The 138,744-nt window shown below is 49.2% G+C and overlaps 3 protein-coding genes and 1 long non-coding RNA gene across 6 annotated transcripts in view; 2 read left to right on the top strand and 2 right to left on the bottom strand.

Annotated features, from left to right (window-relative positions):
* LOC103550399 (neuropeptide Y receptor type 4-2) overlaps positions 1–3,738 on the top strand; it is a 12,811-nt gene extending 9,073 nt beyond the window's left edge. For all 3 annotated transcript variants that reach the window (XM_008519259.2, XM_070616268.1, XM_070616277.1), the window contains exon 2: positions 16–3,738. In XM_008519259.2, the coding sequence (XP_008517481.2) occupies positions 16–1,183 (1,168 nt within the window). In that variant the 3' untranslated portion in view covers positions 1,184–3,738. The remainder of the gene's footprint in view (positions 1–15) is intronic.
* A 33,437-nt stretch (positions 3,739–37,175) lies between these two features.
* On the top strand, positions 37,176–41,211 carry LOC139082876 (uncharacterized). Its single transcript, XR_011539214.1, has 4 exons — positions 37,176–37,320; positions 38,172–38,274; positions 39,451–39,596; positions 39,688–41,211. It is a non-coding gene; the product is annotated as an uncharacterized lncRNA (long non-coding RNA).
* Positions 41,212–53,769: 12,558 nt separating this feature from the next.
* On the bottom strand, positions 53,770–71,872 carry LOC103550398 (annexin A8). The gene is made up of 12 exons (XM_008519258.2): positions 71,607–71,872; positions 66,328–66,418; positions 65,079–65,173; positions 63,593–63,706; positions 62,722–62,812; positions 61,836–61,915; positions 61,300–61,359; positions 60,587–60,680; positions 60,233–60,328; positions 58,444–58,502; positions 57,208–57,330; positions 53,770–54,678 (listed from the first exon to the last, which is right to left on the bottom strand). Exons 1-12 carry the CDS (start codon positions 71,625–71,627, stop codon positions 54,619–54,621), a joined length of 984 nt encoding a protein of 327 aa, XP_008517480.2. The 5' UTR covers positions 71,628–71,872; the 3' UTR covers positions 53,770–54,618.
* A 10,437-nt stretch (positions 71,873–82,309) lies between these two features.
* On the bottom strand, positions 82,310–129,372 carry ANTXRL (ANTXR like). The gene is made up of 17 exons (XM_008519257.2): positions 128,009–129,372; positions 117,164–117,235; positions 115,793–115,864; positions 108,419–108,500; positions 108,283–108,316; positions 107,179–107,258; positions 107,034–107,102; positions 106,612–106,692; positions 106,454–106,514; positions 101,226–101,324; positions 97,746–97,815; positions 97,123–97,213; positions 94,906–95,175; positions 93,645–93,683; positions 92,421–92,510; positions 90,843–90,920; positions 82,310–82,629 (listed from the first exon to the last, which is right to left on the bottom strand). Exons 1-17 carry the CDS (start codon positions 128,284–128,286, stop codon positions 82,402–82,404), a joined length of 1,794 nt encoding a protein of 597 aa, XP_008517479.1. The 5' UTR covers positions 128,287–129,372; the 3' UTR covers positions 82,310–82,401.
* Positions 129,373–138,744: the final 9,372 nt, after the last annotated feature.

Raw genomic sequence — 138,744 nt, 5'->3', positions numbered from 1 at the left:
CTGTTTGCTTTGTAGGCATTGTCACGGAATCTTCTGGAATCTTCTCACGTGCACTATGAACATCTCTCACTTCCTGGCCTTTCTGCTCCCAGGATCCTCGCAGGGTCAAAACAGGAGCAAGTCAAAGGGCATCTCATACAACTTCTCTGACCACTGCCAGGATTCCACAGATCTGATGGTGTTCATTGTTACCTCTTACAGCATTGAGACGGTGGTGGGGGTCCTGGGCAACCTCTGCCTGATGTGTGTGACTATGAGGCAGAAGGAGAAGGCCAACGTGACCAACCTCCTCATTGCCAACCTGGCCTTCTCTGACTTCCTCATGTGCCTCATCTGCCAGCCGCTCACAGCCATCTACACCCTCATGGACTACTGGGTCTTTGGCGAGGTCCTTTGCAAGATGTCAGCCTTCATCCAGTGTATGTCAGTGACGGTCTCCATCCTCTCGCTTGTCCTTGTGGCCCTGGAGAGGCATCAACTCATCATCAATCCAACAGGCTGGAAGCCCAGTGTCTCTCAGGCCTACCTGGGGATCGTGGTCATCTGGCTCCTTGCCTGCTTCCTCTCCTTGCCCTTCCTGGCCAACAGCATCCTGAAGAGTGTGTTTCATAAGAACCACTCCAAGGCTCTGGAGTTTCTGGCAGATAAGGTGGTCTGTACTGAGTCCTGGCCACTGGACCACCACCGCATCATCTACACCACCTTCCTGCTGCTCTTCCAGTACTGCATCCCGCTGGCCTTCATCCTCTTCTGCTACGTGCGCATCTACCAGCGCCTGCGGAAGCGGAGGTGGGTGTTTCGCAAGGGCGCCTACAGCTCGCAGGCTTGGCAGATGAAGCGGATCAATGGGATCCTCGTGGCCATGGTGGCTGCCTTTGCTGTGCTCTGGCTGCCCCTGCACGTGTTCAACAGCTTGGAGGACTGGTACCATGAGGCTATCCCCATCTGTCATGGCAACCTCATCTTCTTGGTGTGCCACCTGCTCGCCATGGCCTCCACCTGTGTCAACCCTTTCATCTACGGCTTTCTCAACACCAACTTCAAGAAGGAGGTCAAGGCTCTGGTGCTGACTTGCCAGCAGAGTGCTCCTGTGGAGAAGTCCGAGCATCTGCCCCTGTCCACAGTGCAAACGGAAGTGTCCAAAGGCTCTCTGAGGCTCAGTGGCCGGTCCAACCCCATGTAGCCAGCTCTACAGCTTCTCCCTGCTGTGTTCATTGCCAGGCTCCTTCACTTAGCTAAGTGGGCCAGCTGCAAGCTGAGGGTGGCACTCTGTCATTACTGGCCTTCTGGGGCCCAGACAGCCTGGCAAGAGCCTGTTTTTGCACCATTTGCATGGTGAAGCCTGACATTCAGATGGCTCAGCTCTTTGTTCCTGGGAGAATTCCGAGTCTGGATTCTGCAGGTCACAGCAGGCCTTACAGCTTGAGCAGATGCCAGAGCCAGAGATGGTCTGCTTGGAGCAGGCAGAGTTCATTGTGGTAACTCAGTAACAGATGCCCAGCCTGGCAGGCTAGGTGTTTCACTTCCACCAGTGAGACTTCAAGGCCACTGTGGGGTGAGGGAAGGAGCACATGGGGTGGGAGCTCTGGACCTTGGTCAGCCCCTACCCTCTGTGAGAGATGAGGTTTGTGATAAGCCTTGCAAGTGGTAAAGAATGCTGTGGAGGCGAGACAGTGGGGTGATGTTACGTCATCAGCGCATCCAGCTGCAGAGAACAGAAGCTGGTGGACCTGGGTCCTCACAGTCCTCTGCAGTAGGAAACGCAGCCCCGAGCAGCAGGGATTCCGGGGTTCACATCCTGCTCCATCCTTTTGCTCTTTCACTGCATCTGCCACCTTGTATGGAAATAAGCTTGCAGATATTTCTCCTTGATAAGACGGTGAGCACCTTGGAGATGGCATCTGGATTGTCATAGAGCTTATGTCCTCCATGCCTAGGATAGGCCCTGGCACAGGGAGAGGGCTCCAGAAAGGTTTGCTATGGTCGGCTGATGGTAAAGGTGCCCCTACTGAGTGCTGAGCCGAGGGAGGCGTCTTGTGCTGTGGTCCAGCGTGGGAAGGGCTCAGGTGGCTGCAGCCACACTCTCTTGCCTGCCCTTCCTTTCCTCCCAGGACCTCTCTTGACAAGGTAGCTGGCCAGGGACTCTGTGACCCTCCCCAGTGTTGACCCACTGCTGAGGCTTGGGGCAAGGCCATGACTCCAGTCTCCCTCGTTCCACTCTATGGCCACTGAGCTGACCTGCACCAGGTGATGTGTCATGGTTCTTCCAAAGCCTCCCCAGGACTTTGGGCCTCCCAGTGGCCTTCAGTAGTGGCAGGGGCAGGGATTCCTTGGAGCCTGGCGTAAGGGGTGCTGGCTGAAAAGAGCGGGGCTGGGGGGGTCATCTTCCTTCGTTCAGCAAGCCAGGGAAAATGGAGAAAGGGCTACAATGAGCGTGAATGTCTCACCCATGGAGGTCATGGCCCAGTCTTCTGGATGCTGAGCCAGACCCAAGGCTTCATGTTGTGTGGACCAGACCGCTTGTCCCTGCAGGGAAGGCCACATCAGGATTGCTCATGGGCCCCCTTGGATGGGATGTCCAGGCCTGGCTTGGATGGGATGTCAGGCAGAACGGACAGTGGCTGGGTCACCCATGGCCTAGATCCCACAGTGGGGATCTGGCTCTACACGGGGGATCTGGCAAAGGGCCAGGGAGCAGAAGATTCAACAGCCACATCTGACCGCCTCTCTGGCTTGGCCCCTGACAAAGAACCTGTGCAGCTGACACTCAAGACAAGTGCTCTTTGAGCCTCCAGCTCCCTACCTGGAGCTGTTTGTTTCGTTCCAGCTTTTGGTCGCATCTCCCATTCTGTTCTTTGGTTCACCTGTATTCTGGTGTTTTGGACGATTGTTGAGCCATCCTTTCGGATGCAGCTTCCACTTGTCCTCTGATGCCATCTGCTGCTGGCTACTCCAGGTAACCAACTACCAGCAAAGCCCAGGCCCTGCGACCCATTCCAGCAGATGTCATTGGCCAAGATCCCCAAGGAATTGGGGGCCTCGGGCCCCTCCAGATCCCATGCAATTGGCTGGAGTTTGTTTCCCATCAGTCATCTCAGTGGTGCCAAGATGCTTGAGGACAAGGATGCTTTAGGGCGCTGACATGCCTTGAGGACTGGGGGACCAGGCTGGGCATCTGGTGAGGTGCTTGGCATTAGGATTTGGAGCAGTGAGTGGAAGCCTCGTTGAGCATCTTCTGTGCATCCCTCACCTTGCTTAGGTTGACGCAGCCTGCCTGGATGGCTGTCGCCTGCTGCCACTTCTCATGACCCGTGGGGTTGCCTGGTTACCCAGCATCCTAGGAGCTTGCCACTAAAGTGTGCTCAAAAGACTAGCAGCCTTAGCATCACCTGGAGTTTGTTGGACGTGCAGAATCTCTGTTCCCACTGCTGACCTACTGAATCAGAATCCGCATTTTTATCAAGCTCTCCAAGTTTGTGGTGCACACATTCAAGTTTGAGAAGCTCTGCTCTAGGAAGTAGGTTGCCCTGGAGCCTGGAGCCCCTCGGTGAGCACCTGCAGACCCCCCACTGTGGGATCTAGGGTAGAGCTTTAGGAATCCTAGTTCTTGACTTAGGGTTTAAAATGGTATTGCTGAAAAGGTAGTACAGTGTTGGTTGGTTGTCTCATCTCTGGCCACGTGTGGACATATTTTTTGTGAAGCCTTTTTGTTCCTTCAATAAATATTTGCCACATGAACAGTGTGCATCGTTACATTCTTAGTGAACCTGCCACTCTGTGTTCCACTCTGTTTCACTGAAAACTGTATCATCAGTAGTTTTCCATCTTGGCTGGAACTGGACTCACACCCACGAAGATGGCCTGGGAACCCTCAGAGGGTGCAAAACCCTGTCGGACCCTGGTGGCCTGACCTTAAGTCCTGTCTAACTTCAGCCTTCCTCTTTCAAGAAATGACCTCGACTTTTTCTTTTTTCCATTATAAAAATAATCATATTCGTTCCTGCAAATACACAAAATATACAACAGTAAAGTGAAAAAGGAAATCATGGTCCACCACCCTAAGATAATTGCCATTTACATTTTGGGTGGTCATCTCTCTCTCTCTCTCAAGACATATATATATATATATATATAGGGTTAAGTTTTATTTTTTTTAAAGTGGTTGAGATCATACTATGAGTGTATGCATATTTATGTATAATATTTAAGGATTATTTTATATCTTTTTTTGCTTAACCTTATAAGAATTTTTATTCATTCATTCAACAAATATGTCAGACACATGGTTGGTGCTGGGGACAAGTGGTAAAGTACACACTGTCCCTATTCTCATGGAGTCACTGGGTCCATCCTGCGTCCTTTGTCATCATCAATTGTGGTATATTTAGATGTTGGTAGACCTATTATAAATAGTTCTGGGATAAATGTCTATGCAGAGAACTTTCTGTATTTGAAATGATTTCCCTAGGACAGATTTCCAGAAGTGGAATTAATGGGCCAAAGGGTGTGGCCATTTTTCAAGGCTCTTCATGGATACTGCTGAACTGATTTCCAAAGAGGCTGGAACGATTTGCGCTCCCTGAATAGTGCCCGTTGCACCGGACCCTGGCCGCCATTGAAAAGTTACGGTAATGAAAAGGCCTCCGCTGTTCACTGACCCCGTCCCCTCTCATCAACTCATACCTCACTCCAGCATCATCAGTTTTCTTGGCTCCCTTTATACAAAACTCCTCCAGAGGCTTGTCTCATCTTGAAGTCGGCTTCCTCTCTTCCCCTGCTGTTTTGTACTCACCTGTCCATCCAAATAACTCTTGCCAAGGTCGCCAGTGACCTCCATATGGCCAAATCCCATGGCTAGTTCTCAGTCTTGTCTTATGGGACCAATCAGTTGGCAGTTGGTCAATCTTTTTGCCTTGAACTCTTTCTGCATGCGGCTTTCTCAGGACATCACACCCGTGGCTCTCTCCTGCCTCCCTGGGCTCTCCCTCTCAGGCTCTTTTTCTAGACTCTCATCTGCCCGACCTTGGGTCATTGGCCTGTCCCCAGGGAGCTATGCAGGCCCACCTGCTCTCATTCCTAGGTGGGCTCATCCCATGTTCTGGCTTTCAACAGCACCCAGTGTTTCAATGTCTGATGCTCCCAAACGTGAATCTCCCGTGGACTTCTCCATGCTCTCTGGGTTTGTAGAGCCAGCCACTTCTTTGTGTTCCTTAGTACATCCAGTTGGCATCTCAAACTTGTTCCAAAGCATATTCAAAAGCAAACTCTTGGGGCTGGCCCCGTGGCCGAGTGGTTGAGTTCGCGCGCTCCGCTGCAGGCGGCCCAGTGTTTCGTCAGTTCGAATCCTGGGCGCGGACATGGCACTGCTCATCGGACCACACTGAGGCAGCGTCCCACATGCCACAACTAGAAGAACCCACAACGAAGAATACACAACTATGTACCGGGGGGCTTTGGGGAGAAAAAGGAAAAAAATAAAAAAATAAAAATCTTAAAAAAAAAAAAAAAGAAGCAAACTCTTGGTTTGCCTTCCTGCCTCTTCTTCCTCAGTTTCCCCTCTTTCATTAAATGGAAATCCCTCTTTTCATTTGCTTATACCACAGTCTTCGGGATCAGCCTTCTGTTCATACCCCACATCCAGTTCGTCAGCAAGTTATGTAAGCTCTGCCTTCAAAATGTATTCAGAATGACTGCTTCTCACCTCCCCCGGCTCTGCCACATGGTCCAAGCCTCCACCCTCCTCTACCGAGATGGTTGCAGCGGCCTCTTCTCTGGTCTCCCTTGGGGATAGTGATTGTTTGAAGCCTAAGTCAGGTCCCCCCACACCTCCATTCAAAGCCCTTCCTTGGCTCCCTGTCACTCTCAGAGCAAAGTTCACAGCCCGTGGCCTGCCCCTCTCCCACCCGCTTGAGCAGTGCTGGCCTCTCTGCTGTCTCTGGAAAACTCCAAGATTGCTCCTACCTCTGCCTTTGTGTTTCCCACTCTCTGTAGCTTGGAGTGCTACCCCTGATATCAATATTTTCACTTCCTGGTTTCCTTTACCTTAAGTGAACCTTTATCAGAAGATTACTTCCTCAACCACACTGTCGAGAGACACCCCCTCACTCTGCATGCCTACTTTACGCCGCAGGACTCAGCACCTGCCGCATGCTTACACACGTTCACTTGCTTTAGTGTTGAGGGTGTCGCTCCCGCATTGGAATGGAAACCCCATGAAGGCAGGGACCTTGTATGTTTTATTCACCGTCTAGCTCTCAGAAGTGTGCCCGTGTACTCGAGGTGCCGAAGAAATATCTGTAGAGTAAATATGTTTAAAAACGTTTATAGTTAATAGTTTATAGTTGAATGACACTTCAACCTCTTGTGCGTGGTTTGTAGGATTTTCGTCCCAGGTTTAACCGCTGTTGTTGGCTGACTGTGTGGCCCTGAGCAGCTTTGCCTCTTGGTTCCTGATTCCTCATCTGTAGTAATTCTGGCTGCCATGTATTTAGTGTCCCAAACCCTGTGCTACACTTTATATATGTTGCCTCCCCTCAACCCTGAGATTGGATGGGTGAAGAAACTGAGGCTTAGAGAGGTGAAAAACTTTATCCAAGTTTTCAAAAAGAGCCAGATTTGAAACCCACTCTGATGGATTCCAAAGTCCATGAGTTGGACTGTTGTAGCATGAGAGAAGTTTGACCAGATGGCCTCTAAGGTGCTTTCCAGCTTTTAGCTAGAGAGTTTGTGCTTTATGGGCAATGGAGAGGCCATGAAGAGTTTTAAGCAGGGGAATGGCCCGGTCAGGTTACATTTAGAGAGAACAGTGTCACAGAACTGGCCTAGGTTCCCCTAAAAGCAGAAGCTGAGGCAAAGCTTCCTGGGCTTTCCCTTTGTTAGAAAATGCAATCGCAGGGAACAGAGTGAGGGCACGGGGAACAGACAAGGAAAGAGAGAGAGCCATTTCAAAGATGTGTTATTGAGCTGGCTGCCTTTAAGAGGCAGCTCATTACTCCATCTTTCATATTACTATCTCAGGACAGTCTGTCTGGAAGGAGAAAGAAGGAAGAATTTATCCACTGGCTCCTGTATTCCACTGGGTAAGGGTCTGCCGCCTGGAGCTGTGCATTCGTGGACACTGAGCACACCTTCACGTGAACAGAGCAGCTCCGGGGAGAGGTGTAAAGGTGTGAGGTGAGATGGGGGGTTGGAGCTGGCAGAGCTGGATCCTGCAGCGGCCCCTGGACCAAGAGGCAGGTGAGGGTGAGAAGATCTGATGTGGGGCAGAGCTGGTGTTATGGGTTGAATTGCATTCTCCCCCAAATTCATATGTTGAAGTCATAACCCCCAGTATCTCAGAATATGACCTTGTCTGGAAGGAGGGGCGTTGCAGATGTAATTAATTAAGGTGAGTTAATACTGGAATATGATGGGCCACAAGCCAACGTGACCAGTGTCCTCATGAATTTGGGCACAGAGACTCACACACAGGGAGAATGCCATGTGAAGAAGGCAGCACAGGTCAAGAAGATGCTTCCTCAAGCCAAGGCAGGCCAGAGATTGCCAGCGAACCACCGGAAGCCGAGGGAGAGGCACGGACAGACTCTCCCTCACAGCCCTTGGCAGGGACCAACCCTGAGGACACCTTCATCTTGGACTTCCAGCCACCACAGCAGGGAGACAATACGTTTCTGTTGGGTAAGCCAACTGGTCTGTGATACTTTATTATGGCAGCCCTCTTACAGGAGGCGAAATTAAAGGCAGGGGGACCCGTCTGTGTGAGCTACTGTGTCAGTGAGATGCTCTGATATTGGAGACAGACCCCAACTCAAACTGGTTATGGTGAAATAGAGAATTTATTCAACTCAATTTATTCGACTCAAGTTTTGGGGCTGTCCAAGGGAAATTCTTTGCCCTTAGGCTGGATTCAGGGGTTCGAACAATGCCATCAGTATTCTCCTTTCCTTGCCCCCTTGTCCCCACCACTTGCTCTAATCTCTTGATTCTGCTGGCCTCTTCATGACTTGGCTCTCTCTACACGCAGCGGTAGGAGGCCCCACAGCTCTCACCTTACGTTGGTCCTCACGAGCCCAGGGGGAAGGAGCTTAGCTTTCTCTCCATGCCCAGTCAGAACTCTGGGGAGGACTCCAGTAGCTCTGTTCTGAACGGATGACCACGGCCAAGTTGTTGGAACACTTTCTTTAGCATGGCCTAGGTCCGTGGGTCAGGGTGGTGGGGTCAGCCCCACTTGAATCACATGAGTGTGACGGGGTTATCATTGCAGGGGGTAGAGGTAGTCGGCCAAAGAAAGTGATGCCACGCAGGCAAAAACACAAAAGCAGAGGTGGGCTTGGAGAGGAGAGAATGGATTGGAAAGAGATCTAGCTGTTGAAAGGAAGGGATGACTTGGGTATGGGAGAGAGAAGGGAGATTCCCAAATTCCAGACTTGGGAAAGCAGGTGTGTCTTCGGTCCATTCAGTGAGCTGCAGCAGGGTTTTTGAGGAGGAGCAGTTTATCTTTGGACGTGTCATGTTTGAGGCACTCTTGGGTGTCCAACTGGATGGTCAGATGCTTGAGTCTGGACCTCTAGGGAGAGCTTTGGCCAAGGAATGACCAAACCATGCTGAGGGGCTGGGATGTGGCTAGACTGGGGTTTGGGCTCATCTAGAGCTGGGCACGGGCCAAAGGAATTCCAGTTTCCCAGAGCTGAATCTGGTGAGAGGACAGCAAGGTCATCAAACAGGTTGGGGTCCTGGGTCACGGGGTGGGGCAGTGCCCAGCAAGGAGGCCCTGGTGGAGAGAGTTGAGTAAGCCAAGCACAGGAGATATTTCCCCAGAAACAGCTGAGCCCAGAGACGACACGAGGTCAGCTGCTCTTCGCCTGTGCTCTGTGGCCTCACTTCTATGGAAAATCAAGGACAGCTTCAAGGTCAAACTTCTTGGCTGGAAGTTGGGAGTTGTTGCTGTGACTTACGGCTTTGTGGGGATACATGATGCCCGAAAAATTGCTGAAAAGACCTGGAAAGTCCTCAGAGAAGAAATCTTTGAGTCTGACACCCTGCTGAGAGATGGTCTGCGGGTAGAGGAGTGAGCACAGCTGTCGTCTCTGTCTTAAAGTGGGAAGTGCTGACTTGGACAGACATCCTTTAGTGACAAGGCGCTTGGCCTGGCGTGGTCTGGTGGTGGGATTCTGACGCATCTTACAACAGCTGCAAATATTCACACATAGACCAGACTGGGGCTCCTGGATCCCGAGGAGACACCAGGAAAAGTTTGCAGAGCGTGTTAAGATGCCTTCTTAGCTGACAGCAACCAGGCACTTCCCACCTTGGGCAGCTGAGCCGGCGTCTGCGAGGTGAACTTGCCTAAGAACCCTAGAGCAGGAGGGTATCTGGAAATGTGGCTGTGCAATCGTGGCCCTTGAGGTTTCCAGTTGTTTAAATGTCACCTTGTACTTGAAACTGATTCTCATCAGACTCTGAAAACAGTTTATCAGTGCAATTGGGGACCGGCACAAAGCTCTCTTGATATACATTTCCTTTCACTCGTAAAGCTGTTAGTGGGGCATTCGATTAGTCATTCTTTTGACTGCCAAGGAAACCACACTGAAAATAGGGCATGCATTTAGAACAAAGAACTTTAACTCACTGGTGAAAACCCTTCCATAGCCATATCTCCCTCTCTAGATAGTGGGCTCTGTGACAGCCAGCAGCCTGTTGCCACCTTGTCAATGTCATTTACAGCCCCTTCTGGGTTTTATGACTCTGAGATGCAGCATAAGGGGGGATCTGCAAATGGTTACCTGAAGCGAGAACTCCCTTTCCTACCTTTTCTTTTACAGACCCACCTCTTCAACCCACACACCTGGAGCTGGTGGGAGACTTGTCCCTTACCTGGGCAGGTGTGAGGCCCAATTCTTCAGCTTCCTGGGCACTGTCAGAGGGCACTGCCAGTTGGTGGTGGGTCCCCAGTCACATCCTGGTGGAGGGAATACTGAGGTTTCTCATCAGTATATTTAACTCTTCAGAGGAAATGGCCTGCACATTTTGTCCAGTGAATAGCTTTAAAACAGTTAAATACATCACGGTTTATGTAAGACGGTGGGTGTTTCACCATCTATGAGATCTGGGGTCTATGGCTGTGGACAGGGCAGAAAGATCTGGGGCCTTGAGCTCTGGGGAGGGGTGTATGCAGCTGTTGCACTTATCCTTATTCATTGGCACTTTCTCTGCAGATGGCATGACCGAGACACCTCCAGATGGGCAGGTGTAGAAACAAGTACGGTGTGCAATGTTAAGTGCAATCTGAGAGTCAGGGTGTGGAGGAGGAACCCGTCATTCTCCAGGAGGGCATTTGGGAGGATGTGTCTGCAAGTTCACCAGATGAGCAGGATGGGAAAAGGCTCCCATTGCAGTGAGTGACAGTGGGAGGCTGCAGATCCAGTGCATCCGGGGAGGGGGACCGTGAGGGCGAGCCTGGATGGAGAGATGAGATTGGTGTGGAAGGTCTTGCATCCCAGACTAAGCAGTTTGACTCTCATGCTGGTGAGGGGAAGACAGCGAAAGGTCTTAGCCGGGGGTGCCGTGGTTATGCTTGAGGTTAGGGAAGCTGCCTTTGGCTGCAGTGAGGAGAAGGGGTTGAGGCATGATAACTAATGTCTTCAGCTGGTTCCTGGTTTAGCTCTTCTCTGCAGGCTGGCCCCACAGAGAAGCTGGTCCCCTGCAGAGCTCCAAGGCAGCTGCCTCCAGCTGAACCCTGAAGGCAGCCTATCTGGGTAGAACACTGCCGTGTCATAGGCTGGAACCCTAACCCTTGACCATAGTGGGGCTGCTCTTCCCCAACTATGAAGGCTGAGCTGGAAGAGCAGGGCGGATGGACAGAGTTCTGTCACCACACTGTGATTGGATCCTGAGTCCTGGTCCAGTGAAGAGAGGGGCTGGTGCTGCCTTAATCACAAAAGCCCAAGGGCCAGCGTCCCTCTCCTGGAGTCGGACGTCAGCCCAGCTGGAGCCCTGTGCATTGCCCTGGAGTGGCTCAACACGCTTGTTCTGAGCTTATCTCTGTGGGTTTCCTCCACTGAGCGCTGCTCCAGCAGGCAGTGTGTGGGACACCCGGTTCTTGTCCCGTGTTTGCTTAAGGAGTTTGAGGCCTTTTCCACAGCCTTTTGGTTCAGCTTGCTACAAGGAGGCTGCTCTCACTTGCAAGCAGAGAGCCTTGACGTATGCAGGCACGTGGAGGGTGATGAGGCTGTGTAGGGCACCTTGGTGAGGGGCCTTAACTGTGCCCACCCACCTCCTCCTTGGACCTCCTCCACTGCCTGGGTCCCCTCCCCACAACACATTACCCAGGCCTGCCCTCCAACTCAGAAGTTACGAGGGCTCTGTGTCCAGTTTGGAGCCCCTCAGGGTTCGGTTTGTTGACTGACTGACACTTGTCTGGAAAGAGTGACTGGACATCATAGAAGGCTTGTCACGTCATGGTAGCCGTCTTCTCAGGGTTCAGTGGATTCCATGTCACCAGCTCACAGAGAAATGTCTAGAAGACGTGAACTCAGTTTCTATAATTGGTCAAATGGGAGGGTTTGGACAACAATGTTTTTAGGGATCTGTGTTCTTTTAGAAGAGTCCGTGATTTATCTTCATTAGAGATAGAGTAACCTTTCCACGGAATGAAGCAGAAGCCCTTGCTGGCAGAGGCAGTGTCTGGACCAGTAAGTAGAATTCCTAGTATATGATGGGTGTTGCCTGATTCTTGTTAAATTCATAGTCACATTTTCATGAGAACTGTCCCAATTTTTCTGGCCTGGCATACCCAGGCCAGAGCTTGATTCCATGGCTCGGTTAGTTAACTTAGTCATTTAAGTTAGCATTAGCCATGTCAGAGCTGCGCAATTGGTTACTAGAAGCCAGATAACAGCCTCATCAGTCTGAATTATTACTGAACACCGACGGACACATGGTGCTAGATAACAAGCCATAACGGTCCAAAATGTTTAGAAAATATGTGGGACGAGCTGGGTCAGAGACCTACGTCACACTATTGCCAGCTCACCATGCCGGGCTCCAGCACTCGGGCCTGGGTCCAGCATTGAGTTCTGCGATGCTCCCTTGTCCCAGAATGTCAGTGCTTGAGTCTTGCCAGGCAGCTTCTCCAAGGGGCCCTGAGCCTCCTGCTTCCTCCTGCCTCGCCTGGCCTGGCCTGAAGCTCAGGACTGGGGAGTGTCAAAAGATATGAGCCTGTGGAGGGTGACAAATGCAAAGCGCATGAGGATTCCTCATTTTGGGAAATGTTATCCCATATTAATGACATCACATTTCTCCAGTCTCCCAGCTTAGCATCCTCAAAGTCTTCATGCTCTTGCTCCACGCTCTCTGTCGTTCCAACCTACAGACTTGGTGAAGTCCACATTGGAAAAATTCTTTTCATGGCTTTGCCAACCCCCTTTTTGGATCTTCTCTTCAAAGCCAAGCTCCTCTGGGAGCATCCTACGTTCATGGCCATCCCTTTCTCACCTTCTCTTTCTTTCTCAGCTGATGGGCGTTCTGACATCCCCCGCTGCTGAAGTTGCTCTCCATAAAATTATGAATGGCATGCTGATTGCCACAGAGTTTGGGTCCTCACCCAACTTGACCTCGGCAGCATTTTGTTCTTGACATCACGTCCCTGAAATGCCACCTTCTATTAGCTTCCGTGACATGATTCCAGCCTCGTTCTTCTAACTCTGGCTGCTCCTTCTCAGGCTCCTTTGTCCCTCAGATGTCAGGCTTTTGCTGGTTCCACCTTGGCTCTTGTGTCTCACCTAAGACACTGTCCACGAGCAATTGCATTATATTGCTGGGGCCTCAGCTGCCACTTACAAGTTGGCAGTCGTCAAATTGCACCTCCTCCACACTTCATCTTCTTGCCTCTGGACATTGCCACCTGGGTGTCCCACACACACCTGAAGTGCAAGCAAGTCCGAAGCGAAATGTGACCCTTCCCTGGGATTCCCACTGGACCTTCCATCACGGTGACTCCTATCCAGAAACACCTGATGGCCTAATTCACAGCATCAGATTCATTTGTCCCTTTGGACTATTGCAAGAACCTCCCTCAGGGGTGTCTCTGCCTCGTCTTGCAGTCCACTGGTTCCTTCTCTACTCCAGTCACAGATTTGATCTTGACTCTCTCATTTGGTGGTTCCCACCATTTATGGGATGGAGTCCCAGTGCCCTCAGCCATTTGTTGTCCACTTCTAGCTGGCCCTCCCATTCTCTATTTGTTCTGTGCCCCTGCTCCAGTCCACCAGACTCCTTATTTTCTGTTCCTCAGACATGCCACACTTTGCCAGATTGATGCCTACTGAATCCCTGTGCCCTGTCTAGGTCTACTTTCTCTGAAAACTTTCCCTGGCTCCCTTGTCTCACTGTCTGCCTGCCCGGAGTGCTGTGCAGTGTTTCTGTCGGGCACTTAGGGAGTCTTAGAATTGGAAAGAAGAAAGGGTGTCTCCGTCTTTCCATGTGGCTGTTGATCCCTCAAGCAAAGGACTGGGCCTTTTTCTTCCCGGCAGTCAGCCTAGTGCCTGGCCCTGAGTAAATGCCTCATGGAAGGACACACAGTGTCCACCATGAAGAACGGACGAATGAACTTTGAGGCTTGGAGGCGAGCTGAGCCTCAGGGAGGAGACCAGGAAGAGCCGGGCTGGAAACCTCTTCTTCCTACAGTGCAGCTAATCGAGGCTACAGGATTCTCCAGCAATGGGACGCACGACGCAGCTCTCCACACAGAGCATTTAAACTAGGCGTGGGGGTCCAGGAGAATGTGGCCTGTCGGTCTGTTTTCATATTTCAGAAAGCAGGACAGTATAATATAAATTAAGAGAGACAGAGAGAGAGAGAGGGAGGGGAGAAAAGGAAGGAGGGAGGAAGGAGGGGAGGGGTGGGTGGAGGCACCAGAGCAGAGCACTGTCCTCCCTAAGTTCCTTGGACATGATGGAAGGAAGTTCTCCTTCTTGGGCTCAGTAGTTTATCACCTGGTCAACTTCCTCCACTTTCCCCAGGCAGAACTGTTGACACAGGAATCAAACAGCATTTGTATGTATTAGCACAGAAACCAATTAACAGATGCTTGTGTTCCTATGTCAATATGCAAACTTCCTCATGCAGACAGGGGTAAGCAGACATTTGGCTTAGAAATATTTGGGTTTTAGAACTATTTAACGAACGTAGGTCTAGACGAGATGCAGGCTGCTGCACCCTCTTCCGGGGGGGCCGGGTGCCTGCACCTGTCTGTTTTTATCAGTCTCCCCCGCTGTGCTCTGGGTGTTTCAGTGCTCATGTCATTAGCTTCATCAAAGCTAACATTCTCTTTAGTGAGCCCTTGGGATCCACAGACTCTCTCACTTAACAACGAGAGGGAATGGGTTGTGTGTGAATCATCCGTGAATGAGGGTCATTCAGTCAATATCATCAAACGCCTACAGCAACTGGTGCGTGACAGGCCCTGGAGGTGCAGATGGCAGGACCACAAATGTGCATAAGGCCCAGAGGAGCTCAGAGCTGATAAAGGAGACCTTTGTCTGATGGCAAGGTTTATGTACCAAAGGCCTCTCTGTGTGCTGTATCATATAGTGGAATATAGGGGACAAGCTAAGGTCCAATAATCAGAAAAGGCCAAATAACACAGTGTGACGGGCCCCTGGGCTACTACTGAAGACTTCCCGATAGCATTGGCAATGCTCATGATCTGTTCAATAGTTTATAGTCAGGATGCTAAACAGTAGGGCCCACTCCCCACTATTCGTCAGTGTGTTTACACATTCACAGGAAAAAACAACCAATAACCATGGAAGGAAATATGACGGTGACTATGGGATTGTAGCGATATTTTTTCTTTATATTTTTCACCTTTTCCAAGTTTTCTACAAGAAGCAGACATTATATTTGTAAAATGCAAAAGCTAGTTTTAAAAATTCTTCATGCCTTGTGGAAAAGACTGTTCACGAAGCTTCTTAGGGTCCCCTGGCTTCTCTTTCTGTCTGGTTCTAAGAATTCCTTCGAGAGAGCCACCTAAAAGCAAAATGAAGGGGAAAAAGGATGTGCACATTTCTAAGCTTCTGACACGTTCTGCACAACCACTTTCCAGCAAGGCTGGGCACACCCTCCTTCTGCTCCAACAGCCCACGTGAGAGGCGGGGCCTTGGAGCAGACATGTGGGTCCCGAGGGGATGGGTGCTCTGTCTGGTGACATTTAGTCCTGTCCTCGTGTGGACCTCACACACCACCCCACTCCCCTAATCGCCATGTCTGCGCCTGCTTCCTAGGGGGAGCAGAGCAAGCTGGGACTCGAGTCCTGGGTTCTGAGCAGGATTTCCTCACTCGTGTGATGCCCAGCCTGCTGTCCATACAAGGCTGAGGCGAGTCCCGGGGAGCAAATTGCTTCCTGCCTTGAAGGGCTTGTGCAGAGGTGGGGGGGATCCAAAGCCATGAGGAGAAACCCCAGGACTTTGTCAGAGAGGGGAGGGGGAGTCCTCCCACTCGGGCCCTGCCAGGCTCTCAGTGGAAGGCCAGGGCTCTCCGTGGGCAGAGAGGGAAGTGCAGGAATGGTCTGTTCCAGTCCCCCCACCCCGTGGGGGTTCCTTCTGAGCCTGGTCGCTGAGGCCTGTGTGCCGCCAGGACGCAGCTCCTGGGGTCTCACAGTAGGGCCGCAGGGCTGTGAGTGGGGCTTTGGCAGCGAATTTCTCCGTAGTTTTCCAGCAAGTCGGGCTGCCCGAGTTAGAAGGCAGATGCCCCAGCCTCGCTGTCTGCTCTGGAGGATGCGATTGCACCTCGAACCACCCCGTGGGCGGTGGGACGCAGCTTGGTGGAGTGGAAAGGGAGGGATGTGGACGTGGGCTGAAGGGCTGGCCCCACTGCATAAGTGGCCCCAGCATCTTTGCTTGCCTCCTGCGCATTTGGGGCTACTCTTGCCCACTCTGAAGCAGTCGACCGGTTCACTCTGTAACCCTGAGTCTAGATCTTTCAATACTGGCAAGGACAGCAGCCCCCTGTGGGCGACAGTGCCTGACCCTGAAGCCCCCGCCCCAGGCATTCCCTTTCTCCACAGGCACCTCATTCATCACAGCTCATCCCCCCACCCATGCTGGCCTCTGGGGCTCGGCGCCCCTCTGAGGGCCCACACCCAGGATCCCTCAGTCCAGGGGAGACTGAGCTGGAAGGTCCCATCAAGTCTCCTGATGGCTCGGGACCCTCCTCTGTCTCTCCTTGCCGGGTTTCCACTCCCCCACCCCCATCCAGCTCCATGGGGCTTCTTTCTTCCTTAAACACATCACACTCCTTCCTGCCCCAGGATTACGGATACATGGCTCCCTCTGCCTGGAATGTTCTCCGTCCCTCCTCCCCATCCCCAGCTAACCTGCAAGAGGCAGCTTTCATATCACTCCCTCTGGGGCACCTTTGCTCACCCCCAAGACTGGCGCCAGCCCTGTTTTCCACCGTCTTGTGGCTCCTTGAATTTTATGGCATGGGCATAACCTAGTTTGCACTTCAGCATTGTGTGATCATCCGACTTTTGCCCATCTCTTAATGTCCACTTCATTAGAACAGGGCCGAGGGCTGTTTGTCCCCAGGAATCCCCGCACCAGCTCTGCCGCGGACACTCAGTAATATGGACCACGGACCGAATCAGGAGGCAGCAGGTGACCCCATGTTATGGGCTCACAGAAACATGTCCCACCTCTTTGGAGGGGCTTCCCCTGTGCTGGCCTCGCCCCAGTTGCCTTCCTGGGTGGGGGCCTCCTTGCCCACCCCTCACTGCCCCACTAACTTTCCGAAGTCTCAGACGTACGTAAACTCCTGGGAGGTCCTCCAGGGGCAACCAGAGTCGCCCTCCCACTGGCTCCTGCTTCTTTGTGAGAACCTGCCTTTCCCAGATGATGACGCAGGAAGTCTTCACCCTGTGCAGCCACGTATGTGGTTTTGGGCCAGGCAGACACACAGGAAGTAGCAGGCCCAGAAGGACCAGACCAAGAGCAAGGAGACTTGTTCTCAACGGCTCAGAAATGTGGGCCACAGGAAGTCAGTCAGGGAATGACCTTACCGACATCCAGAGACCATGGGGAAGGGCCTTGGTACCCGGAGGACCTGTGATGCAAGTTACAGTGTCACAGTTGAGACCCCTGGTTCTGCTCTGTCCTCCTAGAATGGTAGCAGAGCAGGAGCTGCCCTACAGAGGGTGATCACAAACTTCTGGCCTTGCTTTAATCTGGTCTCTCTTTACCAAAGAGTTCTTAGTTACATTGGGGAAACGGAGGCAGCTAACAAAGTTTTTCTTTAGGTGTCAGAAGACCTGGGTGCATTCTATTCCTCTCTCCCTGCCTTCCAGCCGCACTTTCCTTCTTTTAGTTCGTAGAATGTTTGTGCTTTGCTCTACCTCAGGGCCTTTGTACATGCTGTACTCAATTTATGGAAAGGTATACTTCCAGTCTACCACAACCCTTTTAATTATTTGACTCCTACTCATCCTTCAACATTCAGTTCAAATAAAATCTGCTGTAATAAACTCTCTTAGCTTCCTCTGATTTTCCTTCAAAGTATTTATCCCAATTTGTAATTATATATATTTTTGTGGCAATTGGTTAATGTCTGACTCCTCACTGTGTTTAACCTCCACAAGGGCAGAGACGGGATAACTGGTTCAATCTTATTCCCAACATCTAGGCCAGAGCCTGGCATGCAGTGATTGCTCAATAAGGATTTGCCGAATTGACTTGAATTGCTGTCGCCAGGGTGGGTGTTTAGCACCAACGCTCAGGACATGTTGTGGGAGAAGCCATGTTCAACTTGGACCTGAACCAGGGGCGTTTTCTCCTGCCAGTTACTGGCAGGATGCTCCTCTTCCATCCGAGCTCCTCTTCCATCTGAGCAGGAGTTTGAGGGCCAGTGTACTTCATTCATCCTCCATGGTTGCTAATTTTTAACACAGAGGAGATGTCACATAAAAATCTGGACTTGCAGCTTCCTTTGAAAAAGAGGAATTCCAGAACCCCTTGCCTGCGTTCATGTGTGGCCACCCTGGCTGGATCTGAGCCACCGCTGCCCCTCTGGATGGCTGTGTCGCCTTTCAGTTCACCGGGCCCTCTTCACTCATTTGTGGCACCCGTTTGCACCTGTCGGCAGGTGTGTGAGGCTCACTGGAACACTCAGGGTAGAGAGGGATGGGAAACCGCAGGGCCTTGACAGATACGGGAGATCTCGTCTCCACGTGATGAGGACTCGGTGCAGACCTTTGGGCAGAAACTCTCTGGAGTGGAGTAGGAGAGGTGATGAGGGTGTGGAGCTGCTGTAGAAACACACTGATGAAGATGGTACTTCAAGGAAGATTCTAGCACATGTGGGATAGGAACAGGGGCAAAGCGCCCTGGTGGGGACAGGATGCACAGGGGCTCTTGAGGCAGATGACCTCAGAAAAAGGCAGGAAAAGACCTAGGGGCAGCCAAGCTGACCTGGGACAGTGTGGAGGAGCCCAGAGAGACCTTTATGCAGCCATTGAGTGTTCTTTCATATTCCTTAGACGTGAGAGATAAGAGCTGAGGCTGGACATGACTGACCGGCTTGAGGGCCACTGGAAGTTGAATCAGAGCGAGGGGACAGTGATCGCCCATTCGAGTCGGTCTCAGTGAATCATTGACCATTGTCGGAAAGTCCTGAGTAAGAACCTTCTGGGTGGCACACAGAGTGAGACCTGGGCTCGAGCAGCTTCCTGTGTATTGGTCTTAATCAGCAATCTCTTGGTTACAAAGAACAGGGCATCATTCATACTAGGTTAGGCAAAAAGAGAGCATTTATTAGAAGGGGCAGTGGACCCCTATGACACCAAAGGTTAAGGAGTGTGTAACTGGGTCTCACAAAGAAGGGATGCCCTGGCTGGATGTTGGAAGCTGAGGTTCCCCATCCACCATTTTGGAGCCCCGTGGCCTCACATCTCTGTTTTTCTCTGCCCATCGCTTCATTATTCTCTCTCATTGCACACTGGGTTTACTCTATCTCCCTGCAGACTCACTTTCCTGGTCAGCAAATCCTTGAATTCTCAGTTTAAACGCTCCACAGAGTCTGACTAGAGTGGCTCATATCCCAGTTCCAATTTCGTAGAAGAGGGAATCAGATTGACTCAGCCTGAGTCAGGAGCGTCTGTCCTGCCCCAGAGCTGTGGGCAGGATGGGGCCACAAAGCTCCCTTGAAGCACACTGAGCAGGGTTGTAGCGGAGGGGGGACTCGGGCGGAAAAATTGATCAACACATCAGCTAGAGCATGGAAAGGCAGGGTTCTGGGTCCAGAGTGGGCAGAAGTGGGGCAGTGGTCACTTACAGAACCCCAACTCAACAAGGCTTGGTTCTGGATAGGAGTGGCTATGGATGAGTCAGCCTCCTTGAGCCTCACTTCACCATCTGTAAAATGGTTACAGTAATGCCCATCTTCCAGGGTTGTGTGAAAATGAAATGAGCCAGAGGATGTCGAGGTTTAGCTCAAAGGACCCAGGTCAAGGGTTGCTGTTAATGTTATTTCTTTTCACCAATGATTACTTTTTCTTGGTGAGGTGGGAGCTTTGGCACCATCTGAAAGGGTTTAGGAGTGGCATGAAAACCTGAGGGACCAGGAGGGGCCAGGAGGAGCATGAAAATCTGATTTCCAGAGAGAGATTAAAGTTGGATCTTTACCAAGGTGGAGCAGCATCATTGGCCAGCAAATTCCTAACCATATTGTCGTATGATGGAATGCTACTCAACAATATGGATGAAGCTCAAAAACAGTAGGCTGTGTGAAAGAAGCTTGATGCAAAAGAGTATATACATTTTGCATGCTTCCACTTAAAGATGTTTTAGAAAAGGCAATCTTGTCTATAGTGATAGAAAGCAGAGAATGGTTACTTTGGGTTGTGGGTGAGAGTGAATGGTTCTAAGGAGGCTGGAAGAAATTTTTTTGTGGTGATAGAAATGTTCTGTATCTTGATTGTGCTGATGGTTACATGAGTGTATAAATATTTCAAAATCTATCAAGTTGTCACTTCAAATATGTGCATTTTATTATATGTAAATTGTACCTTGATAAAGTTCATTGAAGAAAAGGAGGGTGTGAGGGTTAGTTTTATGTGTCGACTTGGCTAAGCCACAGTGTCCAGATATGTAGTCATACATTACTCTGAATGTTTCTCTGAGGGTGTTTTTGGACAAGATTAACATTTAAATCAGTGGCCTGTGAATAAAGCAGATTGCCCTCCATACTGTGGGTGGGCCGCATCCAATCAGTTGAAGGACTAAATAGAACAAAGACTTACCTCCTCTGGGCAAGAAGGAATTCTGCCAGCAGACTTGAACCACACCACTAGCTCTCCTGGGTCTCCATCCTGCTCACTCACCCTGCAGATTTTGGACTTCCCAGCCTCCATAATCACATGAGCCAATAAACCTCTCTCTCACTCTCTCTCTGTGTATACATCCTCTTGGTTCTGTTTCTCTGGAGAACTCTGACTCACACTGAGGTGGGTGGGAAACGCCTTACTCTCAACTGTGATTTACTTCCTAATTTCTCCTATTTGTTACTTTCTTTTCAGGCTAGAGAATTCCCACCTGTCCCCATTGCTGCCCACAGTCCCTCTGCCTGCTGAGTCTTTCCCTGTTGCTCTCTGGGACCAACCTGTGCATCAGTTTTGTTTTCCCTGCAGGGCAGGGCTTAATTAAACACTGCCCTGTGTCCTTCCTTGGTTCCTGTTCTGCATTCTCTCCCTCACACAGCCTATGCCTGGCGCTGCCTCCTGCAGGTGCTTCCCACGTCTGCTCGGGCATCCGGAGTATGTGGCTGGCATTCACTGTGCTGTGATCAGAGCCCGGGCACCATGCATGTATGCCCAGGGGCTTTAACTCACCTGTACATCCCAGATACAGCTGTCATCTCTCCAAAAGAAAACGTGTGGGAAATACTTTCACCTTTCTGTCACTCCAAAATCTCCGAACTCCATCACCCCCGGTGACCCAGCAGCTGTCCCCAGAGGGGCATGCTGTGGATGTGGAACCCAGCACCAGGGGCCACGGATGTGCTCTCACTGGGGATTTATGGAGTTTACATGCTTTAGGGTCTGGGGCTCAGAGGAGCAATGTTTTGGTGAGCGGGCCATTGACATCAGCTAGTGAATACCCATGAGTCTCTTTGTGCTCTGATTCCAACATGAGCTTCCTGTCCTTCCCCAGAAGAGAGGAATTTCAGGGCTGTCCAGCAGAGGGTGGGCTGACACGCCTGTCAGTTGGGTCTCTGAGGATAAGAGATGGCTGGGACCCAGAACCCCAACTAGTGGCTGAATGCTGCGGGGTGCCTGAGAACCATGTGACCTATCCCCTCCCACACGTATTCTTTTTTTTCCCTCATGGTAAAATATATATAGCATAAAATTCACCATTTTAACTATTTGTAAGTGTACAATTCGGTAGCATTAAGTACATTCATATCATTGTGCAACCATCACTATCTGTTCCTCAATTTTATTTTCATCCCAAACAGAAACTCTGTAACAACTAAATGCTAATTCCGCATTCTGTTCTCCCCTCGGCCTCTGGTAACCTCTAATCTACTTTCTATCTTCATGGATTTTCTTACTTTAGATATTTCATGTAAGTGGAAACATACGATGTTTGTCTTTTTGTATCTGGCATATTTTATGTAATGTTTTCAAGGTTCATCCATGTTACAGTATGTATCAAAACTTCATTCTTTTTTATGGTTGAATAATATTCCATTATTGTTTATCCATCCATCTGTTGATGGATGCTTGGGTTGTTTCCATGTCTGGCTATTGTGAATAGTGCTCCAGTGAACACTGGCATACAAGTATCTTATCAAGTCTCTGTTTTCAATTATTTCGGGTATATACCTGGCAGTGAACAATCTATGTTTAACTTCTTAAGGAACTGCCAAATGTTTTCCACAGAAGCTATATCATTTACAATCCCACCAGCAATGTAGGAGTGTTCCAATTTCTCCACATCCTTGCCAACACTTGTGATTTTTCATTTTTTAAAATTATAGCTATCCTAATAGGTATGAAGTGGCGTTTCATTGTGGTTTTGATTTGCATTTCCCTAATGACTAAAGATGTTGAGTGTCTTCTCACATGCTTCTTGGCCATTTGTGTATCATTTCTTCAAAGAAATATCTATTTAAGTTCCTTGCTCATTTAAAAAATTGGGTTGCTTGTCTTTTTGTGGTTGACTTTTAGGAGTTCTTTATGTATTCTGGGTATTAAACCCTTACAATATACATGATTTGCAAATATATTTTTTTTCCATTCTGTAGGTTGTCTTTTTATTTTCTCAGTCATGTCTTTTGATTCCCTAAGGTTTTTAAATTTTGATGTAGTCTATTTATTCATTTTTTCTTCTGTTTTTCATGCTTTTGGTGTCATATCTAAGAATCCATTGCCAAATCTAAGGTCATAAAGATTTACCCCTATATTTTCTTCTAAGAGTTTTATAGCTTTAGCTCTTATGTTTCAGTGTTTGGCCCATTTAGAGTTAGTTTCTGTATATGGTGTGAGGTAGGGGTCCAACTTCATTCTTTTGCACTTGGAAATCCAGCACCATTTGTTGAAGAGATTCTTCTTTCCCCATTAAATGCACTTGGCAGCCTTGTCAAAAATCGATTGACCATAGATGTATGGGCTTATTTCTGGATCCTCAATTCTATTCCTTTGGTCTGTATATCTCTCTACATGCTAGTGCCACGCTGTTTTGGTTATTGTAGCTTTGTAGCGAGTTTTGAAATTAGGAAGTGTCCCTCAGACACATATTCTTTTATTCTGGCCCAAGTCCTGTGTGGGTGACCTGGGCTGGGGACCCTGCTAACCTCCAGGGCCCCCTTGAACCTCTGGTCCTAAGGCTAATATAGGCACAGGCCTGGGAGACCTGCTTCTTGTGTCCTTTCCCCAGACTCCTCTCTGGGGTGGTGTGTGTATATAGAATATAATATATATTAATACATGATATATAATAGCATGGATACTTTTGAAAGTGAAAGGGGATTTAGACTAGTTTCCTTGGGCTTATATAACAAATTATCACAAACTTGGTGGCTTGAAACAACTGATATCGATCGTCTCACAGTTCTGGAGGCCAGAAATCTGGAAACAAAGCATTGGCAGTGCTGCATTTTCTCCAAAGACTGTAGGGGAGAATACGTCCTTTACTCTTCCAGCTTCTGGTGGCCCCAGCCTTTCTTTGGCTTGTGGCCGCATCACTCCAGTCTTCTTCCATCTTCACAGGGTCTTCCCCTCTGTGCCTGTGTCTTCTCTTCTGCCTCTTACAAGGGCACTTGCTGCTGGATTTAGGGCCCACTGGAAAATCCAGGTGTATCTCATCTTGAGATCCTTAATTACATCTTCAATGACCCATTTTCCAAATAAGGTCACATTCACAGGTCACAGGAATTGGGACGTGGACACCTCTTTTTGGGGGCCATAATTCAACCCACTACAGGATTTTATTGATAATTATACCAGGACAAAAGACATGATCCCAGCCCTGTCCCTAGCAAAGCAGAGCATGTGGTCACCTAGATTGAAGACAGAGTTTTCCCTTATATGGAGGGACTGCTCTTTTCCTCCACAATGTGGGGAGAAGCACCCTCCCCCTCACTCCACCCCACCATGCTTCCTTGGGCGAGCCCATGGTATGGCCCACGTGGCCTTCCAAACCTGAGAACTCCTCTTACAGAGGTGGCATCTCAATGACTGTCTCTCCAAACCACAGAGAGGCAGGGAAGAAAAGAAGTCTGCTTCCTTTTGTGCCTCCTACCAAAAGCTTCCCAATCCTTCTGTAATAGGCCCATAGGGTGTCATAGAACGTATGTGGTCCTGACCTGTGCCAGCTGTGTTCCCTTGGTTTCCCTAGAGGTCAAGGTGAGAAGCCCGCTCCGCTGTTGTTTGTTTATCCTGTCAGAACTCAAGGAAGGGGTGAGAGTTGGAGGAGGGCTGGGGCTACGTCCGTCCACCTGAGGCAGAGCAGGGGATTTGGGTTTCAGAGGGAAAGCAGAGGTTCTAGGGGCCAGAGGGGATGCTTGGTCTTCTGGAGAAGGAGGCAAGAGAGGCCAGGGAAGGTCAATGGCCTGGGAGGCCCAGGAGAGTCGGGAGAGAGGGGAGAGAATGGAGGGGCTGAATGAAGTCTGGGCGCCTGGCTATAGGGGCTGCAGAAGGGGACCTGGGAAATTCCAGAGGCCCATTCCTCTTTGTCACCTAGATGCTGGTTGTGTGGCCCCTTATATGGCACTGCAGGGACTTCTGGGACAGTTTTGCCTCTGTGGTACCCTGCTTTAAGATAAAGGCTCCTTCTCACCAACGTTCTGTGGTTCTGTGGGGGTAATAATGAAGGGACTCCCCCTCTTGACATAGAGGGTCAGATGACACGTGCTGGCCAGAGTGTATCATAACATTGGACGCATGCTTGTTGGTTCAGGTGTCAGCTCGTAACACAGTGGGGCCAATCAGAGTGCATTTTTTAGGAATTGAAAATGAATGCTGGGAGGGGCGTGCCCTCTCCCTCTATATGGCCTCTGAGGACTATGTGAGCTTGGGGCTTCTGTGCCCCAACTTGTCGTCTCATGAGAGAATGTGTCTGAAACAGAAGCCAAGCAGAGGGCTGCAAAGTCTAGAGGTAGAGAGGGAAAGTCCGAGGACCTTGTTTGGACTTGCAGGCCCAGCCACACCTCAAAGTCCTGGTCGTGGGCTTTCCAGTTAGGCAAGCTGATAAGTCTGCTTTGAGTGGTGTGTCTTTGTGGATGATTAGAGCTGGCCCCAAAATCTTTGACAGAGCTCCTCTTGAGAGGTGGTGTGCATCCAAGCTGGTCATCTAAGCCGGAGGCCCCTGTGACAAATAGAAATGGCAAGCAATAGGATATATTGGAGTATATGAGGAAGCCATTTGGTGTAAACCTAATTTGGCCTGACCTTGTCTTTCCAAAAGGGCCTGACTGTGGCCGTTGAGCATGCATTGTATATCTGCTTTAGACATTCCCTACGGCAAGAGCAAAGGCCCTTGAGATAAAGGTGCAACTTCCCTCCCCCTCCCAATGTTGGCATTTCCTTCAGGATTAAGCATCTTTCCTTAGGCTAGGAACTGATTGCTGCGCTCACCTGTGCTCACCCAGCTCGAGACAACAGACTTGCTTCCTGCTGCGCCCGCCGAGATAGCAGACGCACTACCTGCTGTGTCCATCAAGTGCTGTGCTGACAGGGCAACCTTGTGACTATTGTGGGAGGGACATTTCAATCATATGTAAAGCATCCTCTTTGGGGGTATATAATCACTCTGTACACCTCACTTCTTTGGTGCCCTTTCTTCCTTTGGGAAGAAAGGCCCCAGGCCATGGTCCTCAGATTTTAGCTCAGAATAAACTCTCCCAAATTTTCATTTATAGACTGGTTATGGATTATTTTCGTCGATACCTGGGTAAGATCAGGTACAGAAGAGCATCCCAATGGGGCTGTGGGGCCTGGTGGGAGGAGAGAGCAAGGGTTGGACTCTGAGGAACCGGAGGAGGAGGTGCTTATTCTGTCACAGTCCCATTCCATACTCTCACGCCTCCAGAGGGAGGTGCTACTGCTCTTATTCCAACCAGGAGACTGAGGCTGATGGAGGTGGAGGCCAAGGCCACCGTGTAAGCAAGCAACCAGGTATAGAGTCCACGCTCGCCTCCTCTTCAAGTCAGTTTTCCTGCTAACGAGGCAGTGATCACAGTGCCCTCACCACCACCCCGCCCCGGACTCCTGAATTATCCTGCTGCACAGATCTCATTACCGGGAGCAGGGAGCGTAGCTCCAGCCTCGCCCACCTTGGCCGCTGATGGGCGCCCTAATTGGATTGGCTCCAAATGAATGTGACGCAAAATTAAAAGATGCTGGAAGACTGCTGTAAATGGAATGAGTCGGCTTCAATTTATTATGTTTTGAATTCAATTAGATTTCTCCTCCAATCCTCTCCAAATATGAATCCAGCTGCTGGCTACACAGCAATAACCAAAAAGGACTATTGCTGCTGAATTCCAGCCTCCACCATTCAGCTTGGGCTCCGGCAACAGCACTGGATGGAAACCTCAGCCTGGGCGTGGGGAGGTCAAGGGAGTTCAAGGCTGCCAAGCCTCCAAACAGCCAGCCAGCGTATTTCCTGTCAGGGAGGGGATTCAAAGCAATGTACCCGATTAAGATGGTTTAAAAATTATTTTTAGTGCATAAACACTTCAAGAGACGACACAGAAGGGACTTTCAGAGTTTGTGGACTTTGTCATGTGACAGGCAGCAGGGGACATGGTGACCTGAGTCTCGGTTCAGCCTGGCCACAAACTCTCTGTGCGACTGGTGTAAATTGACAGCCTGCCCCAGCCTCAGTTTCCCCATTTGCAAAGTGAGGGAGCTGGACTCCAAGAACGTTTCCATAGCCCTGGTTTCTCTGCTACTATTCTCCTTTTGTTCCCACCTGCCCACCCACCCCGTTTCCATGCCTCCCATTGTCACTCTCTGGCTGCCGTGGCCCTGGGAACCTGACTTCTTCAGGCTGCCTCTCCAGGGCATTCTTCTTGGTCATAGGTTGGATCCATCCTATGGGAGGCTCTGGCTTGACGGCAAAAGTATATGAGGAGAGAGGAGTCAGGGTCCCGCTCCCCCTGCAGCCCCTTCTCCACATCTCCAGCTCTTCCTGGCCATGGTGACACTATTGCCTCTTTGTCTCTTTATCCCCAAGGGTATAACAGCAACCTAGAGTTGTCTGCATGTTCTTCAGCATCTCTTGTTTGTTCTCTGCACTCTGCTCACATTTTTGTAAGGAATATTGTCACTATAGTTGCATCATTAAATGAGTTCCATTTCTTGCCATGCCCCCAATAATGCAGATGCTAAATCTACTTTTTGAGTGAGGTTTCCTTGGGGGGGGGGTCCTTCAAAGAGAGGGAATTTCGTTGAGAGAAAAGGGGGCTCCTGGTGTGGGGGACTGGCATGAAGCTGTGAGGCTTCCCCATGGGCACTGCCAATCCTCAGGTGGAGAGCACCGTGTGGGGAGGAAGGTGGTGACCGTGGGGGACCTGGAAGTGGGGAGCTGAGGGATGGCTGTGTCTCCTGGCCTCAGAGAGCAGCTGGTGCCGTAGAAGCACAAAGGAAAGAGGGAAAGGCTCCCCACCCCCGCTCCATCCTTGACCCAGCAGGATGTGGGAGTGAGAAGCCCCTGACTGGGGGCAAAGGGCACATGTCCTCAGAGACCCCAGGAGGGAGGGAGCTCTGCAAAGAGGCTGATGACAGAGGGTTTGCTTGCTCTGGAAGGGGGCTCTCAAGGGTACAGTGATTAGGACTTGGAGTCAGCCATGGGGGAAGATCCGGAAGGAGAGGATGGAGGGAGAGAGGGAAGGGGGTGGGAGGCTAGGGGACTGCCTTTGGGATGGTGACCAAATGTTGCAGGGGTGGGATCAACTAGGGTTATTTATGGCTCCTGATTTATGTCTCCCTGCTTCGGGGAAGTAAATGACCTGGGCCCCGGAAGGAGGGTGGAGAAACCTGCTCTGAATGCCTTGTCCTTTGTGAGTGAGCCGGGACCTGGAGAAGAACCAGAAGTCAGTGTCAGGCCTGAGTCACGGCGTATCAGCATCCTAGGCCTGTGGCCGGGCCATCTCGGGGTCAGCTGGCAGGGCAGGCAGAGTTCTGCCTTGGTGACCCCACATCTAGGAGCTAGTGCTGCCCTTTGGGTCTGCGGGAAGGCTGGCAGTGATTATTGGAGAAGGAGCAGCCACCCGGGAGGGATGGGGTCCCCGTCACTGCAGGTGCTCAAGACCATCTGGAGGCCCAGGACTTATGAAGAAGGGATGCAGATGACCTCAGGGACCTTCAAAACCTTGAGGCTCTGCAGGCTGTGACCTGTGAGTCAGTAGGAAATGTGCGCACAAGGAAGCAAGGCCCAGATTCTGGGAAGCGGAGGTGGGGATCCAGGCCAAGAGTTTGAGCGCCAGGTCAGGCCCAGACAAGCAAGATGAATGGGATCCTGGCCAGCTGCTCTCAGGCAGCTTCCAGTCATCCCCCGGGGCCAGAGCTGGGAACAAGCGGATGGGGTCAGTGTTCGGGACCCCGGACACAGAAGAGCCATATGCCTGGGAAGCAGATAAATGGGGAGGGGGAGGGCCTTCTCGTGAGAACCAAGCTCTTTATCGTCTCCTGGAGAGAGGGGTTCATTGATTTGTTCCTTCATCCATTCATAATTGCTTATTTATGTATTTATTTTTTTGAGGAAGATTAGCACTGAGCTAACACCTGCTGCCAATCCTCCTTTTTTTTGCTGAGGAAGGCTGGCCCTGAGCTAACATCCGTGCCCATCTTCCCCTACTTTATATGTGGGACGCCTGCCACAGCACGGCTTGACAAGCAGTGTATAGGTCCACACCCGGGACCCAAACCGGCGAACCCCGGGCCACCGAAGTGGAAGGTGCGAACTTAACTGCTGCGCCACGGGCTGGCCCCCGTAATTGCTTTTTTAAATTAAAGCAAGTAAAGGTTTTATTTTTACAGCCTTAGAACATCTATCTTTTATTGAAACCTGTGACATAACAGGTCAAACTCCAAGAGGTTCAGCCCAGCAGATAAGAAATAAGGTAGTTTTCTTTTTAAGAAGCATAACTCAAATATTAATAAAGATCATTCTGAATTATACATTTTTTTCCTCATGACCCTAAAATTTCATCACAAATGGAGTCACAATGCTAGATATTGATCAGATCCCTTTCAAAGCCTAGGCCGTTCAGCCAAACATTTAAAAATCTTTCGCTATCACAATATGTCTTTCATTGACGTAATGCATGCAAATAGGAACAAATTAAATAGGAGAGAAAGGTTTATGGTGAAGGAAAACAGCTTCTCCTCTCACCTCTCCCCAGCCCTCGTCTCACTCTCAGAGGCAACTTCTTTTAAACATTTCCATTTTTAGTGCTTCTGGTGGCACCTCCATAACTTTAAATGGCATGGATACAGACTCATGTTTCTTAACTCATCATCTGCAGAAAATTTATTGACCTTCCCTTACAAAGGAAAGTAAAAAAATTGCTGCATACATATGCCTCTCGGTCCTTTCATTCCCCCAAGGTTTTGTAGCTTTCCCATAATTATTATTAGTTCTTCTGTTATTTACTTTTATGACTTGGTGCAGTTACCCCTGACTCTGCATTTCATCAACCTCAGTCAGGGTAACGGACCATGGCAGCCAGTTTTGGTCTGATCCCTTACTTCCTGCCCCACTTTCTTTTTTGAAGGACTCTTCCCTTCTCTCCCAGAGGCGGCCATGGGAGTGCTCCTGGCCGGCCAATCAGTGCACTCCATCTCTGTAGCCATGGCAACTGCCCAAACCCTGTGCCTGTTCCCCATCCAGGCCATTAAGCAGCCTCTCCAGCACTTTGGCTGCTCAAACTGCTCTCTTTTTCTCAGCATTACCTCCAGGATGGAAGTGGAAAATTCTGTCCTGTAGGGTTCCTCTGGGCCACCATGTGGAGAGACATCCTACCTGAGAAAACCAATGCAGAGGCCTGTAGTGGTGAGAAAGGGAGATAACGAGAGAGACTGAGTTCTGTTGGTGGAAAGACTGTTTGATTTGTCTCACCTGGAGCCTAGTTCGCCTCTTGACCTTCACAGCTTCATGAGCCTGAACATCTCTTTATTAGCTTCAACCAAATATATTAGCTTTCTGATGACTACAGGGCTAATCATGGCATATGGAACACCCCATCACATAGAAGGTGAGAATTAGCGACTATTCTTCCTGTATTCTTTTCCTACGGCTGCTATAAAAACATTACCACAAACTGAGTGGCTTAAAACATCACAAATTTTACAGTTCTGGAGGTCAGAAGACTGAACTGGGTCTCGCTGGGCTAAAATGGAGATGTCCGCAGGGCTGTGCCCCTTCTGGAGGCTGGCGTGGAGAATTCATTTTCTTGCCCTTTCCAGCCTCTGGCGGCTGCCTGCTTCCTTGGCCCATGACCTCCTTCCTTCAACTCCGTCGCTAGCAATGGGGCTCGATCCTTCTCATGTGGGATCATTCTGACTGTCTCTTCTGCCTCCCGTGTCTCCATTTAAAGACCTTTGGAATTACATTGGACCCACCTGGATAGTCCAGGATACTCGTTCTATTTCAAAATTAGTTCACTAACAATCTAATTCCATCTTGCCTTAATTTCCTTTGCCATTGTGATGTTCTGTCTGACGCTGCTTCTGACACCCAAGGTGTGGCGCCTTTTCCAACACCAGTCAGTTCCATCATTCTCCAATATCAACACCAAATCTCTGGTTCTCTGACACCAACTCAGTGACCTACAATTCAACTCAATTCTGACACCAACTACTCAGAGTTAGCTCAGATCTCACAGGACTGTCCCCACTTCAGAGGCCAGTAGCAAGTGCCAGGTCCCCGGGTTACCCACACTTCTGTCTAACTGCTACAAATTTGGGGGTTCCAACCCCTTCCCCCGGGTTTGCTAGAACAACTCACAGAACAGGGGAAAATGCTCCAGTTAAAGTTTATTATAGTGGATACAAATGACCAGCCAGATGGAGAGGTTCATAGACGGGGTCTGAAAGTGTCCTGAGCTACTGCCCCATGGAGCTGGGACGCACCATCCTCCCTGCACGTTGATGTGCTCACCAACTTGGAAGCTCTCCTAACACTTTTGTTTGGGGTTTTTATGGAAGTTTCACTAAGTAGTCATGGCTGATTAAATCTTTGGCCACTGGTCATTGAACTCAATTTCTAGCCCCTGAGGTTGGAGGTTGGGATGAAAGTTTCAACCCTCTAATCACATTGGTTTCACTGGGACCAGCTGCCATCCTGAAGTTATCTGGGGGCCCTCTGAGAGTCACTTTATTAGCATAAACTCAGGTCAGGTTGAAAGGAGCATGTTATCAATAACAAAAGATGTTCCTATCACTCCCATGACTCAGAAAATTTCGAGAATTTTAGGAGCTCTGTGCCAGGAACCAGGGACGAAGATCAAATATTCCTTTTTTACTATACCACAGCCATGCTATTTACTTACTAATGGGTTCCAGGGACTAGGACGTGGACATCTTTGGGGTGGCCATTATTCTATCCACCATACTTCTCTTCACATTTTAAACGCAATTTCATACCTCAGCTTCTGTCAGCTACACATTTTCCTTTCCTCTTGTTTTTAAATTTAAAGAGCTCACTGAGGTATAAAATTGATATACGATAAATGTCATCTATTTAAAGTACACAACTTGATGAGTGCTAACATATGTGCACACCCATAAAACCATCACCACAGCCAAGATAATGAACATCTCCATTGCCTCTCAGAGTATCCTTGTGCCCATTTGTAATCCATTCCTCCCTCCCACCCTCATCTCCAGTGATTTTTTAGACTTTTATATAAATGGAATCATACCCCATGTATGCCTGTTTATCTGGCTTTATTTACTTATTTTACTAAGCACAATTATTTTGAGATTAATCTATGTTGTGCATACATTCTTTTTTATGGCTGAGTAGTATTCCATCGCATGGATATACTAGAGTTGTTTTTTAATTATCACAAACACTCTGTGTAAGGTGAATGGTCTTGGTGGACGTTGAGTTGTTCCAGTTATGTGGACATATACTTTCCTCCCTCTTGGGAAAATACCTAGGAATGAAATGGTTGGATCATACGATAGGCGTATATTGAATATTTTTTTCTTGATAGATGTTTCTGTGAATTTTGTATTGTATCGCATCAGAAGGCATATAATTTGCTTTTTCTTTTTAGAGTTTGTTTTAGTTTACACACAGTGAGATTCCCTTTGGAGGTGGTATACAGTTCTATGAGTTTTAAAGGACCACAATCAGGCCTTGGAGCAGCTTCACCATCCAAAAAGTTTCCTTGTGCTACCCCTTTATCTACCGTCCTTCCCGGGGGCGGCTCTCGATCTACTCCCTGTCTCTATAGTTTTGCAGTTTTTAGCCTGTCACATAAATGAAAACATAAATGTTTTCATTTATGTGACAAATATGTATGTAACTTTTTCAGACTGGCATCTTTCACTTGGCATAAGGCCTTTGAGATTCATCCATGCTGTTTCAGGTATCAATCACTCATTCCTTTTGTCATTAAGTAGTATTCCACTTATAGACATGGCACAGTTTATCCACACACCTGCTGAAGGACAGTTGGGTGTTTCCATCTTTGGGCAATTACGGACGATGCTTCTCTGATCATCTGTATACAGGTTTTGAATGAACATAAATTTTTATTTGTCTGTAATGAATATCTAGGAGGAGAATTTCTGGGTCATATTTTAAGTGTATGTTGAATTCTATAAGAAAGTGACAAACCCTTTTCCAGAATGATTGCACCGTTTTGCATTCCTACCAGCAATATAGGAGAGCTCCAGTTGGCCTATAGCCTTACCAGCAACAATGTCAGATTTTAAAATTGTAGACATTAAAACCATTGTGGTTTTAACTTGCTTTTCCCTAATAACTAGTGAGGTTGTGTATCTTTTCATGTGCTTATTTGAGATCTGTATGCCTTTTTTTCCGTCCAAATATTTTGTCATTTTTTTTTTACTGAGTTTTTTTTATATTGTTCAGTTTTGAGATTGATGTTTGTGTTGCTCTGGTATCCTACAACCTTGCTGAAATCATTCATTGATTCTGAGAGTTTGGATGGGTTTAGTTAGTTTTTTGTTTTTTAGGTTTCTTGGGATTTCCTACATAGACAATCGTGTCATCTGCAATAGGAACAGTTTTATTTCCTCCTTTACAATTTGTATTTCTATTTCTTTTCATGACCTATTGCAGTCATAAAATTTCTAGTACTGTATTGAATAAGAGTGCTGAGAGTGGACATCTTTGTTTTGTTCTTAGTCTTAGAGGAAAAATATATAGTTTCTGGCCATTAAGTATGACGGTAGTTGTAGTGTTCTTTTGTAGATGTCCTTTGTCAATTTGAGGTAGTTTCCCTATCCTGACTTGCCAAGAGTTTTTATCATCAATGGATGTTGGATTTTGTCAAATGCTTTTTCTGCATAAATTTGTATGATCACATGATTTTTCTTCTTTAGCCTGTGGATATGATCGATAACATTAATGGATTTTCAAATGTTGAACTAGCCTTTCATATCTAGAATAAATCCTACTTGGTTGTGGGGTCTAATTCTTTTTATACATTATTGGATTGGATTTGCTAATGTTTTGTCAAGGATTTTTTGGCAGAAGCTCACAAGAGATATTATTTTCTTTTTCTTTTTGTCTTTGGTTTGTATCTGGGTAATACAGGCCCCCCAAAATGGGTTGGGAAGTGTTCTTTCCTTTTCTCTTTCTTGGAAAAGCTTGTGTAAAATTGGTGTTAATTCTTCCTTAAGTGTTTAATGGAATTCTCAAGAGAAACCATCTTGGCCTGGAGATTTACTTTACCAGAGCTTTTAAATTATTAATTAAACTTCTTTAATGGTTATAGGGCTATTCAGATTGCCTGTTTCAACTTGGTTTTCTTTTGGCAGTTTCTTATTTTTGAGGAACTTGTTCATTTATTGAAAGTTTCAAATTTAGGAATGTAAAATTGTTCGTATCATGCTCTTATCATCTTTTAAATAGCTACAGCATCTGTACTGATGTCTCCTGTTTCATTCCTGATATTTATGATTTGTTTCTTCTTTTGTATTTTTTCAGCTTGCTCAGATTTATTAATGTTATTTTTTTTTGAAGGATCAGATTTTTGTTTCCTAGATTTTCTCTGTTGTTTTTCTATTTTCACTTTGATTTCTGCTCTTGTCTTTATTGTTTCCTTCTTTCTGCTTGCTTTGGGCATATTATTCTGTGTTCTTGAGGTCAGAACTTAGATTATTGATTTGAGAACTTTCTTCATTTCTAATCTAAGTATTTAGTGCTATAAATTTCCCTCTCAGCATTGCTTAAGATATGTTGTAATCTATGATGTGTTGATAAGTTTTTTTTGATATTTTGGTATCTTGTGTTTTTAGTTTTTTTTTTAGTTTTATGTATTTAAAAAATTTCTTTAGAGAGTTCCTCTTTCACCTATGGATTGTTTAGAAGTGTGTTGTTTAACCTCGAAGTGTTTACAGATTTTCCTGTTGTCTTTGTTTTTGATTTCTAATTTTATCCCATTATGTTTAGAGAACGTACTATGTAAGATTTCAATTCTTTTAAACATGTGGAGGTTTGTTTTATGGATATGGTCTATCTTCGTGAATGGTCCAGGTATACGTGAAAAAAAAGTGTATTCTGCTGTTGTTGGATGGATCGTTCTGTGTGTGTCAATTAAATCCTTTTGGTTGATTGTGTTGCTCAGATCTTCTGTATCTGTCCTGATTTTCTGAGCAGCAGGTCTGTGAGTTTCTCAGAGATGCTGAAGGCCCCAACTCTAATTTTGGATTTCCATGGTTCTCCTTCGGCTCCATCAGTTTCTGCTTTGTGTGTTTTGAGGCTTATTGTTTGGTGTCTACACGAATAGGATTGTTATGTTTTCCACTTGAATTGATTGTTTTATCATTTTATAATGTCGCTCTTTGCTTCTAGTAATTTCTCTTGTTCTAAAGTTTCCTTTATCAGATATGAATATAGCTACACCTAATTTTTAAAATTAATGTTTGCACTCTATATCTTTTTCCATCATTTCACTTTCAACCTACCTCTGTCATTGAATTTGAAGTGAGGTTTTTTGTTGTTGTTGTTGTTGTTGTTTTTTTGCCAAAGAAGATTTGCCCTGAGCCAACATTTGCTGCCAATCTTCCTCTTTTTTTTGTTTGTGAGCCGCCACCACAGCATGGCCACTGACAGACAAGTGGTGTAGCTTCATGCCTGGGAACCGAACCCGGGCTGCTGAAGTGGAGTGTGTTGAACTTAACCACCAGGCCATGGGGTTGGCTCTGAAGTGAGATTTTTGTAAACAGCATATAGTTGGGTCTTTTTTTGTTTTTATTTTTGTTTTAAATCCACTCTGCGAATCTCTGTCATGCTTGGGACATTTAGATGATTTACATTAAGGCAATTATTGATATGTTGGGGATTAAATCTGCATTTTATTATTTGTTTTATGTTTATGTCTTGTGGTTCTGGTACCAAAAGTTCGGTCTCTGATCTCGATGTCAATCCAAATACTGAGAACAGAGTCTTGAGTGAAAAAGGAAAAGTTTCCCTTTGCCAGGCAGAGGGAGCAAAGCAAGGGCTAGTGCCTCAAAAATTGCTAGCTCCCTGTTAAGAAACCGATAGGGGTTTCTTATTTGGGTTTTAGGTAGGGGAGGGGGACCGTCAGCATTTTCCCCTCGGCCTGTGTCTGGGGCTGCTTCCAGTGGAGGAGACAAAGGGTTTCTCAGATGAGCATCCTTGGCTGTGTATCTCCATGGTGGAAGGTAGACTCTGACGTCAGGAAACCAAGAAGCTGGGGCCTGGGAAGCTTTGGTTTCTTGATATTCTCTGGATATTAGTTTCTCTGTAAAAGAACTTCAAGGTCCTGGGATTAGCCATTACTTTAGTGGGAGCCCAGCTTGAGACCATCTGGCTTTAATAATTTGTAACTTCTACTTGGTTGTACAGCTCAGGGAGTCAGAGGTTAAAGAAACAAGTGTTTACCTATGAGTGTAACTAAAGACCCAGGGAACTGAGATTGTGTACCTTTAGTTTTAATCCATATATGCTGGGTTCACTGTAGGGGAACCAACATCAGGGCTGACATTAACTAAGCCGGTAACAGTTCTTGTTCCTCTGTTTCTCTTTTCTTGCCTTCTTATAGGTTATTGGAACACTTTTTAGTGTTCTATCTTGATGTATTTATTATGTTTAAGAGTGGATCTATTGGTACAGTTTTCATAGTGGCTTCTCTGGGCATTACAATACACATGTGTGTCTTATCAAAGTCTGCTGGCATCGACATCTCACCCTCCGAGTGAGGTGTTGCCGCCCTGGTGATTGCAGCCTCCGTCCCGCCCGTGGCGTGTGTGGTGAGGGCCTCTCCCGCCTCCTCCGGAACCCTCCACGATGATGCCTTTGGCCCTGCAGATTCGCCTGCTCATTCCTTCTCTCCACACCATCTTCCAGGAATGTGTGGGACTTTCTCATTCATTAACAGCTCTCCTCTCCTTTTGCTTCCGCCTTAGAGGTCTTTCCATTTTAAATGTATGAGCTGAAATTTCAGCGATGTTTTCAGAACAGGAGGGGAAAGAACAGAGGAATGGAAAATTCGAAGGGCCCTTTAAAAGCATAGAGTGAGAAGAGCCTGGACTTGCTTGGGGCAGACCTAGTGATTTGTGAGTTAGCGCTGCTCACTCACTCGCCGGGGGGCCTGGGTGAGCATGTGACCCCTCGGAGCCCCAGCATCCTCCCGGGCAGCACACAGTGTGGCTGCGGGGGGGACAAGTGAGACGGCATGAGTGAGGAGTCTGGGTCAGTGCCTGGCAGAGAGCAGGTGCCCAGTGAATGGCTCCTGTTACCTGTACGTCTGCACCAAAGTCCAAAGCTGAGTGCCGGGAGGGCATGGCACATCCCTGTGGGGCAACCACTCTGGCCTGTCACTAGCAACTCCTGAAACGAGTCTGACTAAGCCACCTTTGACACTGAGGAATGTCCTGGAAAAAGAGGCGTGTCCCCGAGGGAGGGGACAGGTTCCTGTCGGCTGACCTGAGAGTAAGCGAGTGGGTCAAGACATTTTAAGAAAGTCACAGGCCACCACACTCTATCTTTTGGAGGCTCCACCCACCCCATTTCAAACAATAAAACTGTCACATCCGACATCATTAAATGTGGTTTATATATAACTCTGTAGGTTATATGTAACTACTATAAAACAGAAAGTTCACTAGTTGACACAATGTCACGTATCACAGGCATTTAAATAATTACGTATGTAATTAAAATGACTGCATATCGTAAGGCATTTTATTAAGACCACACTTTGCAGTTTTATTTGAGTATCTCAGAGTCCCTAATGGTTTCTCGTGTCTCAAACATTTTACAGGCCCTGGAAAAACCAAATGCATTCTGGGCCCATAATGGATGAAACAGCCCTGGCGGTATTTTCTGGAGGACTGTGGGGGCCAGGCTGGCTGAGGGAGGTGTCACCTGGGATGCCTGCCACCCCAGAGGCAGGGCATTGTGACACAATGGTCAGCTTGCTGAGCACACCAGCAGCAGGACTGATCCCACACAACCCGCAGCAAGTGGCCAGTGAGTAGAGAACAGCAGAGAAGCCATGTGGGGAAGCAGCAGGGGGAAATGCTGGCTCTGTGGCCTTCTGGCTGCGTGACTTCAGTCAAGTTACTTACCCACTCTGATCCTCAAATGCTCTAAGGTGCTTTTACCTCTAGAAGCTCTAGGACCAGAATGGCCATGAGGTTCTGGTTTGTTGGTTGCTGCCCTTTATTTAACTACTTTTCTCTGATAGACGTGGTTGGGTTTGCTTAAAGTGGAGTGTCTCTGTGCACTCCCCTCACCCAGACTTGAGGCTCCAAGCAAGCCCACGTGCGGAAGGCATGGAGGAGCTTGTGCTGGGATTGTCCTTGTCTCATTGGCCAGGGGAAGGGGAGGGAGATAAGGTGCTGAGTTACGGAGAGTGAGCATCACAGTCCTTTCCTTAGATTCGCGACCTGCCCAGGCTCTGCACCTCCTATGTTGCTAAGGCCTCCCGCCTCCTGGCTGGCCCCACACGTGTTCTCCATGCTGATGGCAGTGAGTGACAGTGAGGCGTTCCTTGGGTGAATAGAAAACCAAGGCCACCTGGAGCCCGCCCCACATCCTGCTCTGGGGCCTGAAGAGCGCGGGCACCCTCAGCCAGCGCTGCGTGAGACCGGCAGGGGCAGCAGAGGTGGGCAGGGAGCTCCCGCCTGCATTTGTTCCAGGCTGGCCCAGTTGGGGGTCGGGAGAGAGTGGGTGGGAGGGCCGTGCCCAAGAAGGCTGGACCCTGACTGGGAGCATGCCCAGGCGGCCAGTGCTCACCCAGGCGGAAGGCCAGGATGGCACGAGAGCCACGAGCCAGAGTCCAATCCAAGGTCACAGGGCGGCCCTGGCCTGGGCGCCACTCCCAGCAGGGGTGGGTCTGAGCCAGGGGTTATTTCTCTTCTGAAAGTGAGGTCTGCGTATGGGGTCAGGATGTGGGCGGGGACAAGAATATCAGTATCATTCTTGCTGTTTTGTTATTGCTAGGATTGGAAAGACTCATTGAACTTCACCTGGTGGGCGTTGAAGATTAAACCCGAACCACAGGCAAAGCCCCTCTCTACGAGGCTCACGTTCTAGGGGGAAGCAGGTACCACGTCCCCCTAACAGACAGTGAGTGCACGATGTAGTAACTTCCCTGCCGAGAATAACCAAGGGATGGAGAGAAAATGATGGTGGTAGGAGTGGGTTAGACTTTAGGAAAGAAATGAGGAGTGGTCTCTGCGAAGGAGCGAGGAGGAGGAAGCTGAGGCCCTGAGGAGGGAAATTGCTTACCCAAGGCCACCTGCTGGTCATGGCAGGGCTGGTGGGCTGTCTGTCTTCACTTTGCCCTCTTCATCATGCCAACCTCCGTGGACCAGGGTCTGAGCCAGGGCAGAAATCATGGCGCTGGGGGGGTGTGGGCTCAGTGGAGGAGTAAGGGGAACCATGCAGCCACAGTCTGAACCTCCTGGGCTCAGCCTTCAAAGGGATGGCTCAGAGTCCAGCGTCCTGTCCCCCTCCCACCACCCTGGCCTTTTCCTGGCTCTGCTCTATGGGCTCAGGAGTGAGACCTGCCCTCATCATTACAAAATGATGACTGAGGAGAAGTCAGAGTTTAAACCAGAACTTGAAGAACACCACCCCTTATTTTATGACAGAGAAAACAGGTCCAGAGAAGGCGAGTGATTTGCCTGAGGTCACACAGTTGACCTGGAGTAGTCTCTCAAGGAGTCCCCAATGCTTTTTCCACTGCTGTGGTTATATTCCCTCCCAGGGAATTTACAGGGACCCAAAGGAATGCATCACTAATGGTGTAATTTCATGGAAGGTGGGAGTGAGGGATGTGCATGGCATGGACCCAGCCTACTAATGGCGTAAAGTGAAACCAGCACATGCATGGCACGTGGTAAGCCCTCCGTGAGCAGTTGCTCCTCTCCCCTTCCGTCGCCTGGTTTGGGACATGACGTCTGAGTTCAGGACATTCTAACAAGTTTGCGAATTGACTACATGAATGCTGAAGTGTGGGGATGTGCTCCTTCCTGCTTTCCCATCCTCAAAGAACACTCTTTATACACCCAGTTCGGGGGAAGCTCCGGGGGGAATCAACTTTCACCTCTTCACCCTGATTATATGATCCCGCGTGTATAGGTGCACACGTGTGTGGTGTGCACACACACACAGACTCACACACACCCACACCCGCCTTCTCAAATTTTTGGAGCTAGTGAGGAACGTAGCCAGGCCTAAGATAACATTTGCTGGCCTGTTTTTTCTCGTGTTTTAGCAGAAGAAAAGCATCGCTCCAAGCCCGCAGCTGCAGACGTCTCCCTGAGGAGCGTCCAGTCTTTCATCACGCTGCGGAGGACAGGATGATCCATGGCTCAGGAATCTGCTTAGTCAATAACTCAATTCTGCAGCTGGGCCACATTTGTAAGCAGTGATAGCACACCCCATGGGAACCCAGAATCCAATTAGGGCTACGGGCTGCATCATTTCTCATCCCTCGCTCCGCCTTCCACAGTCCCCGGCCATCCATCTTTCTTGGCTGAAGACTCCCCGAGGTCTGCGGGGGAAAGTTCGGACCCTCCTATTGGGGGCCTGAGCTGCCCTCTGATCCTCGCTGCAGCCACCGGTATTGGAATCAAAGCCTGAGGAGACAGGTTTTTCTTGGTCCATGGGACTGGGGCACTCAGGATAATTCCAGGCTTTCAGCAAACAGAGACATTTCCTTACCTCAAGCCCACTTAGTCTTGGAGGTCCCGGGTCTTTTCAAACTCACCCATCGCCAGGATGATGCCCTGGTCCATTGGTGTGAGGTTGCGTGAATTGCTTATGGGCAGCAGGTGTTGAAAGAGAGCTTGTTAGAAAATCAGACATGAGGATGTTCACAATAGGGAAAGCAGACCCCAAAGAGGTTTAATTAGCTTCTTTCGCTCAAAAATGCAAATGTGCTATTCGATAAGGGCTACCTGGCTTGGCATTAGGCCATAAGACCAGAAGTTTCTGGATATTTTTGAGATTCATGCTCACTTCCCCAATTCTAGGACTATTGAGGATTTTTTTTTTTCCTGGAAATTTCTGATGGGCTAGATTTGTTCCACGGGTTCGGCCTACTGGTTTTATGAGGACCTCATTTGTTCTACAACATTTTTTTCCAGAGTTCAGCCCCTTTACTTTATGAACTAGGTTAGATAAGGGACAGCAGATATCTTTCAACTTGCAGGTCAACTCCAATAGATTTGGTGGTGGCTGCTTTAAAAACTGGGTCTAGAAGCATTCAGAGTCCTAACTGGGCATAGAAGGGAAGAATGCCATGTGCATTTAGCAAAGCCCTCTGTGCCTGCCAGAGGGTGAGAGGCGGCAGGTGTGCCACATGATTTGTTATCATTGCACTGAACCATCCTAAGCTCTGAGAGGAACCCTGTTAAATAAGACAAGCAGATCTGGCCCTTAAGTTGGTCTCAGTGTAGCAGGGACGATGAGCTGGCAGGTGCTCCCAGGTCACTGATGATGCCCTGGTGGAGGCAGATGCAAGCATGAGTGTGCCATACTGTCTGAGCACATGGAATTTGAAGCTGTTCATTTCTCCGCATAAATCCTGCTTCTGAGACTTACCTGCTGGGTGGCAGGGGACTAGTCATTTTAAATGCCCCGAGCCACAGTATCTTCATCTGTAAAATGAATATCTATCTCACAAGGTGGTGGTGGTCATTAAATGACATCAGATTTGGAAGCATTAGATGCTTACCTTTTAGTAAGGATTACCAGAATAAGTACCGTTGATGTGGAAACACAAATAGGCCTCCAAACTTTGTCTTGGGTACAGAGAAGCCTCCACAGGGAGGTTCTGTTTTGTATTGCAAGTGGTACCCAGGCAGCATTCAGTAGAAGAAGACAGAGGCCACTCAACACAGGGGAGGACATTCTGTCCCCTTGGTTAGGGAAACCTGAACTATGGAATAAAAATATATATATGTTAGGGTCAAAATTCAAAACAACTCTCCTGAAATAAAGAAAGACTTGAATTTACTGACTGAAAGGTAAATTGATACAGAGTGGTCAAAGCTGAGACAGATCCTCATAGATGAATGTTTGACTTCAAAGAGAAAATTCTAATGGTTTCCAGTGAAAAACCCTTCCTCCAAAAACCAGGTTTAAAAAAAATACAAAGAATCACTCAGAAACTCAAACCAAGAGCAGGACTTCCAGAATGGCGGAATAGGAACCTCTGAAGATATGCTACTCCATGGAAGCAAGAGAATATTGTCAAAAATTGTCACAATCAACTTTTTCAGAGCTCTGGAAATTTACTGAAGGCTTTAAACAATCTGAATGTCATTTATTCAGGAAAAAATGGCTAAATCATGGTTGGAACAGCAAGTTTTGTAGTGTTTTAACTTGCCTTATTCCATCCTTCTCTCCAGCTCCATGGTTGACTTGAAAACTAAAGGTCTTACAACCATGGTAGCTGTGAAAACCAGCAGCCTGGCAGCCAGTGGAAAGGAGAGAAAGAGTTTGGACCTTTCCAAAAAAACCCCTCCACAGAGAATTGTCACTATTTGATCTGATGGCTTCCTGGAAAAGCTCTCTTCTTAGGGATTATCTTTAGACATGGTTCAGAGCTTACACTGTGCCAACAGCCTTATTCTGAGGGCATTTGTCAAAAACAATCAGCAGCCTGGGATGGCAATACTAGTTAACAGGAAGCTGATCAAAGCACTTAAAAGGAAAAACTGGGGAATGAAATATTCATAAGGGTTTGGAAAAGCTCTGGCATATTCCTGGAATTCTAGATGGCCACATGCATGTGCTGGGTTGTACACACGCCCAAGAAAGACTTGCAGAGGGCTTAACCTCTGATTGACCTTGAGGCTCTGAGCAAGCAAGAAGCAAAAATTGAGGCAAAGTTGTAAGTTGCTGCTGGAGGATTGAAGACATACCCCAACGCACACAAAGTTTCATAGCAAAGGTGGAGAGACTAAGTGGTTCAAACATTAAAGGAAATCTCTGTCCAGTCATTAGCTGACCACTGAACTAGCCAAGGAGAGACATTAGAGGCACACATGGCAAAGAATGCAGACTTCAGGAAAGTCACTAAACAAACAGAAACAGCAGTAGCAGCAATAACAAAAATGAAAAGCGCAGCAGCAGCAACAATAACGACAACAACCTTGGAAGAAGTTTGATTTTCAGAGTTGATTGATTTCCAGAGTTGATTGATTTCCAGAGTTGCCATATTGTATTATTTAAAATGTCCAGTTTTCAAGAAAAAATTATGAGAGGTGCAAATAAATAGAAATGTATGATCTATTCACAGGAAAAAAGTGGTCAATAGAAACTGTCACTGAGGAAGACTAGTGCGGGACTTGCCATTAAAGACTTTAGGTCAGCTGTTCTAAACGTGTCCACAGATCTAAAGGAAGCCATAGCTAAAGAATGAAAGGAAAGGAGGATGATGTCTCATCAAATAGAAATATAATGAAGAGGCAGAAATTATAAACAAGAGCCAAACAGAAATTCTGGAGTTGAAAAGTACAATAACTGAAATAAAAAATTCACTAGAGAGACTCAACAACAGATTTTAGAGATTTTATAGCCTGAGGAACAGAAAGAAGAAAAATGAATAGGGCCTCAGAGACCTGTGTTGCATCATCAAACATACCAACATATGCATAATGGGAGTTCTAGAAGGAGAGGAGAGATAGACAAAGGCAGAGCAAATATTTGAAGAAATAATTGCCATTAGGTTCCCAAATTTGATGAGAAACATTAATCCACACACATTGTCTAAGTTGGATAAACCCTAAGAGATCCACGTCTGGATCAGAGTCAAACTGTCAAAAGACAAACACAAAGAGAACCTTCAAAGTAGCAAGAGAAAAACAACGCACCACTCACAAACAATCCTCAATAAGATTAGCAGCTGACTTCTCATTAGGAACCATGAAGGGGAAGGCAGTGGGATGGCACATACTCAAGGTGCTGAAAGAAAGCCTGTCAACCAAGAACTCTATATCTAGCAAAACCACCCTTGAAAAAGCACAGAAGAAATTTCCAGATAAACAAAAAGTGAGAGAATTCACCACTAACAGACCTTACCTACAAAAAGTACCAAAGGGAGTCTTTCAGGCTGCATTGAAAGGACATTAGGCAGTAACTCGAATCCACGCAAAGAAATAAAGAGCACTGTAAAGATAATTACACAGGTAAATATAAAAGAGAGTAGGAACTGGCCCAGTGGTGCAGCAGTTGAGTTCCCACATTCTGCTTCCGTGGCCCGGGGTTCACTGGTTCGGATCCCAGGTGTGGACCTATGCACTGCTTGTCAAGACATGCTGTGACACCATCCCACATATAAAGTAGAGGAAGATGGGCACAGATGTTAGCTCAGGGCCAGTCTTCCTCAGCAAAAAGAGGAGGATTGGTGGTAGATTTTAGCTCAGGGCTAGTCTTCCTCAAAAATAAAAGAAAGAAAAAATATATAAAAGTGAGTATAATGAATCTTTGTAATTTTTTTCTTACCCTATCTGCTTTAAAAGACAACTGCATAAGTGAGGAATTATAAAACTGTGTCGATGGGCTTATAATGTATAAAGATGTAATTTGTGTGACAATAATGTACCTAAACATTGGTTAACATAAGAAAATTAATCAAAGTATGTACTATTATTAATACAAGGAATGGCAAAATCACATAATCTTAAGAGATGCAGAAAAAGCATTTGACAAAATCCAACACCCTTTCATGATAAAAACACTCAAGAAACTAGAAATAGAGGAGAACTTCTGAAACCTGATAAAGGACATCTACAAAAAACCACATCTAACATCATCACACTTACTGGTGAAAGACTAAATGGCTTCCTCCTAAGACCAGGAAGAAGGCAAGGAAGTCTGCCCTGACCGCTCTATTCAATACCGGATTAGAGTCTAAGATAGGGCAGTTATGCAAATAAATAAGTAAGGAAATAAATAAAAATAATTCACATCCAGATTGAAGAGAAAGAAGTAAAACTGTATTCACAGATGACATGCTCTAAGGAATTCACAAAATAACTATTAGAACTAATAAATGAGGTCAGAAAGTTTGCAGATACAAAATCAGTATAAAAAATTTCATCGTGTTTATATACGCTAGCAATGAACAACCCAAAAAACAAAATTAAGCAAACAATTTTTTCTTCAATAGCATCAGAAAAAATAAAATACTTAGGAATAAGTTTAATGAAAGAGGGGCAAGACTTGTACACTGAAAACCATAAGACATCATTAAAAGAAATTAAAGAAGATCAAAATAAATAGAAAGACATCCCATATTCATGGATTTGGAAGATTTAATATTGTTAAGATCGCAATACTTCCCAATTGGTCTACAGATTCAATGTAATTCCAATCAAAATCTCACCTGCTTTTTTCTCAGAAATGTACAAGCCAATGTTAAAATTCATATGAAAATGCAAGGGACTCAGAATAGACAATCCAATCTTGAAAGAGAAGAATAACATTAGGGCACCCACACTTGCCAATTTCAAAACTTACTGCAAAGCGATAATAATCAAGACAGTGTGGTACTGGAAATGGAACAGAATTGAGAATCCAGAAATAAACCTTCACGTTTATAGTTAATAGATTTTTGACAAGGGTGCCAAGACAATTTAGTGGGGTAAAAAAAATGTCTTCAACAAATGATGCTGGGACAGCTGGATTTCCACATGCAAAAAAATGAAGTTGGACCCTTACCTCACACACTATATAAAAATTAAATGGATCAAAGTTCTAAACGTAAGAGCTAAAACTATAAAACCATTAGAAGAAATCAAAGGGGTAAATCTTCATGACCGTGGGGACTTGGCAAACATTTAACATCAAACGCAAGAGCAACAAAACAAAAACTAAACACTGGATATCACCAAAATTAAAAACTTCTGTTCTGCAAAGGGCACTATTAAAAAAAATCAAAAGACAACCCACAGAATAGGAGAAAATATTTGCATATCAGATATCTGATGAGTCTTGCATCCAGAATATATAAAGAACTTATACAACTCAACAATAAACAACAAATAACCTAATGAAAACATGGGCAGCGGATTTGAATAAACATTTCTCCAAAGCAGACATACAAATGGCCAAAAAGCACATGAAAAGATGTTCAACATCCTAGTCACCAGGGAAATGCAAATCAAAACCACAGTAAGATACCACTCCACATACCTGCTAAGATGAATTTAATAAACACGACAGATAATAATAAATGTTTATGAGGATGTGGAGAAATTGGAAACCTCATACATTGCCAGTGGGAATATAAAATGGTGCAGTCACTTGGGAAAACAGTCTGGCAGTTCCCCAAAAGGTTAAATGGAGAATTACCATATGATCAAGAATTCCACTCCTAGGTATATACCCAAGAACTTGGGGGCAATTTGGCAAAATTGATCTCAGTTACAATTCCACATGCCCTTTGATTCACACACTATATTTTAGAAGTCTACCCTATGACTGTGCTGCATGAAGTCGTACCAGGATGTTTATTGCAGCATTATTTCCAGTAAGAAATGACCAAAAACACCTTAAATGTCCATTAAGCAGAGACTTGCATTTACTGTATTACCCAGCAATCACATTCCTGGGCATTTATTAGAGAAATTAAAATGCTAAGTCCACACAAAATTTTGTACACATATGTTCATAGCAGCGTTATTCATAAGATTTCAATTGATGGGTGATTTATATACAATGAAATGCACAAATCTCAAGTTTTACAATTCGATATGCTTTGGCAAACGCACGCACTGCTGTAACCTGCCCTTTATAAGATTTAGAACATTTCTAACACCCTAGAAAGTATCTTTTTGCCCCTTCCGGTTCATCTCTGCCACGTCACCCCACCCCTCAAATCCCAGGGCAATTATTAGTCTGATTTCTCTCATTACAGATTAGTTTTCATATAAATGGAATCACACACTATATGTTGCTTTATGTCTGGCTTCTTTCGCTCAGGCGGGAACATGTCTGAGACTCTTCTGTGTTGTAACTTGTGTCAGTAGTTTGTTTGCTAGAGTCCCATTGTATGGACACACCACGATTTGTTTATTCATTCTCCTTGCGATAGATGTTTGCATTGTTTCTCGTTTTTGTCTTTTATAAATACAGCTCCCATGAGCCTTGCCATATAAGTCTCTTTGTTAGAGATGGGTTTTCCCTTTTGGATAAAAACCTAAGAATGGGATGGCTGGATCCTACAGTAAGGCCTGTGTGTAAATTGATAAGAAATGACCAAACTGTTTTCGAAAGTGTCTGTGTCATTTACTTGCTCACCAGCAAAACTGATGGGCCTATTTGAAATTTTAACATGCAGGCAGTTTTCATGTGCATCTTGGCTATTTGTACATAATTCCTTTGTGAAGTGTTTGCGCAAGTCTTTTGCCTTTTTTTTTTTTTTTTTTTTTTTGAGGCAGGTTGGCTCTGAGCTAACATCTGCTGCCAGTCCTCCTGTTCTTGCTGAGCAAGACTGGCCCTGAGCTAACAGCTGTGCCCATCTTCCTCCCTTTTATATGTGGGACTCCTGCCACAGCATGGCTTGATAAGTGGTGCATATGTCCACGCGCGGGATCCGAACCAGCGAACCCTGGGCCACCAAAGCGGAGTGCACAAATTTAACCGCTGTGCCACTGGGCTGGCCCCTTGCCCATTTTTTAATTGGGCTTTTTATTGCGTTGTAGGAATTATTTTTCTTTCTCCAGGTTTATCAAGATGTAATTGACATATCACGTTGTGTAAGTGTAAGGCCAACAAGTATTAATTTGATTCACTCATATATTGCAAAACGATTACCATCATAGGGTTAGCTAAGATCTGCCTCTGGTCACATCATTACCATTTCTTTTGTTTGTTTGTTTGTTTTTTGTTTTCTTTTGTTTTGTTTTTGAGGAAGATTAGCTCTGAGCTAACTACTGCCAGTCCTCTTCTTTTTGCTGATGAAGCCTGGCCCTGAGCTAACATCCGTGCCCATCTTCCTCTACTTTATATGTGGGACGCCTACCACAGCATGACGTGCCAAGTGGTGCCATATCTGCACCGGGGATCTGAACCGGCGAACCCGGGGCTGCCAAGAAGTGGAACGTGTGCACTTAACTGCTGCGCCACCAGGCAGGCCCCACCATTTCTTTTTTGTGGTTAGAATGTTTCACATCTACTCTCTTAGCAACTGTTAATAATGCTAGTTTATTAACTATAATCACTATTCTGTACGTTAGATCCCCAGAACGTACTCATCTTATAGCTGGAAGTTCATGCTCTTTGACCAAGACTTGTAGAAATTCTTAAACATTCTGGCATCAAATCCGTTATTTGATATGTTTTGTGAATACTTTCTCCAGTCTCTGACTCGTCCATTCATTTTCTTACTGGTGAAGTTTAAAATTTTGATGGTCCAATTTATCAATATTTTTCCATTGTAGTTACTGCTTTCCGTGTCTTGTCTAAGAAATAATTTTTTACCCTAAGGTGGTGAAGATATATAGTTTTATTCTAGAAGTTTTAGGTTTAAGTCTATGGTCTATCTCTGAATTTTTTTATCAGATGCATAAGTTACAGTTGATATTTAAAAAGTAAATAAGAAAAACATGCGGGAGTCAGTGGGAACAACCCTGGCCTTGAAGCCCAAGGTGTATCTTGGTTGTGTCCAGCTGGGTGGCCTTGGGCAGGTCACTCCCCAGGGAACGAAGTGGGCCAAGGAGGGGCAATCAGTGACCCACAGAAGGTCAGTACAGATAGGTGGTGCTGGAACCTAATCGGAGAAACGCGCTGCTCAGTGGAGAGGACACACAGCACTCCAGAGCTGGTGCGCAAGAAAGCGCGGAACTCCCCCCACCCCATGGTGAGGAGGGTGGGCTCCCCCTCCACAGCCCCTCAGCCTTCTTTTTGGGGAGCAGTGTCAGCTCCTACGCAGCCATTTAGCCTTCCTGCTGGTTGGAGTCGGCCACCAGAGGGCGCTGTGAGAGCGGGTCTCTAGGCCTGCAGCATGGACGCAGCACTGGGCCCCCACCGCCAGTGCAAGGGTGGTCTTGCCTCTGAGGGGCAGGGGGAGGCTGTAGAGGTCATGCATGGTTCCGTGGGGAGGCGGGAGGAGGGCAGAGCGGTGCCTGCACCCAAGATGTGGAAGGGTCCGCCTCAGCAGGCGTGCTCTCTCAGAACACAGACCTGGGAATGGGGCCGTCAGGAGGACAAAGGCAGCCTTGGAAGGGGAGGAGGGCCTGGAATGAAGGGCAACATGGGGCACATAGCAGAGGCTGGCATCTGTGGTGGGTCGCCCACTGCAGGTTAGGAGGGGATGGCCTACGTGCTACCAGGCCCGGGGAGCGCTTGGACGACTGACTTCTGTTTCAGTTAGGATCAATTCATGACAGGTGGGATGGAGGTGGGGGATGGGAAACTTATCTGTGAGGAGCTCCAGACAGCAGACACGGGGGTAATGAGGGGTTCATGGTTCACCCATGGCCAACCTGGTCACTCCAGCAGCAAGGCATTCTGGGAGTAGGAGAAATGCTGAATTCTGGAGAGGAAGACTTGGCTACAAACCTGTGGCCCTGGGGTGGAGCCGTCTGGCCCAGACAGAGTGAGGTGAGCATGTCCGGTCAAACCTGAGTGTCAGGCAGCCCAGGGGTTTGGGTCTGGGAGACATTGATGGGGGTCCAGCTGTGGAACATTCCACAGAGATGGTGCAAGCCCTGATCTTGAAGCTGGTTGCCCCGGAATTCCATCAGAGCACTGCCTGAAGGCTAGGCTCAGAGCCAGGAATGGGCTGGCAGGGGAACAGGGGAACAAAGGTAGTCACAGGCCACTGGGGCATCAGACAGCACCCACTTTGGCCCAGTATCCTGAGAGAATGTGGACACCTACGTGGGGAAGTCCCTGAAACCTTACTCTCAGGCCCAGGGCTCACAGAGCTGGTTCGGCTCCGTGGGCTGAGGATGGGAGCTGTGAAAACAGCATCTGCTCCTCATTCCAGGGACAGAGACGTGGTGGCCTGGGGCTACGTCACAGCTATGTAGGAAGACTTCCCAGGACTAGGACAGAAGGTGGTCAAGGCCAGCATCCTCCTAGGAAATTAGCCCCAGGACCACAGAGTCCTAGGCTGAGAGGTTGGCAGGAATTGCTGTCGGTAGTTGCAACAGCTTTGGGGCTGGGATCCCAGCCTCATGCAGGCACACTCACCTTCTGTAGTGTTGCCAGAAATCTTACTAAGATCCATTCCAGATGCTCCCCTGCCTGACCCCTGAAAGGCGTCCTGGGAAGAGTTTGAGCTTCTCAGCCTGACAGCTCCAGCCCTCCCTGACTTGGCCCCTGACAACAGCTTTATCTTTTGACTCTCCCACCTCTGGTGGCGTGAACATAGCATTCCTGTAGTCTGATAGAGACCAGACTCCCTGGTACGTTTGCATTCCTCCCTCTGCCTGGAACGTTCTTCCATGTCCTGTCTATCTGATAAGTACTGAGTCATCCCTCAAAACTCTGCTCAAGCATCGCCTTCCTTATGAAGCCTTACCTGGCCAGCTCCAACCTGGTTGTAGATAGAATGCTTGACCGTGGTGACAGACAGTGTAGGGTGTTGCCCACAAATCTGTTCTCCCTTTTACTCCTTGCCAAGAGGGTCCTGATTTTGCCCAAGTATTTGACCCTCAGCAAGGTGACGCTTCATCTGCTCAAGGATAAACCGGAAAGAGGCCACGCCCAACAGGTTAGCCCCATCCCTCTGGCAGTGTAAAACCAGCGCTGGTGGATGTGTGCCCGGCTCTGGCCGTTGTCTGCATTCGCTGCTGGACTGGTTGTCAGAGGAGACGAGCTCATCCAAAGGGGCTCAAATAGGGACCAATTCTAGGCTTGTTGTCATCGCAGTGTCAGAACCTGAAACAGAGACTGGTGCCAAGAGAGTTGAGAGAAGCTGCCTTCCCCATTAGCTCCCTTTCAGGACTGTTTTTATTAAGGTTGGCCATGTAGGCTTCCCTTCTTGGGGTACCAAGAGGCCCAGAGCGTCTTCTCAGAATCAGAGACCATGAAGGATTGGCTCAGGCTCCCCGGCTAGTTGGGTCTTCTGGCCCCAAAGTCTGTGCTCTTGTTTGTTGTTGTTCATTCAAAAATGTTCGTTGCACATGAAAAGATGCTCAACATCACTAATCATTAGGGAAATGCAAATCAAAGCTACAATGAGATATGCCTTACGCCAGTCAGAATGGCTATAATTACCAAGAGACCCAAAACAACAAATGTTGGAGAGGATGTACAGAAAAGGGAACTCTCATCCACTGCTGGTGGGAATGCAAACTGGTGCAGCCACTATGGAAAACAGTATGGAGATTCCTCAAAAAATTAAAACTAGAAATAACACATGACCCAGCTATCCCACTACTGGGCATCTACCCAAACAACTTGAAGTCAGCAATCCAAAGTAACATATGCACCCCATGTTCATTGCAGCACTGTTCACAAGAGCTAAGACATGGAAACAATCCAAGTGCCTATCGACCGATGATCGGATACAGAAGATGTGGGATATATATGATGGAATACTACTCAGCCATAAAAAAAAAACAAAATCATCCCATTTGCAGCAATATGGATGGACCTGGAGGGTATTATGCTAAGCAAAATAAGCCAGACTGAGAAAGACAAACACCATATGATTTCACTTATATGCATAATATAAACAAATACATGGACAGAGAAAACATTTCAGTGGTTACCAGGGGAAGGAAGGGGGTGGGGGGTGGGCACAGGGGGTGAAGGGGAGCTCTTGTGTGGTGACAGACAAGAAATAATGTACAACTGAAATTTCACAATGATGTAAACTGTTATGAATCTCAATTAAAAAAAAAATGTTCGTTGAATGTCTGCTACTGTATGTGCCAGGCACCGAATGTTCACCCATGAATAAAAACAAGTTCTTGCTCTCAAGGGGCCCACAGCTTTTTTGAGGGAGACACATAAACAGATAATTATCCTCAGATGCCAGAAAGGCAGTGGTTCCATGTAATAGAGAGACTCAGTGGTTATCAAGAGCATCCACTTTGGAGAGTTTAAGCAGAAAAGGCATTGATGACAGGCCAGTGGATGGCTCACAGAATCCTGTGCGAATGAACACGATGTCTCCAGTCACACTGGAGGACGAACTCCAAACTCAGTTTACCAGACCAGGTTCCGCCCTTCCCCACCAGCTGGCATCGCAAAGGAGGAAAATGGATCCAGCCTCAGAGAATGAGAAAACTTGGACCTGAGGATAGAGAGGGAGCACGAGGCTGTATAACCTCCTGTGGAGAGTTACAAAACAAAGCAACACTGTCCATTATGGAGCTGTCACAGGGCCCCATGCAGCAAATATCTAGCCTCTTATGTTTTTCCTTTGCTGAAATCGAACTGACCACATCCCAAATTATCTTTAAGAACATAGATGTGTAAAAAAAAAAATCCCAAAGAGCAATTGCAAAAGTACCTTAGGAATGTGTCTGCTTCCTTACAAGTGCCCCAACGGTTATTCCAGCAAAAATGCTTTGAAGGGGCAGAGGACACCACCATGTCCTGGCCAAGTCTCTTCGCCAGCCACTGCCCGCTTTGCCAGCTGCCGGGAGAGTCAGCTGATGACCCCTAGTTGGCCCCCTTTCTGGAGAATGTCCTCAGCTAGACAGGAGCCACCTCACAGGGACTCACATCACCCCTCGTGCTGCTGTAGCTGTGACCCCAGGGAGAGAGCATCACTTTACGGGGCAAGGGAGCTCCATCCCACTCCATCGGGAGCCATGGATGACTGTGTGCTCCTGCCAGGACACATTCCCTTGGGGGCACATAGTAGGACCCAGCGATGTTTCCTGGGCCGTCTCTCTGCCTGCAGTTTTCCCCAGGCTCTCGTCTGGCCACGTCAGGCCGGTTTTGGGGCGGGTCTCCAGAGAATCCCGGGCACAGAGAGCTACAGTCCCAAGGGGTTGCAGGGCAGGGGAATTCTGTAAGTCCTTCCTAAAGGGCTGTGGCAGAAAGTGACTCAGCACTGAAAGAAAGTCCAGGGCAGGACTTGAACCAAGAAGAAAAAGAATCCTCGTCATCCAGGAGCCTTGCCTGGGGCCCCACAGACAGCCCTGAAAGCCAGCACTAAGGATAGCGGCCTGGCCCTGCCGGGGCCTCTGGGACCCTGCTCCAGCCCCCCAGACGGCAGCCATTCCCACGGGGCAGCTGTGCTGCACCAGTTGTTCAATATTTTAATCTACTTGTTGGGGATTTTTAAAAGGTGGGCCCCACATTCTTTGACATTCCTCCCATTGCCAGATGGGGTCTGTGTCTCCTTCCCTTGAAGGTGGGCTAGCTTGTGATGTCTGCCCAACAGGCTCGGTGGAAGTGATCTGTGTGACTCGTGAGGTTGAACCACAGAAGGCAATGCAGCCTTGAGCTGCCATGTAAGGAGTTCCAGTGCCCTGAGGCCCCATGCTGGAGAGGCCGCATGTAGGGTTAGGGGACAGTCCCCGCTGAGCCCAGCCTTCCAGCCGTGTCACCCAGGCACCCAGCATGGGAGCGAAGAAGCCTCCAGATGATTCCAGCATCTGCCCTGGAGTTCTCCAAACCTGTAAGTCTTCCCAACAGAGTCCCCAGACTTGCTGGAGCAAAGACAAGTTATCCATGCCATGCCCCACTGCATTCCTCAACTACAGACCCTGGGAGCATCATAAAGTGACGGTTTACACCACTAGCTTAGGGGTGGTTTGAAGTGCAAGTGTAACTGGGACCCCGCTCCTGCATTTAAAGGTAAGGAAACTGAGGCTCGGGGGAGAGAGAGAGAGAGGAAGTGATTAGGTCAGAGTCACCAAGCCAGCACAGGGCAGGGCCAGCAACTCCCTCCCCTCTGTGTGAGCTCACAGCCCCTGCTGTTTCCACCTCGCTGATCTGCCTTCTCCTCACTCCTGGATGTGCCCTGGCTGGCTCCAGGGGGTCGCACATGAAGAGGGAGTTTGCAAACGAGAGCATTTTCAGAGGATGCGGCCCCAAAGTGGGCTCCAGGAGGGGTGGTGGAGGGGCCTGGCACATTTAGCTTTGACAGAGTCTTGGCAGAATATGTGAGCAGTCTCCAGACATCAGAAATGTTATTGTTGGGAAGGGATAAACGCCGTGGCCCTAGATGGTAGAGTCGAGAGCAATAGGCTCTATGGGGCAGAGTCTGGCTCAGTTAAAGGAAGAACTCTACTGATGACCTGTTGGGAAAACACTGGGCAACCCAAGGAGGCCGTGAGTCCCCATCACGGAGGCAGCCAAGGACAGCTGGAGCCCTCTGGGCAGATGCCCTGGAGGGGAGGCAGGCCACAGGTTGGAATAGGAGCAGATGGCCTTTAAAGCCCCCTCTAACTCTGAGATGCCAGGATCTAGGCTCTAAATCAGGAGGTGAATGGAAGGAGTCATCCCCAGGGTGACAGCAGGCACAGCTCAGTGTTCCCACAGGGAAATTCCCACCTGGGGGCTCAGTTTTGATCCCCAAAGTGTTTTTTAATCACATTTCTTTTATATCCACTGACAAATTAAATTAGTCCTACTTCAGTCACTGTTGAACATCCAAAGACACTTAGAGTGGAATGTGTAAATCTTTATTATTCTGAAACGCACAGCACAGGCATCTCAGCTTCTCCCAGTGACCAGTTCCGGTCACCATTCAGTTGGGTTAAGAGATGCTCCGTGTTCATGCCATGGGAGGAAAAATCAGCTAATTTGATCAATGACTGGGGAAGGCTGGGCCTCTTGGAGTACAGCGTCCTTGGGTCTGGACACCGATCCGTAGCTTTCTTGGTTAGTAGGACGCTGAGAGAATTTTGCTACCTATAGCCTAACATTTTTCGATGAGGCTGGTGAATGAATGTTAGTGACATCCCAGTTGGCCCGGATATGTGTGTCCTTTTCTCAGCTGCCAGGAGTGTGTGCTCTGAAACAGGCTCTCACAGCCTTCTCTCTGGTTCTTGAAAGAGAAGCATATCGGCTGAGATGCTTATTAAAATTCCACATTTCCTGGTCCCTTCTCTGCAGATCCAGACTCATGGATGGGGGTGGGGCTGGGTATCCGTGTAACCTGTGCCCAAGGGACCCTGATCAACCAAGCTTGGGAAGCACCTGTGTAAGGCAGGAAGAAAGGACCACGAGCCCCTGCAGACCCCTTTACACCAAGCCCTTTGTCAGGCTAGGTGGGTGCTGAGGTTGGCGATGTGCTGCCTCCTGGAACTGTCCTGGGAGGATGGAGGAGGGAGGTGGCCTAGGCTGATCCCTCCCCCCTGGGTTGGAAAAACTGGCTGTAAAGCACTGGAAGCTGGGAGATAGAAGACTGAAGGTCTTGCTGTGCCCCACCCCCCGCCCGCATCCATGGCCAAGGTTGAGCAAGCAGGGCCTGGTGGCTCTGGCTTCTTGGCCTTTGCTCTCGTCCTCTGAGCCTTCAGGGGTTGCCGCCCACCAGGTTCAGCAGGGCGTTCTTGTAGTCGCCGCTGGTGTCTTCCTGAAGACAGAAGGGACACAAGAGTTAGAAGAGGGGTGTTTGCGGCACTGGCCTGCTCTGAGTTGCCTCCGTCAAGACCAGTGTTCTCATTATTATTAGGAGTCTTGCTCCCTGTGGGGAGGCCTGGCGCACCCCTGTGCCGTTCCTATACCACAGGCCCCACGCTATGTCCTCCACCTTTCCTTGTTTTCCATTTCAGGCTATTCCTTTGTACCTTCTTTTGATTCTCTTAGAACGAATCACAGACACAGTTCTGCTCTTGAGTCAGGAAGGCATTTAGGTGGTTCCCTTACCCCATCAGTTGCCCCAGGGCTCTTCCCTGTGATTCATTCAGGACCCAGGTGTGCCTGGCCATTCATCTATCCAACACGATCCATCACTTATGCAACACCACTATTGCAGATCAGGGAACCTGGGCTGAGAGCAGGTGCCCACTGTCACACCTGATGTCGCAGAGGGTCAGGTAGAGAGATCCTGGGCCTTGGGCCCAGACAGAACCTGGAACACGGCTCTATCGCTCACTGACCCCATGGCCGAGGCAAGTCCCTTCATCACTCTGCCCAGCAGCTGGCTCACGTAGGGGTCAAGCAGAGTTCATCTCCCAATAGGATAGACCCCACAGGCCCAATGGCTGAGCGCCATTTCTGTGGTCTACCAGGCCCCCTTGGCTACTAGGCAGGTCCTGATAGGACTGGCTGTTTAAGGACCTGCACACAGAGCCAGAGGAATAGGAGAGGGCTTATCATCCGACTCCCTCTTTATGCGGTTGAGAAAAATGGGAGGAAGAGAGGGCACTGGATTCCTCCAAGGTCACCTGGTGAGTAAGTGGTAGGGCTGGGGGCTAGTTCCACTTTTCTCTGCTCTATAGCTGTTTATGTCTCATAGAAACCATCTATTCTTGAACTGTTTAGTCAAGTTTGCTCGTAAATCATTTGGGCCTGAAATTGTTTGGTTTTTTTTTTTTGGTGAGGAAGATTCACGCTGAGCTAACATTTGTGTCAGTCTTCCTCTATTTTGGATGTGGGATGCCTCCAGAGCATGGCTGATGAGCAAAGTAGGTCTGTGCCCAGGATCCGAACCTGCAAACCTGGGCTACTGAAGCCGAGCGTGTGGAACTTCAACCACTTGGCCACGGGGCTGGCCCCTGGGCCTGAAATTTTTAACCACATTTAAAATTTTTTTACTACTTACAGAACAATGTTTGTAATATAGTTGTTTTTTCTAAAAATAAAACTGTTCATTTTGTCTATCTTTTCAAATGTGCGGGTATAAAATTATACATGGGATTTTTATACATTTTTCTATTAATTTCTATGCAGGAGATTTTAATGCTAGTATCACTGTTGGGAATTATTTTTGGGCTTTGATGATGTCTACAGAAAGTGGTCTATACTAAAAAGAAAATATTTGGCTAACTTATTCACAATTCTACCCAAATTTTCTTAAGTGACAGCTTGACGCAATCTCAGAGGGTGGGCTTCGTCTGTGTCTAGACCAGGGGCTCCATTATGCACTAACTAGCCTGCTAAGTCTACCTGCATCATGAGGTCTACACCTTAGGTGGGTCAAAGTGATCATTTTCACTCAGTGTTTTTGTTCTTCTGAAGTCTACCTGGAATGGTGAGAAGGAACAGAAATCCCCCCAATGCCACAGAACCGTGTATGGTTGAAGGAATTCATGACATGTGGGCTGGGAATCCATCTCTGTGGGTGACACGGCAGTAGCCTGGGCTGGTTTGCGTCTAGCCCTCCTGTCTCTTGACAAGACTGGCTGGAAAGCCTAAAACAAACAGAGTGATTCCACCCTCCCAGCCCCCCACTGCCCCATTCTGAAACATCCTAAAGCAGAAATGTTTTTTCAAACATGTCGTAAGCCATGTGTTTCTTGGAAAGTGTAATTAACCATAGACATTTGTAGAATAACCAGAGACTTACCAGCCAGTGAAGACTCAGGGATACATTTCTCCTGATTTGACTTCTGTTCATGAAGTTGTCAAGGCCTTAATTTGCATTAAGAGCTAGAAGAGCTGTTTCTCTCGAAGTTAAAGCAGTGTGATAACCACTCTGCATTTCCTCGGCTCCAGAAGTTTCGCTAACTGGAATCTGGTTAGGCAACTCACTGGAGCCCATCTGATTTATCTCCCTAAGATTTTGCTGCCAGGACTACTTAAATCTGGATTTGAATGCTACGCCTCCGTTCCCACTAAACTATTTACTCTCGTTGACTCTTCAGCTATGGTTCCTTCTGCAAGAATTCCATGTGTCATTTTCAAAGGGGCAACCACAACTCAAATGCAAAGCCAACCCTCTGAGCATGATGTACAGGGCCCTCCCCGACTCCCCTCTAGGCCTTAGCCACACGACCTCCTTGCTGATCCCTGTGCATCCCACATGGCAGTGAATGCAAGAGTGTGACGCCCACCGGGAAAGGATGGACACACGTGACTTGCAACATTGGTCACAGCATCCAGGTCTCCCAGGAATGTGTCCATTTCAAACTGGTGCTGGAATTGGAAACTCATGGCTTACCATGATCATGCTGCTGAGGGTCTTGCCGTACATCTTCTCGAATTGACACTTGATAAGATTTAAGTCGATCTCGCTCCTTGAAACAATGTTTCTTATCAGGGTCCCATCGGACGTCCCAGCTCCCTGGATAAGAGACAGCAGAAAAAAGTCACATCTCGCCTTTCCACTCCATCTCTGGGATGATGGACAAATCTGGGTCCAGCGGGCTTTCAGAGGGGATGGAGATGCAGGAACGAGCCTCTGCTTCAGCGGGGGAAGCGCTAAGAGGGATGCTTTAGCGGCTTAGGGTTTATGTCCTCACTCTCTTCTCACTCACTGCCCATGTCTCTTCCCCTCTTAGAAGCGAGGTGCCCCAACTGCAGTGCGTGCTTTGCCACACAAGACTCTAGACACAAAATACTCACTGCTCCAGAAATAAGACTTCTTCCTAGGGCAGCAACATCATGAAATTCAGCTGAACTGGCCAATTCACAAGCAGGACATCCCCGCTCACTGTTATCTTTGCCTAGTCTCATGTCAGATAGAGCCATGTGGTCAAGGGAATCCCAAGCCCTCTCTCATTGCCTGCCAGAGAGCTTAAGGTCCTTGGTCCGGGTGGTATAAGCCACCTGGTGAGCACTGACTTCAGCCTCAGGGAATTAATTGGACTGTCTGTTTTTCAGTTTGGTTCCAGATATCAGAAATTCCACCTGATACAAATGGCAAGGGCCTCTGTTTGAGTGGCTAGTGCAGCCTTCTGAGCAACAGGCAAACCCAGATGGGCACCCATGCAGGAAAGTCAAGCCTCTGCATGTGGCCATCTCCCTCTGAACTGGTCCATCCACAGGGTGCCTTGGTTTCCTGGCCATCCTGACCTGTGCTTTCTCAAGAAGGCCACGTGGTGGGGTGAAAAGGACAACTGGACTGGCCTGGGTTCAGATCAAGGCTCTGCCAGTTCCCAGCTGTGTGACCTTGACCACGAGCCCTAGTTTCACCATCTCTGGGATGGCAGTCATGACACAGGCCTCGCAGGATTGTTGTCAAAGTTCAGGGCAGTGAACACCTGTGAATGCATCTGCTCAGGTTCAGCCTCCTCCGGACTTGCTCTGCCCTCTGAGAACTAAACCCTTCTGATTACAAGAGGCTGGGACACGAGAAGGCCCAAGTGTCAACGACAGGGGTGGCTCTGAGCTCCTTGGCTTTACACTTGGTGCCACAAAGGGTTGACAGCAGGAGCACAGAAGACGGAACAGTTACCTTCATGGCGTAGTAAAGTCGCTCCGCAAAGTAGCTGTGGAGGTTCCGGGTGCATTTCACTGGAACACAGGAAAGGTCTGTTAACAGCTAGAGACTGTAGGCGACATTGTGCACATGTTTGTTTGTTTATGTCTTGTCTCGGGTCTTAAGGGTTAGCGTTATGCACTATTTGAGGCCTATTTATTTGTGCCCTGCATAGTTTCAAAATGAGAGGCTTTGTGTCAGGTGCGGTGGGACAAGGAAGGAAGCCTGGGGCACTGGGCACAGGTCCAAGGGCACAGAGCAGGCAGGCAAAGGGTGAGCATTAAGCACACTGGGGCCCCAGGGCTGGCCTGTCAGAGCACAGCTCTGCCCAGGGCGGCTTCTGGGCTCTGACGCCCCAGAGAAAGCTCTGCTGGGAATCTAGACACTCAGCTCCAGTGAGGAGCCCCAGTTATGGCAACCCCCAGCCTCAGAGTGCCTACTTTACGTGTCATTTCTTGGCAAGGCCCCTGCAGGTCGAATTCCCCTGTGGCAAGAGGGGCTCAGCCCTGGAGCCTTGGGGCACCCAGGGGCGTCTGGCCCCACACTCGCTTTTGTGGATGCTGCTTCAGAGACTCGGCATCTGGGGTAGGGGTGTGGGGGAGGCTGGAGTTTTAACCAGGGCAGCAGGAGCGTGGGCTTCGAGTGAGGCAGGCGGGGGTTCAAACCCCACCTTGATAGCACTGGGTGACTTCATCACCTGACCTCTCTGCCTTGCATTGTCCCCATCTGTGAGGTAAGGGATCTGAGTATTCAGGGAGAAACGAATAGGAAGCGCCCAGCATGGGAAGGCAGCACCGCTGTGTCCTTCACTTTTCCCTGCCCAAGGATTTTACTCAGGAGGTTGTTCAAATCGGATGCAGGGCCGACTTTGGGAGCTGAGACTGGAGCACGGGGCCTGCTTAGATGCCCCGACAGAGACTGGATTTGATCACAGCTGTCAAAGCCTGCTGGGGAGTGTCAGGTGTTGCAGTCCACCCCGAGACACAGTGGGACACACTGTGGCGCTCCCCTGCTGCTCCGCACAGAATGGGGACGGCCTAGGGTGGAGGTGGGCGCCCCAGCCCTGGGGCACTGACCTTGGCTGCACCATGGGAAGCAGGGGAGCATAAGTCCCACTGCCCCTGGGTCTCAGTTCTCCACTCTGCAATCAGTCCTCTCACTGAGCCCTCGGCTCTTGACCCCGCGATGTGCTCTTTGGGGAAGCTTCTCAACGTTCCCCAGCATCAGACCAATCACTCAGTTTGGACTCAAACTACACATCATCATTTCTTCAGTCAGCAACCTAGGTAGGGACCAGGCTCCTGGCTAAGGTCAAGAAAGGTGACTTTCTTCAGGTCTCCATAATCAGAACCAGAATGTTCCTTCTGTGGCTGCTGTGGGTGAGCGCAGGGCCCAGGTCTGGCATAACTCTGCAAATGTGTGCATACTCACACACATTCACACACTCACACACTCTCACATACATTCACACACATGCTCATATTCACACACACACGATGTGGGCGCACAGCATTGGGTACCATGTGGGCAGCACAGAGAACCATCCCTGGCTGGACACAGTACATTGAAGACACTAGGGTCCCCTGACTAGTTCCAGTGTCCTGGGCTGAATTCAGGGTTCATGCTGAGAGTGTGGGCTGGGGTGGGTCCCTTGAAGGTGAACACAGGGATCCAGTCACTTGCTATTGTCACCCTGGGTGCCGCCCCACCCGAGCCCCGTGGCCTGCGGACAGGCGTGGGTCTGAGCACGGAGCTGCGTTCTTACCCACTGTGAGCATGGCCTCCTCCAGCGAGCCCTGGGTCTCACTCTTGATGCTGTCCTCAATGCTCTTGTTGGCGATTTTCTCATATTCCTCAAACACTGTGGACAGCAGGCTTCTCTTAGGGGACACGCAGATCTCAGTGTGATGCCCCCAGCATCTCAGAGCAGAGGCCACAAATCAATGCGCCATCTTTGACCTCCGTTTGGTTGCCGGGGAGAGGGTCCAGGGCTCCCTGGCTCTCTCCCCAGCTCCATGATTTGACAGGGCTGCACACTGGATATTCAGTGTGAAGAGAGAGGCCCTCTGGCCGGGGTACCCCACTGTGGCCCTGACATTACCTCCCTCCCTCCCAGTACCTCTCATCAGGTGAGTGGCACTGCGCGTGCACAGGATGGTGATGAATTTCATCTCATCAGTCCCGCGAATCTTCTCGCCTGCTGCATACAGATCCTAGCATTGGGACATCCACAGGAAGCCAGTGAAGGAGAGCAAGAAGGCGAGGGACAGAACCCCAGCGTCCCAGGGCTGGGGCTGCAGGGTCAGCCTCAGTCCACCCCACCAGGTTGGCCTTCTCCTCTGCTTGATTATCTCTTTGATGGGGAGCTTGCTATCCCTGAGTAGTTAAAATCTCTTCTCAGTGCCCGGCCAGAAGCTGCTCCAGGACCTCCCCTGCCACCCCGCTGGGACTTTGCTCTGCCTCGGGCATCTCTGAGCACTCGGCCAGCGGGCAGACCTATGAGAGAGCTGAACACACACATCTGCTCCTCGGAAGCCCGGCATCCCCAAGTTCGTGGGCTGTTCCTGCCAGGACAGAGCTTTTCTGGACCCCACCCGAGTCACTCTCCTTCCTGTTTCTGAGTCTCCCCAACACCCTTACTTTCCTCCTCAAACACCAGAGGGTAAAGGCCTGCAGAGAGCTGAGCTGGGTCCCACCTTAGCATCAAAGAAAACCCCCACAGGCAGAGGGGCTGGAGGAAGCTCCTGGGCATTAGCCCCTGGAGTCTAGATGGCCAAAGGTGGGCCAGGTGGCCAGCAGGGCAGAAGCTGCTGAGGGTATGTGTGGCCTCACCTGTGCATCTTGGAGGGCCAGTCCTGGGTCCACAAAGCCGCTCACGTCATCCCTGCTGCCCTAAGAATGGAGGAGGCAGCTCTGTAAGGTGGGCTGGCAGCCCAGCGGAGCCAGGGCAGATAGGGGAGCCGGGCAGGAGGGCAGGCGGGGCTCTGCGGGCCTTGAGCAAAGCCAGTTATCCTCCTCAAGCCTCAGTTCCCTCATCTGTGAAATGAGAGTAGGAAGGGCCACCTCACAGGGAGCCGGGGGATTTGGTGAGGTAAGGGAAGCCACGTGCCTGGTCTGGGGCTTGGTGGGAAGGACCTGCTCAGTGAGGGCACTCCCCACCACTTCCAGGGTGCCCTCAGGTGGCTGCATCAGGAGAGACATGAGGCTCTGCAGTGAGAGCCCTGCGACCACTCTGAGACGTCCCCAGTGAGCCCAGGCTACGCCCCTGTCCCTACCCACCCCAGCAGCTTTGCCCAAGAGCTGCTCCCCGAGACCCAGCTGTTAGGATCCCCCAGACCAGGGGCTGCCAGGAGCCTAGGCTGGGATACCTGCAGGAGGCACACCAGGATCCTCTCCAGGTAGCCGCTAGTGTCTGCTTGGATGTCTTCCTCCAGGCTGGACCCGTAGTCTGCAGGGAAACAGGACCAGGAGGCAAAGACTTACTTTCCTCCTCCCAGGGCCTAGCCAGGGCCTGATTTTCTCCTCCCAGTCCTGCTTCCCATGCTTCTCCAGATTAAGGGAAGGACAAGTCCTTGGTGCAGGGAGTGGACACACTGCCCAGGTGTCTGAGTGGCAGAGGCTCCATCTGGTGGTCGTTCAGAACTAGGAGGTGACATAGTCTGCCAGCCCAGCTTGAAGCACAAAAATGGGCCAGGTCAGAGAGCCTGGCCAGAGGCTGCCGACCGAGCTCCGTTTCATCTTGTGGTTTCACAAAGCAGAACCTTCAGGCAGACTCCCCACCAGGCAGCGTGCATGGAGGATGGGCTGGCCTCTGCTTGTCTTGCATCCCGTAGATTCCATGATAGCTGGCCTGCAGTCCACAGCCCCCTTGCATCAGGGCCCTTCACGGTCCCCTAGGTCAGCCTGCGCCAGGCCAGGAAGGAGCCAGCCCCATCCACTGCTGACATAGCCCGTGGCCCAGAGAGTTGCCACACATTCGAGGGCAGAGGGGTTAGGGGGTGCACGCCCCTCTCCCCAGCAGCCCGTGGGCTTAGAGGGCTTGGAGATGGAGCCTGAGTTATGTCCAATTTCACTCACAGGCATAGGACTTGGCACACAGTAGGTGCTTGTAATCCATGTGTGGAAAATCCCAGAAAAGTCCCTTTCCACTGTGGTCCAGTACACTGCTTGTCCCTTGTCCCCTTCCAGGCTGCCAAAGCTTGTCCCATTCCCAAGCGAGGCTTTAACTCAGGCCCCGCACCCTCCCTCTCTTACCCTCCTCGTAGGCCTTCATTATCTCCCGCAGCTGGTTCTTGGTCCGAGAAGCCAGGATTTCGATGATGACGCCCTCTTTGGTTCCTAAGCCCTGCGGATAGAAACCTCTGCCTACTGGAGAGCCCTGCCTGCGCCCTCCTGCTCTGTCCACATCCCCTTTCGTCAAGAAGCAAAAAGAAGAGCCTCAGGAAGAAGCGGTCACAGCCCTGCCCGACTCCGATGGGGCCTCTCCTGGAGGACGTTCCTGCAGGAAATCACCCACGTTTGTCTCTGGTGGTGGATGCTGTGGGCAAGTGAGTGATGGCAAAGCTCTGTCTCAGCTCTGCCCTCCATAGCTGGGTGGGCTCAAGAACAACACTCCACCTTCCTGAGCCTACGGGTCCTCATCAGTAGGTGGGGATGATAAGCCCCCCTCACCCTGAAGGTGGATTAGAGATAAGGGATGTAAAACGCCTGGCGCATTCACACAGTAAGTGTCCTCTCAATGGAGATGATTATTGTTGCTGGGTCCCCATTCCCTCCTAGTCATCTGCAAATGCAGGAGTGGTGGGAAGTGACGGGAAATCAAGGGACTGGGCCCGAGACTGCAGAGGTGGGTGTGTCTAATGTCTGCACACCTGGCTAGTGATGTCCTGAGAAGACTGATTGTGGCTTCATCAAGGCCAGTTGGTCCTGTGTCTGGTGGCAGTGTGAGCAACAGGCTGCAAGGCCGCTGGGCTCAGCCAAGGTCCAGGTGCCATTCCAATCATGGCTCACAGGGAGCTCAGAGCTCCCAGGGCCGGGTGCTCTTGGGAAAGGAGTCCAGGCATCGCTCCTCCACCCGGTCTTTGCGGGCATTTCTGCTCCTTTGCCACCCCACCTGCTTAGTTACCTTCATGGCGTCGTGCAGCTCCTTGGCTTCGTATCTGTACGGCAGGTACATGAGGGCGACGATGAGCCTCTCAAACTTGCCACTCAGCTCCGACTTCAAGGTCTCGGTGAGATCCTAATGCAGGAACAAGGAAGGTCATGATCTGTACGCTGCGCCCACGTGTGTGCAGGCAGCAGGATGGGGGTCAGCCCCAGGTGCTCCGGCTGGATTCCCAAGCGGGCTCTTCCACGCGCTGGTGCTGGCTGGGCTTTCTCGGTCCAGCAGCTTAGCCTCTCTAAGTATCATTACCCTCAACTGCAAGATGGAGCTAATGGTACTCCTGCCTTATCCCGCTGCTTAGGGGATTGGCAGAGAGAGGTGTGTGGCTCAGCTCAGCTCAGCTCTGGGCACAGTGCTGGGCACATCGTAAGCCTGAAATACGAGTTTGTCCTTGGTCACCATCGAATCTCCGCCACTTAGCCCCTGGCACTCAGGAAATGTGTGAATGAATTAAGGAGTCCATCCCACATGTGTCTCCTTCCCTTACCACTTGTAGATAAGAAGCCATGAGGCCACACCCAGCTGGTCTATCTGCACCTTGCACCAAAGGACCAGGAGCCTTGTCGGACCTAGATTTACATGCCAACCTCATGGCTTACAGGCTCTGGGATCTTGGGCAACTTACTCAACCTCTCAGAACATCAGTTTCTTCTAATGGTGCATGCAAAGAATAATGCACAGTTGTGAAGATTAAGAGAGAGAAATTATTTAAGAAAGAAATTATTTAAGAAAAAGCACACTGACTTCTCCCATGGAATGTTTGGGCTTCCTCACTCATCTTACTGTGTTAACTCTCTGATGTGTGCTGACGGAGGCTTCCAGGAAGCGAGGCTGTGCGTGCATTTAGTCCTGGGTGACCTAGAACCCAGTGCCCGCTCTGTGCTGGAGGTGGTGGAGGGCGGGAGGGGAGACAAAGTGTCCAGGCTGCGTGCCGGCCGCCTTTTGAGTTCTGGTGCAACAGGAAGGAGAAGGCCTGGGCACAGCAGCTCCGACATAAAGAGAGAATCCCAAACCACAAGACAGAGGGGAGCTGGCCTGCGTCTCCGGCACATGGGGAAGAGAAGGACATTCCAGGCTTAGGGAACAGCACAAGCAGAGCTCACAGCTGGGGGGATGGGGCTGTGGAGTAGTTGTGAAGGAGCACAGTGCGAGAGACGGTGGGAAAGGAGGGTGAGCCAGATGCAGAAGGCAGGACACCAAGCCAGGAGCGTGGGGAGCCACAAGGAAGTTTTCCGATAAAACATGGGATGTTTGGTTAAATTTGAATGTCAGGTAAATAATGAATACTTTTTTAGTCTAAGTATGTCCCTTATGCCCCATGTTTCCAGTGGGCTGGTGTCTAGACAGGGACCTCATCCAGAACGGAGCTGCCTCCCAGGCTGTCTCTGGCAGCAGCCCCCCCCGACTGCCCCCAGCACACCTGCCCCCGCCCCCAGCCCCCCTTTACCTTGCCGAACTGGGCCTTGAAGGACTTGGCGATCTGCTGCCGCTGCGCGTTGCTTCTCGTCGTGAGCACGTCAGTGACGGCCTGCTCGTTGGTCCCTGCAATGGTGCACGACATCAGCACCCCACTGCCCCCAGGGGGCTGACGAGGGCTGGGGAAGAGGGAGTGCAGTTGCTTGGCAGCCAAGCAGTGGGGACACACCACCTGGATAGCTCCAAAACTTGGTGATTTTCATGGTGTAGACAAGACACCTAGACAGAAAATCTGTCCACATCTGTCCACCCCCCACCCACACGGTGCTGGGGTATGGCCCTGGCGCAGCCTCGCGGTGGTAGAATCTGGGGGCCCTCCGGTCATCTGATCTGCTCTGGACGTCACCTGGGGCCTTTCGAGCTCGGAAAGTGAGACCTCCCGCCCTGACTGCCCTTGTGCTGGTGGCAGTGGGGGAAGGTCAGGACCGAGGGTCCAGAAAACGGGATCTGAGTATCGGCCCACTAGCCGACTGGGCAACCTGCCTCACCTCCCCAAGCCTCCGTTTTCACCTTTGGGAGGTGGAGATAACAGTAAGGATTTCACAGGAAACAGAGGACAGGAACATGCTTTCTAGGCTCATCCAGGAATGGCGGTTCTCGTTAACGCCCCAATTTACCAGTCAGAGCCAGCTAATGGGTAAATCTGCCTGGGGCGACAGCATGAGGGGTTTCTGGGCAGGGGGATGGCTTCAGGCCAGCCCTTTCCTGCTCACAGGAATGCAGATACTGGAGACAGGAAGGAGCCTGTCCTGTGGCCAGCTGAAGCTGAGCAGGGAAAAGCTGCAGACCCTGTGTGATGCCCCCTGGACCAGTTCAGCCCCTCAAAACTCCCAGCGTCACCCCATCCAAGATTCACAGCAACACGCAGGCTCCAGAGTTCTTGGGGACTTTCAGGAGTGAGAGTGAGAAAGCTCAGCCTCAGCGAGGTGAAGTGGCTTGCACAAGGACACACAGGAACACACAGAGGTGGCCTCCCCCTCCCCACCCCCAGAGCTCAGGGAGGTACAACTGCCTTCCCCCTCTCCAGTTTTGGAGGGTGCGTGTAGACCAGTACTGGGGAAGGCGGGACCCATGTGATCCTCTGGGTGGATGCTGGAAGTTGGTCTCAGAGGATTATGAGGTGACCCCTGGCATCCCCTCTCCAGAGGGGACTTGAGCAGAGTGGGCAGAGCCCCAGAGAGCCGCAGTGTTCCCGGGCAAGGCCACAGACACCCACTCACCGATGCCCTTCATGGCTTTGTAGAGGGTCTCCGCGTCAGGATCCGGGTTGAAGTGGGGGCTGCCCTTCACTGCAACGCCCTCCTGTTCGATCTGCAAGAGAACCCAGGCCTGCTCAAGGCGGGAAGGTGGGGAGGGCAGCACGGGCTCCTGGCCTGCCTCAAAGTCCACCCTAGTGGGTGAGGACCAGCTCTGCCCCTGCAGGCCAGTGGCTGAGCCTCTAGTCCTCCCGGGCCTGCCTGGCTTGGCCCCTCCTGCCCATCCACGTTGGGTGAGGGAAGGTCAGAGGGGTCCTTCCTGGTTCAGGGCCACAGCTTCTGGATGTGATGTTTCCAGCAGATGTGTGCTGAGAAAGGGCGCCTTTGTCCACTTGGCCCCAAGTTGTCATATGGCCCTTTCGCCTTGGGGCCACAGAGGCCCCACCTGCCTGTTAGCCGCCTTGGCCAAGGGGAGGCCCATCCTGCCAGCTCGGCCCTCAGGCTGGCAGGAGGGCCTACTGAGGGGGACTCAGGCAGGGCCAAGCTGGTCCACACCACCTGCCACCCTGAGATGGAATCCCAGCTCTCAGTGCCGATTCCATCCTCGGGGAGTCAGACCGTGCTGGCAAAGACCTTGAAGGTGGCCACCGTGGCCATTCCCAGAGCGGCCATGCTCACTGTGGGGGCAGCAAGAAGAGGGTGTAGAGCCTAGACTCTCACCTCTGGTGTTGGGAGGAGGGAAGAACCAGGAGGAAGTCCTGGGACTGTGGGGCTGGCCTGAGAAAGGACCAGCAGTTGCTTGGGGGAGCATCCGTCAGAGTCCAGCAATGATTTTATTGGGGTGACAGGGCACAACAATTACCATGTATGTGTTCCTAGCCACCTGGTTGTCTTCAGAAGGGTCCCGCCTGAACCTGCAGGTTTCCCCTCCCCATTCTGGCCAGGCAGGTTCTTGGATCTTTTGTGATGAGACTCCTGAGGCCTGGGAGGAGGTTTCCCTGGGGTGATGGGAACTTGAATCGAGAAGTGGAGGGCACTGCAGAGTGCAGGGGCTGTCAGAGAATGTGAATGGCACTGCATCCTTTGGAGGTGGCTTTCTCGGGGTGGGGCAGACCTGAGTAGGGAACCTACTTGCTGACTGAGGAAGGTGGGGGCACCCTGAGAGGCTGTAGTCTGCCCAGCCTGGCTGTGCGGGGTCGCTGGTTCCCGTCTGGGGGCTGTGGGATTGCCATGTCTCCTCCACAGAATAGTCTCTTGGTTAACAGGTTAGCACCAGCCAGAGCCACAGCTGGCAGGGAGAAGCCCTGGCCCTGGGGCACGGGCTCTGCATCAGGCTGGTGCAGCCAGTGCCATCTGGGGGCCGGCAGCAGGCCCAGCCACCCCCAGCTCCTCTAGCACTGTGGACAGGCAGCGGGAAGGACAAACCCAGGCAAGCTATAGGACAATGAGCTGAACGTGCTGCCTCAAAAGCATGCAGACAAGGCTGGGAGCCAGGCATGGTTTGAGCTCAATCTGCCCTCTTCCTGAGAAGTGGGGACTTACAAGAAGTAGAGAGCCAGAGCAATGAGCTGAGCATATCCACAGGCTCTTTGGGGGACAGAGGGTTGGGTTTAGGAAAATTGCACGGTGTTTTGGAAATTGTGATATCAACCAGATAACCAAAGTCCCCAGGCCCTTGACTTCCACTCCTCTAATCCAGGGCTTGCCTCAGGACACTTAGACTTGTGCCCTGCAGAATTTCTCAGATGCAAATGAACAATCCCTCTTAAGTATGAGTTTTTGGGACAGGAATTATAGGGGAGTGGAGGGAGATTGGAGATGGGCATTGAATTTGAGAGAGACTCGGAGAGCCTTCAAATGGAAGGAAGTTTAGTCCCATTGAACTTGGTCTCCCACTCACCTGTTTACTCCTTCTACCCGCTCCTCATCCACACACCTACTTTCCCCTCTACCCACCCACCAACTCACTCATTCTTTCATCTATTCATCCATTCTCCACCCAGATGCCCAACCACTGCATCCATCCATCCATCCATGCATCCATGCATCCTTCCTTCCATCCACCTATCCATCCATCCATTTATCCATCCATCCATTTATCCATCCATCCTTCCTTCTATCCATCCATCTATGCTTCCACCCATCCTTTCATCCATCTATCCTTCCATCCATCCGTCCTTCCTTCCACCCTTCTATCCATCCATCTATGCATCCATTCATCCATCCATCCATCCATCCATCCTTCCTTCCTTCATTTCTTCCATCCATCCACCCATCCATCCATCCATCCACCCATCCTTCCATTCAAGCCCTGGATTAGGTCCTGAAAATACAGAGCATTCCCATCCATAGTATATCTGTAAGGATATTTCTTTTGAGTAAGAGGTAAGAAGTCCTTTTATATCCTTTGCTTGAATTTCAACTGTGTGATGACAGATTTTCCTATCTCATTTCTTAGCATCACATTTCAGGGCAGAAGTTGTTAGAAATAATTCCTTGTGGAAATTCCATCCCAAGAGCCTGTGCAGTTCAGATGTTGCCCAACTGTGTGCATGCATACACTGTATCCCTTGTTTGTGGAGTCATGAGCTGCTGTTACTACCGTTAGTGATTTGAGCACAGCCTACGGGCCAGGCCCTGTGTGCTAGATGCTTTAGATGCACACTCATCTCCTTGACTTCTCCGACAGTTGTGCCAGGTAAGTATGAATGCCCCATTTTACAGGCATGGGCACTTGTCAAAGCTACACAACTAGTAACTGTTGGTGCCAGGACTTAACCCACAGCCTGACTCAGAAGCTGAGCTCTTTTTCGCCTCTCCCACCCTGTTGATGACTCAACCTTTTCCAGACTATGAGTCTTCCTGGAACTCTTCCCTGAAGGAACCCTCGCCCACAGGAACACAGGTCAGCGGGGAGCCTGGGGGGCATCTCAGTTCTCACTGCTAAGCTCTGGGGGCCACCCAGGAGGGGCTTTCCCCTGCTCTCAAGGTGGCACCCCGGGGGCCGTGCAGCAGTGACTGACCAGGCTGTATGGCTGAGTCACCATGGAGCGGCCCATCCAGCAGGTCTGAGGTTTGACTAGGGTGGCAGCGTTTGTAAACAGCTCCCTGGGGGGTTGTGATTTTGCTGCATTGAGAAGCTTCAGCCTCACTCCCACTCCATGGTTTTAGGGGAAAAACAAAGGACAATTTTCTGGGAATTAGACCCCTGGGTATCAGTGTGGCGCGGTGGAGCTCAGGTCTTTCTGTCTGAGACCCGCCGGCTGTTGGAGGAAGGATCTGCCTGGGCTCCCCCTGGGTCTTGCCCAGAGCGGGCTAGTCCAGACAGGAGCATTTTCACTGAAGGGGTGACTCAGCCCAGCCCATGACTCTACATCGATAAAGTGTTCTGTGATGGTCACAGTGGGGTGGCCACGCCTTTGCCTCCCTCCATCACGGGGCTGCCCAGAGCACCTGCGAGACAGGCTTTGTGTCTACAAGGGAGGCCCAGATGCCCTACCCTGCAGACGGGCCCCCCCTAGCTGATTTTTCAACCCTCTTCAGTCCTCGTTCTGGTCCAATTGGTGCCCAGAGGACATTTGGTCCTTACTGGCAGCTCAGCCAGTCACAGGAGGGGTCTACCTGTGATCTAGCTGCCCCAAGCCACTCTCCCAGGGGGTGGGGGAGGCGAGGCCCACAGACTTTGGGCTTTGGAATGAGGCTTCTCAGATCCTAACTCAGACTCTAATACTCGTGTGGCAACCTTGGGCACTCACTTCGCCTCCTGGTGCCTCAGTGTCCTCTTTTGTGGGTAAGGATGTTGGCATCTACATGGTAGAGATGTCGAGAGGCTTAAGTGAAATGTTGATGTGAGGCGCTTAGAGGAATGTCTGGCCCAGAGTCCACGCCCAGTGAACGTCACCGTTATTCCACCAGGTTGACCAGGTCCCTGTGGGAGGTTTCCGCCTGCCTGGCTGGGTGGGGCCCAAGGCTGGGCCTTCACCGCTGCCGCACTGGGAGCCAGGCCCAAAATGAGGCCGCCTCGGCCAGCTGCTGACTTTGGAAAATGCCCAGCGCTGGGATCTTCCTGCCACGTCTGCCTCCCCTAAGGCTTGTTCCCACCAGCAAAGATGAAACTGGAGGCCGCCCTGGCCCCTTGACCTGTCCTGGCTACTTCACTAGAGGCCAGATGGCCACCCCGCCTTGCCCCTGACTTCCTCTCTGTCCCACCTGTCCGGGCCCATCATGTTCTGAATCTGAGGGCCCCTGGGTTGTGAGATTTGTGACAAAGACTTCCTGAAGCAGGATCGTCTGGGTCATCCACTAAGGCTCACAGAGAGGCTGGGGGCGGGGGCGGGGGGAGACTCTAGTTCACCCTAGACCTCCACTTGCTGGCCGTGGGACCCAGCTAGTCACTTGGTGTCTCTGAGCCTCAGTTTCCTCCTCTGTGAAACGGAAAGAGCAGCCCTGAAGTCCCAGGGCCGCCTGGGCATGAAATGAAGGGAGGTATGGAGACCACACGGCATTGTGCCTGCCCAGGAGAGGTCATTTGCTCAGTGTCCTCGTCCCCTTTTTGTGTGTTCAACTCCTTAGCAGGAAATGGCCTCAGACTCAAACTCAGAGGAAACACGCCCGAGATCTGTTCATTCGGCTGGGATGTGGGAGACGGAGGGACAGGCTTGTGTGATGGGTCCTCCAACGTGGGCCTATTCAATCAGGGTGCTCTCCAGCTCAAGGCCCTTCAATGGCTCCCCATGGCTCTTCAGGTAAGGCCTGAGCTCCTTAGCCTGCTCTGCGAGGCTCTTTAGGACGAGGGCCTGCCTGCTTCTCCAGGTACATCTCCCCCCACCCTCTGCCTTCCCACCCAGGGCCCTCAAGCCGTGATGGGCTACTTCTCTCCAAAGCCAAGCTTCCCACCCTTCTGGGCCTTTGCACGTACTGTTCCCTCTGCAAGGAATCACCTGTCTGGTTCTCCCCAAACACACGCATGTGCACACACGCCATACACACACACGCCATACACATAGGGCTCAACCATGATTCTCTCTAGCTTTGAGTAGCCTGACCCCTCCCTGCAGGGGTTTTTCCTCTGGGCTCCTCCAGCCCCTCAGCTCTGTCCACCAGCCTAGCACCCTCCTGTGCATTTCAAAGTTTTCTTTATCAAATCTGCTCCTGTCCCCTGGCCACGAGTGCCTCCAGGGCTGGGGCGGTTTCTTCTTGTCTTCCTCCCTAGTGTTGGCTGAGCTTATCTCTCTCTTGTCTCTCTCTCTCTCCCAACACCGTGCAGGAACCCTCCACCCCGCCTCTGCTTGCTCCGCACTTACCCAGGCTTTCCACCAGGCCATTTCGATCACCTCGCAGCCGTCTGTCCTCCGGGAGCTGAAGAGACACCGTCAGCGCTCCCTCCACTGGAGATTCCTCAGGCCCAGTCCTGGCTGGCTGCGTGCAGAGGAGCAGGCCGCTGGGTTGGGTGTGGTGGCGGAAGCAGGCCCCAGGCCCCACCCAGCGCCACTCCTGCCTCCATGCCCGCCCCCTGGGCTCGGCCTGGCTTCAGGTCCCTCCTGTGACTCCCAGGCCCCACCCAGGCACTGCCCAGGCCTGCCCTGTGGAATTCTGCCACTCACCGCCACATGTTTGGGCTGTGGCTGTTATGCACGCAGACTGGAAACTCTGAGTCTCAACCTTTGAAAGCCACACTTAGGGAACACGTCTGTAGTTTCCTGGGGTCTTGGCGAGACCTGATCTTTAGGATCAGGAATGATACTAGCTAGCATCGCTTTCATTTATGGCACAGCTCCCACTCAATTAACAACACAACAGGGAGCTTGGCAAAGGACCAGAAATTAACAGCGGCCTCTGCTTCTTGGGGTGTCTCTGTGTCTTTTCAATCACTCTGTCCCTCTGTCTCCGGTAGTCTTCGCCACAGCCCTAAGCAGCAGGGGGGAGTTCCGTGCCTCAGGTAAGAAACGGAGGCTCCAGTGTTTAGACAAAACGTATCTGAAGGAATCACACTTCCCAGGAGAAGCAGAGCCGCTCCCCCCAGGATCCATGGACTGGCCTGCTCTTTGCTGGGCCCCGCAGGGCCCACCGGCTGCCGAGGAAGGAGAAATGTCCCTGGAAGAGGTTAATTTTTTCTTCTCTGGAATCTGCCCTTCCTGGGGTGCCTGCCTAGAATGTTCCGCAGCTCCTCCCTCCCCACCACCACCACGGTGCGTAACCGCCCTTCTGTGCACACACCATGCCTCCAGGACTCCCTGGCGCCCCTCCATCCCGAGGGAGGCTCCCATGGGCTTCCAGAACCCCCATGGCTCAAGACCCGAGGGAAAAACAGCTCCCTGGTAGCATGATTGTTTCACATCCAGTGAAGCCCTGTCAGAGAAATGGATAAGAGTTGGCCCCTCATGCAAACCCTTCCAGTTTCCCGACCCTGGGTCCAGCACTCTTTGCTTTCCACGCACAGTGTCCTTGGACTGTTCCTTCTGGAAGTGTGGGCTGGTGTGGGTGAGGACAGAGCTGGGACAGCATGCAGAGGGAGGGGAGGTAGCCGTGCCCTGGGAGCAGCCACTGTCCAGAGCTGCTGGGAGAACTGGAGCACCATCACCACATAGCGCTGTGACATGCCACCACAGGAGGCAGGTTACTGCCCGCCTCCAGCCACACGGACTGAGAAAGGGCCTGCTCTGGGCCTTTGGGCGCCTGCACTCCCCACCCTCCTTGGGGGCCCTTTGGGCCAGAACTGAGGTGCCCTCTTGGCAAGGCTTTCTCAGGCCCTCAGCCACTGGTCATGCCTATGTGCACGTTGAGGAGCCCCCGTGGCAGGCTGGAAGTGCAAGTGTCTGGGGAGTGGGGACCCTTCGGGGGGCTCTGGCCAAAGTCTGTTAATGAGGATGGCTCTAGGTAGGTCACCACGGTGTGGTGGGCCTCGGGCAGAGCCCAGAGAGAGATGCTGGACCCTGAGACCAAGACAGGCCACAGAGCTTGGTGCAGAGAGAATGCTAGACATGGCCCTGCCCTCCGAGGGTCTGCAAGGTGCAGCGACCCAGTGAGGTCCCAGGAGAAGACCAGTCCCTCCATGGCCTGCCCTCCATACCCCAAACCCCCTCAAGCTCTCTTCTCAGGCCCTGTTCTGCCCAGATCCTGCAGCTAGGACGTCACCGTCTTTTCCAAGCTCAGACCTTGCTTGGCTTCCAGGATACCCAGCCCCCTTGCCATTCTTTTCCATCTCTTTTCCACCCACCTAACTGTCCCCAGGACTCCTTCCTGGGCCTTCTGTTCTTCTTCCTCAGCATTGGGGGTTCTGAACTTTGGCCACCCTGTGGGATCACCTGGGCACCTCCCGCCTCAGAGACAAGAACCTTGAGGCCCCATCTGCTCCTGCAGGCTCTCCTTGGCTCAACAGCCCCATCCTGGGATCATCCATCGGGTCCCACATCCACTCTAGAACCTTTCACCCACCCGCTTGTGCCCACATTCTGCCCTTGAGCCTATTTCCTCTCCTGAATGGCCTTTCCTAACTCCTGGGTGGGTGTGTGCAGCTCGCTGGCCCTGGCCATGGGTATCCATCCCATCTGGAATGCTCTTCCTTCCCCTGGATTACCCCGCCAGGGATGGCGATGGGATGTCACTGAGCCTGGCTGGAAGAAGGTGCCCAAAACCATAGTGTTCCCCAAGTCCTTGGCCTGGGTATCAGACAGAACCTGGTCCAGCTAGCTGCACCCTGGGGAGGCTGCCTGAGCACTCTGAGGGGGTCTTTGTGAGTGAAATCATTGTAGCCTGCCCTTCCTACCACTTAGGCGGACACTGTGAGGACCACACGCAACAGTGAACCTGGTGGGAGCTGGCACATGCCCAGGGGTGCTTAGGACCTAGCCAGGCTGAGCTAGAGTTCTTGTGAGGAATGTTATAGTCTTCCTATGGGATCCCAAGATCCCCAGACACACATTTTCCTCGTGGCACAATGAGTGATGGCTGCTGCCATGTTCCCAACACTCGGCTGAGTGTGGGCGATGCTGGGCCTGTGCCCTGGCCCAGGGGGAGCACACAAAGTCCTGCAAGCTGCAGGTGAACCGCACAGAGAAAGGCAGAGGATGCTGTTTCGAGCGTGCAGCAGGGGATGGAACCTGGGGTTGGGAGGCAGCTCTGAGAACGGGACATTTCACTGGGCCCTGTTGACCCATTGCAGCTAGCCCAGGGACAGGGCTGGAGCGGGGGGTAGTAGAAAAGCAAAATGGAGGTCAATGATGCCCACGGTGTGGTGTTGGCATACAGACAGGGTGTGTGTGCACACGGACACAGTAGGTGCCCAGCTAATGACAGGTCAGAAGGATGCAGGAGAGGGTGTGGGCTGTTCCAGTCGAGAATGGCTGCAGAGTCCCCAGGAAAGCAGTGGGTGAGGCTGGGAATACAGGGAGCCTTGCAGACATGGAAAGAGTTTCCGAGTTTAGCCTAAGCACAGTGAGGCAGGATTGAGGGGCATGAAGGAGAATGGGGAGATCGGGCCCTGCTTTCTGGAAGCCCAGAGCTGTGTGGGGCCAGATGGGAAGCAGGAAGCCAGGCAAGTGAGGAGGAGTGGACACGGGGCTGCCATGGCTGAGGGCAGCAGACTGCTGACAGGGGAGAGGTGGAGATGGGGACTGGGGGACAGGATGTGAGTGTGAGGGACAGAGAGGGGTTTGGGCTCACTTCTGGTTTTTGCTTAGCAACAGCGTAGATGGGGGCAGGTTCTCCTGAGATGGGGAAAGACGAGGCCACTTCTGGACACGCTGTTTGACATCTGTGGGGACGCTGTCTGCATGCTGCCCAATTCTGCTCCCCAGATTCTGCACTTTACTCTTAAATGGCTGCTCTTGTGACATCTTCAGAGGACTGCCCTTGAGATACGGGAGCGCAGCCAGTGCCCCGAGTCTCTATTGCCCCACCGTACACCCAAAGACTGGAGGGTGCTGACGTAGAAAAGCCTAGCTCCCCCACCTCGGGGGGGACGGACCTGGGGGCCTCGCTGTAGGGCTCCCAGGGGCCATGCTGAGGTGGGCGTGCCTCTCCTTCCCTGTCTTCCTTCCTTCACCCCCTCCCTGGCCTCCTGGGTCCACTTCCTGAGGAAACCACTGGACACATATCCTTGTCTCAGGTGCTGCTTCTGGCCAAACAGACCTAAGACAACATCTAAGTGGAGCGGTCAAGTAGGCAATTAGAGAGAAGCTTCTGGAACTCAGGAGGAGACCTGGTGTGGAGCGGGGTCTTGGGAGCATCATCATACGGGTGGTAATTAAGCCACAGGCATGGATGGTAACTGCTCAGTGAGAAGAGAAGGGGATCAAGATGGAGAGAGAAGATACACCCATAGAACAGGGTGAATACGTGGTGCTGGGAAGGGCAAGAAGATGATGTTTCAGGAAACAGTGGTGGTCCTGCTGTCAAAGCTGCCGAGCAGACCACAGGTGAAGGACTCCAGTCGGCTAACTGGGTTTATTGACAGGTGGTCACCCTGGGGAGGGCAACTCCAGGGGTGTGGCAGGGAGGGTACTGGACAGCAGTGGGTGCTGTGGGAGCAACGGGCTTGGTATAGAGGCAGTTCAGGAGGTCGGGGACGGAAGGACCTGCATCTGGAAGGGGAAGCAGGCCAAGGAAGGCATTTTTAAGGGAGGAGGGTATTGGATGTGTTTAAATGCTTTTGGAGGGGTAGAGAAGGAGAGTTTGAAGACACAAGAGAGAGACGAACACAACAGCGACACCAGGTCCACAAGAAGGGAAGGGGGATGGGAGCCAGGGCGTAACTGGAGACTTTGATTTAGTTTGGAAGGAAAGCAAAATCGGAAGCCCTAACCCTCTCTGTCATGACATTTAGAGGAAAGGGGTAAGAATGAGGGCATGTCAGAAAAGAGAGGGCGTTCCTTCCACAGGCCCTGAGGTTGTTATCGTCTGTTTAGCGGGAAGCAATGTCATATGCTGAGTGTGGGGTGAAGTAGCCAGGTCAGAGGTCGGCAGAGGTCTGAAATAGTCATTACGGTATAAAATTAACCTATGGAAGATATCAAACTTGAATACTGCTCGTAGACTTTGAGTCATCCTACGCACCAGGCCTGAGTGAAGACCCCCTTGGTCCATGAACGTGGGACTTGTTTTAACCAACCGTGTCCAGACCCAGGAACTAGTTCTGTGCCATCCAGAGGGCTAGTTCTCCATCCTTGATCAGCCCCACCAGCCCTTCCAGAACCTTCTAGACACTCTGCTGACTCCCCCGCAGCAGACCACTCAGCAGGTTTCTCCAGTGGTGTCTGCTCCCTGGCCTGGCAAGTCGGGCTCTGTTCGCCTGTGTGTTTGAGTTCCAGGGCCTTGGTTTTACCCTTTGACCACTGAGGACGGGCGAGTGACCTGCTCCAGCAGAGCCTCCTCATTCTTTCCTTGTCCATTAATTTCCCTTTCCTGGTTTCCATCTCTGTTATCTCTGTGCTGCGCCGGGGGCGATGGCTGCAGACCTGTCTTTCGAATTCTTCCATCTCTTCTCTTCAACTTTGTCTACTCACGTTTTCTAATATAATGCCCTTTCAGGACTTTGCTTTGATCCTTTTTAAACTCTGCCTTTTTCCTGATTAGCTGTTCTTGTCTCGTAGTTTGGAGTCCTTCATCTTGTTTGAACATTTTACACACTCCTATTTACTGTTCCTTTTTGAATGCTCTGTCATCTCTACCTTCTGGGCTGAGCCTCTTTGTTTCTTGCATCTGCTGGCTCTTTTTGGTTACACACCTAGGATTCTTTTCCTTTGAGGTTCTGTTTAGCGGGAAATGTTTTCCATGAGATCCCAAGGACCCTGAATGGTGAAGGTGTCTCCAGAGGCAGAGTTTCAGGTTTGGTTCGGCTGGAACCTGGAAGATTCTACGAGGTGCAGGGGGCTTCCATGCTGGCTTCTTGGCTCATTTTCCACACCCACTCACTGCAGACTTGGGGTCCCAATTTCCCACAGGTGCCCAGGGCACGTGGCCCTTTTCTGCGCTGTGTCTTGGGCTGGGGACGAAGTCTCTAGTTCTGTTTTATGGGCGCTGTTGCCCCCTGCAGCTCTTGGCTTAAGAGGGAGCAGATTTCAGCTCTCTACATGCCTGAGAGCTGAGGCCTCACCTCTGACCCCACCTGGCATGAGCGTCTTGGCCCCTTAGGCATAAGCCTTGTTCTCATGTCTTCAAGGTCCAACAGCCGCTCACTGTCTTGATTTGATTTGACTTCAAGTTTCCTCACTTTTTAAAAGATTGGCTGGCATTTAGTAAATGTTTTTTCTTGTTTTTCTTGATGAACTTTGTATTAAAAGCTGTGCTCAGCACCTGAGGTTGAGGCTGGTGGGCACTGACTTATGAGGGTGCCAGTCAGCCAGGGGTGCATTTTTCCCCCCAGCAATCGGGAGCCCAGGGTGGTCTCAGAAAAGGCAAACAACTGGTTCCATCCATCTGAGTCGGCAGTCTCCGCCTGAGCACGTGACACAAAGAGAAGGGGCCAGAGAAATGCAGCAAACTGGAATGAGATTGGTCCGTGTGCTGGGGCCTGTGCTTGAAAGAAAATGGAGCTGTCGATGGATTGCAGGCCCTGATGAGGTTAAAAATAATGGAGTGGGAGTAAGAAGTGAATAGACTGGAAGTGTCCTCGGTGTTGGGAGAGACGTCTGAATCGTGTGGCTATGGGATAGTCAGGCTCAGGCTGTGGTCAGCGCTGGGGAGAAGGCTTGCAGGGCAGGGAGCTGGAGGCAAGAGGTCAAGGATCAAGAGGTCAAGGTTTTAGATGGGTCATCCTGTGGACCTTGGGGTTGCCCGGGATAAGTGTGGGTCTTGGGCTGCAGGGCAGCGTCAGCCTGCCCAGGTCTGCAGTGAATGAGGAGTAGACGGATGATGGTGGGGAGAAGGCAGGGGAGTGGCAGGGCTCTTCCATGGGTCCCTGCTACTGTGCAGGGCCCGTACGCGTGGGCACACTGGGCTCTGGCAGAGGGGTTGGAGTCGTTCCATGGGCACAGACCTGGCCGCCCAAGCCGTGGGTCTGCTGTCATCATAGGAGGCTGCGTGTTCGGTGGGGGGCCTGTGGTCGGAAAAGTGCGTGCTGAGGGCTTAGGGCAGTGCAGGGTCCCCCCACCCCTCCAAGAACTCTCCCATCTCTCCAGGTCTTAAAGAAATGTCTTGAGATCCAAGATGGGGACAAATAGCTCTCATGATTGACCGCGTGATAGAGGGTGACCCATAATGGGTGAAATGGAAGTCTCAATTATATTAGTTCCATGACTGCTAACACTGACGTTTTAAAATGGACTTTTAAATTGGGCTGGTAAACAAATGTAAGCTCTGAGCGCCATCTCCTGGAATAATCGACCACATCACACTGGCCTCCATCATCTTCATCCCACATCCTCAGTGAGGCACCTGGACACCTAATGCCTGAGGCTACAAGGCAGGAAGGCCCCTGGGGGCACTGCAGGAGAGAGATGCCCATCAGCCCCCTGTGCCTTCTACCCCCTGGGCCCCAGGTTAGGCTTCTGCTGATGTAGCAGCCCATCTCTGAGAGGCGCCCCTCCCCTTCCTGGCCTCCTGGCTGCGTGGTGAGCGCCTCCCGTGGCTGGCCATCTGCTCTCTGAGCCAGAGTTTGCTTCCTCGGACGCCGATCACCGACAAGGAATTGTATCTTTGGGTTTGAGAATCCCAGGTCACCCTTGGGCTCACAGGTTGCAATGCTGGACATTCTGGATGTCATTGGAGCCCCAGAGCCAGCATGAAGATCATGAGCACAGGGCTGCGGCTCTGAGGACAACAAGGCACCAACGTTCTTCCCTAGCTCCTCAGTTGTCAAAGGAGATGATGAGTCTCCAAGGTCCCTTCCCGACCTTGCAGCCTGTCCATCTGGTGGCCACTGCAGGCCCTGCCTCTAAACAGCCCAGAGGCAGGGGTCTTCCAGATGCGGAGCCCTTATGGCTGGATTTCTTAAACTCCTGCATGAAAATTCCCCAGTTGACAAAGGACATAAACAAGTTGGGGGCACATTTTGGAGTGGCCTGTGAAATTTTTGAAGCTTTGTGGTTCACTTGAAAGATTCATGATTTAAAATGGAATTCTTCATTTTAAGAATGTAGTTTTTGTATGCTCCTGAGGGCTCCTCTTCCTCCAGGGTTGGGCCAAAGTCCCGAATGCAGAAGGTCCCTGGTCAGCAGTCCTCAAGTCTGTCCTTGAGTCACCCAGTGCCCAACCTGCACAGGCCCTTCAGTCCAAGCAGCTCTAGTGAACTGGGTCCCTGGGCCTGGTCACTACCCAGCCATCCCCCGGGGGTCTGGCATCGGGCAGCCACCCTGTCTGACCCCTGACGTCTGTCCTCCCTTGCTGTCCACTCCAGCTCCTCACTTGGAGTCACTAAGCATCGCCCCTCAGGAGCTTCAGTCTTGACACAAGATGGAAGAGGACTTGCCCATGGGGGCAGGTTGCCCATCACAGCACATGGATGAGCCGGGCAGTGCTTGAGAAATGGCACTCCCTCCACCGCGCTGGCCTCCTCCACATCCTGGGCCCGCTCTGGGGTGCCCAGTGCACAGAAACAGACAACGGGCGGGGACTGCAGCTAAGGCCACAGCTTTGTTAGAACACCAGCTCCAACAGGGGGTGTGTGCACTTCTACTTGTGTGCTTGTGGAGGAGGTCTGCGGCTGTCCCTGGTGGGGTCAGGGGGCTCCTGGCTTCCAGAAGCACAAGCTTTGGCTCAGGCTTGGAGGTCCATTCTGAGTCTACTGGGGCTGCTTAACGGGACACCAAGAGACATGCGCACAATGTGTGCTTTTACTGCCCTAGTCTAAAATAAGGGACCAGCACTGCTCAGTATATTCCCCTTTGCACTTGCCTCAGTCTGGGGCAGCTGAGATGTGAGACTGCTTTTCTAAAAATACCCTGCTGTGCCTGAGGACTCAGGCAGGAGTGGGAGGTGGGGCAAAAGGTAGCCCCCGGGATGTCAGGCGTCAGCTGCAGGCCGCGCCCTGTGCCGCTTCACTAGGGTGAGGGGTCCCAAACCAGAGATGGGCTGAGCCAGAAAGCGGGATGGCAGGGACCACCTGAAACTCCCCTTTCCTGCTGCCTCTTGCTACTGTTCACCAGAGAAGGTGAGGCAGGCATCTGAGGGTCAGTGTGGGTGGCGAAGGGCAGGCCGGTGTTCCTCCAAGTTCTCCTCTGGTCTAACATTCAGGAGTGACAGGCCTTAGTCCAACTGGCTAAAAGCAAGAAGGCTCTCAACATCCATTAATAAACAGATCCGTCGATTTTAGTCAGGGCCACGTCAAGCTCTTTATTAAATCACAGACACATGGCTCCATACAGGGGCACGGAGTCTCAGAGATGAGCACGTGCTGTCTTATGTTTACATGTGGATAAAAAGTAGGAGCACACAGCCAATTTTGGGAAAGTGTCCTCGAATCTCTCAGACCCAGACCATGCTTTCACCAATTATGGACAACCCGAAATATTCCACTTCTAAGGAAGAGATAAAACTTCTCTATACACTTTGAGGTTATTTTAACACTCTTCCTGCTTAATAAAAAAAGTTTCACACACTTTTCTTGGTATCATGAATACAATAAATATTTTTTCCCTGATTCTCAAAAGACCCACAGTCCCAGTCACCGTTTTTTAAAGCTGGAACGTGTACATGACCCAGAGGTGCCAGGCAGCTCAGTGAAGGCTCCAGAACTAGTGGGGCCCACTCCACCCCTGCACTCGAGTCTGTGACCCACCTCTCTGGACCCTGCCCCATGGGGCCACATATGGGCCGTGTCACCTGCCAGCCAGGCATCAAGTGCCCCTCATTAACATCCTCTGTATTTACACAACCAGACCAGTGGCTTTTACTCTTTGTGACACCAAACCAAACCAAAACACAATAGTGACAAGGGGCTCACATTCCATGTGGGATGTCAGGAAGTGAGGGATGGATGGCCGCTCTCTGCGCCTACAGTTGCTCTGGGAATGCATCTCTGAGCGAGGCCAAAATCAAACACTGAGTCCCACACCATGGGGCTTTCAGTACCCTCCTCGATTTCCTCCACTTCCGTTGGCTTATTTCTCTGAAATGCCTTGTGCCTGGCATTTTGTGCCGGGGAAAGCCTTCTTATAAACAGCTTGGGAGACGGACGTGCTAGCAGAGATGGACTAGGCCCACGAGGGTGTGGGGGATGCCCTCTCTCACTGCTCCTGTCCTGGCCGTTGTCAGGACACAGATGTGGGGCCCAAGCTGTGACAAGACAGAGCAGTGAGGGAGGGGCCCTTAAGAAACGGCAACTTCAGGTATAAACGCTGTCAAGGTTCAAGGTCACATGCCCTAGTGGAACCCTGCAAACAGTCTCTGCATAGAGACATACACGCCATTCCGGCAACAGTTTTTTTCTTTCTGCCCAGGGGTCCCGAGTCAGGCTGCTGTGGGCTGTGTGCCCGGCACTTGGAGTAGTCACACAGACACGTGTGCACATGCTGGGCGGCAGGACACTGCATGCTGAAACATCCCTGTTGGTCCGTGGTTTCTGCTATGGTGGCAAAGGGCTAACAGGGGAGGTGCACCTTCTCTGGGAAACAGGGCCCTCTAAAGTTCTCCTGGGCTTAGGGATAGTTCGGGCTATCTGGGAAATGAAGTGGCCCTTCCAGCTGACAAAGGCTAGGGGGCTGTCTCTTCCTATGACACAGTCAGAATGTGGGTAGCCAAAGAATGGAAACCAAGAGCATCAAGTGAAGGAGCTGAGAAATTCAAGTACTTCTCTCTGCATAAAACAAGGGAGTAGACACAAGATTGTATTCATAGTCCAAAGATGTTCCTCGCTTTTTCACCAGAGCAGAATTTGGCTAAAACCCCATGTGCTGCAGCCCTTGGTGACAGATGAAGATCAGGCTGTGGGGAGCGGTACGCAGCCACGTCTACATCCACACGACACCAGGGTGCTTTGTCCCTGTAGAAGCAGTATAGATATGTCTTATACCATGGGGCAACACTCATCAGAAAACAAACTCTTGCCGATCAGCAACAAATTCCAACTCTGTTTGACTGTAAACCAAGACTCAATATATATGTACAATTCAGTACACAAGGGACTCTTAACAATCCCGCGTTTCTGGTGCTTTAGAGGTTGGACTAAGGGGGCGGGTGTGACAAAGTAGTTCTGCAGAGTGCCTGGGCATGGGGGGGGATCATCGGCAGCATCCTGGAGGCAGGCCGGGAGCAGATGGCTTGGGGGTGTTGGCACCGTGAGCAGCAGCTGTGGAGGGAGAAGCACTCCTGGCTGGGTGCAAGGCAGATCTTTGGGCCACAGGACAACTGCCCGCAGGGCGGCTTCACTAGGGTGAAGTTCATGCATCTGTCCTGCAGGGACAAGAAGGAGAAGGTCACTGAAAAGCCACTGAATTGGGAGCAGAAGGCTGTGGTTTCTCTGGCTGCCGGGGCCTGGCAAGCTCCTTCTCTACTCAAGCCCACCCTTCTGCTGCCCAGAATCCCGCTGAGCCCCCTGCTAGGTCTGTCTGGGCCTGTCAGACCCCAGAAACTCCCACCAGACCCCCCAGGTGCTCCACATGGTGTGTAGACTCTGGCTTCTGTGAACCTGTCACTCACGCATAAGATGCCTGTGAATGACAAAGGGCACTGAATGCTGCTTTCTCTTACTGAGACCGTCACTTTCATCACCCTAGTTTTTAAAATCTTTATTAACCCTTTAGAATGATCATGGTTTTTCCCCCTAATGGAGTCACATTAGGAAAACAAAACATCTAAAACCCCTTGAATTTATAAGTATGTCTTAATGAATGTGCGACACCTTGAACCTGATGTTGTCCTCTTCCACACCCACAAGGATGTCTGATCCGACAAAACTCTCGGGAAATACACATACCCTCTGGGACCTGCACCCTTATGTGCAGAGCAGAGCCAAGCCCAGAGATGGGAAGGGGTTCCTCACTCTGATCTTCCCCAGCATGACAAAACTGAGATACCTTGCTAAATGTCACTTTCTAGGCAACTTTCTATGTCAATTCACCTTAGATTTTATCAAGTTAATATCTTCTCTTTTATACATAAACATTTTTACTTTTTCTGATTATAAAAGTAATACCTGCCCATTGTAGAGAAACTAGATAATAGATAAAAATACACACGAGAAAATAAATCTGCTTATTTTCCAAACACCCACATAACCACCTTGAATAGAGTCCTGAAGTCTCTGCAGACAGCAAATTCTTGGATTATTCATCAGCAGTCCCCTTGTCTGATCTCCACGCCCTAGCTGGCCATTCTCTCCTCCAGACCCAGGGCCCAGGCTTGCCCTCCCCTGCCACCTTCCTGCTGGCCCCCATATTGCCCATGCTCACCTCCCCTGCCTTCTTCCCTCTAGACCTCCCTAGCCTCCAGGTCACCAGGCCCAGCCTCAGGGCCCACTCTGCCCAGTGCCTGTCCTGAGCCACCTGTGGCCCTGGCCACCATTCTCACCTTCCTCTTAGGCTGACTCAAGTGTCCCTTCTCACCTGGTCACCTGGCTCTGCTCTACCCCCAATCCAGGCCTCAGAGTACCATCTTTCCCAAGAGCTTCCTCACCAGCTCACATCTTCCGCTGCACTTCCCCACTGCCTGGGGATCCAGCTCCGGTGCCCAGCCCAACCAGCCCAACCAGCCCAACCAGCCAACCCCAGGCTCCCGGCCCGTTGCCAATGCTCCCTGCATGCACCCAGAGCATCCCCGGGTCCCTGCTGTGCCCTCTGTGCTTCTCTGTTCCAGGGCTGTCCTCCCTGACCTCTCCATTTCAGACATCCAGACTCCCCTATCCTCTAGTGCCGCCTCTGCCATGCGGCATTCCTGAAGCCAGTCCAGGAGCACTCCAGTCTCATAGCCCCCAGAGCACTGGAGCCGGACCTCTCCTCTCAACACTGAAGTCAGACAGCCTCTCTCAGGCCCACGGGCAGGGTCTCAGTCATTCAGCAGGACCCCAGCCTCCCTGTCCCAGGATGGCACCAGAAATTCCATTTCTTTTCTTTCTTTTTTTGCTGTGGAAGATTCGCCCTAACATCTCTTGTCAGTCTTCCTCTATCTTGTATGTGGGCCACCACCACAGCATGGCCACTGACCAGTGGTGTACGTCCATGCCCAGGAGCTGAACCCAGGCAGGTCAACCACTAGGCCACTGAGGCTGACCCTTCCTTAACTATTCTTAACTGTTTTTTTTTCAGGTGAAGTTTAGAATCATTTTGATCAAATTCCCTAAAAATGTTCACTACAATTTCGACTAAAGCATCACTAAGCCCACGGATTCCTTCAGGAAAAGCTGACACTGTAGTCTAGGTCTCCATGTTTTCACATCTTCTTTTATAGCATGAGTAAAGTACCGTAGCTTCTTTTCATTGTAGGTCAGTACACTTGTGTTACGCACAGGCATGGGTGTGCTGTTTCTGTTGCTACTGAGAACAGACTGGAATCTTTACCCTTATTTCTGCTTATTGGCTCCAGAATGTGAGCAGATTAGTCTAGACCAAGTGTCTAGCAACGGCTGTGGGACCCTTTGATCTCCTCAGGAGCACGACCGTAGGACACTGCACTGAGGCGTCCCGCCTCCCCAGGCCACAGCCTCTCTGTGGGAGCTGCAGGGGGTCTGCACGTGGACGATGGAGAGGAGCGAGGGGCTCCAGACAGCAGGGGAAACGCCTGGCCGTCGGCAGAGCCCGAGTTGGTGGTGTAACTGTAAGAGGGGAAGGGCAGGGGCCTGTGGCTGGTGGGGGGTCTCCTTCCTCTCGGGCTTTCCACCAACGGCAGAGAGCTAAGCCAGCGCCCCATCATTTCCTGCACCAGCCTAACCTCTCCACGGTGGAGGGATGCTTCTTAAAACGCTTGGCAAATGGCTGCTTGCCAGCCTTGATCTCCAGTGCTTTGGAGCTTCAGCTCCAGTTTGGATTTCCTGCTTGTTTCATGGGGAAGTGTGTGTGTGAGAGTGTGAGGGTGTGTGAGTGTGAGTTCAGGGTGAGGGACCAGGGAGCACAGAGGAGCCGGCAGCCATCACAACCCCAACGTTATGATTGGAGACTTCCCCAAAGGTCACTGGCTGAAGGACAGCTGCTGAGTGAGGACTTCCTGGAGGGGTGAAGCCACCCCCTGCTTTATCACACCCTTGGCTGAGCTCCCTCCACGGGCAGGGTCACAGGGACTCAGGAGCTCCTTGGCCATGATGCATCACAAGGCCCATCTGTACCCAGCTCTAAGCATTACGCAGAACAACGGCTTCCCGGCAGATAGCTATCAGTTCATGGTTAGAGGAGGTCTGCAAGCAACACAGTGAGACAAGAAGACAGTCATATTCACAAGTGTCTGCACATCTACCACACCGCACAGCAGAAGGAAGTACTTTCCAGATGTTTCCATATCACCCGGACAGCATGAGTTGGGGCATGGAGGCCAGACTTGGAAGGGAGCCTCCCCAGGGGTCATTCACAGTCCTGCTACAGCCCTCATAAGCCGGTCACGCTGAGCCCCTCTCTAAACGTCAGAGCCTCAGTGTCCACAGCTGCTAAATGCAGAGCAGCGACCTCCTTGCAGGACAGATGGGCAGCCAAGCACATGGGGAGGGGCCGGGCACCGGGCTGTTGCATGGCCCCACTGCTCCATGGCTGTGCAACTTTGGGCTGCTGACTTAACTGTGTAGGGCCTCAGCTTCGTCCCCCATAGAGCTGTTGGGGGTCCGCAGAGCATGCACTTGTGTTAGTACTCAGAACAGCGTGGCCGTCTGTAAACTCTGGACAAAGGGCAGCTGTTGTTATGGGAATGAAATGAGATCCTGTTCGTCAAGGGCCTGGGGTGGGGGTGCGCACTCAGATGATACGCAGCGGAGAACAGTGACATTACTGTCAGCGTCACGTTCAGTGAGAGAGGGCAAGGTTTCCCATTATTGGCCCCATTTTCCTGATGGATCTAGAACTGTTGTCCATGAGCTAAGGGGCTGCCCAGGGATCTAAGGCAACAGAGGAAGAGAATCAGGACCCCGGAAGGGAGTCAGGGTTTTGCTTAAGATTAAGAAACTAGACTGGGCGTTGCTGCGTCATTGTCATCGTATATGCATGTGGGGAGAGAGGGTCTGGGAGGGAACAGGATTAGAAAAATTCCTCTGGGAATTGCAGGCCCCGGGGCAGAGAGACAAGTCATTTTACACAAGTTTACAGTAAACAAGACTGACACCTTAGATACAAATCAGCTGAGGTTTGCCGTAAATTGAGCCTTTGGCAATTTCCTGCATTATTAGGTGCTGAAGTGCACAAAGCCTAGATTTGCTGAAACAAGCCAGTGAGTGAGGTTCTAGAAGGCAGCAGCTCCTGGAGTCAACAGCACTCCGTGTGAAAGGTCCACTAATATCCCCAGCTCTTCCGTGGCCCCAGGCCGGACTGCAGGTCCAGCTCATGAGCAGGAGTATGGAAACAACCTCCCCTGTGGGTCAGGGCCCAGATGGAGCAGAGACAGGCTGGGCACTGGATCTGCCAGGAATGCCAACTCCCTCCTCTGTTGCTTCTGATTCCAGCACAGCCTGGTGAAGCGGGCCGGGCTGAGGTTATGTCTAGGAGACCTCCTGGAAGAGGGTGGGGGGCATGCAAGGGGACCTGCAGTGAGTGGGTGAGGGTGCATGACTGTCCAGGGTAGGATATCTGACCAGCGCCTTCTAGCCCCCTCACCGGGGCCCCGCTGGGCTGAGCTGAGTCCTCCAAGCCTGGTCTCAAATGGGTTCTCACTGAGATGTGCTCTCTCCTCCAGCTCCAGACCTCCTTCTCACTCAGGGAGCCTGTGGCTCAGGAAGGAAGGTCACGAGGCCACTACTGGATAATGCGTGCCCAAGCAGCAGGGGCTGGGTGTCTGGCGCTGTACACTCAGGACTGGGGTTGGGGCCAGCTCTGGTCTGCAGAGACTGCAGGGCCTGGCTCTCACCCCAGTCTCTTTAGTCCCTGATTCACTTCAAGGCCTGGGACCAGTGCGCTGAAGGCTTAAAGAGAAGGAGCCAGAACTCCTGCACCTACTGGAATAGTGGGGTAGCCAACAGAAGTCCTACAACACTCGGGTCTCCAGGACAAAGGTTGGGAGGGACAAGGTCAAACAAGACGGGGGCAGAGGAGTGGGCAGGGGCCCGTGTCCACAGGCACAGTTATGGGCTCCCGGCTCTCCTGAGGACGAGCAGGGTTTATTTCAGACAGCCCTGGAGGCTGCCCCTTACTCTCCATGGGGTCTCCGACACTCCCCTGACCTCCTGGGCCTCTGTTTTGCCATCAGGAAACAAACGGTTGGTCACTCCAGGCTCGCAGGACTGCTGGGAGGCCTCGAGAGCTGGCATTGCAGGGGTCTGGTGGAGCCCTGAGCAGCTGTCAGTGCCCCATAATCCACTACTCTCCCAACCTGAGCTTCAGAGAGTGGTCCTTGGGAACATGAGCATTTCAGAGGGCTGCTCGGCAGCCCTGCCCTCACCCTGCTGGGCTGAAAGGCCATTGCTGGCATCCTTCCCTCATCCACCCTCTGGCCTCTCGCCTCCTCCACTTGAACCCTCTGTCTTGCTCTGGCTCTCCAGCACCTGAGTGGGCATCTCTGGGCCGGGGTCTCCACTGTTTGGGGCATAAGGTGGCGTGGCGCTCTCGTGACCATAACGGGGCTAAGGTCCTGGGGAGAGGCTCCAGGCGAATCAGATGGAGATGGGGCTTCTGTGATGGCATGGCTGGGACTGAGAGCTCTAGTAGACCCAGACCAGGAGCCCAGCTACCAAGGAGCCCCGACACCACCGACACCAGACAAGGGCCCTGCTAGGTGTCAGCAGGTCTTGGGGGTATCTCATCAGCAGTGCCCAGACACTCTTGGGCCTGCCCAGAGCTTGTGAACACCCACCTGCCCAGCCATCGAGAGCCAGCGTCTGCCTGATTCAGGGAATGTGGCCGATGCAGCCCTCAGGACAGACCCTGGGAACAACAGGTTCCTTCAGGCCCAGCCTGCGCCAAGGGCCTGAGCATGGGGACCCAGGTCGATGAGCCCCAGTGAGCCAAGAGCACTGCTCTCCTTGGGCCCGGGGTCCTGAGAAGGGCAGCCCTGCAGTGCTTTGGGGAAACCATCATGAGATCACGAATGCTGACCCGAAACGGGGGCAGGGCAGGGAGAGGGTATAGCCTGAGTCGGGGCTCAAGTCCAGCTTGGCCAGTCCCAGGCTTTGTGATCTGGGACAAGTCACTCAGCCTCTCTGTGTATGAGCTCCCCCCTTGATAACACTGGGATAATAGAAGTCCCTACAAGAACAGTTACTGGGAGGCTGCAGAGGGCAAACCTGTAAAGTTCTTAGGCTTGCAACTGGCCCATAGGAAGGACTCAATAAAAATTAGCCATCATAAAAACATCGAAGAAGACATAAAGAAATGGAAAGATAGTCCATGCTCATGGGTTGTAAGAATTAACATAGTTAAAATGTCCACAACATAAAGCAATCTACATATTCAATGCAATCCCTATTAAAATCCCAACAACATTTTTCACAGAAAGAGAACAAAGAATCCTAAAATTTATATGGAACAACACAAGACAAGAATAGACAAAGCAACCCTGAGAAAAAAGAACAAAGCTGGAGGCATCACACTCCCCGATTTCAAAATATACTACACAATGCTGTAGTAATCAAAACAGCATGGTACTGGCAGAAAAACAGACACACAGGTCAATGGAACAGAAGTGAGAGCTCAGAAATAAACCCACACATCTATGGACAGCTAATTTTCAACAAAGGAGCCAAGAATGTACAATGAAGAAAGGAAAGGCTCTTCAATAAATGGTGTTGGGAAAACTGGACAGCCACATGCAAAAGAATGAATGTAGACCATTGTCTTACACTGTGCACAAAAATGAACTCAAAATGGATTAACGATTGAATGTAAGGCCTGAAACCGTAAAACTTCTAGAAGAAAACATAGGGAGTACACTCTTTGACATTGGTCTTAGTAGTATCTTTTCAAATAGCATATCTACTCAGGCAAGGGAAACAAAATAAAAAATAAACAAATATGACTACAGCAAACTAAAAAGCTTCTGCACGGCAAAGGAAGCCACCAAGAAAATAAAAAGACAACCTAATAATTGGGAGAAGATATCTGCAAACTAGATATCTGAAAGAGGTTAATATACAAAATATATAAAGAACTCATACAACTCAACAACAAAAAACAACCTGATTAAAAAATGGAAAAAGGATCTGAATAGACGTTTTCCCAAAGAAGATATACAGATGGCCAACAGGGACATGGAAAGATCTTCAATATCAATAATTACTAGGGAAATGCAAAGCACAACTACAATGAGATATCACCTCATGCCCATCAGAATGGCTATATATAACAAGACAGGAAATAACCAGTGTTGGAGAGGATGTGGAGAAAAGGGACTCTCATACAGTGCTGGTGGGAATGTAAACTGGTGCAGCCACTATGGAAAACAGTATGGAAATTCCTCAAAAAATTAAGAATAGAACTACCATACAATCCAGCTATTCCACTTCTGGGTATTTGCCCAAAGAACATCAAAACACTAATTCAAAAAGATATTTGCACTGCTATGTTCATTGCAGCATTATTTACAATAGCCAAGACTCAGAAACAACCTAAGTGCCCATCAATGGATGAACGGATAAAGAAGATGTGGTATATATACACGATGGAATATTACTCAGCCATAAAAAAAGATGAAATCTGCCATTTGTGACAACATGGATGGACCTTGAGGGTCTTCTTCTAAGAGAAAAATTCAGACAGAGAAACTCATATATCATATGATTTCACTCATAAGTAGAAGGTAAAAACAAGAAGAGAGAAACACAAATAGACAGAGATTGGATTGGTGGTTACCAGAGAGGAAGTGGGGAGGGGAGAAGGTGAAAGGACTAAACGGCACGTGTGTATGGTGATGGACAGTAATTGGTCTTTGGGTGAACACAATGTAGTCTACACAGAAACTGAAACATAACGATGTACACATGAACTTTATATGTTATAAACCAATGTTACTGCAATTTAAAAAAAAGCTTAAAAATATTAGGTATCATTATTAAATTTCAAGATGACACTTGTGACAATTTGGCTTCTCCCTGTTGTCACAGAGAATGACACAGGACAGAACCTTTATAGCTGGTGAAGCCAGGCAGTGTTGCACAGAGAACATTGGGGAGGGGTCACCATGCCCTCCTCCACTCCTGGCTCCTTGGAGGCGGGGAGCCAGCAGACCCACAGGACCTGGTGGGCCGTGAGGAGGGCCATGGCCCGGGAGGCCACAGCACGCACTGGGCTCCTGGCCTCTCCAGCCCTTTCACTTCAGTTTGGAAGGGCTGCCTATTGCTCCAGATGAGAAAGCTCCCCACATTCCTGAGCCGACAGTGCATGGAAACACAGGGGTCATGTCCAGAAGTGGCCTGGGAGGCCTTGAGCACCCAGTCTCCATGTCTGGGCCATTCCTCCTTGGCACGTCACCCACAGTCCCAGAGCACAATAGTCCAGGGCAAAAGCAAGGCCCCTGCCCCATGAGGAGCAAGCCTGTCCTCGGCTTACCTTATCTCTGGGCTGACACCACATCAACGGCACCTGGTTGCAGTTTTGAGCAAAGTTGCACAAGGTATCCAGTTTGCCCTGAAAGGCACAAGTGGCTGTCAGCAAGCTGTAGGCAGGCATGGTGTCTCCAAGGGGTGGTGGCCCCTGTGGCTCCCAGGCCTCTGTCTCCATGCACTCGCTGACACAGCACTGCAGCCTCCCCTGGGGGAGGGTGTCTAGTGCCTGGCTTGTTTTGGGTGGGGGTGGTCACGGTGGGATACACACTGTTCGGGAATCTGGAACAAATCAGTATTTTTGGTGCAGGAGGACAAATCAGGGGCTACTTTCAGGGGAAAAGTTCAAAGGTTGGAGGAGACGTGGTGGCCAAGGAGGGTCTTGAAGGGGAAATGTGAGGTGGGGAAGGGAACCCGGGCTGGAGCCAAAGAAGAGGGGATGAGGGTCTCATCTGGGGGGCCACAGGAGAAGGTGGGAAGAGGACCCATGCCCTGCTGGGGGCAGGTTCCTCACACAGGGGAGGGGGTAGAGAGGGAGAAGGAAGTGAAGGCGGGTAACAGACCAGAAAAAGTGGCCCTGGACCCAGAGGCGGGTGGCATCATGGGGGCAGGGCCCTGCGGTTCAGGCCGCTCTGGGTCCTGGTAGGGGTGGGAGCCGTGCCCTGGAAGCAAGAACAAGCCCCTGGCAGGCATCTCTGCCCTCTCTGGAAGGTGTATTTGGGCTTCTCTGCCCTAAACTGACTGCCAGGACAGGGCCAGGGCTGGTTCTCCAGCTGCCTTCACAGACTCCAAGAGGAGGCAATGGATCCGACCCGGGACAGAGGCAGGACCCGGGAGGAGGAGGGCAAAGCCGGGCAGAGACTGTGGGCTTCCTTCCTCCTCACCACCAGCCACCCAGGCCTTTCCATCCCCCTCATCTCTCGTCCCCTGCTGGGCTGGGTTCTCCTGCACCGGGGTGGGGCTGAACACTTCCTGGGGAAGGACATTTCCTCCAGGGCCCCCACTCCACCACGTAGTCTCCCCATCTCAGTGGGCCACAAGGACAATGCAGAGGCTCTCTGCCTCACTATGCTGGGCGGACATCTGCAAGGGTAGCAGGAGTCACTGCCATTTCTGGCAGTTTTAATGGTGGTGAGAATGTGGCTCAGAGTTTTCCTTTGTGTTGTGACCTGCACAGGCCTGTTTGGGATAGAGTTTGTCTTCACTCATCTCCCTGGTGGCCAGTGAAGCCCAAGCCATTGCTGCAGCTGGTGACAAGCTCAGAGAACCAGGGACTGGCCAGCTGTGAGGCAGCCACCAACATGCAGAAACTTGGGTCCTTTCCAAGGGGGAGACGAGAGCTAGGACCCTCCTGGTGGTGGTGTGAGCAGGAGCCCTCATACTTTTGGCCTGTCCTTGGCCTCAAGGGTCCAGAAGGCTGTGGGTTTTTCTCTGGTACCAAGTGATCAAAGTCCAAAGCCCATAAAACTCATCTCCAGCCAAGCTGTGCCTTCGAGGCCAGGCCTGTGCAGCATGAACCAGCGGCCCCTCTCCTCCCACCCCAGCCTGGGGGTCACAGCCCACCCCCCCCAGGAGCCCTAATCACCTCCATCCGATATATCCCACTTGATTGGCACCCGCAAGGTACAAACACTGTGGGGCATGTTCGTACACAGCATATCTTATCTTCTGGCTCCTGGGAAGAGAAAACAGAGTTGGCTTCATGTCTGGCAGCTCCTAGGGTGCAGACACATGACGTCTGGTCACTAACACCTGTCAAGCACTGGCCACTCAGCAAGTGCTGGTTGGAGAGTTTGAGGACAAATGAGCAGCATGCTGCACCACAGGAGGGCGGGCTCCATGTGAAAAACAAGCAAACTCCTTTGGGTTTGTGAAAATGGCTCTCCCCAAACATCCAACCAATCTTGTCCTCCCCCTTGGTTTCTGGAGGCGGCCCTTGCTGGAGAATCCTGGGGTGAGGCCGAGTGACGTCACGGGGGACATCAGGCTGTGAGCATTTCCAGGAGACAGGACTCCATTCACCTGCTGCAGGCAGAGCCAGCCACCCAGGTCACCCTGCAACCAGCGCACAGGCCTCCAGGGCAGTGAGGCCTGTTGTCCGCCAGATCCCAGGACCAGGGCCCCTGCCTGGGGACCCCAGGCCCCAGCTCTGACTACTTCCCATGGGCCTGGATTGCCCCACCTTAGGAGAGCCACAGCCTGCTCCCGTGACCCTTGACCCCGTGCTCACCTGGGCTGGGCCGCCCTCACGGAACAATGCCAGCTAAAACTCGCTCACCCTCCTGAGCCCTGCAGACCCTAAGGCCAGTCCCAGAAAGCCCCTCGCCTGGCCAGGGCACAGGGATGGAGACCAATGGAAAGGAGCCAACATCTGGGAGACCCGGAGGGGACCAGCTCCCTGAAACCTGAGGGCCCCCTTCCCGAGGCTCCCCTGAGCCCTGGGAAGGCCCATCCCACAGACAGTCGTTGGGAACTGGCCAACACACCCCATGCATTTCAGCAGGGATCCTAGCAGTTGCTGAAGCAGGCTATCCCGAGTCCCTCAGTCACTGACAAAGGCCCTGCATCAGGCTGGGTTGGGGGCACAGCAAGGGTGTTGTCTGGGGGACATTTCATGAGTCCCACGTCCTCCCCAGGGCTCCTCCCTGCTCCTCTGTCGCCCTCTTCTTTCTGCCAGCTCTCTCTGCCCAGGTAGTCAGGAGCTGGTGGGTGCGAGAGGAAATGTCCCCACAGGCTGCAGGAGGCCTCTCCGGGAAGGTCAGTGTGCACATCAGGCCTGCTGACGGCGTCCAGACCAAACACCACTTACTTTTTCTGCTTTCTGCACTGGTGGTGGCTCCTTGACGGTCTAGAAGGTTAAAGAGACATAAACCCAGGCTGGGAGGGAGGTGGAGAGCTCTGGCTCAGCCGTGAGGACAGGCCGGGCTCCTGCTCTGCAGCAGAGGGACAGAACGTGGGCTTTGGGGAGTCATCTGGGAGTCCACTGCCTGTGCTGGGTGGTCAACAGCCTCCAGGCTCCTGAGCCCCAGGCTCCCTGGTTATCAAAGGAGAATCGGTCCCTCCCTGGAGGGTCACCGGGACACAGCACACTAAGGGCCTGGTCCCTGGTGGACACACCCGCCTGGTCCTTCCCTCAGCAGCCTTACATCACATGAACAAGAGAACCCTCCCCGTCCTGTCCTCCCTCTCTCCCCCCAGGCCCTGAAGCCCTCCCTGGCTGCCCAGCCCTCAGGGATGACAGTCCCCCACCCCGGGCGTCCTCTCCTCACTGCTTCTCCTTTGTGGGAATCCAGACCTGCTTCTTGCTGGTTGCTCAGCCCCTCCACACCTCTGCTGCTTCCTCTCTCCCTCCAGCTCTCTGGCCTGTGTCCCTCAAAGCCAGCTAGCCAGAGCCTCGGCCTTCCCTCCCTCCCCCGGGCAAGTCTCTGTCCTTCCCGCTTGCTCTGGCTACACAGGGCACTTGTCACACCCTATGAAGGTTGACATTTTACCCTCAATACCCCCAGGCACCAAACCGGACCAGATTCTAGGCTGTGAGATCCTGTGGGCAAGGAGAGAGGCCGCTTCACTTCTGTCCCTTGGCGCCCAGCATGGGGCCCAGCACATCCTGGTGCTTAGTAATGACTGAGGAACGACTGACGGAACGCACTAGAGATGGGCAACATCCCTCTTGCCCATCGAAGGTTCTGAATCCCCCTGCCAGCATCAGTCTCCCTTTGGGGCCAACTGTGCCCCCTGCAGACCCCTCTTCTTTCCTAACAGCTGAGGCCACTCCTGGCCTCCAGTCCACCTGAGTCTCCGGGGCCTGGGGTCACCACTCCCCAGGCCCAGGGCAGCTGGAAGGCCACCTCCCTGAGGTGACCATGAGCCAGGAGGCTCCTGAGAAGCCAGCCCAGCTGTGTCTGTGCCCAAGAATGGAGGACAGAGTCTGTGCCTCTGCTGCTTATATGATGACCCCGGAGCTGATGGGAACCTGCCCACAGGCAGGATCATGGGGCAGGTAGGCGTCTCGGTCCCTTCGGGGGTCGCGTGGGCCTAGGCCCCAGGGCTGTATGGCAGAGGTCACTTACCTTCTTGTAGCACAGCTGCCAGATGCACCAGATCAGCACAGGGAACATGAGCAGGGCCGGGATGAGGGCAACCAAGTAGAAAGGGTTGAAATTTGGGATAAAATGTGGGGGAGGCGGCGGGTGATATGGTGGTTGATCCGGTGAGGCATCTGGCAGCGTATCTGGCTCAGCATCTGGCAGTGTATCCGGCTCAGCATCTGGCTGCGAATCTGGCACAGCATCTGGCAGGTCATCTGGCACAGCATCCGGCAGCATATCTCGTGTCTCACCCTGCAGAAAGAACACGTGGCAGAGGGCTGGGGTGGCTCTGGGTGGCCTCTTCCCATGCGCCCACCTTCTGGCTTCCCACACCAGAGGTACTCATCTTCCAGCTCCCACTTCTCCTCACATTGCCCCACCGTGAGGGACCACAGCAAGACTAGGAGGCTGGGCTGGTCCCCAGAGAACCACTGTGGAGCCCTGCACCACAGACACCATCAGTGGCTCTGCTGAGAGTCTCTTCCCCAGAGCCCTGTCAAGGTCTTCCAGAACCTTCCGTGCTGTGAACAAACCCACCTCACTGCATGCCTCGGCTGACAGTACAGGGGTGTTATGAAGACCACAGAGGGCTAGAGAGACCCCGATGGGTGAGGAGGGGCTGCTGAGCCCATGGAGGTGGGGGTGCAAGAGCAGGGGTGGGAGCTCCGGGTCCAGCTCCCATCACTTCTCCCCCCAATGTTCGGCTCTGCAACCCTGGGCAAGGCGACTCAGTCTCTCTGAGCCTCTGTCCACCTCTGTCACGAGACCCTGGGCGGGTACTTGTGAGGCTGAGAGCATTCACTGAGGTCTGGGTCAGGCCAGGTCCACGTGGGGGCTTAAGACATGGGAGCTCTGCTCCTGGTCTGCACGACCATGGGAAAGTGCGCTGCCCCCGTGGATCGCATGCTGCACAGCCCTGCCCCGACCAGGGCTCTGCTCTTGGAGAGGCAGAGAGGGAAGCGGGAAGAGAGGGCCGTGCACGGAAACGGGCACTGGAGGGAGGCGAAGCCCAGGCCCACGGGGAGCCGCGGCCGCTCCTGAGCTCTTCCTGCACGCGCCTGTGCAGGGCGGCTGTCGTGGGCGGCACTCCTGATGGGCACAGGCCGAAGTGCAGCTGATGGCCCGGGTGTGGACATCAGGGACAAGCGGAGACAGACCAGATGGCGACTGTCCGCCCTGCTGGCACCCTCCCGAGCTGGTCCTGGACATGGGGTGGGCACCAGTGCAGGTGTCCCTCCTCCTGGCACACCTGCCCTCCAGCCTGACTCTCTGTCACCCAAGCCTGCTGCCCCTGGCTAAGGTGCCTGGATGATGAGAAGCTCGGAAAAGTGGGTTCCTGGGAGCAGCCCCCCTTCCCAGGTGCCTCTCCCTGAGCTGAGCCCGGCTGCACCCCACAGCCCTGACTGCTTCTCCACCAACAGAGGAGAGACCCTCCCTGCAGGGGTGAGAGTGTTAGCACAGGGGGCCCTGAGGAGCAGGAGAGAGGAGGAGAGGCAGGAGGGAGGCTGAAGACATCAGCCAAATGACGGCTGCTGCTCCCCCAGCCTCTTGGGGCAGGGCTGTGATGGTCCTGAGTGGGTTCGGAGCTGTGCCAGCAGCTTGGGCACCAATGCAGGGGAAACACACCTGTTGTGCACGGCCACAGCGGGTGCCACCCTCCAGATCCCCTGTGCCTGGGACCCCGATTTGGAGGGCCCGGGAACCCCAGAGGTCCTGGACCTGGCTCCTAGCACACACCCTCCAGTCTCTCCCCATCACCCCAGCTGGAATCCATGATGGAGCCCCGACGTGTCCCACTGCTAGGCCAGGCCAGGGAGGTGGCAGGTGGGAGAAAGGGTGGGTAGACCCTCAGCAGCGTCTCTAGAGTCAGCTTCGAGTTCCAATTGGTCCCTTCCACAAGGCGTCAGTGACACTTGGTTCACAGAGAGCAGAGATTCTGCAAGGCCTGGTCAGCTGGCTGCCCCCTTGGTGCTCTTGTAGAAGCACCCCCAGGGCCCTTCTCACACTTGAGGGTGAGAGGAGTTGCCAAGGAAGGGCTAAGGGCCTGGGCTGGCTGTGGGATGCTGCCCCAGGTGCATGTCTGCACAAGATACTTGCTGGGCCTGCCTGGAATCATTGTTGCCCTCTCCTGCCTCCCCAGGGTCTCTCCCCACCAGTGCGGGGGTTCTGGACAGCCCGGGAGGGAGGCTGCAGACTTACCCTGGCACTCACACAGTCCTTGCTGCTGATTCTAACATCATTGTTGATGAAACTGATGGCATTGTTCAGGCTAACTTCAGTGGTGATTTCCCTGAAGCACAGAAAGGGCAGACAGTGACAAGCGGCCCAGACAGACACAGTTCTTGCACTTGGCTCAAACTGTAGCCCACAGGAGTCACTGTAATGACTTTGAACATCAGGCATTTGATCAGCGGAGAGCAGACCCCATGTGTAAGGAGAGCTCACCAGAAGCACTCTGAGATCAAGCTCTGTCATGAAGCCTGAAAAGGTCATGAGGAGCCCTGCATGGGGTCAGATGCCCTTGTGGCCTTGGGCTAAGTGACCAGAGAGGGCTGCTTGGTGTCACTATCCTGACTCTTCTGTCTTAACTCTGATAGGCTGCCTGGAGCAACGGTGCCCTCCATGGGGCCATCATGGCCCACATCCTGCCACCTCAGCAGAGTTTGGGCCACGGTGGGTCCCTGAGCACCTCAAGGGCAGGTGTGGTGGATGCCCTGAGCCTTCTGGCAGATATATGCTGTCTCAGCAGCGGTAGCATCACACAGTCTGGACACTTCACAGTGGGAAAAATTGCCCAACTGGCCCCCAAGCTGGGCACTTACTGGCCTGGCTTCTCTATCTTTACTTCTGGGCATATTATGGTGGTATCTTCCACAGAGGTGGCTTTTTTATCTAAAAGAAAACCACATGACAATGTCAGTGGACCCGTCCATCCACCCCGCTCTCCCCCTCTCCCTGCCCCTGGCAAGCAGGGCCAACACTTGGGCAGACGTCAGCTCCTCTTTGCCTCCTTCTGTCCAACGACATCTCCGCACTCCCACCCTGCACCAGGTGCGGGGCAGTGCTCTGGGGTGTAATGGGAACAGGCCGGCAGGGTCCCTGCTCTCTAGGGCCTCACATCTGAGGGACTGGAGAGGGACACACACAATGAAATAACTCACAGTGAGCAAATGAACGCCAGAGTGAAGAGTACTGTGACGTCCCTAGACAAGGGAAGGGGCAGAGAACGGAGGGGAAGGACAGCTGTTCAGGGACAGGGGACCTGTCCTGCCTCTCAGAGATGCAATTTCTATTTTAGAGAAACTGGAAATTTACACATGAAATGATGCGATGTCTGCGATTTGCTTCAAAATAACCAGTGGTGCGCGTATCAACAAACCCAGATTGGCCAGAGTTGACAACTACTGAAAGTAGGCGGAGGCTGCTAAAAGTTCATAAAACAACTTATGCTCCTTTTGTATATTATTGAAAGTTTCCATTAAAAATAAGGGCTCTCTGAGGAGGTGATCCTGGAGCTGAAACCAGATGAGGGGAAAGCCAGGGAGACATCCAGGGAAGAGTGTTCTGGGCTGTGGGAGGGCATGTGCCAAGGCCCTGAGGCATGACTACCTGAGCTTGCTGAGGAGGAAAGGAGTGAGTGAGGACAGGTGGGCGGGCCTCGTGGGCCCTGGGAGGGGTTTGGGTGAATCCATCCAGGGGCTGCCCAGACCTGGTTGTACTTTGGACACAGAGGCAAGAGGACTTGCTGGTGGACTGGACATGGGGGTGAAAGCAAAGACAAATCCAGGATTACACGCAGGCTTTTGGCCAGAGTGACCAGGTGGATGGTGGTGTCACTGAGATGGGGGCACTGAGGAGGGAATGGGGGCTTCTTGTTTTCTGGGTTTTCTGTGGAGGTGGCACTCACCAGGCCCAACACACTTCCAGAACTCGGAGCTGTGGAAGCTTCAGTCCTGAGCCCAAAGTCCTTTCTGAGCCGGGACTGACCACAGGTCAGGTCTCTTCCCTACAGACTCGTTCATTTCCTCGTGGGCCAGCTCCCTGGCTCCACCTCTAGATTCGCTCTGACCTTCTGAACTGTGTTTCTCCTTCACTGGTGCTGAGAATGGACACTGATCGCCAAGGATGCTTAGGGGAAAGGACTTGTGTCTGAGGGGCAGGATGCAAAACCACAAAGAAATTCAATGATTGTCCAGTAGGGAGTTCACAGGCCAGAGCAGGGGGAAGGAGGCGATGGCAGCAGCCGGCACACCGAGGGCCCCGCAAAGCATGGTGGCTGGAGAGGAGTTTTCAAACCACTATTAGCTGATTAAACCCAAAACTTCAGTTGCCACTTCTAGAAAACGTCTCAAGTTATAAAAACATTGTATGATAAAAGCAGATTAATTAAAAGAGTGACATACTGAAACACTCTTTAAACATTTTTCTCCTTTACGCTTTTCTCTATTTTCTAAAATGTATTCCTGGATGTTTTAATCGGGGTAAAATGTAATTAAAAACAAGCCAATCACTCCTTGGGGCCAGTCCGGTGGCGCAGCATTTAGGTTCGCATGTTTTGCTTTGGTGGCCTGGGATTCACTGGTTCAGATCCTAGGTGTGGACCTACACACCATTTGTCAAGCCATGCTGTGGCAGGCATCCCACATATAAAAAGTAGAGGAGGATGGGCACGGATGTTAGCTCAGAGTCAGTCTTCCTTAGCAAAAAAGAGGAGGATTCGCGGCAGATGTGAGCTCAGGGCTAATCTTCCTCAAAAAAACCCCCAAAACCAAAAAACAACAACCCAGTGACTCCTCCCCAGTGCGGCAGAGCTCCTGGCAACACACAGCCCTGGGACCTCCCCCGTCAGCCTCTGACTGGGAGCAGAGCGGCCGTCAGCAGGGGTCCCAGGACTGTGGGATGGGCTCTCCCATGTGAGAGCCTGTCCCTGGCCCACCTCAGACAGAAACACTGTCCTCTCCAGGCTGGGATAGCAGGATGGCCAGAGACCACAGAGGAAGCATCTGAACACACTTCCTGGGGACAGGGGGCGTCCAACCTTCCTGAGAACCGTCTTCTCACAGGGCAGAAGGCCAGACTGGGCACTCGGGTCACCTATGGCTACTTTCAGCTCTTCCTGCACCAGGAAGGGTTTGCTCGTGGCCCCGGGCAAACCCTTGAATCATCCCCGCCTCTGGCTCCAGATCCAGACAAAGGGGTCACAATAGGTCTCTTTGGAGAATTAACGGGGATGGTGTGTGTAAGGCACTGAGCACAGTAACTGCCGCAGTCAGCGCCTGATAAACATTAGTCTCCATGCAAGGGAGTGACTCAGAGAAAGTACAGACCAAGGGAAACCTAATTCCCTCAGGCTGTCTGCACAACTCTGCAGGAGGGGATGTGGCCTTGACAGTGCCCTGCCCCATGCTAGGCACCCAAGGAAAGAAGGAGAGATGGCCTACAAGTGTGCAGGGGAGAGGAGTTTCTCCGGGTTTCCGAGACGGCCCTGGAAGGAGTCACTGAACATGACATGCGATTGGAGGAACTGAAGGGATCCAGGGCGAACTGGGGATGGAGGAGGAGGCAGACAGTCCAACCGTTCCCCAGCGCTCCGTGGGGAAGGTCACACCCACCTCAGCGCTGAGAGCACCACATCTGCCTGCCCCAGCTCTGTGCTTCCCGAGGCCACTCAGCCATCATGGGGGTCCACCTGGTGCCTGAGTATTTCCAAATACCAGGTTCCATATGTGACAGAGCTCAGTTAGCATACCCACCATAGTGGCCCCACTTACTGCAAAGAAAGCAGAGGCTGAGAACACAATGCTCACTGGGTCAAGGTCACACATGCAACGTGTGTCCTAGGCAGGATTCCAGGCCCCAGGCCGGCAGGTGGCATCCTCTCTCAGTGCAAATGGACACACCTTCCTGGGAGAGGTACCAGTGCACCTGGCACGACCTCCACTTCCCACCAGCAGACCTGTGGGATTTGGGTCCTTGGCTCTATAGGGAACTGAGAGCTGAGGGAAGCGAGTGGGATGAAGCTGTGAGGGCAGACCCTGCACCCCACACCCAGCCCCGGAAGGGGGACAGCCCTGCTCCAAGATGCTCCTGGGGCACTGGGGGTTGAGACCACCTGGCTTCTAGGTGAAGGGGCAGGTGGCCAGGCTTCCCAGCCAGGTCCCTCCTCCGCTTGTCCACACTGCCTCTGTCCCTACAGAGTCCACATCGAATGGTCAGCAAGGGACTTGAATGCTCGGTGGATGAGGGGAAAGCAGCGTGGCATGAGAAATCTGTCACATGGAGGCACCAAAGGGACTACTTACCAAATAATTCAGTGTTGCTGAACTTGAATCTACAAATAACTTCATCTTTGTTCTTTGCATTATTAAAGCCTTTTCCAGAAATCTTCACTTCGTAGGTTTCTGCAAGGGTACATCAAAGGTCTGTGTGAGTGGGGCTGAATGTTGTCCTCCCTCTGAGCTCACAATTATGGCTGGCCACCACTAAAATGGAACTCCAGGGTGTTCCTATGGTGGAGCAGCTGTGCCTGAACCAGCAGCTCTGGGCCCCACGGGCAAGGTCTGCACCTGGTGTTGCTGAGGGTTCACTCTGAGGTGGCTGGGCTGGACTAAAGACTCGGGAGGCCCTCATCATAGCCCCTGACCCATGGAGCCCAGTAAACTGCCCAGCCTCGTCCCCTGAAATCCTGAGGTACTCTGTAATGGGCGTAGGCAGTGCATTCCACCAGGCCAACCTTTCCATAAAAACAGAGGAGCCTAGACTACACAAGCAGAAAACAGCCCTTACTCATGCCTCAGGTGGGCACCCAGGCTGCAGGGGCTCCCCTGGGGCTTCGTGGGTACTTCCCTGCCCCTGCAGCCAACACCAGGGGATACAGAGAGGGCAGCGAGGGCGCCTGGGTCTGGGGAATGGGCCAGGATGACACACAGCTCTTCCTGCTGCAAGCCCAAGGTCAGCAGCCTCCACCACTGCCTCCTGGCTCAGGCCCGGCTGGTTCTACTCCCAGATGCTGGTGTGCCCAAGGTCAGGTAACGGAGGACCATTCCTCAGGAAAGACACACAACCTCAGACCTGGCAATCCCGGTGCCTCCCGCTTCAAGGGATCCTGCAGCACCCACCCATCAAGCAAAGTGGGCAAGTCTCAGCCTTGAGCAAAACAGATTCTCGGGCTGTGGGCCGAAGCTGGCCTGTCACGTGTTTTGTCAGGCTTCCAGTGTTTTAAACAAGCAGAGCCCACGTGTAAATCGCAGGCTGCCCCTCTCCTGCATGCCCTTCCCTCCCACCTTGTGGCCCCTGCTGCCCTCAGGCCTTGCTCAGTGGCCACTTCTCCTCTGCAGCAGAGCCCCCTCTGTCCCTGGGGCCTGCAGCTCCCACAGAGGGTCTCATTAGGCTGGCAAGTCTCCATAAGCGGAAGGAGGGGCGTGCTTTCAGATGTCTGAGCAGAAGAGACTTGGAGCTAAAGGGTTTTGCTCTGTCCACACAGCTGCTCCTTCTGCTTCCCAGCAGCCCTCACGCTGACTCCTCCATCAATAACAAGCACAGCAAGGAAATGCAGCCACAGGAGGGACTAAGTGGCGTGCAGGGAGTGGTATGGCCCACGTCCAGCCCCACTGCCCGCCAGCTCTCGGGGGCAGAAGGATGGGCCGCCCCGGAAGGGAGACCAATGCTTCTGGAAAGGAAAGCTTTGTGTCTGGAAGAAAAGTGACACCCCAGGCTCCTGGGGCTCCAGACAGAGGAGCTGGGAAGGCAGGCAGCCCCTGAGAAGGCTGGGTGGCAGCTGAGCAGCGAGGAGGGGCAAGGACTGCCATGAGACCCAGAAGGCCACACAGATGGACGGACCCTGCCCTGGGGAGGGCGGGGTGTGGGGACAGGAGGTGCTGCTTGGCACAGAGTCTGAGAGAAATGCGACATCCCTGAGCAACTTCTAACCTGTGTCCCCTAATGCAGCAATTCTACTTCTGGTATTGATCCCAGGGAATCTGACCCAGGCCCGCAGGGAGGGAACTGTGGGGATGTTCACAGCAGTGTGGCTTGTATTATCAGCTTATTAGGAACACTCTGAATATCGACCAAGGCAGACTAAGAAATAACCTTGGTCCATCCATGGGATGGAATACTGTGCAGAGAGCTGGAAAGTATTATGTAGTGCACGATCCCTTTAATGTAGAAATATCCCTGCAAGGGACACAGAGATAGGTGCACACATATTTACAATCCCCGTTTATGGTGTTTATCTCCGGGAGACAGGAGGATGGGAACAAGGGGCACCTTCATCACAGCGGAGGCACAGCAGCCACCAGGCTGGTGGCAGAAAGTCCCTGCACTGCACAGTGGGGTCTGCCTTGGCCCTGCAGGGTCCTCCTGCATCACACAGCCTGTCCCGCCCACTCCACCCAGAGGGCCTCCCAGCCACGGTGCGGCTCCTGGATGCTGGACCTCAGAGGAAAGCCCTCCTCTGCACTGGGCCCTACTACGTGCCGCCACTGATGAGCCCCATCTGTTGGGCTTCTTTGCAGAGACTCACTTGGGCCAATCACACACACAAGAAAGAATGACCTGGTGCCCTCCAGTCTACTTCCCGGGGCTGAGGAGCCCTGTCCAACCCCAGCAAACACACAGCAGGGACGACTCTCCAAACCACTGCGTCTGCTGCTCCAGGCAGACAGGGCGTTCACGCCACGTGAGCCCGCTGAGGGGACGGTTCAGAGCCCCAAACTAGTCCACGGAAGGAGATCAGAAGAGCAGCTCCTCCAGCGGGTGGGGGCAGGGAAAGCCAGGGAAGGGACCCGAGGGGACCTTCTGGGGGCAGTCGTAATGGTCGCTGTCTTCATGGGGTTTGGGCTACAGTGGTGTGTGTGTTTGTCAGAACTCATCAAATGATGCACTGCCGATGTCTGCATTTGGGAGAGACATGTTAGCAAATACTGTTCCCTTAAAGACATGCAGAGTGAGGGGTGTGGGAGTGATATAGGCTGATGACTGTAATATACTTCGAAATGCAGCCCAAAGTGCGATGGATTGATGAAGAGAAAGAGAGAGAAATGATAAAGACGACATGGTCAGACAATTGCAAAATCCGGATAGTGCGTCTAGGGTATGCTCATTATAAATCATTTTCACTTTGCTGTAAATCCCACAATAAAAGGATGGAATAAACCAAAACTAAATGAGGAGAAGAAAGCTGTGGACGCAGCCAAGCAGCAGGCATGTACATACTGGAGGACAGGTGACCACTGAGGGGGACAGACCGAGGGCTCTGGGAAGCCAGAGGGGCCAGTCGACCAGGAAAGGGCCTGTGGGTGAGGTGCCCTGAGTGTAAACTCTCAAAGGATGGGTGGCCTGGACCCTGCAAGGCTGAGGAAGGGCTGGCAGGAAGCGCAGCCCCTCCCTCCCATGGCACCTTGGAGCAGGTGGGGCCCAGAGCCAGGCTGGACCTCAGAGGGCACCGCTGTCCAGCTAACAAGCCTCAAACAGCCAGCCGGCCTGGGGTTAGGAAAGTGGCCTTCTCAGCAACCTCGGGCCCTGGGCAGAGGACGGAGTGGAGCGCAGACCCAGGGGCAGGGAGGCCAGCAGAGGCCTCAGCCTTGCCCTGAGTGAGCCCCAGAGGCTGAAGAGGCCACGTGCCTAGTGGTCCCTCCTGCCTGCTTCCTCAGGCCCCCTGGCCCTCTGACGGATTCAGGATGACAGACTGATGAAATGGCTCCTTCTATTCCATTTGGGGTCAAGGGCCCTGCCTTGTGCTTTCCCTCCAACGGACTGTCACACTGTGTGGTAGCTTCTGACAAGACAGCAACTTATTAAAAGGGCAGAGCAGGGATGCTGACTATGCTGGCAGAGGGTGTGCAGTGGGCACCTGTCACCTCAGCTTGGCCTCTACGGGGGAGGAATGACCACTCACATCCACACCTGTGGTGTGACGTGCTGCTCAGATGCCACAGCGTGTGTGTGTGTCCGGGGACAGAATCAGAGAAATGAAGCTGTCAGGCCAGCTGCACAGCTGGGCGCTTTAAACCAGGAGAAGCAGGAAAAGACCCTATGTGTGTGGGGGGTCTCTAACCCACCTCCACGTGGCGCACTGCAGATCACAGCTTCAGAACGTGGGAGGAGTCACACAGCTGCCACCAACAGCTGGCTCAGCTGTAGACTCTCGTCCTGGCTGTCCTTGAGCTACCTCCCTCCCCAACCTGGGCTCAGGAGAGGGGTGGCAGGCAGAGCCAGTAATCAAGGAGGGAAATCCTAGTTCCGGCTACTGTTGGGTAGGGCCTCCCAGCTTCCAGGTCCTGTGCCCGTCACTGTCGACTCCACTGGTCTCACCCCTCACAACAGGTCTGCCAGGGCGCATCGTTCTTTCTACCTCTTGGAGACAGAGGGGGACTTGCAGGTACTTGGCAATTGGCCCACGGGCAGCAGACCTCAGATACGCCCACAGCTCTGTCTGACCCACGGCCTGTGGCACCACCACCTGAAGGGTACAGAGGCTGGCCCCGGCTGCCTGGGACTGGATCTGGCTGGATCCGGCTGGGTGCTGGTGCCAGAGGAAGTGCGCGCATCCACCCACCTCAGCTGAACCAATCCCTGAGATGTGGACGCACATGCCCGCACATAGCCAGGACACGACAGAGAGAGGCTCCTCTCACCAAGCACTTGTGCAAGATGGCTGGTGCACACTGGGGCAGGGGGCCCTCTGGGGAGACAGGGCTTTCTTGTCAGGTTCAGACCCAGGGGGAGGCGTTCCCCATGTGACCCCTGGTATGATGTTAGCTGTGCGATCCGTGCGGACGCCTTTGTCAGGCTCTGCTCCTGGTGGAAGCTGGATGTTGGCCTGTGTCCAGCTCTTTTTCTCATCCATTGAGACAAGCAGGTTGTTTCTTCCCCACTTTGCTGATGGGATAAGTTACCTCGATATTTCAAATACAGAGTCAGACTGGCATTTCTGCAGAGATCTCTAACTGGTCCTGAGCTACTGTCCTTTTTATGTGTTGTTGGATTCCATTTGTAGCGTTTTGTTGAGGGCTTTTATGATATATTTTCTTATTTTTTAATTAAACTTTTGGTTTTGAGATTTAAAAAATAGTTATACTAAACTTACTGTGGTAATCATTTTGCAATATTTGCATGACACGTCACTGTGTGGTATACCTTCAACTTACAGAGAGCTGTGTGCGAATTCTATCTCAATAAAACTGGGAAAAAAGTAATCACACACTCATACCCGCATCTAACCCCTGGCATACACACTGCACACAAACATACACGTGTATACCCAATGCACACTATAACCTACACATCCGTGTACACTCAGCTCATGCACACACACACCCCACACTCATCCACATCACACACATATCATACACACTCAGAATGCTTATATCACACATGAAAGACCTACACATACACTATACACTCACACATATCACACACTGAAACCACACCCTCATGCCACACCCACCACACCAGCAGACACTCATAACCCACACAAACGCACACAAACACATAGCCCTGTGTTTACAACAGTGACTTCGGCTCTTACCTCCCGTACAGAAACTGGAAGGCTCCACAGCTGTAATTTCCATACAGCACTTAGATGTGAGCTGGAACAGAGAGAGGTGGCAAGGTCGGGAAAAGTGAACGCTGGGGGCCTGGTGAGAAGCCACCCTGTGCTCCTGCTCACATCCAGCCTCTACTCACTGAATTAACGATGTTTCTCAGACCCTTGAATCCTCTGTCCACGCCAAACATGTGATCTGGGCGGTCTGCAATTTCCAACAGCTTTAAGGGAGAGGAGGTGCCTTGTGCCCATGGCCAGGGGTTGAGGACACAGCAGGTCCCCATCCCAGGAGATAGTCTCTTGCCTCACACTATGCTGGACTCCAAGGCCAGACCCTGGCGTTTGCCATCAGCCCACCCCAAGGGAATGGACAGCTCTTCTACCTGTACTTCCAGAGCGGGTTTTACACACTTGTTATTCATTTCTGCAGTGGCTGTCTGTTTTCCAAAGACTTACACATTCTCTGGGTAGATCATCCTCTGGGTGGCCCTGGGAAAGCCAACTTTGGAAGCTTTCCCCTACTAGGCTCACCAGCGGCACCATGTTACTTGTACTGAATTACCTGGTCTTTCTTATAGTTGCTTACACCCACGCAGTAAATACTCGCCCCCATTTTCTGAGAATTTGCAGCCTAAGAGAAAGAAAGTGCTGAGTATAAATCACCAAATACATCAAGCATTATGCTGGTAATGATGAACTGGACTCACTTCATCCTTAGTCTTATTAAATGAACTTGGCAGCAATGGTCCATCGGTCAGAGCAATAATCAGGCTGGCAGCTTCCCGGTCTGCAATAGAAGCAGGGAGTGGCCTCGTCGGCAAAGGCACCGGGTGTGACCAACCGCAGGGTGCCAGGGCCACAGCACTGCCCCCCACACCTCCTCCTCCTGGGGAGAGGCCACGCAGACCCCAGCACCCACCGTGCACAGTGCCTGGGGGACTCTGCATCCCACTCCTGGAGGGAGAAGCAGCTCAGCCCAGGACCCACTTTCCAGATGAGGAGATGGAGCCAGCTCAGGGTCCTTCCTACTGAACTCCCACCACTGCCAGATGGCACAACCTTTGCCCTAACAGGTGACTCCAGCTGTTTCACTGGACGAGTGTCAGCCTTTCGGGTGGGCAAAGCAAGGAGCAGGCAGACCCGACTGTACCAGGCCCCGCAGGCTCTGTGGAAGGCTGCGCTCCTGGTCCGGGCAGTGCCTGCCCACACTCCTGCTGGCACCTGTGTCCCCAGTGGTTCCCAATGTGGGTCAGAGGCGCTTGAGCAGCTCAAAGCCTTTCCCACTAGGCCCACGCATCTCTCCTGACAAGAGCTGTAACCCTACAGTCTAGACAAAGATGGTTCTGGCCCAGCACAGCCTTTTCCACTGTTGGAGACACAGTCCCAGGATGACAGTCAATCAAGGGAAGGAGCAGACTGGAAAAGGAGTCACAGCCAGAAATGGGATGGAGACAAAAGCGAGGTCGGCAAGGAGGAGAGCAAGCTCTTTTCTCTGAAAACTGAAGCCTGTCTGCTCTAGGGCCCCGGGCTGTTCCCTCCCTTCTTGTGCAGCCCAGGGGTAGGGCAAGAGCGCATGTTTACTAAGAACCAAGAATGTGCACACGTGATCCCGTGTATTCTGAGAAACATCACTGAGGGGGCTTTTATCCTCATTGCACGGAGGGGGAACCTGCAGCTCAGAGAGGGCAAGCAACTTGCCCCAAAGGTCAGCGCTAGGAAGTGGCCGAGGTGGGTGTGCCAGGCCTCACTGAGGCCCAGGCCTGGCTCCATCCCGGACAGACCTGCCCATGAGGAGTCAGCAGGCAGCTTACCTTTGGAGTACACTTGTTGGATCTGCTCATTGGCCTGCAACAACATGAAGGAAGGTTGAGAGGCAGTGAGCTCAGCCAACAGCACTCTAAGAACTTGACAAGCAGAGCAAATTCCCAGAGCGCCAGCAGGCTGTACCTTTTTAAACCCCTCCTGCATGTTTGTGTCTCCTGAGGGCACCACATTCTGAAGTCGGTCAAGACCATCGTGTATCTCATTTCTGAAGAAAATCAGAAAGGGGGTTGAGGCGGAATGGGGGGCTGACGGATGAAAACCAGCCCCACGCTGTCCTGGCACCATTCCACCCTGTGCTGAGTGGCATGCACAGCAGAAGACTCAGTCAAGTGGCCCTGTCATGGCCCATCCGCCCTGTGTCTTTGACACTGACAGGCCTTCATGTCCCCCAACTGGAGACATGAGGGGGACACTGGTTGTCTGGTCCCATGGGTACAGCTGGCTTTCAATGGGCTCCCCGTCTCAGGCACGCAGACCTCAGGGGACCTCACCAAGGGCCCTGCCTTGACCATCCATGTGGGAGTGGGAGCATCCAGGATGTCCCCTGTGACGCTGGCACACACAATGTGACTGGCAGGACTGCAAAGCACCCAAGGTCCCCTCGGGAGGGCACGCGGTCCTCCAACAGGTAAGGGTGAGTTTGGAGAAGGTCATCCACCTGATGCCCCCTGCTCCCATCGTCCCTGTCACAGACCCCCAAGGATGACTTGGTGCCTCCAAGCCTCTCCCCATTCTGTAGTTGGTGCTAAAGGAAGTAACAAAGCTGCTTAACTAGAGGGCTCAGCTCCTGGACCTCATGTGTCCTGAAGGAAAGGACCAAAGCTGGGGCAGTGGCCCTGAGGGCTGTCCAAGCAGGTGGAAATGCCATGGTCCCCAAGCTGCCATGGGGAGGTGGCCAGTCAGCCATTGTTAATGCAGAAGCACAGGCTGGGACTGCGACACAGCAGGGGGTGGTCTTGGGTCCAGGTTTATCCGATGTGACAGGGCTGAGTGGGCACAGCAAGGCTCAGGAGACCGTGGCCCTGAAGGCTGGCCTCTCACTGAAGGCAGAAGAGATGCTGCCGTGGGTGAGAGCTGAGAGCCCCGGGTCCAGTCCTGCCCAGCCCAGCCCAGGACGTGAGGCAGCCTGGACCCATGGCCAGCGGAGGCCAACCCAGGCCCCGCCCAGCCCAGCACACACACCTGCCCCCCTCTCTGCACATCTGGAAGACGTCCATTTTGTCAGCAGCACCCCCAGTATGCTGAAACTCTCAGCCTCCCAGCCTCTGGCTAGCACCCAGCTCAGCCAGGCTTTGCTCTTGCCTCCTCGAGCTCTCCCTGCTGCTGCTCGGCAGCCCAAGTCACCCCCTGCTCCCAGCTGTGCTCCTCGAGGGACCACAGGCTCCTAGCACCCTCGGCAAGAACCCCTCCTCTTAAAATATCACCCCTCTAAACTCACACGAGCTCACATCTTTTCTGCTCCCCTGAGCCCCACACCCATTCCTGACACCCCCCCATGGGGAAGACAGCCCCACCTTCGCTCACCAGAGATGACCTGGGAGGCCCTCCAGGAGCCTCACACAGCTTCTCATGGTCTGGGCCCTGAGCCCCTGCCCTGGGGGAGGCAGTGGTCTTCCTCTCCCCCAGGGCTGCTCCTCCACCTGAGGTCCGTGCCCCGTCCCCACTGCCTCTGTCTCTGCCACCTGCCAGAGTCCCTCCCCATGGACTTGCTTTCTTCCACCTCAAACCCACTCAGTCTCTCTCTCCCAAATAGGAACCACAGGCACACACAAAACCTCGCCTTCCCCTAGGCCATGGAGCCGCCAGCCCAGTCCCTGCTTCTCCTGGGAGTCAGACATGGGAGTCTGTGCCCATGCCCTGGGACCCCCACATGCCCTCCCCTGCAGCCTGGCTCTTCCTGCTCATTGTGTGGTGCTTAGTTTCCCTCCAAGGTCCTGAGCAGTGGCTCTGTCCGACAAATCCTGGGACCCATCAGTCGTAAATGTCCTCCCCCTGCTCTGGTGCTCCACGCACTCTGAGTTGGGTTCCAGTCATTTGTATCCATGGGAACCTGAACCTCCAAACTACTCAGAAGCCCAGGACTTCCTTCCTTCAGGCCTGTGGGCATCTGCTCAGCCCACCTAGGATGCGGGCACGTCATGCCTCCCTCGCGCACACCAGCCCAGTCTTCTGCTCATGCCCCGACTCACTGGCTCCCGTCTCAGACCCACCAAGGGACCCAGCTCCCCTCCACTGAAGCCCCCGGCACTTTGACGCAGCCCTTCCCTTCTTCCCAGGTTCTGACTTCGTCTCCCTTCTTCCTCCACTTGCCCAGGGCAGAGAGTGACACCCACAGCAGGTGCCCAATGCAGGCCACTCTTCATAGCAGCCCTGAATATTGGCTCCACCAGCTCCCAGGAGTCCTCCCAGCCAGCCCGTTCTAAGAAAAGGGTAGAGTTCCCAGGGAAGGACTCAGGAGGGTGGAGGGTGGGACTTATGGGGTGGAGATTGTCTAGAAGCACAGGGGTCTGCTAGTACCAGTGCAGCCAGGAGTCAAAGTGGGCTGGCTATGGTGTCAAGGTGGGCACTGAGGGGAGGCTGTGTCAGCCCAGCCTGCACACCAGTGGGATTCCCACTGAGTTCTCATGGAAGCCCTCAGCTCCCTGGCTCTCCCTGCAGCCCCACCCATGGGTCCTGCCTTGGAGATCAAAGCAGCACTTACCAGTGATGGCAGCATCATAGTGGAGTGAGTTGCTCCCTTTGTCTCTCCTCTCTATGTTACAACTAGACTGACATTCATTAACCAAGAGAGGATTTTCTACATAACACAACAGGATGCCTGAGGGATCCATGTAGCTATACATCTGAATGTGGGTGGAGTGGATCACCAGGAAGCAGAGGAATTAAGTAACTGTACTCCTTTGCCTCCCCAGAGGCAGTGATCCAGGTTGCTGATCCTCACACAGCGGATGGTGTGACTGTGAGTAGAAGTGGGGGCAGCCAAACCGACACACGAATGCTTTTCAAGTGGTAGCCTGGCCCAGGGGAGCATCCACCTAGCAAGGCAGCTCCACCCATGCAAACTCCCCCTACTGAGAGGCAGAGGTTCAGCCCACGGGAAACTGCCCCACGCACAAAGCACAGTGCCTTAGCCCATAACTGCCTGCAAGCACAGCCTAGGCCCATGTGAAAGCACTGCCCCTGCCTAACACAGCAGCTCAGCCAGACCAGCCTGCTGAGCCTAGCAGCTCTGCACACACAAGTGCAAACCGCCAAGTGGCTACAGTCAGTCCACTTGAATACACTGTGGCCCAACTGGCACAACTACCAGCAGATGGGTGGGATCAGAAACAGAGCTCCTGCCCGTACCCCCCTACACCCAGAGGGGGAAGGTGGACTCTGTGAACTGATACTAACACAAATGTGCTAGCAGAGGATCAATGCATCAAACACCATGAAGAACTACAGAAACATGCAGAACAGAAAGAAAATGACAAGTCTCTAGAAACCAAACTAGAAGTCAGAAGATCACAATCTAAATGACAGAGAATTGAAAATAGTTGTCAGAAAGAAATTCAACGAGGTACAAGAAAACACAGAAAGACATTTCAGTGAGCTCAGGAATAAAATTAGTGAGTATGGGGATTCCTTCACCAAAGAGACTCAAGGTCTTAAAAAGAACATACAGAAGTTCTGAATACGAAGATGACAATTAATAAGATAAAAAATAATGTAGGAAACATAAAAAATAGAGCAGACATTATGGAGGATAGAATTAGTGAATTATAAAGTAGAAATCTAGAAATGCTTCAGGCAGAGGAAAAGAAAGAACTAAGATTTTTAAAAAATGAAGAAATTCTTTGAAAAATATCCAACTCAATCAGGATAAGTAACATAAGGATTATAGATATTCCAGTAGGAGATACAGAACAACAACAGAAAATAAGAGATAAAATGACAGAAGCCCTCATACATCAATAATCACTATAAAAGTAAATGGATTGAATTCTCTAATCAAAAGACACAGAGTGGCCAGATGGATTAAAAAACAAGACCCAACAATATGCTGCCTCCAGGAAACACATCTCAGCTCTAAAGACAAAGAGGCTCAGAGTGAAGGGATAGAAGACAATACTCTGAGCTAATGGTAACCAAAAGAAAGCAGGTGTTGCCATGCTTATATCAGAAAAAGACTTCAAAGTGAAAAAGATAATGAGAGACAAAGAAGAGCAGTATAAAATGATAAAAGGGACATTCCACCAAGATGACACAACACTCATGAATACATATGCAAATAAGTACAGAAGCACAAAAGTATTTAAAGCAACTATTAATGGAACTAAAGGGAGAAACTGACAGCAACACAATAATAGCAGGGGACCTCAACACCTCACCCTTAGATCAACGGATAGATAATCCAGAGAGAAAGTCAACAAGGAAATATGGGCCTTAAATGAAACACTAAAGAAGGTGGACTTAATAGATGTATATAGAACATTCTATCCCACAACAGCAGAATATACATTCTTCTCAAGTGCAGAGAGAAGCTTCTAAAAGACAGACCATATACTGGGAAACAAGGCAAGCCTGAATAAATTTAAGAAGACTGAAATCCTATCAACCATCTTTTCTGACCACGATGCTATGAAATTGGAAATCAACTACAAGAAAAAAGCTGAGAAAGTCACAAATATATGGAGACTAAACAACATGCTAATGAAAAACCATTGGATCAATGAAGAAGTCAAAGGAGAAATCAAAAAACACCTGGAGACAAATGAAAATGCAAACACAACACATCAACTCTTACGTGATGCAGCAAAAGCAGTGGTAAGAGGGAAATTTAATAGCGATATAGGCCTACCTCAAAAAGCAAGAAAAATCTCAAATACATCATCTTAAACTACACCTAGCAGAACTAGAAAGAGAACAAAAAAAGCCCAAAGTCAGCAGGAGGGAAATAATAAAAATTAGAGCTGAAATAAATGAAATAGAGACTGGAAAACAATAGAAAGGATCAATGAAATTAAGACCTGGTTCTTTGAGAAGTTAAGCAAAATTGACAAACCCTTAGCCAGACTCACTAAGAAAGAAACAAAGAAGGCTCAATAAATAAAATTAAAAATGAAAGAGGAGAAATTATGATACCACAGAAACATAAAGGATTATAAGAGAGTAGCATGAAAAACTATATGCCAACACTTTGGATAACCTAGAAAAAATGGAATAATTCTTAGAATCATACAACCTCCCAAAACTGAATCAAGAAATAGAGAATCTGAATATACCAATCACAAGTAAAGAGACTGAAACAGTAATCAAAAACCTCCAAAAAAACAAAAGTCCAGGACAAGATGGTTTCCCTGGAGAATTCTACCAAACATTCAAAGAAGATTTAATACCTATCATTCTCAAACTATTCTGAAAAATTGAAGAAGACAAGATGCTTCCCAGCTCATTCTACAAGGCCAGTAATACCCTAATACCAAAACCAGACAAGAAAATTAGGCAAGAAAAAGAAATGAAAGGTATCCAAGTTGGAAAGGAAGAAGTAACACTCTCGCTGTTTGTGGATCACATGCTTCTATATATAGAAAACCCTAAAAAATCCACCAGAAAACTATTAGAAATAATCAACAACTATAGCAAACTTGCAGGGTATAAAATCAATTTACAAAAATCAGTTGCATTTCTATACACTAATAACAAACTGGCAGAAATAGAAGTCAAGAATACAATCCCATTCAGAATAATCCCATTCAAAAAGAATAAAATATCTACGAATAAATTTAACCAAGGAGGTTAAAGACCCATACACTGAAAACTATAAGACATTATTGAAAGAAATTGAAGAAGACACAAATAAATGGAAAGATATTCCATACTCATGGATTGGAAGAATAAACAAAATTAAAATGTCCATATTACCTAAAGCAATCTACAGATTCAATGAAATCCCATTCAGAATCCCAACGACATTCTTCATGGAAACAGAACAAAGAATTCTAAAATTTATAGAGAACAACACAAGATCTGGAATAGCCAAAGCAATCCTGAGAAAAAAGAAGAAAGCTGGAGGCATCACATTCCCTGACTTCAAAATATACTACAAAGCTACAGTAATCAAAACAGCATGGTACCGGCAGAAAAGGAAACACAGATCAATGGAACAGAGTTGAAAGCCCAGAAATAAAACCACACATCTATGGACAGCTAAGCTTCAAAAGAGGGTTTAAGAACATAAAATGGACAAAGGAAAGTCTCTTCAATAAATGGTGTTGGGAAAACTGGACAGCCACATGCAAAAGAATGAAAGTAGACCATTATCTTGCACCATACACAGAAATTAACTCAAAATAGATTAAAGACTTGAATACAAGACCTGAAACCATAAAACTTGTAGAAGAAAATATAGGCAGTACACCCTTTGACATTGGTCTTAGCAGTATCTTTTTGAACAGCATGTCTACTCAGGCAAGGGAAACAAAAGAAAAAATAAACAAATGGGACTTAATCAGACTGAAAAGCTTCTGCACAGCAAAGGAAACCATGAACAAAACAAAACGACATCCCACCAACTGGGAGAAAATATTTGCAAATCATATATCTGATAGGAGTTTGTTTCCAGAGTGTATAAGGAACTCATATAACTCAACAACAAAAAAACAAACAACCCAATCAAAAAACGGGCAGAGGATATGAACAGATATTTTTCCAAAGAAGATATTCAGACGGCCAAGAGGCATGTGAAAAGATGCTCAAAATCACTAATTTTTAGAGAAATGCAAATCAAAACCACAATGAGATATCACCTTACAACCATCAGAATTGCTGTAATTAACAAGATAAAAAATAAATGTTGGAGAGGATGTGGAAAGAAGAGAACCTTCATACACTGCTGGTGGTAATGCAAACTGGTGCAGCCACTATGGAAAGCAGTATGGAGACTTCCCAGAAAACTAAAAATAGAAGTACCATATGACCCAGCTATCCCACTACTGTGTTTCTATCCAAAACATGAAATCAACAATACAAAGAAGTTTATGCACCCCTATGTTCACTGCAGCATTATTCACAACAGCCAAGACGTGGAAGCAACTCAAGTGCCTTATCAACTGGTGAACAGATAAAGACGACGTGGTATACATAAACAATGGAATACTACTTAGCCATAAAAAAAGACAAAATTGTGCCATTGGCAACAACACGGGTGGACCCGGAGGGTACTATGTTGAGTGAAATAATCCAGACAGAGAAGGAAAAACACCACATGATTTCACTCAAATGTGGAAGATAAGAAAACACATGGATAAGGAGAACAGATCAGTGGTACTAGAGGCAAGGGTGAAGGGGGTAAAGGCGCACATATGTATGGTGACGGATTAAAGCGAGACTACAGGTAGTGAGCACGATGCAGTCTATACAGAAACTGATGTAATAACGTACACTTGAAATTACACAATGTTCTAAACCAACATGACCTCAATAAAATAATTAAAATAAAAAGGCAGCACTTACCTGTCTGAGGTGAGGTTCATGAGGGTGTGGCCCCGTGTGGAGTAGGTGATGAACGACATCCGCAGTTTCGGGCTGGGGAGGAAGCACAAACTTGTGAGAAGTCACAAACACAGGTTCAAAATGATGGCAATGCGCAGCCAGGGACGGGGTGCATGGCAACTTCTCTGCTGCCCACCCCAACTCTTCCCCTTTGGGACCATTTTCTGACTCCCAGAAATTCCCATAACTTCAGTGAAGGATTCTGAGGCTTGTGGAGATGTGGGGCCTTCCCACAGTGAGTGCCAGGATGGGATCCTGTTCCATTTCTATACCTCCAACACCCCCAAAGTCTCTCCCATGCACGCACACACACAGAGACACACCCACATGCACATCACACACAAAAGGAGACAGATGCCTACACACCCCTGCATGTGTGTCTCTCCACTGACCTCGCTTCTCCTGTAAAATTCTTTGGATATTCACTCCCTTCCTTCCTTGCCTGTCTTCCTGCCTCATCTCTTCTCTCATCTCAAAGAAATTATTCTCTCTCATCAAAGCCATTCATACACACCACTCCCTTTCTTCTCCCTGGCCACTGTCTTCTGGTTCTCTGACCCTTATTATCTTTTAGCTAAATTGCTACCACAGGTCCCTAGAGAGTTTCCTATTGCTCCTGGCTGTTGTTCCAATTCATTTTACCCATACTTATCTGACATTTTTTCTGAAGCACAACATTTATCATGTCATACACCTGCTCAAGAATCATGTACAGCTCCCTACTGCTCACAGAAGGAAATCCACAACCCTGTACCTGGCATTTTGAGCCCTGATGACCTTGGCCCCAAGCATTCCTGTCCAGCCTCATTTCCCAGCCCTCCCTTGAGTTAACCCTACCCTCCTGCCAAAGAGACCACTCTCTCTACAAGAGACTTCTACAAGAAGTCCTCTTGATGGCTCCTGCTACCCAGCTTTTCCTGGTCCTTCAAGACCTAGTTCAAATGTCCACATCCTCTGGGCAGCCATTAAGGACTTTTGCTGTAGGAATTCTTGCTTTTTCCTTTAAGCTGTCTTATAAGTCCTTTGCCCTTTTCTTTTGGCCCTCAGCACTTTCTAACAAGGTGTTCAGTTGTGTGTTAGTGGTTTATCTGTTTTCTAGTCCTGAGGGCCTTAGGGGAAGACTGTACCCCTGCAATATGGCCTGACTTCCAGGCAGGAACCAAGCAAAGCTGCTGAGAGCCAACTGAACCAGTGCAATCTGTCCTCTCCTGCTTTAGAACACCACCCTGGGCTCTGTGTTCCTGACCCGAGGGGCTCCCATGCCCACAAGTCTAAAGAGCAGGACACTCTGCTTGGCAGAAGAAAACACTCTGAAACATGGAGAAGTTGTACTTTTCAAACTTCTTGACCACTCGATCAACAAAGTTGTAAATGTCCATCCAATTGTTGTCCACGCTGCCTGACCTGAAAATGAAGATGACAGGAGTCAGAGGGATGAGTCACGTCCATCAAGTGGGCTGAGTGTCCGCCTCCCCACCTTCCAGCAGGCCCTTTAGCAAGCTCCTCCCCTCATAGCTGAAGGCTGCCACGCACCCTCAGTGGCCTCTGTGGGTCACCCTGGTGGTGACTTTCATCAGCGTGAGTGGTGGAGAGGGTGACCAACCAGACCTGCGTGTTGGGACTGAGGGACTTCCAGAAATCAGGGACTTTGGTGGTTGGCCACACTAGGTGGAGTTGTTAGAAAAGAAATGAGGGAGGGTGCATTGGCTGGAAAACACATTCTGATTCTGACATGTTGGCTCTCCTGGTTCCCCACTTTCCCTTGGGAATAATCATTCCTAGCTGTCTGCTCCTCTCTTGCATCTTGCAGGTGTGTGTGGGTGGGGGGCAGGGCTCTTTGGCACCATATCCCAACTAAAGGTTCTTGGCTTCTCCTCTCTACCATTCCTTTTGCATCCTCTAGGTTGCAGTTAAAGCTGTCAACAGATGGTGATGAGACTAAGCAGATGATAATGTTATCAAGATTACCATTCATGGAGCACAAATGAACCAGGCACTTTACATATATGATTTCCAATTCCAGAACAACCCTATAACATCAGTGTTATTCCCACTCTACAGATGAGAAAACCTAGGCTCTCACATGTCATGGAGTTTGCCATAATTTCGATAGCTGGCATGGACCTGAACCAAGATCTAGCCTCAAAACCCAGGATTTACCCAATGTACTTGGCAGATCTGGGTGACACTCTTGTGTCTGACAATTACCGGCCAGCAAAGCGCTAGACTCTGATCATCACCACAATACAGACTTTCTCTTGAAATCTCCCATGCTAAAATGCAAGACAACTCCTTTCCTAACTATTGGTAACACTTTCCACTTTCCTTCTTATTACTCATTCCTCCTCCCCTCTGTTCTCTGCTGAGTGAAAAGGAACTTCCAAAGAAGTTTCACAGGAAACAAGAATCTTCAACCCACATACCTACCCAGGGAAAGTTTCCACTTTGTGATGATTTTGAAGGAAGGTGTAGAATCTAGAATAGAGAAGAATGCAAGTGCCCACGGGCGGTGTAAAATGCCACAGGGAACTCCAGGTCCCTGGGAAGGAGGCAGCATGGCACAGAGCAGCCACATGGGATTTTGGCACACAGAGCCCCAGACATGTTTTATTGCCCCCCTCTTAAATGAGAATGCAGAGAGGAAGATCACCAAACATTTGAAGAGATCTCTACTGTAAAGGCCTCAGGCACAAACATCCTAGTGATATAACTATGCTGGGAGAATAGAAGTGGCTGGTCCAGAATCATGTTGGGGAGCTGAGCTATAGGAAAGCTAAATGCTCTTCCTCCATAGTAAGAAGTCAATAGAGAATGTACAAGTTAAAACAGCAAGAAACAGCAGTCAGTATAAGCATGTTATTAGAAATAAGATCATAATACCAAAAGAAAAATCTGGAAGGATTGCAAGTAGCTGCCTCTGAGAAGTGAGATCAGAAGTGGGGAAGGGAAGGGAAAGAGCCTTGAGTTTTTTGTTGTGAACTTTGTAATAGTGTTTGATTTTAAATTAATATTCAAGCATTTCCTCAATAAATGTAAAAATGAAATTATAAACAAAAACTAGTAGCATGGAGTGATGGCGGCAAAATGGCAGACTTGAAAGCTCCAAGCCCTGATTTCCCCATGGAAACACTGAACAAACAGAGGCTGAAAGGAGAAACAGAGCATACAACCATGGAACACCAATCTACAAAGGTAGACAGAAACAGAAGGAAAAAGAAACAACGGAAATACAACACAAGCAGAAATCAATCAGTAAGATGAGAGCAGTGAGTCCTTACATATCAATAATCACTTTAAATGCAGATACTTGGAATTCACCAATCAAAAGGCAGAGAGTGGTTAGATGGATAAAAAAGCAGGACCCAAGTATATGCTGCCTACAAGAGACTCACTCAGCTTTAAAGACACAAACAAGCTCCAAGTGAAGGAATGGAAGGAGATATTTCATGCAGGCTGAAACCAAAAGAAATTGGATAGCCACACTTATTTCAGACAAAATAGACTTTAAAGCAAAAATGGTAACAAGAGTCAAATAAGGTCATTATATAATGATAAAGGGGTCAATTCATCAAGAAAACATGACAATCATAAATATACATGCACTTCCAAGCACCTAAATATATTAAGCAAATACTAACAGATCTGAGGGGAGAAACATAACAATACAGTAATAACAGATGACTTCAATACCCCACTTTCAGCAATGGAGAGATCAACCAGATATAAAATCAGCAAGGATGTGTCAGAAGGGAACCATACTATGACCAAATGGACTTAATAGACATATATAGAACATTCCATCCAACTGCAGTAGAAAGCACATTCATCTAAAGTCCACAAAGATTATTTTCCAGGATAGATCATATGATAGGACACAAAACAAGTCTTAACAAATTTAAGAAGACTGAAATCACGACAACTATCTTTTCCAACTACAGTGTTATTAAACTAGAAATCAACAAGAGGAAAGCTGGAAAATCTACATATATGTGGAAATTAAAACACTTTTGAACAATCAACAGGTGAAAGAAGATATCAATTGGGAAATAAAAAAAGTATCTTGAAACTAATGAAAATGAAAACACAACATACCAAAACTTATGGAATGCTGCGAAAGCAGTTGAGAGAAAAATTTATGGGGGAAAAGCATATATTAAGAAATTAGAAATATCTCAAATAAAAAATATAACTGTACATCTCAAGGAACTATAAAAAAAAACAGAATAAGCCCAAAGTTAGCAGAAGGAAGGAAATAATAAAGATGAGAGCAGAAATAAAGAGATAAGAATAACAATCAAAATAATCAACAAAACTCAGAGCTAGTTTTCCTAAAAAGATAAATAAAATTGACAAACCTTTATCTAGACTAACTAAGATAAAAAGATAGAAGACTCAAATAAATAAAATTAGAAATGAAAGAGGAGACATTACAACTGATACTACATAAATACACAGGATCAAAACAGACTACTCTGGGAGCGAGGTCAGTGACATGGCGGCCTGAGCTCACCCGGGACTCTCTCCCCTCCAAATTACAACCAAGAAGAGCAACTGCTTTCCAACCAAAAGAAAAATATCCTAATAACAGAAATCATTGGAGACCCACAGCAACCAAACGATGGAGGGTGGAGAGGCTGTAGCCCCTCTTTGAGGAGCTGGAACAGGGTAGGAGAGAACTTAGCTCCCTCCCCTACAGACTGGGATCACTGCTGCGGGAGAGGGAAGGAACGGGGGAGGGGTCACGCATCTGCAGGATCGTCCAGGACTCCCACCGCCTGTCCAGTGGAAACCCCAGAACGGGAAAGCTTTCGTGTGGGGGACCCCATTGGCCCAGGGTCCCAGGAGACCAGAGAGCGAGAGCTGATCCGAATCCAGGTTGGTGCGCAAGAGAAAGTGTCCCTCCTCCCCCAACCCACACTGTGTGCTACCATTGCAGCTGAAGGAGGAGGGCTCAGAACACACGGCTCTCGACCCCCATCTAGTGCTGACAGGCTGTAATTGCAACCGAATAACAGCATTATGCGCAAAAACTGCTCCTCTACCATCCAGCAATTTATAAAAGCTCCAGACCAAAAGGAAAACAATAAAAACACAGAAGTATGTCCTGAGGACTTGGAAATAAGTAAACTAAGTGAAGATGAGTTCAAAATCAAAACAGCTATCATCAAAATACTCAATGAGGTAAAGGGAAATATACAGAAACAAGTCAATGAGTTCTGGAGTTACTTCACAAAAGAGATTGAAACTACAAAGAAGAATCAATCAGAAATACTAGAAATGAAAAATACAATGGATCACACAAAACAGGATACGGATTCCCTGAATGCCCGTGTAGACACCATAGAGGAGAAAATTAGCATAATTGAAGATAGACAGGCTGAATGGCTCCAGACAGAGGACGAAAGAGAACTAAGAATTAAAAAAACTGAAGAAAACCTCTGAGAAATAGCTGACTCAATGAGAAAATGCAACTTAAGAATCATCGGAATTCCTGAGGGCGTGGAAAAGAAAAATGGAGCAGAAAGTGTGCTCAACGAAATAACAGACGAGAACTTCCCAAATCTAGGGATTAAGAGAAAAATGTGTGTGTAGGAAGCTTTCAGATCTCCTAGATTTGTCAATGTAAAAAGACCTACTGCAAGGTATATAATAGCAAAAATGAATGACAAAGAAAGAATACTCAGGGCAGCAAGGCAGAAGAAAATAACCTACAAAGGAGCCCCTATCAGACTTTCAGCAGATTTCTCTACAGAAACCTTACAAGCTAGGAGAGATTGGAATGACATATTCAAAACTTTAAAGGATAAAAATCTTCATCCAAGAATACTCTATTCAGCAAAAATATCCTTCAGATATGAGGGAGAAATTAAATCTTTTCCAGACAAACAAAAGCTAAGGGATTTCGTAGCCACAAGACCTCAACTACAAGAAATCCTCAAGAAGGCTCTCATACCTGAAAAAAGAAAAAAGGGCGTAAGGGGTCACGAAACACAGAGTAGGGAGACAGATAGAATCTGAATAGGATAGCAAATATTCAACTATAGCATTAGGATAAAGGGAAGGAAATCACCAAAGCAAAGACAATCTTATCACTCTAACCACAAACTCACAACACAAGTTGGAATAAGAGATGAAAATAATAATTTAGGAGGGGAGGAGGAAAGGGACTGAATCAGTGTAGGCTAAGGAAGTAAGAGACCATCAGACAATAGACTATGTTATACACGAGATTCTGAATACGAACTTCAGGGTAGCCACTGAACTAAAAAACAGAACAGAGACTCAAAACATAAATGAGGAAAAATCTAAGAAACCCAGCATAAGAAATTGCAGAAGTCAATGGGTAGGCTAAAACACACAGGACGAGAAACAAAGGAAACACAGAAAAACCGGAAAACGAGCAACAGAATGACAGCATTAAGCCCTTGTGCATCAATACTCACCCTCAATGTAAATGGATTGAATTCTCCAATAAAAAGACTCAGAGTGGCAAAATGGATTAAAGAACAAGATCCAACAATTTGTTGCCTCCAGGAAACACAGCTCAGCTCCAAGGACAAACACAGGCTCAGAGTGAAGGGGTGGAAGACAATACTCCAGGCTAATAGCAAACAAAAGAAAGCAGGTGTTGCAATACTTATATCTGACAAAACAGACTTCAAGATAAGGCAGGTAAAGAGAGACACAGAGGGCTAATATATAATGATCAAAGGGACATTTCACCAAGAAGAAATAACGCTTATAAATATCTATGCACCCAACGCAGGAGCACCAAAGTTCATACAGCAAGTATTAACAAACCTAAAAGAAGATATCAAGAATAACACAATAATAGTAGGGGACCTCAACACCCCACTCACATCAATGGACAGATCACCCAGACAGAAAATCAACAAAGAAACAGTGGAGATAAATTAAAAGCTAAAACAGTTGGACTTAATAGACATACATAGAACACTCCATCCAAAAATAGCAGAAAACACATTCTTCTCAAGTGCACATGGAACATTCTCAAGGATAGACCATATGTTGGGAAACAAGGCAAGCCTCTAAAAATTATAAAAAATTGAAACAATAACAAGCATCTTCTCCAATCATAATGCTATAAAGCTAGAAATTAATTACAAGGAAAAAGCTGAGAAAGGCACAAGGATGTGGAGACTAAACAATATGCTATTGAACAAGCAATGGGTCAGTGAAGAAATTAAAGAAGAAATAAAAAAATACCTGGAGACAAATGAAAATGATAACATGCCATACCAACTCAAATGGGATACAGCAAAAGCTGTATTAAGAGGAAAATTCATTGCAATACAGGCACATCTTAACAAACAAGAAAAATCCCAATTAAGCAATCTTAAACTACACCTAACTGAATTAGAGAAAGAAGAACAAACAAAGCCCAAAGTCAGCAGAAGGAGAGAAATAATAAAAATCAGAGCAGAAATAAATGCCATTGAAACTAAAAAGGCAGTAGAAAGGATCAATTTAACAAAGAGCTGGTTCTTTGAGAAGATGAATAAAATTGACAAACCCTTAGCCAGACTTACAAAGAGAAAAAGAGAGAAAGCTCAAATAAACAAAATCAGAAATGAAAGAGGAGAAATAACAACAGACTCTGCAGAAATACAACGGATTATAAGAGAATACTACAAAAAACTATATGCCAACATAATGGATAACCTAGAGGAACTGGATAAATTCTTGGACTCCTACAATCTCCCAAAGCTTAGTCAAGAAGATGCAGACAATTTGAACAGACCAATCACAAGGAAAGAGATTGAAACAGCAATCAAAAGCATCCCAAAGAATAAAACCCCAGGACCAGATGGCTTTCCTGGGGAATTCTACCGAACTTTCAGAGAGGATTTAATATCTATCCTTTTCAAGCTATTCTAAAAAAGTTAGGGAGGATGGAATACTTCCTAACACATTCTACGAGGCCAACATCATGCTGATACCAAAACCTGACAAGGACACCACAAAAAAGAACTACAGGCCACGAAAAAGAACTATGATGAACATAGACGCAAAAATTCTCAACAAAATCTTGGCAACTTGAATTCAGCAATTCATCAAAAGGATCATACATCATGATCAAGTGGGATTCATACCAGGGACACAGGAACGGTTCAACATCTGCAAATCAATCAACATGATACACCACATCAACAAACTGAGGAATAAAAACCACATGATCATCTCGATAGAGGCAGAGAAAGCATTTGACAAGATTCAACAGCCATTTATGATAAAAACTCTGAACAAAATGGGGATAAAAGGGAACTTCCTCAACATAATAAAGGCCATATATGACAAACCCACAGCCAACATCATACTCAATGGGCAAAAACTGAGCACCATCCCCCTGAAAACAGGAACGAGACAAGGATGCCCTCTATCATCACTCTTATTTAACATAGTGCTGGAAGTTTTGGCTAGAGCAATTAGGCAAGAAAAAGGAATAAAAGGAATCCAAATAGGGAGGGAAGAAGTGAAACTCTCGCTGTTTGCAGACGACATGATCTTATATATAGAAAACCCCAAAGAATCCACTGGAAAACTTTTAGAAGTAATCAACAACTACAACCATAGAAAATCTGAACAAACCAATAATGAGTAAAGAGATTGAATCACTAACCAAAAACCTCCCAATGCAGAATACCCCAGGACCATACAGCTTCATTGACAAATTCACCAAATATTTAAAGAAGAATTAATGTCAATCCTTGTTAAACTCCTCCAAAAAACTGAAGAAGAGGGAACACTTGGAAACTCATTCCAGGATGCCAGCATTACCCTGATACCAAAACCAGATAACGACACTACAAGAAAAGAAAGCTACAGCCCAGTGTCTTATATAGATACAAAAATTCTCAACAAAATATTAGCAAACTGAATTTAAGAACATAAAAGAATTATACACCGTGACCAAGTGAGATTTATCCCTGGGATGTGAGGATGGTTCAATATATGCCGATGAATAAATGGGATACACTACATTAACAGAATTAAAGATAAAAATCACGTGATTAACCCAGTAGATGCAGAAAAAGCATATGGCAAAATGTGACTTTTATGATAAAAACCCCAAACAGACTGGGTACAGAAGAAACATAGCTCAACATAATTAAGGCCATATATGATAAACCCACAGTTAATATTATACTCAACAGTGAAAAACTGAAAGCTTTCCCCTAAGATGAGGTACAAGACAAGGATATCCACTCCTACCACTCTTATTGAACATAGTACTGGAGGTCCTAGCTAGAGCAATTAGGTAAGACAAAGAAATAAAAGGCATCCAAAGCAGAAAGGAAGAAGTAAAATTGTCGTTATTTGCAGATGACATGATTTTGCACACAGAAAATCCCAGACTCAACCAAAAACCTTTGGAACTAATCAACAAATTCAGTAAAGTTTCAGAATATAAAATCAACACACAGAAATCAGTTGCATTTTTGTACACTAATAATGAAACATCTAAAAGAGAAATAAAGAAAACTATCCCATTTCAAATGTATCAAAAACGGTAAAACACCTAGGAATAAATTTAACCAAGGAAGTGAAACATCTGTGCAACAAAAACTACAAGACACAAACGAATGAAAAGACATCCCATGTTCATAGACTGGGAGAGTTAATATTGTTAAAATATCCATATTACTCAAAGCCATCTACAGATTCAATGCAATTCCTATCAAAATTCCAATGGCATTTAGAGAAAAAGAAAAAATAAACCTAATCACAAAAGATTTCAAATAACCAAAGAAATCCTGAGACAGAAGAACAAAACCGGAAGCATCATGCTTCCTGATTTCAAACTATACTACAAAGCTATAGTAATTAAAACAGTATGATACTGGCATAAAAGCTGACACATAGACCAATGGAACAGAACAGAGAGCCCAGAAGTAAACTCCCACATATACGGCCAACTAATATTCGACAAGGGAGCCAAGAACACCCAACGTGGAAAGGATAGTCTCTTCAACAAATGATGTTGGAAAAATTGGATAAATACATGGAGAAAAATGAAAATGGACCTCTATCTTACACCACTCACAAAAATTAATTTCAAATGGATCAAAGACTTAAACTTAAGACCTGATATCATAAAACTCCTAGAAGAAAATGTAGGGAGAAAGCACCTTAAAGTTGGTCTTGTCAATGATGTTTTGGATATGACACCAAAAGCACAAACCACAAAGGCAAAAATCAATAAGTGGGACTACATCAAACTTAAAAGCTTCTGCACAGCAAAAGCAACAATCAACAAAATGAAAAGGCGACCTACAGAATGGGAGAAAATATTGTAAACCATATATCAGGCGAGGGGTTAATATCCAAAATATGTAAAGGATACATACAATTCAATATCAAAAAACAAATGATCCAATTAAAAAATGGGCAGAGAAACTAAACAGACATTTTTTCAAAGAAGACATCCAAACGGCCAACAGATACATAAAAAGATGCTCAACATCATTAATCATCAGGGAAACGCAAATCAAAACCACAATGAGACATCACCTCACACCTGTTAGAATGGCTAGCATCAAGAAGACAAGAGATAACAAATGTTGGCAAGGATGTGGAGAAAAGGGAACCTCTGTACACTGTTGTGGGAAAGGTGGGAAAGCAAATTGATTTAGCCACTATGGGAAACAATATGGAAGTTCCTGAGAAAATTAAAAATAGAACATATAATCCAGTAATCCCACTTCTGGGAGTATACCTAAAGGAAATGAAAACAGGATATGGAAGACACATATGCACTCCTATGTTTATTGCAGGATTATTGACAATAGCCAAGATATGGAAACAACGTCAGGGTCCGTCAAAGGATGAATGCATAAAAAAGATGTGGTATATCTATCTGTCTGTCTATCTATCTATCTATCTATACATAATGGAATATAATCTATCTATCTATCTATCTATACATAATGGAATATAACTGAGCCATGAGAAAGAAGGCCATCCTGCCACTTGCTATCTATCTATCTATACATAATGGAATATAATCTATCTATCTATCTATCTATCCATCTATACATAATGGAATATAACTGAGCCATGAGAAAGAAGGCCATCCTGCCACTTGCAACAACACTGATGGACCTTAAGGACATTTTAATAAGCCAGAAAAAAGAAAGACGAATACTGTATGATATCACTTATGTGTAAAATCTACAAAAGCCAAGCTCGTAAAAACACAGAGTAAAATGGTGGTTACCAGGGTCTAGTGGATGGGAGAATAAGAGAAATGTTGTTTAAGGGTACAAACTTGCTACTAGTAGACAAATAAATCCTGGAGATCTAATGCAGAGTTTAGTGAATACGGACAACAACATTGTATTATAATCATCAACTCTGATACACAAATTTGCCACAAAAAAGAAATGATAAGTATATAACATCATAGAGGTGCTACCTATCAGCACAAAAGCAATCATATTACAACATATAAATGTATGTTGTACAAACCAAGATGTCGCACACCTTAATTTTACACAATGTTGTATGTCAAATACATTTCAATAAAAAAAATTTTTTTAAAAGAAAGAAATAAAGGAAATCAGGAAAATGACATACGAACAAAATGAGAACGTTAACTTATTAATGCCCACGTAACCATAAAGAAAATATCTATAATAGAATACACACGTAGGAAATAACAAGGGAATCAAAAAGCCAAGGACCCTCTGAGCAGCGACGCTGTGACGATGCCCAACACACCACACGGGGGTCTCTCTGGGCAGGAAAACACACGTCATCTGGGGGAAACACCAGACAAACCAAGCAAACCCAAACCCAACCGCGGCCCTCGGGAGCCGGGACCCGTGCTGAGAAGGCGGCTCCACGCCATGGCCCCTCGGCTGTTAAGGGCAGGCGCTCCCAGATTCAGGCCTGGGGATGGAGGGCCAGGGAGCCATCCAGAAACCCTCGGCTGGCCGCTCTTCCTTCCCAAATGACACAGCCCCGGGGACAAACGCCTGGGTCATTCCTCTGCCTCAGGACAAGGAGGCCACAGGGCTCTGCTCGTTGGGTCCCATCCTGACCATCCTGCCTCTCCCCTCACCGCAGCTGGCATCCCTTTGGCCGCGTCCTGCCCCACTGACCCCAGGGACAGCACTGCCCCTCGGCGCTGGCGAGGGCAGGAGGGCCGCTCACATGTCCAAGATGAAGTAGAGGTCAACCGTGCTCTGGCAGGATTTCGGCTTTTCTCCAGCCCGTCGCTCCTGGGGCAAGGGGGTCGGGCCCCGGATGTGGTGGAACCTCTCCTGGTCCGGGCCCAGGCGGCGCGGGCGCCGGGGGCTTCCCCAGGGCAGCCCGAGGCCGCGCCAGTCTCGCGAGCGTTGGAGGCTGAGTAGGAAGCTGTTTGCGCTCAGCGGCGGCAGCAGCAGCAGGAAGAGCGCGGGGCCCAGCACCCCAGGGCCGCTGGCCCCCATGGCTTTGGCTGCCCCTGCGCCACACGGACCCCGGCCACTCCTGGCCACCTCAGGGCCACTCCAGACCACCTCAGGCCTCTGCGCCCACTGCCTCCACCTGTGCTCAGGGCTCAACCCCTCCGCCCTGTCCCCAAGACGCGTGCGCGGCCTCCACCTGGTCCCGCCTGCGCGCGGAGGAGGCTAAGCGGGTCTGGGCCGAGGCCCCACGACATCCGCGGAGGCGGAGTGTCTGGTCGTCGTGATGGACAGCAAGGTTGGCATGGTGACTTTGTGACCTGCAGCTCTGCTCAGAGTGCTGCCTGTTGACAACCCCAGGCGGCGGTCATGGGATCTCTGGCGGGGTAGACGGGCCTCCGTTGGTCCCTTATCCGAAACCCTCACAGGTGGCCGTTGGTGTCCCCCAGAAACCCCGCCTTTCTGTAAACTGACGGGGGGCGCTGAGGGCTGAGCTGAGGCCAGCACCGTGGGAGAGGAGGTCAGGGAGCGGGCAGTCTTGTGTGTGGGAAGTTCATTCCTGTGCATACTGCAGTCACTCAAGGGGTGGAAGGATCTAGAAGGGGAAGGAGGTCGTGCGAGGGTGCCCGAGTCCTTTGTGAATGAGGGACATTTCCGTTCTCCTCTGCTGTGAAACGAACCCCCCAAATTAGGGACACAAAACAAGAACCGTTGTCCTCTACCCGCAGGTTCTGTGTCCAGAAATTCAGAGAGCCAGTGGGGCTGGCTTGTCTGCTCCATGGAAAACCCCTTAGCTCTTTCGTGAAAATTCTAGAAGCAGCACATCCTCGCCCCTAAAACCCTCTCAATATTTGATTTGACACTGACATTAAATATGTAGATACATTTACAGTGATCTGATATCTGCGATCTGGCCTCTTCCTGTCAGTGAACGTGCCAACGTCTCCACTTATTTAAATCTTTGTCAGTGCCGTTTGTATAAATTTCTCTATGAAGATCTCTCCCTCTTTTGTCAAGCGCCTTCCCTCAATACCCTATATTTTTGCTGTTATTGAAAGTGATGTTTTAAAGCAAAGTTTTTAAACTGTTTATTCCTGTCATGAAGAAATGTTTTTGTTAATATATTCTCCCAACTTGCTCAACTCTCTTATTCTAAAAATTTATCTGTAGGATCGTTTGGGTTTCTAAGAAAAACAAAACACATAAGACATTGTGCTGACTAGTTCTCCAACGACATGTTGACTAGAAACTATGATTTTTTTTCTCCCCAAAGCCCCCCAGTACATAGTTGTACATTCTAGTTGTGGGTCCTTCTAGTTGTGCCATGTGGGACGCCGCCTCACCATGGCCTGATGAGTGGTGCCTGTCTGCTGCGCCCAGGATCCGAACCAGCGAAACCCTGGGCGGCGAAGCACAGTGCATGGTTAACTTAACCACTCCGCCACTGGGCCGGCACCTGTGATGTGATTCTTAGTTTTAGAGAGAATACTCCTAACGTATCACCATTAAGAATGATATTTATTGAAGTCTTTTGGTAGAGATCCTTTCTCAGATTAGGGTATTTCCGTACTATTCTTGGTTTGCTACAAATCGCGAATGAGTGTTGAATTTTATCTAAATTCTTTTTCTGCATATTTTGTGATGCATGTATTATTGAGGTCATATTGACTTATAACTGTGTAAATTTCAGGTGTACGTTATTATGTCAGCTTCTGTATAGACTGCATCATGTTCAACACCAACAGTCTAATTTTTATCTATCACCAACATATGTGCCCCTTTACCCCTTTCACTCTTCCCTCTGGTAGCCACCAATCTGTTCTCCTTATCTATGTGTTTGTTTGTTTATATTCACTTATCAGTGAAATCATATGGTATTGTCTTTCTCTGTCTGACTTATTTCGCTTGGTATAATACCCTTGGGATCCATCTGTGTTGTCAGAAATGGCATCGTGGGGGATCAAAATGGGCCACCTCAAAATGTGTCTCTTTGCCTTTATAGAACAAAAGACTGAAGGAAACTTTGGCCTTCCCCCTAACTGCCTAAAAGAATTTAAGATAAAAGGCCTGTCTGCAGGACAGGCCATCACCATAGGTAACTCTGGGTATCTGGTAGACTGGGAGGATCCCTTCTAAGCCGGCTCTTATCAAAGTTTTGTTTACCAAACATTTGCTTTTCCATTTCCATGTGAATTGCCTTCCTCCCCTTTGAAGTCCCAAACCACTACCCCCAACATCCTCCTTTATTTTTAGCTGAAGATGGTGTTTAAGCTGGCAGCTTGGCCATTTTGGCGAGTTGTTCAGCTTTCCTGAGTGTCTCCCACGCATACATGTTATAAAGCTTTGTTTGATTTTCTCCTGTTGTTCTGTCTCATGTCAATTCAATTCGGAGCCTAGCCAGCATGACCCAGGGGGTATAGGATTTGTCTTCCTCCCCTACAGCATGATTTTATCTTGTTTTATCGCCAAGGACTATTCCACTGTAAATATATATATATATGTACCACATCTTCTTTATTCATTAGTTGATGGGCACGTTGGTTGCTTCCAAGTCTTGGCTATTGTGAATAATGCTGTGATGAATATGGGGATGCATAAATCTCTTTGTATTGTTGATTTCATGTTCTTTGGATAAATACCCAGTAGTGGAATAGCTGGATCATAGAATGGTATTTCTATTTTCAATTTTTTGAGAAATCTCCTTACTCTTTTCCATAGTGGCTGCACCAGTTTATGTTCCCACCAGCACTGGATGAGAGTTCCCTTTTCTCCACATTCTCTCCAACACTTGTTATTTCTTGTCTTGTTAATTAAAGCCATTCTGTTGGATGTGAGGTCATATCTCATTGTGGTTTTGATTTGCAGTTTTTGAATAATTAGTGATGTTGAACATCTTTTCGTGTGCCTGTTGGCCACCTGTATATCTTCTGTGGAAAAATGTCTGTGCATATCCTCTGCCCATTTTTTGATTGAGTTGTTTTTTGTTGTTGAGTTGTTTGAGTTCTTTATACATTTTGGAAATAAATCCCTTATTCGACAGATTTGCAAATATTTTCTACCAGTTTCTGGGTTGTCTTTTCATTTTGTTGATGGTTTCCTTTGCCGTTCAGAAGCTTTTTAGCCTGATGTGGTCTCATTTGTTTATTTTTTTTCTTTTGTTTCCTTTGCCTGGTAAAACATGGTATTCAAAAAGATACTGCTAAGACTGATGTCAAAGAGCATACTGCCTATGTTTTCTTCTAGGAGTTTTATTGTTTTGGGTCTTACATTCAAGTCTTTAGTCTATTTTGAGTTAATTTTTGTGTATGGTGCAAGATAATGCTCTACTTTCGTTCTTTTGCATGTGGCTGTCCAGTTTTCCCAACACCATTTATTGAAGAGACTTCCCTTTCTCCATTGTATGTTTTTGGCTCCTTTGTCCAAGATTAGCTGTCCATGGATATGAGGGTTTGTGTCTGGGATCTCAATTCTGTTCCCTTGACCTGTGTATCTGTTTTTGTGCCAGTACCATGCTATTTTGAGTACCATAGCTTTGTAGTATATTTTGAAATCTGGGAATATGATACCTCAAGCTTTGTTCTTTTTTCTCAGGATTGCTTTGGCTATTTGGGGTTTTTTTGTTCCATATAAATTTTAGGATTCTTTGTTCTATTTCTGGGAAGAATCTCATTGGGTTTCTGCTTGGGATTGTATTGAATCTGTAGGTTGCTTTAGGTAATATGGACATTTTAACTAAGTTAATTCTTCCAATCCATGAGCACGGAATATCTTTCTGCTTCTTTATGTCTTTTTCAATTTCTTTCAACAGTGTCTTATAGTTTTCAATGTACAGGGCTTTCACCTCCTTGGTTAAATTTATTTCTAGATATTCTTTTTCTTGTGATTGTAAATGGGATTGTATTCTTGATCTCTCTTTCTGCTATTTCATTATTAGTGTATAAATTACAACTGATTTTTGTATGTTAATGTTGTACCCTGCAACTTTACTATATTCATTACTTATTTGTAATAGTCTTTTGGTGGATTCTTTAGGGTTTTCTAAATATAGAATCATGTCATCTGCAAATAGTGACAGTTTTACTTCTTCCTTTCTAATTTGGATTCCTTTTATTTCTTTTTCTTGCCTAATTGCTCTGGCTAAAACTTCCAGTACTGTGTTGAATGAGAGTGCCAAGAGTGGGTGTCCTTGTCTTGTTCCTGTTCTCAGAGTAATAGCTTTCAGTTTTTCACCATTGAATATGATGTTGGCTGTGGGTTTGTCATATATGACCTATATTTTGTTGAGGTACTTTCCTTTGTTGGGGACTGGAATTAGCCACCCCAAGATTCCTCTCTTTCGCATGAGGATTATTTTGTGCTGGTTACTTTTGAAAAACAGCAGACATGAGAGAAACTCTGAGAAGTAGAAGTTACCCTTTGTTAAGAGACATTTACATTTGTAAAGGAAATCTTCATCTGCAAAGGTGTCTCCCTCTCTGTACCAGGAAGAAGGGGGATATGACCTTGTCTCTAGAAACTCTTATCAATGCAGAAGGCAAGGACTTAAATCTGCATAATAACCTTTCTCTTGTTTACTGTACTTTGCTGGTAATTTCCCATAACTGACTCCCCTGACCCCCAACATCCTCCTTTGTCTTTAGCTAAGGATGGTATTTAAGGTGAGAGCTTCTGCCATTTTGGTGAGTTACTCAGTTTTTCTGTGTCTGTCCCATGTTTACATGTTATAAAACTTTGTTTAATTTTCTCCTGTTATTCTGTCTCATGTGAATTTAATTTTTCGTCTGACCAGAAGGACCTAGAGAGGGTAGAGGAAATGTCTTCCTCCCCTACACCTTCTATACCCATTTTATTGAGAGTTTTTATCATAAATGTACGTTGGATCTTGTCAGAGGCCTTCTCTGCATCTATTTGGATGACCTTGTGATTTTTATTCTTTATTTTGTTAATGTGGTGTATCACATTGATTGTTTTGCAAATGTTGAACCATCCCTTCATCCCTGGAATAAATCCCACTTGATTGTGGTGTATGATCCTTCTTATGTATTTTATTTGATTTACTAATATTTTGTTTAGAATTTTGCATCTATGTTCATCAGTGATACTGGCCGGTAATTTTCCTTTTTTGTGTTGTCCTTGTCTTGTTTTGGTATCAGGGCAGTGTTGGCCTTTTAAAATAGTTAGGAAGCATCCCATCTTCTTCAGCTTTTCAGAAGAGTTTGGGAAGAATAGGTATTAAATCTTCTTTGAATGTTTGGCAGAATTCACTGGGGAAGCTGTCAGGTCCTGGCCTTTTGTTTTTTGGGAGGTTTCTGATACCGTTTTAATCTCTTTACTTGTGATTGGTTTATTCAGATTCTGTATTTCTTCTTGATTTAGTTTTGGGAGGTTGTATGAGTCTAAGAATTTATCCATTTCTTCTAGGTTATCTAATTTTTTTGGCCTGTAGCTTTTCATACTATTCTCTTATAATCCTTCATATTCCATGGTGTCCATTGTAATTTCTCCTTTTTCATTTCTGATTTTATTTATTTGAGTCTTCTCTCTTTCTCTTAGTGAGTCTGGCTAAGGGTTTATCAGTTTCACTTATGTTTTCAAAGAACTAGGTCTTAGTTTCTTGATCCTTTTTATTGTTTTTTAGTCTCTATTTCATTTATTTCTGCTCTGATTTTTATTATTTCTTTTCTTCCACTGACTTTGGACCTTGTTCTCCTCTTTCTAATTCTTTTAGGTATAGTGTAAGATTGTTTTATTTGAGATTTTTCTTGTTTCTTGAAGTAGGCCTGTATTGCTATAAATTTACCTCTTAGTACCACTTTTGCTGCATCCCATAAGTTTTGGTATGTTATGTTTTCATTTGCATTTGTCTTTAGGTATTTTTTTATTTCTTCTTTGATTTCTTCATTGATCTAATAGTTATTCAGTTAGTCTCCACATATTTGTGACTTTCTCAGCTTTTTTCTTGTAGTTGATTTCTAGTTTCACACCATTGTGGTCAGAAAAGATGCTTGATATGATTTCACTTTTCTTAAATTTATTGAGGCTTGCTTTGTTTCCAAGCATATGGTCTATCTTTGAGAATATTCCATCTGCACTCGAGAAGAATGTGTATTCTGCTCTTTTTGGGTATATATCTATTAAGGCCATCTGGTCTAATGTTTCATTTAAGGCCAATGTTGCATTGTTGACTTTCTGTGTGGATGATCTATCCATTGATGTAAGTGGGATGTTAAAGTCTCCTAGTGTTTTTGTGTTTCTGTCAATTTCTTGCTTTATATACTTTGGTGTTCCTATGTTAGGTGCATATATATTAATAAGTGCTATGTCTTCTTGGCAGAATGTCCTGTTTTGTCATCACATAATGTCCATATTTGTCTCTTGTTATCTCTTTTTCCTTGAAGTCTGTTATGTCTGACATAAGTGTAGCTACACCTGCTTTCTTTTGGTTGCCATTTGCTTGGAGTATCATCTTCCATTCCTTCACTCTGAACCTAGGTTTGTCTTTAGAGCTGAGACATGTTTCCTGAAGGCAGCATATTGTTGGGTCTTGTTTTTCAATCCATCCAGCCACTCTGTGTCTTTTGAATGGAGAATTCAATCTATTTACGTTTAAAGTGATTATTGATATATGAGGGCTTAATACTGCTATTTTATCTTGTGTTTTCTGGTTGTTCTACATTTTCATTGTTTCTTTTTCCTTGTGATTCTATGATTTCCATTTGGTGGTTTTCTTAGTTTTCTCCTTAGTTATGATTTGTGACTCTGCTCTGATATTTTTGCTTTGTGGTTACAATGAGGTTTGTATAAAAGATCTCATAGATGAGATCGTCCCTTTTCTGATAGACTCTTGTCTCTATTAGCCTATGTGGGTTCTGTCTTTTACCTCTTCCTCTTCTATGCTTTTGTTGTCACAAATTATTCTTCTTTGTGTTGTGATTTAATGACCAAATTAAAGTGATTATTTCTGATGCTTCCTTTCCCTTTATCTTTTATTTTATAATTAAGTGTTACTAACAAATTCTGTTATAGAGTTGCAATTTTCTGTTTGTGTCTGTCTGTTTGTCACCTTGCTCAAAAGTTTGTAAACCTTTCCCTTTTTTGTTTTAGATAGGAGGGTTCCTTTCAACATTTCTTGTAAGGCAAGTGTAGTGGTGGTGAACTCCCTCAGCTTTCATTTGTCTGGGAAGCCTTTTATTTCTCCACGTGATAACTTTTGAAAACACTGCTGTATTGCATTTACTATTAGCTTAGAATTTTTTCTTTTTTTTACCTATAATCATGAGTGAGGCTGACTTATAATTTGTATTTTTGTTCTCTCCTTAGCTGGTTTTGATATTAGGTCATAATAACCTCAAAAATGCACTTTGGGATGTTTTTACTTTCTTTCTCTTTGGAAAGTCTTTGAACATGATCCTGATAATCTGCTCCTTGAATATTTGGTACGATATCATCTGTGTCTGGTGTTTTCTTTGTGGGAAGTCTTTAAACTACTGATACAATTTATTTAATATTTACTGAGTGTTATGGTCTGAATTGTGCCTCCCTCTTTCATATTTTGAAGCTGTAACCCATAATGTGACTCTATTTGGAGATAGGGTCTTTAAGGAGATGGTTAAGGTTAAATGAGGTCATAAAGGTGGGGCCCCAATCCCATAGGACTGGTGTCCTGCACTCTGTTTTCATGCAGGTACAGAGAAAAGACCATGTCAGGACACAACAAGATGGTGGCCGTGTGTAATCTAGGAAGAGAAGCCACATCAGAAACCAACCCTCTTGGCCCTTTGATCATGGACTTCCAGTCTCCAGACTGTGAGAAAATAAATTTCTGTTGTCTAAGCCACCCAGCCTGTGGTTCTTTGTTATGGCAGCCAGAGTAGACTAACACGCTGGAATATTTAGTGAGTCTCTTTCTCATATAAATTATTTTAGGTATCTTATTTTCTAGGAATTTGAACATCGATTTGTATTTATTGGTGTAAAGTTGTTCAGAATATGTTTGATTTTTATATTTCTGCTCTATTTGTAGTTATATCTTTTGAAAAATTCCTATTATTAGTTAATTGTGTGTTTTCTTATTCTTTACATTCACAGCAGAGAGACTATTGCCCCCAAGGGGGTGAAAATCAGTCTTATTCTTTTTAAGTATGAAGCACAGTACAAAAAGGGATATACAGTATACCTGTGGTATTATATTAATTTTTTTTTAGTTTGACCTCCTTTTATTTTATCCCATTTATGGTGTTTGAAAAAACAGAGTTGTTTTCAGGAATTTCGCACATTTTGGACTTGGTTGGTTGTTTTCTCATAGTCTAATATAACTTTTTGTTCTATCATCAAATTTCCTGTAAGCTAGTAGTTAGAGCTAGAAGCTTGGTGAGATTCAGGATAATTTTTGTTGTTGTTTTGTTGTTATTCCTCTTGCAGTACATCAGGAGACACATGATGTTTGATGGTTTGATAGTTGTACTTTTAATGATGTTAAGATTGGTCAATGGGACCAGGTTTGTCAGTCTGTTCCCACCATTAAATTTCCTCAACAACAATTTAACTCATGGTTAAAACCCCCAAAAGCATTTCAACTGATGGTTTAAGCAGCTATTGATGATAAATGTCTCAATCTGCTATTTTATTAGGGTTGCAAAATGGTGATTTCTAATTTTATTATTTCTTCTGCATTTATTAGCTGAGATTCCCCCCTCCCAGTTTTATTGAGATAAAATTGGCATACAGCACTGTATAAGTTTAATGTGTCCAGCATGATAATAAGACTTACATATATCGTGAAATGATTACCACAATAAGTTTAGTTAACATCCATCATCTTGTAAGAATATAAGAAAAAGACAAAGAAAAACATGTTCTTTCCTTGTGATGAAAATTCTTAGGATCTACTCTCTTAGCAACTTTTGAATATACCATACATCAGTGTTAACTACAGTCATCATGTTGTAAATTACACTCCTAGAACTTATTTATCTTATAACTGGAAGTTTGTACCTTTTGACCAACTACATCCAATTCCTCCTCCCCCAACCCTTCACCTCTGGGAACCACAAATATGTCCCTGTCTCTTGTATGTAACTTCTCTTTTTTCTCTTGCTACTTTTAGAATGATTTCTTTGTTTTTCACTTTGACAGTTTACTTGTAATGTGTCTTAGTGTAGCCTTGTTTGGATTTAACCTATTTTTGATCCTTTTGGCTTCATGGAACTGGATGTCCATTTCTCTCCCTAGTTTGGGAAATTTTCAGCCATTATTTCTTTAGATATTCTTATTGTCGCTTTCTCTTTCTCTTCTCATTCTGGAATTCCCATGATGCAGATATGGTTTCTTTTGATTGTATGCCATAAGTTCCATAGGCTTTCCCCACACTTTTCCATTCCTTTTTCTTTTTGCTCCACTGGACTGGATAATTCCAAATATCCTGTCTTCTAGGCCATTCTTTCCTCTGCATGCTTGAGTCTTCTTTTGAAGCTCCCTATTGAATTCTTCATTTTAGTCATTGTATCTTTCAGCTCTAGGATTTCTATTTGGTTTCTTTTGATAGTTTCTATTTCTTTGGTGAACTTCTCATTTTGTTCATGCATTGCTTTCCTAATTTGTTTTTCAGTTGTCTGTCTGTGTGTTTTTGTAGTTCACTAAACTTCTCTAACAGAATTATTCTGAATTCTTTATCTGACATTCATAGTTCTCCATTTCTTTAGGATCAGTTATTGGAGTTTTCTGAGTTTCCTTTGGTGGTGTCATGTTTACCTGATTTTTCATTATTCTTGATTCCTTACATTAGTATTTGAGTACATTGTGCATCTGAGTAAGTGGTCCCCTCTTCCAGACTTTACAGGTTCATTTTGGCAGAGATAGTATTTTACCAGGCAGCTCAGTTTGGGTTTCTGGACATTTCTGCTGGTCACATCCTTAGACAGGTGGGGCTTGTTATCAGGGTTTATTTTAGGGCAAGGTTGCTGACTGAACTCTGAGGTCAGGAGACTGCTGCTGGATGAGAACAGTTGGATAGGACTGCTGGCTTGGTAACCACCCCACTGAGGCTACAGGATGGGCTCTGAGGTTGCCTGGGTTTTCTGGTCAGTTTTCCTAGATGGTTGGGACTGGGTACAATACTCAGTAGTAGAGGCTCTGAATGAATTCCCCTGCCCTGATGTGGCAGCAGAACAGGCCCAAGAGAGAGCATGGCTCATTATTTAGGGACCTGGCACAATGCTTCCATTTCACAAGTGAGGAGGTCTGGGAAAGAGAGAGAGGCAGAGGGACAGCTCCAGGGCCATGGGAATGGGTGAAAAATAAAGAAATCTGTGCTTTTAACACTGTGGGGTAGGTGAGGCTTCATCCCTCAGAATTTAGCACTTTCTTTGTTGGTCAGTAGACCCTGGTTGGTGGCCCAGAGTGGTTGGCAGCCTGAGGGAGAAGTATCCCCTGTGGAAGAGAAGGCTGGATGCAGTCAGACACCCTGTAGAATTGGGTAGCTCAGTTTCAGAAGATCTCAAAGAT

The sequence above is a fragment of the Equus przewalskii genome, chromosome 1, assembly GCF_037783145.1.
Source record: "Equus przewalskii isolate Varuska chromosome 1, EquPr2, whole genome shotgun sequence".
In the NCBI taxonomy this organism is placed as follows: domain Eukaryota; kingdom Metazoa; phylum Chordata; class Mammalia; order Perissodactyla; family Equidae; genus Equus; species Equus przewalskii.
The sequence above is the reverse complement of the archived record's forward strand: the minus strand, read 5'-3'. Positions and strand labels throughout refer to the sequence as shown.

What these genes read in the sequence shown, in the direction of transcription:
- LOC103550398 (XM_008519258.2), bottom strand. Translation starts at nt 71,627, where the DNA reads ATGGCCTGGTGGAAAGCCTGG. An exon ending in CAAAGCCATGAAGGGCATCG is followed by an intron (nt 65,174 to 66,327) that starts GTGAGTGGGTGT and finishes GCACCATTGCAG; the next exon opens with GGACCAACGAGCAGGCCGTC. An exon ending in GACTTTACTACGCCATGAAG is followed by an intron (nt 57,331 to 58,443) that starts GTAACTGTTCCG and finishes TCTCTTATCCAG; the next exon opens with GGAGCTGGGACGTCCGATGG.
- ANTXRL (XM_008519257.2), bottom strand. Translation starts at nt 128,286, where the DNA reads ATGGGGGCCAGCGGCCCTGGGGTGCTGGGCCCCGCGCTCTTCCTGCTG. An exon ending in GGCAGCTGTGCTACAAGAAG is followed by an intron (nt 93,684 to 94,905) that starts GTAAGTGACCTC and finishes TTAACCTTCTAG; the next exon opens with ACCGTCAAGGAGCCACCACC. An exon ending in GGTGTCAGCCCAGAGATAAG is followed by an intron (nt 82,630 to 90,842) that starts GTAAGCCGAGGA and finishes TTGTCCCTGCAG; the next exon opens with GACAGATGCATGAACTTCAC.